General features: G+C 47.9%; 10 protein-coding genes across 16 annotated transcripts; 4 read left to right on the top strand and 6 right to left on the bottom strand.

Annotated features, from left to right (window-relative positions):
- On the top strand, positions 6,519–8,126 carry LOC8059545 (ribose-phosphate pyrophosphokinase 1). The gene has a single exon (XM_021450882.1). The coding sequence runs from the start codon at positions 6,732–6,734 to the stop codon at positions 7,923–7,925; it is 1,194 nt and encodes a 397-aa protein (XP_021306557.1). The 5' UTR covers positions 6,519–6,731; the 3' UTR covers positions 7,926–8,126.
- LOC8081569 lies at positions 8,028–11,951 on the bottom strand. Of its 5 annotated transcripts, none has more exons than XM_021450878.1 (10): positions 11,684–11,951; positions 11,459–11,586; positions 11,266–11,337; positions 11,020–11,165; positions 10,808–10,922; positions 10,655–10,735; positions 10,046–10,183; positions 9,687–9,899; positions 8,707–8,794; positions 8,028–8,550 (listed from the first exon to the last, which is right to left on the bottom strand). In XM_021450878.1, the coding sequence occupies exons 1-10, from the start codon at positions 11,892–11,894 to the stop codon at positions 8,366–8,368; spliced, it is 1,377 nt and encodes a 458-aa protein (XP_021306553.1). In that variant the 5' UTR covers positions 11,895–11,951; the 3' UTR covers positions 8,028–8,365. The 5 variants fall into 5 exon arrangements, with proteins under 5 accessions (XP_021306553.1, XP_021306552.1, XP_002466048.1 ...); XM_021450877.1 differs by having other exon boundaries at positions 11,678–11,950; XM_002466003.2 differs by lacking the exon at positions 9,687–9,899 and having other exon boundaries at positions 11,684–11,946.
- LOC8059544 (oleosin 1) lies at positions 12,777–13,555 on the top strand. Its single transcript, XM_002468666.2, has one exon. The coding sequence runs from the start codon at positions 12,868–12,870 to the stop codon at positions 13,369–13,371; it is 504 nt and encodes a 167-aa protein (XP_002468711.2). The 5' UTR covers positions 12,777–12,867; the 3' UTR covers positions 13,372–13,555.
- On the bottom strand, positions 13,826–35,306 carry LOC8059543. Of its 2 annotated transcripts, XM_021464032.1 has the most exons (34): positions 35,083–35,306; positions 34,927–34,987; positions 34,728–34,834; positions 34,166–34,632; positions 33,873–34,080; positions 33,424–33,753; positions 33,079–33,229; positions 32,856–32,993; positions 32,025–32,106; positions 31,313–31,581; positions 31,112–31,225; positions 30,770–31,008; positions 30,386–30,613; positions 30,144–30,296; positions 27,560–27,697; positions 27,203–27,433; positions 26,994–27,121; positions 26,435–26,555; positions 25,831–25,995; positions 19,750–19,897; positions 19,515–19,615; positions 19,176–19,325; positions 18,803–18,850; positions 18,593–18,700; positions 18,400–18,474; positions 16,161–16,211; positions 15,945–16,088; positions 15,752–15,882; positions 15,463–15,550; positions 15,270–15,329; positions 14,949–15,201; positions 14,703–14,854; positions 14,539–14,609; positions 13,826–14,460 (listed from the first exon to the last, which is right to left on the bottom strand). In XM_021464032.1, the coding sequence occupies exons 1-34, from the start codon at positions 35,245–35,247 to the stop codon at positions 14,130–14,132; spliced, it is 5,406 nt and encodes a 1,801-aa protein (XP_021319707.1). In that variant the 5' UTR covers positions 35,248–35,306; the 3' UTR covers positions 13,826–14,129. The 2 variants fall into 2 exon arrangements, with proteins under 2 accessions (XP_021319707.1, XP_021319709.1); XM_021464034.1 differs by lacking the exon at positions 19,176–19,325.
- LOC8059542 (DNA repair endonuclease UVH1) lies at positions 35,584–57,367 on the bottom strand. 2 transcript variants are annotated; one of them, XR_002449417.1, is made up of 13 exons: positions 56,961–57,367; positions 42,236–42,334; positions 41,224–41,553; positions 39,245–41,143; positions 38,853–39,082; positions 38,662–38,771; positions 38,101–38,259; positions 37,109–37,915; positions 36,756–36,866; positions 36,606–36,663; positions 36,403–36,480; positions 36,079–36,302; positions 35,584–35,993 (listed from the first exon to the last, which is right to left on the bottom strand). XR_002449417.1 is itself a non-coding variant. In XM_002466001.2 (12 exons), the coding sequence occupies exons 4-12, from the start codon at positions 40,228–40,230 to the stop codon at positions 35,783–35,785; spliced, it is 3,099 nt and encodes a 1,032-aa protein (XP_002466046.1). In that variant the 5' UTR covers positions 40,231–41,143; positions 41,224–41,553; positions 42,236–42,334; positions 56,961–57,367; the 3' UTR covers positions 35,584–35,782. The 2 variants fall into 2 exon arrangements, 1 of the variants encoding a protein (XP_002466046.1); XM_002466001.2 differs by having other exon boundaries at positions 36,403–36,663.
- LOC8081568 lies at positions 40,805–42,340 on the bottom strand. Its single transcript, XM_021453796.1, has 4 exons — positions 42,236–42,340; positions 41,509–41,553; positions 41,224–41,361; positions 40,805–41,143 (listed from the first exon to the last, which is right to left on the bottom strand). The coding sequence occupies exons 1-4, from the start codon at positions 42,338–42,340 to the stop codon at positions 40,805–40,807; spliced, it is 627 nt and encodes a 208-aa protein (XP_021309471.1).
- On the top strand, positions 44,405–45,406 carry LOC110431953. Its single transcript, XM_021451817.1, has 2 exons — positions 44,405–44,561; positions 44,663–45,406. The coding sequence occupies exons 1-2, from the start codon at positions 44,423–44,425 to the stop codon at positions 44,833–44,835; spliced, it is 312 nt and encodes a 103-aa protein (XP_021307492.1). The 5' UTR covers positions 44,405–44,422; the 3' UTR covers positions 44,836–45,406.
- Positions 45,525–46,624, top strand: LOC110432843. The gene is made up of 3 exons (XM_021453786.1): positions 45,525–45,852; positions 45,990–46,108; positions 46,192–46,624. The coding sequence occupies exons 1-3, from the start codon at positions 45,525–45,527 to the stop codon at positions 46,579–46,581; spliced, it is 837 nt and encodes a 278-aa protein (XP_021309461.1). The 3' UTR covers positions 46,582–46,624.
- Positions 45,596–52,854, bottom strand: LOC110432841 (gametogenetin-like). Its single transcript, XM_021453775.1, has one exon. The coding sequence runs from the start codon at positions 52,852–52,854 to the stop codon at positions 50,908–50,910; it is 1,947 nt and encodes a 648-aa protein (XP_021309450.1). The 3' UTR covers positions 45,596–50,907.
- Positions 55,943–57,344, bottom strand: LOC110432838. The gene is made up of 2 exons (XM_021453768.1): positions 56,961–57,344; positions 55,943–56,005 (listed from the first exon to the last, which is right to left on the bottom strand). The coding sequence occupies exons 1-2, from the start codon at positions 57,342–57,344 to the stop codon at positions 55,943–55,945; spliced, it is 447 nt and encodes a 148-aa protein (XP_021309443.1).

The raw sequence follows: 122,512 nt of genomic DNA, 5'->3' as shown, positions 1-122,512 counted from the left end.
GAGGAAGCCTAAATCATTAAACCTAAGACCTAAACCCTAAACCCTAAACCCTAAACCCTAAAACCCTAAAACCCTAAACCCTAAAACCCTAAACCCTAAACCCTATCAAAATAGGTAACCTAAAAGACACAAACTCAAACAATAGCCATGAAGGATAGTATACTATTGATATGCATAGCAAGTAATCAGCTATAGCAAATATACTAAAAGTAGCTAAAAACCCTACTATAAATAGGGCATCAATCCATCTGTAAATAAAATAGCGTAACCATATTGCACCATAGAAATTTGTTTATAGAAGGCATACATAATAATGACCGAATCAATCATCTAATGGGATGGATTTGCAAACTAAGTAGCACTATATCTAAAAGTCATTTTGTGCAAGCAAACATCCACATTAGCTTACCGAATCAGGGAAAAAATATATATCTTAGCGGGATAAGAGAAAATTGGACCTTCCTAAGTAGACAGAACCATGACTTCTAGAATCGTAGGCACAATGAGCCAAAATTAAATATGCATTTTACCTCCAACTTGGAAAATGGACATAGCTAAATAGAAGAAATATCATTAAGCAGACCTAGTGAGAGTGAAAATTTGAGATGCAATGTATCTCGGGACAGATATTATATGTTATGGATTGTTTGTCTTATCATTAAGCAGCTTGTTTTGATTCACCCATTAAATTGTTAATGAAATCTAAAATGCGTAAAATCTCGTTAACAAGGTCTACAAAATTGTCAACCACTAAATTGGAATAAAAGGTCGAATGATGCAAAGAGTGATCGAAGAAGCAAAATACCAAGATAGGTGAAGGGAGCATGTCAGCTCTTTAGTGCATCCTCTGTGCGGACTATTTTGTGGAAATATCTTGATGATGGCTGAACCCTATACCATATGAAAAAAATTAGTAGACCGAAAAAATAAAACACAAAAATAATAAGATGGTACATCCACAAATATAAGAATATATATAGTGCATGTCAGCTCTTTAGTGCATCCTCTGTGCGGATTATTTTGTGGAAATATCTTGATGATGGCTGAACCCTATACCATAAGAAAAAAAATAGTAGACCGAAAAAATAAAACACAAAAATAATCAGATGGTACATCCACAAATATAAGAATAAATATAGTAATGAGTGAGGGATGCAGATCTAAGGTAGTATATAGTTAATGGGTGAGGGATGTAGATCTAAGGTAGTATAAAAAAACATAATCGCCCAAACACAGGAGCCATTCAATAACATGAAAAAGATGAAACCAAAGCCGAGATTGGTGGTTGCATGAGAGCTGACCTTGATGGAAAGGACGGCTAGGGTTTCCATAGCGGTCATGGGAATAGGGAGCAGACGTGATGGGTACCGTAGGTTTGTGCCGTCGCCGCCGCCGCCGCCACCAGCACCACTAGGGCCAACGTACTGGCCATGGCACCAGGAGCCGCCACCATCAAAACCACCGCACTAGGGGCCGCCGCTGCCAGGGTTAACGCGGCCATCTGGGCCAACGCGCGTCCCACGCCGAGGTTGGCTGACCCGAGCGCAAAATCATCGGCGAGCACCGGGAGAGGGAAGCTGCGAGAGGAAAAGGGAGAGGGAGAGGGAGGGGGCGCTAGGAGCGAGAGGGAGAGACCGAGAGAGGAAGGGGCGACGGGAGCGAGAAGCAGAGGAGTCGAGAGAAACGATGGGGAAAAGTCGGACTGAAAGAGATGAGATTTTTAGCCAGTTTTTTTTTGCGCTCACCAGACGCCGGGCCGTACAGGGACACGTGGATAGGGCCGTTCTCCTGCCGAGCTTAGAGCAACTCCAACAGCTCTGCTATTCTTATTATGAAGGCTTTTTAGAACTTTTATTGTAGAAAAATAGGCTCCAACAGATGTGCTATTTGGTTTTGTAAAATAGAAAGTTTGTTATCCCTTGATTTTTGTTGGCGCCAACCACTGACACTAGCTATCTGATAGCAAGGCTGTTGTGAACCTGGTCTTTTTTAACAAGTTATCTATTTTACAAAATGGCTAAACATTAGAATTTAACTACTAATTTTAGCCAAGCTCTTGGAGATGCTCTTAGCGCTCTTAATAAGAGTATATATCTTATATTTCAGCGATGATTGACTTGCTCCCTCGAGAGCACTGTTACCGCCTTCCGCCTAAGCTTTCAACAGCACGTCAAAAAGTTTTCGGGGAGGAACTCCAACAAAAGCCTTGTTTAGTTCGCAAAATTTTTAGATTTTGGCTACTGTAGCACTTTCATTTTTATTTCACAAACATTGTTCAATTATGGAGTAACTAAGCTCAAAATATTCATCTCACAAATTACAGTTAAACTGTGCAATTTATTTTTATATCGTTTATATTTAATGCTCCATGCGAGGGAATTTTGAAAATTTTTATATCGTTCTGGTAAGCGATCACGCTCATGTTGTTGGGAAAAGAAAAGACACAGAATCAAATTTGTCTTGTATTATCATCATCTCCGAGACTCGGACGTCCGGTTCGTTCTGCTGTTCACATCATCCCATCTCCGTCCAACTCTCGCACACATCGTGTGTCATAGGTCAAAAAATCCAAAAAAAATTAAGATTTTCCATTATATAAAATCACATGCATAGAGTATTCAATATATAGATAAAAAACTAATTATTCAGTTTATCTATAATTTACGAGACTAATCTTTTAAACCTAGTTAGCTTATATTAATAATAATAACTAGATACAAACGATACAATATCAAAATAAAAAAAAATAGATCTAGACCCGGCCCTACTAATGTTCTCATAGAAAATTTCACTCCGTCCGTCCGTCCCCGTCCTCCTCTTCATCGTGTCCTCTCGTCGCATCTTCCACCAACTTTGCTCATAGTCATAGCTTTGTCGCTGTCGCTGACCCGAGCTCAATGGTTTGCCTTGTCCTTATCCTCTTTAGACTGTCTTAGGCCTTGTTTACTTCCAAAAAAATTTACAAAATATGAATAGTAGCACTTTCGTTTGTATTTGACAAATATTGTCCAATTATGGACTAACTAGGCTCAAAAGTTTCGTCTCGTCAATTCCGACCAAACAAAATTTTTGGGGAACTAAACAAGGCCTTAGTTCCAAAAAAAATTGCAAAAAATTTCAAATTCTTCATCACATTAAATTTTGTGGTGCATACATTAAGCATTAAATATGGATAAAACTAATAATTAATTATATAGTTTGCCTGTAATTTGCAAGATGAATCTTTTAAGCCTCGTCAGTCTATAATTGGCAAACGAAAATGCTATAATACTCATTTTAAAAAAAAAATTAGAGACAAATGCCCATAAAGAGCAAGCAAAGGCAAAATAGGTTTTGACGGAACTATTTCACCTTTTAACAGAGTAATTATATATGAGATTTTCTTAGTGTCAAGCCAGACATAAACTAAATTTGAATATTCTCTCTCCTCAAGACCAATTTGCAGAAATAATTTTCTTTTTTAGATTTTGTTATTAGAGAAGACCGAAAATGGACATTGAAATATTTGCCTATAGCATTACATAAACATAACTAGAGGATTCTTCGCGCGGTGCTGCGGATATGAAGGAGGAATATAAATATATAACTCTTTTTTAGCATAATCGTAGCGATTGCATCCAAAAAATATGTTTTGTTGATGTGGATATCGTAATTCTTGTGCCAATGAATTTTAATGCAAATAATAGTATAGTGGCAACTAAACACGAGGGTTGCGCTCGTTGCGAGACTTAACCCAACACCTTACGGCACGAGCTGACGACAGCCATGCACCACCTGTGTCCGCGTTCCCGAGGGCACCCCTCTCTTTCAAGAGGATTCGCGGCATGTCAAGCCCGGGTAAGGTTCTTCGCTCTTTGAGTTTCATTCTTGCGAACGTACTCCCCAAGCGGGATACTTAACGCGTTAGCGACAGCACTGCACGGGTCGAGTCGCACAGCACCTAGTATCCATCGTTTACGGCTAGGACTACTGGGGTCTCTAATCCCATTTGCTCCCCTAGCTTTCGTCTCTCAGTGTCAATGTCGGCCCAGCAGAGTGCTTTCGCCGTTGGTGTTCTTTCCGATCTCAATGCATTTCACCACTCCACCGGAAATTCCCTCTGCCCCTACCGTACTCCAGCTTGGTAGTTTCCACCGCCTGTCCAGGGTTGAGCCCTGGGATTTGACGACAGACTTGAAAAGCCACCTACAGACGCTTTACGTCCAATCATTCCGGATAACGCTTGCATCCTCTGTCTTACCGCGGCTGCTGGCACAGAGTTAGCCGATGCTTATTCCTTAGATACCGTCATTGTTTCTTCTCCGAGAAAAGAAGTTGACGACCCGTAGGCCTTCCACCTCCACGCGGCATTGCTCCGTCAGGATTTCGCCCATTGCGGAAAATTCCCCACTGCTGCCTCCCGTAGGAGTCTGGGTCGTGTCTCAGTCCCAGTGTGGCTGATCATCCTCTCGGACCAGCTACTGATCATCGCCTTGGTAAGCTATTGCCTCACCAACTAGCTAATCAGACGCGAGCCCCTCCTTGGACGGATTTCTCCTTTTGCTCCTCAGCCTACGGGGTATTAGCAACCGTTTCCAGTTGTTGTTCCACTCCCAAGGGCAGGTTCTTACGCGTTACTCACCCGTTCGCCACTGGAAACACCACTTCCCGTTCGACTTGCATGTGTTAAGCATGCCGCCAACGTTCATCCTGAGCCAGGATCGAACTCTCCATGAGATTCATAGTTGCATTACTTATAGCTTCTTTATTCGTAAACAAAGCGGATTCGGAATTGTCTTTCCTTCCAAGGATAACTTGTATCCATGCGCTTCAGATTATTAGCCTGAAGTTCGCCACCAGCAGTATAGCCAACCCTACCCTATCACGTCAATCCCACAAGCCTCTTATCCATTCCCGTTCGATCGTGGTGGGGGAGTAACCACAGTTATCAAGCAAAAAAAATATGTAAAATTATTAACCCAATATATTCCAAGCAAGAGGAAAGAAACAACAGCAAAGAGTGTAAAATGGAATTAAGGCTAATCAATTCACTGATACTTAAAAGAAACACCATCATCAAACAGGTTTGAATTCCCTCACGCATCCAGCTTCCAAATTGTGTGTAATTTCTTGGGTGTACAATGGTTGGATGATCTCAGTGGGAGACATTTTAATTAGTAGACCAAGTATAATTTAAGTATTCTATTATAGTAGAGATACATCTGAGACCCATTTTACCGATAAATGCTACACTTAGAAAATTATCTTAAGCCATTTTTTCAAGGAAAAACTTCCATTTTTTAGCCAATCGTCTATTCCAGTAGCTGAAGTCTATAGATGTTCAACGGGCCGTGCTCGACCGGCCTAACATCGTGTCGTGCCGTGTCGTAAATTGCCGGATCGCGTCTCTACGGGCTTCGTGCCTGGCCTTCGGCCCAAGACATGGTGTGGGCCGGTTTTCGTGCCGTGTCGGTCCGTCAAGCACGCCGTGCCGTACCAGCCCACAGCCAATGAAATCGACATCTCATTTTCATCAATATTTTCACCAAATACTGAAATATTTTATCATTTTCACCAATATAATAATTAACAACACATATATATAAGTTATAATTACACCAACAATTCATGTTCACCGGACCAACCGTTGGAACGAGCCGTGCCCATACTGTCTACACCAAAAATTTATGTTCATCGGGCCGCTACCGGGCCAACCATTGGAACAGGTCGTGCCCATGTCGTGCCACGTGCCTGGGGTGGCGGCCCAGACACAGCTTGGTCCCTCGGCCTGGGCCCGGTGGCCATTGTACCGTGCCGTGCTCGAGTCAGGCCAAATCACCGAGCCATAGGCTAGGTCATCGGGACGCAGCCCACATGGCCATGTATGTAACGTCCTACCTCCACGAGGCCGGTCCCGCTTACATCTGACTGTTTTTCTAGGACAACATCTGACTCCTTTTCTAGGATAATGTCAGCCCTAACAGACTAATACTAGTCATTTCTGCACATTTTGTCCTCACTCGCGCGCACCCGAAAAGTACTTCCTGGTCGGTCACTCATCCCTAAATTTCTCACAGACCAACACTATTCTTTTCTGCATATTTTGTCCTCACTTGTGCGCACCTAGGAAGTACTATCCGGTAGTCTTTTCTGCACATTTTATCCTCACTCACGTGCACGAAGTACTTCCCGATCGATCACCCACCCCTAAATTTCTCTATAGCCATGGATCATGTGTTACAATATACTGAAGTCCAATTTTCTAATCATACATCTATTTTAGGCGTCTACTCCGTGTAGCCGCACTACGGCGGCGGCGGATGGCTTAGGTACTATCTCTACGGAAGTTTTGGACAACGGACAGCGGGGAGCAAGCCCACGACAGACAGGGGCTGCAGTCTCGTTTGGTTCCTCTCGATTGCCATTGCCCGTTGGTCGGTCGGTTCATCATGGCTAGCTGTCGTTCAAACGAAGCCGAGATTAGTGTACTATCTGAGCTGGGCCGAAGAAAAAGCCCATAAAGGGAACAAGCTAATACTGTAGATCGTTGTTGTCTCTCCGACCCTCCTCTCTGTCCTGTCGTCGTCTTATCCAGATTCCGGAGCCGAGCGCAGGGAAGACAGTGGGCATGGCATGCGGACCATGAATATCCCCAATCCCAAGAGAACAGAGCAAACCGAAGCAATGGAATGAAGCAACAAGGCGAGTGTTGATCGCCGATGCGCTGCTGACTGGTTGGTGGCGAGCGAAGCATGGCCGTGGCCGGAGCCAACGCGTCCTGCTCCATAGCCGCCGGAGCCTGCCCGTCGTCATCCGGATCCTCCTCACTTTTCCCTCACCACCGTCCTAGTCGTCCTCGGCGCCACGGCCGCATAGGCATAGCAACCATCATGTGCACCAGCAGCAGCATGCACGGGTACGGCTATGATAGCAGCTCCCTTCCGTCCTTGTCCCTGCCATTCCCAATCCCAGCGCCGCGCGGCGTCACCAGCACCGGCAGTGGCAGCCGTTTGCGCATCTTCTCCGGCAGCGCCAACCCGGTGCTGGCGCAGGAGATCGCGTGCTACCTTGGGATGGAGCTGGGCAAGATCAAGATCAAGCGGTTCGCGGACGGCGAGATCTACGTGCAGCTGCAGGAGAGCGTGCGCGGCTGCGACGTGTTCCTGGTGCAGCCCACCTGCCCTCCAGCCAACGAGAACCTCATGGAGCTCCTCATCATGATCGACGCCTGCCGGAGGGCCTCCGCCAAGAACATCACCGCCGTCATCCCCTACTTCGGCTACGCCAGGGCTGACAGGAAGATGCAGGGCCGCGAGTCCATCGCCGCCAAGCTGGTGGCCAACCTCATCACGGAGGCCGGCGCCCACCGCGTGCTGGCCTGCGATCTCCACTCGGGCCAGTCCATCGGCTACTTCGACATCCCCGTGGACCACGTCTACGGCCAGCCCGTCATCCTCGACTACCTGGCCAGCAAGACCATCTGCCCCAACGACGTCGTGGTGGTGTCGCCGGACGTGGGAGGGGTGGCCAGGGCGCGCGCCTTCGCCAAGAAGCTCTCCGACGCGCCGCTGGCCATAGTCGACAAGAGGCGCCAGGGACACAACCAGGCCGAGGTGGTGAACCTCATCGGTGATGTCAGGGGAAAGGTTGCCGTCATGGTGGACGACATGATCGACACGGCCGGGACCATCTCCAAGGGCGCCGAGCTGTTGCACAAGGAGGGAGCGCGAGCCGTGTACGCCTGCAGCACCCACGCGGTCTTCAGCCCACCGGCGCTGCAGAGGCTCTCCAGCGGCCTCTTCCAGGAGGTGATCATCACCAACACCGTGCCGGTGCAGCACCTGCACAGCTTCCCGCAGCTCACCGTCCTCTCCGTCGCCAACCTCCTCGGCGAGACCATCTGGCGTGTTCACGACGATTGCTCCCTCAGCAGCATCTTCAAGTGATGACCACATATCATGCATCCATGCATGTTCATCAGTTGACACTGCCCCAATAAGATCCCATTTTCATTTTGAAGCTCCAGCACGAGTATTATAATACATATATATGATTCACATCCATATATATGTTTATTTCAACGAATGAAGCTCCTGCATACAAAATTATATGATGGGTATCTTCAATTCGAATCCCAAGTTAAATGACATATCAATCTCATGACTAGGACTATTTGTCCGTTCTAGTTGCAATAACACAATTCGCCAAAAGACAAACACCGGATTCCTAACAGCGGTCAGCAGGCTAGCACACACTGTGACGGAGATCCGCGGTACCTGTTACTCCTATCATATATACAAATATCAGTACCTCCTGCCTTCGCATAGACTAGTTTGAGAAACACTTCTATCTCACTCCAGAGACCAGAGGCGTATAGATAAATAGCCTAATCACTGCTCGTGAGCTTCGCCTTACTTCTTTCTTCACGTATTAAATCACATGACCCCTGCTCCCTCACCTCAACCAAGCAAGCACCCATTTCTTCTGCAAATTTTATCGCACCTCCACCAGTCCTTGACTTGACCCTTGCACCTTGCACCTTTTTAATCTTTGCACTAAGTGAGCCACTTGCTGCAAAAGGCAGAGATAAATATATAGTGAGAAATCAAACCATGGAACAGGTATCTTGCCCTTGCGTTCACAGATTCACCCAAAAAGACAGCACCAGGTTGTACGGCCAACACTTTTTTAAAATCCAAGAAAAAACAGCTGGAACTGCATTGGTACCTTGCCACTCATAAACAACCTTTGACTCCCCCTTAATCACCTTTGGATATTGATCTATTCGAGAATCTTCTAGTATCAGTTCTTCGACCTATGTCAAAACAGAAATGAGAAAAAAGAACACATCAATTTTTGTTTCCTATAGATGATACCTTCTGATGTAGTTTGGAGGCTGATCATTAATGTACTTATATTATTATTCTTAATATATATGAGAACGAATAACAAATATGTGCATGCTAGAAGTGTGTCCCAAACAGCATTCTTCACTGGCATGGACAGATAAATTGAGTATGCTGAATATTCATTGGCAGCAAAGAGCAGTCATTGGTTTTAAACTACTATAATATTCATAAGCATAAGACTCAAACCATAACTTCATACTACTATCCAAGATACGAGGATTCATGAATTATCTCTGCATATGAAAGTATAGGCACTGTTTTAGTAAATGTCACAAGTAATTACATTTGATAGCATAATTTATTATCTTAAGTATGGCAACACTACAGAGATTACTTGGCTCACAGGCAGCACTGCCATCAGTGGTGGATCCAGAATAAAAATTCACCTATGACGGACTCTATATTACTAATTTGCGCAACAAAGCATGGGACAACAATTATGTGATTTATAAATATATGTATAGCCATTTATTAAGGTATATGTCAAATGATGTTCTTAGTATATTAAAGGCAGAATTTTCAATCACAAAGAAAACTAACTGGTGAATGTGGCACGGTGCCATTGGTGCAGTGTGAAGCAACCACGGTCAATTGGTGAGCGTGGGGCCTACCAAGCGAATTGGTAAAATGGTAACTAAGTATGTTCGCTTGGTGGATAAGCCATGACTGAAAATATTGTTCGCGGATTTGTTATGAGAGAAAAATACTGCTGACTGACAGATTCGGCAGATAATCTCAAGCAAACAAGCTGTTCATGTGTAGGAAAGTTGTGTAAGCCTAGCTAGCTAGTCCACTCGCCAGAAGTTCAAGGTGTTGGTTCCAATCGTTGCTTTTCAGCCTATCTCCTTGATAAGTTGTCATTTGCCTCGAGTAGGACTCATCATGCACTGATGCACCGACGATGGCATGAAGCATGGCAATCTGGAGTGGAGGAGGTGGTGTTTTCGAAGTGAGGTATGGCGGTCGCCGGAGCACGCCAGATTGCTGGATCCGCCCCTGACTGCCATATACCTAAAATTGTGGTGAAATACATTGCAGAATACGGTAACTCCATGCTTTTTTGTTCTTAATTTTGACCTCTTATTCAAAATAATTTAGACGACAATAACCAAGAAAAGCTACTAATTATTTGGTGAAACACATTGCAAAATAAATACCTTCTTCCACAAGAAAGCATTCTTCCTCTCTCGAGGAACCAGCAGGTGATCCCTGAGCCAAGAGGTAACCACCCAAGGCTCACAATTGGAGTTATCAATCTTGGCGTTTATGGCATTATCTTCAAGGATTTCACAAACCTACTGAATGACAACAGACAAAGGCACAAATACCAGAAGGTCCAAAAAGAGTTATTGCAAAATTAAAAAAAAACTCAACACCAAATAATGCAAACACACTGAATGAAGAACTCTATGATGCACAGAAAGTGTCACCCTTCTCAACCTCCCTCACACTTGAGATTTGAGAAGCAAAGGAGGTGGGAATGTTTGGTAAATCACATATAAAAATAAATGTCAGTACACCGGAAAGCCCAGAAAATTTAACCACACAACAATACTAATAGTTTTAGCTTACAATATAGAAAAGGTAATTCACTGATCCAAGTACACTCAAATTGCCTCAGTAGTTGGATGCTTAAGCATCAGATGTATAGCAAAACATATTTGACGTACCAACAGCACCCCGATTGCATCAGCGTAATGAAAATATAAGCCACAATTAGCACTTCGTTGAACCTAAACAAAGGATGGTGAAATAAAACATCATACCTGCTCATATATTTGTTCAGCTCTATTAGATAATGCCCGCCTCCTGTAAATGATCCACAGTATCCAGAGCAGTGCTGCAAGCTTGGGTTCCATCATCACTTGTGCTGCCTATAAACAATCAGCGTGCCTAAGATAGCAATGGTAGAAGCATACCAGGATACAAAAGGTTGCCACACAGATGGTATTTCTAGAGATCCATTGGCGAACTCGACAAGCCAAAGGCATATGAAGCTCCGCGACCAGCTCAGGGCATTTAAATACTTTGACTCTAAATGGAAATATTTAGAGGGTTACCATTAGCATCCATCATGCTATCTAGCATGTATTGTCAGTGGGCATGAGGTGAGAGTTGCGAGATAGCATACTTGTTGGAAGTAAATGTCGTGTCGAAGAAGTCCTGAGAACTCTCCAGCACCCTAGTTTTCACAAGTTGAATTCCAGCCTCAGTTAGGCCAGCAGGAGTCTTGGACAAGAGTTCATCAATTGCATTTGAGACATCATGCTGCTGAAACTGGAATCGAAATATATACCGCCTTATTTAGCAAATAGTACTAGAAGAGATCGGGACAGGAAAGCCATGAGGTGAGGTAGAACAAGAGATGAAAACAGACCAGGATTTCGGCAGGTTGGCCACATAAAGCACGAGCATGCTGATTGCAGATCCATAGCTGTAGTAGCTCTGACTTAATTTGCAGAGGAGAAGGAACAAGACGACGGGTACAGTACAGCGTTAGTAGATACGCATGCGACTTATTATACGAGAGAGAGAGAGAGAGAGAGAGAGAGGCAAGGAAAGTGCATTACAATCTTGTTAGCTGTTTGGCTGAGCAGTCCGTCCTCTATGCATGCTTTGTCTTGCCTCTTGAACCCCTGGACGCACTCTAGCTCACCGTCCACGCATCGGCCGTTCAGAGGGCAAGGTTGACACGAATCTGCGCATGCCTTTGCCTTATAATAGCTAGCTACAGTAGCAAGGAGAGCATGGAGAGGGGTGAAGGAAGCTGTAGAAGGAGATGGCCGTACCCGTACCGTCGGCGTAGTCATCGGGCGATTGGGGGGAGTCGCAGAAGGGCTCAGGGCGGCGGTTGAGGACGCTGCAGGCCGCGGCGGCTGCGGCGGCGATGCATATGACGGCGAGCAAGCGGACGAGGTCCTCCCTGGCGGGGAAGAGGCCGGGAGGGGGCTCGGCGGCGCTCGGGAAGGGGGCCCGGGCCGAACGCCGCGGCGAACGCGACGGCATCGCTCTCTGTCTCTGGCGGTCCGGCCGGCCGGGAGGACGAGGTTCCTTCAATCCCGTCAGGGCCAGCCCAGCAAAGCTCAGCCCATATAAGGAAGGACTTAGGAGGCCGGCCCGTTGCCCTGCCGCCGCTTGGACTGTTTATCGGCCCAGCCCAGCCCATTCAGAGTAACACTCGCGGCCGAGCGTCCAAGTCGTTTCTTATTTCTTTTTTGGGACACCTCTTCTCCACCACCGTGCTCACGAGTCACAGGCACACGATAACCAGACACAACAAGGAGATGAGGAGCGCCGTGCCCGTGGCTCTCGCCGCCGCGTTTGCCCTGGCAGTGGCAACCATCGTGGTGCAAGTCGGCGGCCGCCGGCGACACTGCATAAAGGATTTTCTAGAGGCGGCTCAAGACCCTCTGTGAGGGCGGCTCGGGTGTTCCTACAAATGCCAAATAAGGACGGTTGGCCAGTCGCTTAGGGCACTCCCAATGCAAGACTCTATCATGGAGTCCAAGACAATTAATTACATATTATTTATAGTATTTTGCTGATGTGGTACCATATTTATTGAAGAAAGAGGTAGAAAAAATAAGACTCCAAGTCTTATTTAGACTTCAAGTCCACATTGTTCGATGTAATAAATGACTTTAGACTCCATGATAGAGTCTGCATTGTGAGTGTCCTTATTAAAAAAATAATTTGTAAGAGCGGTTAAAAATTAAGTATTGATGGCCTGCGTGGAAGAGACGACACGCGGCAAGAGCGGAGGCATGGGGGCTTCCACGCGGAGCAGAAACTTGGCCACGTACCCCTCCACTTGTCGGTGAGGCGTCCTCGCGTGCCTCCCTCGCCCCCGTCTCCATATGCACAGCTTTGTCTTATATATGCACGCACCCGGCCTACTAGCTCCGTTCAGGATCATCTCTAGCCGCTAGTCCATCATCGCTAGCTGTGCCAAGCCAAAGCCAAAGCCAAGCCAGGTAGTATGGCCACTGGTGGTCATCATGCGGACGACGCGCACCATCATCGTGGTGGAGGGAGAAGAAGCGACGCCGTCGGAGAGAACTACATGAGGGGCCTCTACGGCGACGACGACTACAACGCCAGCCACTACGGCCAGCAGCAGTCAGCTGGCACGGCGGTGGCCAAGGCGCTAGCCTCGGCCACGGCGGCCTTCACCTTGCTGGTGCTGTCGGGGCTGGCGGTGACGGGCACAGTGCTGGCGCTCATCGTGGCGACGCCGTTGCTGGTGATCTTCAGCCCCGTGCTGGTGCCGGCGGCCATCACGGTGGCGCTGCTCACGACAGGCTTCGTCTCGTCAGGAGGGTTCGGCGCCGCCGCGGTGGCTGTGCTGGCGTGGATGTACCGCTACCTGCAGACGACGACCTCGTCGTCGGATCAGCAGCAGCATCAGCATCAGCTGTCCGGCAAGGCGCACGACGTCAAGGACTGGGCGCAGCACCGCCTGGAGCAGGCACGCGCGCACTGAATGGAAAAAAAAAATGCCCATACTGGAGCTAGCCTCGAGGTCTTAATTATACTGTCACTCACGTCAATCGCACATATGCCGACATGTTATGTAATCTTCGGTTGGCAGCAAAAATAAAGAGCGAGTTCCTGTCGACCTCTATAATGAATAAATAAATACAATACTTTTAGAGTTTTTTTCGAAAGATCTGGCTGAAAAATACTGTTTCTAATTTCTTGTGAGAAGGAAATATACGGTTTATAAGATAAGCCAGCTAATTTATTATGAGAAGGAAATACTTTATCAGACAAGTGAATGGAGTGGAGCCTTGAATAGTCTGCAGTTTTGTCTAAAAAAATGTCTGCACTGTCTAATCCTGATGCCGATCCAAATTTTAGGCAGGCAGGCAGGCTCGCTCAAGTGCCTTGCTTGAATGCCTTTTACACAAATAATACGTTGTCAACTTAGCTGGATGAGATTAGCAGAAGTAATATAGACAAGCCAAGTATGTTGACTGAAAAAATTAGGGCATGTTTGTATGTATGTTCAGTCAATCTTGGTGGGAGGGAAGGTGGGCCCAGCCAGGTCTTGTGTGTGTGGAACTCTACTCTCCTACTCTCCCAAAGAGAGAATTCCTACTTAAAAGAGAGGGGGTGACAAATGAAATGAATCTACTTAAAAAAGAGTTGACTGACGGGGGAATGACAAATGAATGGTCGCAACCCAAACAGTACTAGTTCTGACAATGATCAATGGAACAAAAAAAAAGAAGCTACAAGCTAGGAGTAACGCTGATTGCGTAGTTGGCGCGTGTACTCCCAGACGGCTATGGCACCACTGACATGGACGTTGAGCGACCTCACCACGCCCAGCTGCGGGATCTCCACGCACGCGTCCAGGATGTGGATGATGTCCACTGGGATGCCTTCCTTCTCCCGCCCCAGCACCAGCACCGTCCGGTCCGGGAACACGAACCCATCCAGAGGCCTGCTGTGGGCTGTCTGCTCCAGCCCGATCACCGAGTACCCCTCGCCCCGCTTCCTCTCCAGGTACGCCTTCACGCTGTCAACTGGGACCTCCGTCACGGGCAACCATTTCTCTGCGGTGACACTGCAATGCGCAGGATCCATCATCATCATCATCATGTTACTAAGGCAACAAACAATCAAGCAGTCAACCAAACCAAACCTGATAAGCCGGAACTGCTTGTCCTGAAGAACGCTCTTGTCAGCGACAACCAGACCAGCTGCTCTGAAGACCTGTAAGGTAAGCACACGAGATAGATCCTTAGTAGCATTAGCCCCCACAAGATACGCCAAGTAAGGAGGAATTATTATAGTATCGAAAAATACCTCACACGTTCTCGTCAGCCCTGCAAGATTTGGTATGCGGTCGACCAATGATGCCACCACGATCAGTTCTTGCCGGCTTTGTTTGATTGTTTCCGCAGCATGCAGTCTTGCTTCTAGTGCTAGGTTGAAAACTTGGTCATCTTCCTCCATCTCTGCAACCGCAACAGGCCACAGGCCCATCATCGAGTAAGGGCTGTGTCATCATAAACCCACAACAACAGACACCAGCAAATTTGCATGGAATACCTGATACTATTCTTGAAATGCTTTCATCACCAATGCCTGAATGACCTCTGGCGTTCAAGTTCAATGCTTGCTCAGAGTCCCTATGGGGCGTTATCTTCTTCTGGAAATCCAATACATCCTGACCAGTTTTTACCACCTCAGACCCACTCTTGTCACTCTTCTCCAAGTTGCGATGCTCGCCCACAGCAAGATCCTCATTCTTGATTGTCACTGTATCCTTTGCTACAGCCTGTCTCAAGTCCTCCCTCACATCCTGAAATTGCAAAGTTTTAGCTTGCAGCTCCACGGATGCAAAGCTTTGTCTATGTTCAAAGTGCTTACATTCAGGAACTCAATCACACGCTCCATCACTGACACTGGAACACATTCAAAGTCAGACACCTACATACTCAGAATTATACAAGCCTCAATATTGTGCCCCTTAATAAACAACTAAATGGTCCTAAATTCTCTTACATGAGGAACAATTAAATTGTGCTAATAGCCTAATACTAAGCAGAGAATATTTATACACCTCAGGGCGGGAGCTAAATATTCCAGAAGGGGTCCCAGATGCATTGGGATCAAAGACATCAAGGAAACCTTCGATTGAAACTCTAAGCCTGAAATCAGAAGACAGGAATTATAGACATTGGAGGAACAAAAGGAGTTTACCAAACAATTGGAGGTTTGGATCAACAAATGGGGCTTTACCTAGTATGTGTAAAGAAACAAGACCAAGGTACAGAATCCAGACAAACTACATGTCAGGACAGCACAGCCAAGACCACTATTATAAAAGAAAAACCTAGTATGTGTATTACCTAACACAGTCAGAATTTTCTGCCAGATAATCTTTCAATTCTTGAAAGCACCTCCTTTCAAAGACTGCATCTTCTGAAGTTTCGAGATGCAGAGTAGGCCACAACCTCGATAGCACTGAATGGACAAGTAGCTGCATAAAAATCGATCTTCAGTTTCTACGTTTCAACAAAATTTCAAATTACATGGTTTTACCTGAGTAAAACTGCGTAAACTGTGATGATGGGATGTTAAAAACGGCAGTATCGGAGGAAGCAATTGATTCAGGTGGTATATCTGGACAGACTGTCTTGAGTGAAGTATCACGTTTGCTGCTATAAAAACATATGAAGATAGTGCCTGCACAGAGGAGACAGGTAAATAAACATAAAGAGTAGAAAGAATATCTGAGTATCTGACAGAAATTTTCACCTGTTGTCGCATCCCTTTGTCATGAAAAATAGGAATAAGTTGCTCCTCTGCCTGCACACGGAAGTGCATCAGAAACATGAACACTTACGGATGATAAGATTGTGTGTGTTGGAAATCATGTGTATATAGGTGCATGCTAGTGTCTAGGTTCATACACTCTAGATAAATTCCAGCATCAAGTAATAGGAGTAATAGGCTATATATAGTAGTTATTCTCAGCATTTAATAGAAGATATGACCAGACTAATTGTAGCTCGGCTGTCTATATATAGAAGAGAAAAATCAGAAAAGACTGTCATTCCAGGCATATTGTGTGTTCCTGTGTGTGTTTCCTACTTTCCTGTGACCTGTTGAGGGCTGCTAGCCTATCAATTGGTATCAGTAGGGGTTCATAGCAGGTTATGACACTTCTACTCCCTCCCCTGTCCTATCCTATGGGTGCTCAAGGAGGCCGTGAGGTAGTGGTACAACGGGCGGTGAAGGATGTGGGCGGTATTGATGGAGGTGATACTCAAAGCACATGGCTTTTGGGAGGCTGAGGATCAAGGCTGCACAGAGCAGCTCGAGAACAGGATGGCAATGGAGGCACATCCTCTGATCGCGCCTGCAAGGAGAGTGCCTATAAGCTGAGGAAGGAGTATCTACTTCTGTGACAGCGAGTCGATCGACCGTCCACCAATTGGTCCCCAGTGATCCGATCAACGACGCCAAGGTCATGGCCAAGTACTTGCACACTATGCTGCTCAAGTTTGCACAAATTGAGCTCTCCGTCGAGATGCTCCTTGACATCACAACACTCGTCGAGATGCTCCTTGACATCACAACACTGTGGCGGAGCGTCATCATGCTGCCAAGGTCAACAGCGAGTGGAATCAGTTGTACATCCTGCGCCTCGATGTCATGCGCATGGTCTACCTCTGGTGCAGCACAATGACACGTGGCATTGGCATGCCCACTACGGTCAAATCAGCTTAGGTCTAAGGTCCGGGCCCGGTCGTGGTCATTCTCACATGGGCTACAATGCCACTGTGTGTGGGTGGGGCAGGAGTTCGGGGGTTTTCTCCACTTGCGTGAGGTCTTCTTAGCAAAATGCCTCGGGGCTACCTTAACAACCCCCCCCCCCCACCCTCCTGACAGGTCGAGTTTTTCTTAACGGTCAAACGAGCTTCAACACACTAAGTCGACTTGACCACCAGGACATAGTACATGGCTAGCCGCAGCTAGAGCACGTAATGCAGCTCTATGACGCCTACATGAAGCATCACCAAGCTCTATTCCTAGCCAAGGCAAAGTACCATGTGGACGATGGAGGTGGACGGTTGTCAATGTTGGCACAGGCGCATGGCAAAGTCATCGACTCGTCATTGAATGAGATCAAAGATGCGCATGGCAAAGTAATCAACTGACTCACAGTCATGGATAAGATCATCTCGTAGTCCTTCCTTAGCGGTTGGGCACTCGCCTTGCTGGCGCAATTAGAGCAGGCACGCATCATCCTGATCGCGGCCCAGGCCTGCTTTGTCGTCTTCCACAAGCACGCACACCATCTCCAGCGGTAGAGATCGAAGGATGGCCTCCATTGCCATCTTGTCATCGATGTTGTCCACACCATCCATGGCCTCCCAAAAGTCATGTGCTTGGAGCATCACCTCCACCAGCCCGACCCACTCGACATAGTTGTATTATGTGAGCATCAAGTACGTGCCTCCCACATCCCTCACCACCCGTTGTAACACTACCTCATAGCCTCCTTAAGCAGCCATAGGTAGGACGGGAGGGAGAAGTGACGTCACCCAACATGATCCCCGCTACCAACTAAGAGGCAAATGACCCCTAAACCAGGAACACTCACGAACAGTCGAACACAATGAGTTTGGTGGCTGGAATGACTTGGCCTTTTCTGATTTTCTCTCCTATATGTAGGGCGTGTTTGGGACTGCGATTGGGGGACCACGTGATGTGGTAAGCCTACCACGGCCGTCGCACCAAAGCATGAAAACGTCGAAGCTACTTCATTTTTGCGGTGCCAATGCCGTATGTGGTGAAAAGAATCGCTCGCACCGCGGGGCATTTGGCGCGATTCTTCGCTTCTTTTGACCGCCATCATAGAAAACATGGTCCAAACACGCCCATAGACATTCCAACACTGTTGAGGGCTGCTGTCCTATCACTACAGATATATAAAAGAGTGTGCATTATTAGCATATTTCTACAGCTGTGACGTGAAGGGAGATCTCACCAAGGTTGGAAATTTTAAGTACAAGAGTACAGCACACGTCTCCAAGTACTGTCGGACAGCAGGCAAATTATTTCTCTGCACAAACATCCAAAATGAACTTTCAGCGATGCAAACAATCATCCATCATAAGTCACAAGTAAACTAATAGTCCACTCTCCACTCATACAAGCACAAATAAATATTGAAGTCTTACATAAAGACAAATGTGAATGCTAGATGTCACTTCTCCAACTATATCATCTTCTACATAGTGCGATAGAACACATATCATTTGCCACACACGAACTTTACGCCTATGTACCTAGCGAAATGTAGAGATTTTAGAAATATGATACAAAATATCAGAGATATTAATAGTAAAGGTGTAAAACCACCAAAAAATCACACAGAATAAAAGGCTCACACTGCTATATTTCTTGTAGAGTTCTTTTGAAAGATCTTTGTTGTTCACCTGTTGGAGAAAAGTGTAAACCACAAGAGTCAGAGCACTACTAATTTGTGAAGCTTGAAGTGCTTTGGAAGTGAAGTAATAAAATTTGTAGGCAACTCAGAAGGATTTAACCATATTATGGAAAGGTGCTAACTGGGATCACGCCCATTGCAGGTCAAAGTTAAAATGCACAAAAATATCCAAAAGATTCAGCACAATAATACCACACTAGCTGTCAAATACAAGATGCTGGCCAGGAAACAACAACCTCAGGCAGCATTATCGAAGGTAGAAATGTATGGTTACGTATAAAGTAGTTATGAATATGAAAACACTCAAACAATACCGCAGAGTCCAGAAGTTCTAATAGAAATAGTTTGCCACATTCAAGAGCTTCTGCAGTTTCCAATATACTCTTTTCTTTGATTTGTTTCCAAAGCTGATGAAAGAGAACAGCAACCGAAACACGAGCGTATAATTCTGTATTAATGAACACCTGCCATAACATTGCCAATTGTAACAAATGTGAAATGATCAAACTTCCCATTCATCTGTAGCATTAAAAAAACGGAAGGCTCAGCAACTTTCGCTGGTGTCCTATCCCATTACATTACATAGGATGTTCTAATAAAGGTAAACAAATTAGGAATGCAATACCTAGAATCGTAATTTCAAATGAGGTTACCTCTGTGAATTCACGATCAGGACTTTGTGCTAGCATGGAAACCTCAAATCTTGCTTCATGGTTTTCAGAGAGTTCAGCTTCAAAATCTTCGTCGAATGCCACTATTCAATATATATCAAGTACTGATTGAGTGAATACAATGATATACATCAAAGCATATTATAAGAAACAACAAGCACATTGGAAAAGGTGAAAATACTCAGGAATTAGCAGGAAAGAAATTGAAATAGTATACCAGATCCATATAACGAGAGCAGCTTCAGTTCCTCCATATAAAATCTAAGAGTTTTTGGGTACATCAACCATAGACCACTCAAATGCAAAGCTGCTAGGCGAATAGTTCGAGGACTTTTTGAGCCTTCGTTAAGAAGATTCTCGACAAACTGAAGACAGATAGATGAGTTAATTGCATCACATGTATCAAGGAAAGTTTGGTACTAAAAACACATTTGTAATTATAAGTGAATTGCCATGGGCAGATCAGAAAAGAACATGTAGCAACGATGCAAGAAAAAGAGAGAAGACAGAAGCATGATTTCCTTATTCAAGGATAGCAACAGTAACAATGCCTTTTAGTCCCTACAAGTTGGGGTAGGCTAGAGCTGGAACCAAAAAGAAATGGGAAACACTCTACACATGTCAAGGGCGTCGACCCCAAGGGTAGGAGGCCCTCGGCTACGAAGATCGTAGCCTTGGTCCGTCGTCGCTGGTGAGGTTATACCCCCCTGCCGTCGGCTTGATATTTAGAATAGGGACAAGTAGATTTGGGTAATACTTTGCTTAATTCTCAAATATCCCGATACAAGATATAAATAGGCCGGTGGCCTTCACCAAGAGGGAAACTAATCATCCCTGAATCTAAGGAATAAAAATAGCAACTAATCTCAACTCTTTCCTTCTTAGCCCGTGGGCGACGTCGCGCGCTCGGTGTGCTCCCGGGCTCTGCGCGCGTCGCGCGCGCGCCCACGCCTGGCGTATGTGCGCCGCCACATGACATCTCTCCCCTCCTCGAGAGTCAGATCGTCCTCGAGCTGGAAGGCGGGGTAGCGGTCGCGGAAGGAGTCAACGTCTTCCCACGTTGCGGACGAGACTGGCTCCCCTTTCCAGTGCACGAGCACTTGACGAACGCCGCGGGACAGGCGCCAACGGTCCACGCGCTCTGGCTCCAGATCAACAGCGCCGTTGTTGACGATAGACAACGGCGGAGGGATGGTCAGGGCCGGGCCGACGAACTTCTTGAGGAGTCCCACATGGAAGATGTCGTGGAGTTTGGCGCGAGGAGGCAGCTCCAGTCGCACCGCAACAGGATTGATGAGCTCGACGATGCGGTAAGGCCCGAAATAGCGTGGCTTCAGCTTCCCCTTGGTCGGCTGAGGTAGGGACGCCGGTGCCCGGTGTCGTGTCCGGAGAAGCACCCAATCGCCGACGGCGTACGACACCTGCCGGTGAGCCCTGTCGTAGAACTTCTTTTGGACCGCCTGTGCTTGCTCCAAGCGGTACCACACGTCCGCGAGGAAGGCGTCTCACCCGGCTCGTAGGAGCAAATGGTGGGCGGGTCGCGGCCATACACCACTCGGAACGGCGTGTCCCGCAGCGAGGACTGGAACGTCCTGTTGTAGATGAACTCTGCCCAGGGGAGCCAGCGAACCCACTTCCAGGGCCGATCACCGGTGAAGCACCTAAGGTACATGACGATGACGCGATTGGCCGCCTCCGTCTGACCATCCGACTACGGATGAAAGGCCGTCGTCATGTGCAACTTGCTACCCAGGAGGCGCATGAGCTCCCGCCAGAACGTCTTAGTGAAGACGGGTTCACAATCGGAGACCATCGACTGAGGCACGCCATGGAGGCGCACGATGTCGGTGAAGAACGCCTGCGCCACGGACTCCGCCGTATAGGGGTGCGCCAGCGGGATGAAATGGCCATACTTGCTAAAACGGTCCACCACGGAGAGGATCACCGATTTCCAAGGCGATGTATGTCCAGACGGCGGTCGGTACCGGCAATGGCATGAGCAGTCCGACTGGGTGCAGGTACTCGGACTTGGCAGGTAGCGCACGCTCGCACAAAGTCCTAGAGCACACGGCACATGTCCGGGAAGTGGAAATCACACCGGAGACAGTGCAGCGTCCGCTGGACCCCCTTGTGGCCGTGTGCGTGTACGGCCGAGACCACCTCCATGAGCAGAGGCAAGGAGGGTGGGATGTACAAGCAGCCACCGAACGCCACCATGTCGTCAAGCAGAGACCACGGCGCCGCACGGGTCCCGGCTCGCAGCTCGTCGCATACCACGACCAAAGCGGGGTCCTCCGTCTAAGCTTGCCGAAGCTGGTCAATGAAGTCGAAACGCGGAGCCAACACCGCCAGCACGGTCCCGTCCTCTGTGTCGCGCCGGGACGGGGCATCAGCCACAGCGTTTGTAGCGCCCGCCTTGTACTCGACCGTGAAGTCGAAACCGAGAAGCTTCCTGACCCAATGGTGTTGTGGGATGGTTGCAAGCCATTGGTCGAGGAGATACTTGAGGCTGAAGTGGTCGGTGCGCACCACGAAGCGGCGAGCCCACAAGTATGGACGCCAATGGCGGATGGCGAGGACGAGGCCGATCAGCTCTCGCTCATACGCGGCGAGGGATTGGTGGCGAGGTGCGACGGGCCGGCTAAAGAAGGTGAGTGGGTGCTTGTCTTGGATCAGCACCGCGCCGAACCCGTACGTCGAAGCGTCGCATTCGACGATGAAACAATTTGGTGAAATCGGGCAGGGCCAGCACTGGCGCAGAGGTGATGGTCGTCTTTAACGCCTAGATCGCCGCCACGGCGTCCTCGGTCCACCGAAACTCGTCCTTCTTGGTGAGCGCCATGAGTAGGGCAGCTATCAACCCGTAATCCTGGACGAACTTGCGGTAGTACCCCGCAAGTCCCAAGAAGCCCCGGACCGCCCGCGCTGAGCGAGGCTACGGCCAGTCCAGGACTGCCTGCACCAGGTCCATGGCAACGCCCGCCCCGCTGATGGTGTGGCCGAGGTAGGCAATGGTGTCGACGCCGAAGGCGCACTTGGAACGCTTGACGAAGAGGCGGTGCTGGCGAAGGACGAGGACTGCACGGAGGTGACGGAGATGGTCCGCCCAAGTGGCGCTGTAAATCAAAATATCATCGAAAAAGACGAGGACGAACTGGCGGAGAAACTGGAGGAGGACGTCGTTCAACAACGACTGAAACGTCGCCGGCGCGTTGCACAACCCGAAAGGCATGACGAGGAACTCGTAGAGGCCATCATGGGTGCGGAACGCCGTCTTGTCGACGTCCGCGGGCCGCATGCGAACTTGATGGTAGCCCGAGCAGAGGTCGAGCTTGGTGAAGTACTTGGCGTCGTGTAGCTCATCGAGGAGTTCGTCGACCACCAGGATCGAGAAAGCGTCCTTGACGGTGATCGCGTTGAGGGCGCGGTAGTCGACGCAGAAACACCACGTCCCGTCCGCCTTCTTGACCAGTAACATCGGAGACGAGAACGCGGACGTGCTGCGGCGGATGAGACCCTGCTCCATCGAGGCACACTGGCGCTCCAATTCGTCTTTGTGGGAGACCGTGTACCTGTAGGGCCGGACGGCCACCAGCGGGGCACCTGGTAGCAGCGTGATGGCGTGCTCCCGACCGCACGGCGGGGGACGGCCCTGAGGCTAGCTCCGCCAGGAGGGACTCGCTGGCGGTGGCGGCGTTGATGGCCGGCGTAGCAGGCCCTTTGGTCCCTGTCCAGCAGATGCGGCGACCCTGCCAGGAGGACACGGTGCCGGCGTTGAAGTCCCACAGCATGGGCCCCAGCGTGGCCAGCCATTGGGCCCCGAGAACGACGTCATAGCCGGCCAGCGGCATCAAGTAGAGGTCGGCGGAGAAGTGGTCGTCCTTGACCGTGAATGTGGCCTGTCGAATGACACCCGGGCAGGGAACGTGTTCGTCGTTTGCCACGGTGGCGGTGAGGCTGGAGTGACGCTGGATGGCCAGCCCGGTCCGGAGCGCCGCACTCTCCGCGATGAAGTTGTGGGACGACCCCGAGTCGAGGAGGGCGGTGAGGTTGAGTCCGCCCAATGACACCCAGATCTGCAAGGTGTTGGCGAGGCGCATGCCGGCGACCGCATGCAGAGAGTAGCAGGGAGACTCGGTCGGGGGAGTCTCGTCCGTCTCCTCCGGTGTAGCATCGGTGTCCTCCTGCAGGCCTTCGACGTAGAATAGCCGCTTGCAGACGCGGTTGTGGCCCCTGGTGAATTTCTCGTCGCAATTGTAGCAAAGGCTGAGGCGGCGGCGTTCTTGTTCCGTCTGGGAGAGGCGCTTGATCCAGATGGTGGGGGCCCGTTCGGTGGCGCGGGCAGAGCCAGCTGCCGGGGTGGCGCAGGTAGGAGGGGGACCCGTCCGGGGCCTCGTTGCGGCGGTGGTGCGTGCTGCTGGACAAACTGCTCCCAGAGCTCGAACTACCGAGCCAAACTCATGGCGGCGGCCAGCGTCTGGGGGTTCTGGATGCGAACATCCATGCTGAGCGACGAGAGGAGGCCCCCGATGAACAACTGGACACGCTGAGCTTCATCGAGATGACCGGCGCGAGGAAGGAGCGCCTGAAACCGATCTTGGTACTCGGCGACAGTACCCGTGCGCCGGCAATCCGCCAACTCGAATAGCGGGGCGGAACGCAGCGGCGGTCCATACCGTAGCTGTAGGAGTTCTTTGAACCGCTGCCACGGCGGCATGCCTTCGTCGGCCTGGACACGGAGGTACCAGAGCTGGGCACCATCTCCTAGGTTGTAGGAGGCCATCCAAGTCTTCTCCTCCATGATTCGCTGCTGGTGGAAGTACGACTCGCAGCGGCTGACAAAGATGAGCGGGTCCAATTTGCCGTCGTACCGCGGGAAGTCCAGCTTCTGGAACTTCGGCGGGCGATCCGGGGGCTAATCCCCAAATACTTGCTTGCCAGCGGACGACGAAGACTGCTCGGGAAAGGCGATCGCCTTGGTGTTCTCTTCCAGGGTCTTGGCAGTAGCCTCGGCCGTGGCTTGGAGTGCGGTGACGGCGGCCACGAGAGCAGCCATGGTGGTCTTCAGATCGGAGTTGTCCCCCATAGCGACGGAAGATGCAGATGGCGGGGACGTTGGGGCGGCGGACGCAGGGAGTGGGGAGAACAGCGCGGAGGAGGTAGAGCAGGCGGCGGCGGCGGCTGTGAGGCTGAGGATCGGCTAGATCGCGATACCAGGTTGTCAAAGGCGTCAACCCCAAGGGTAGGAGGCCCTCAACTACGAAGATCGTAGCCTTGGTCCGTCGTCGCCGGCGAGGTTATACCCCCCTGCCGTCGGCTTGATATTTAGAATAGGGAGAAGTAGATTTGGGTAATACTTTGCTTAATTCTCAAATATCCCGATTACAAGATATAAATAGGCCGGTGGCCTTCACCAAGAGGGAAACTAATCATCCCTGAATCTAAGGAATAAAAATAGCAACTAATCTCAACTCTTTCCTTCTTAGCCCATGGGCGACGTCGCGCGCTCGGCGTGCTCCTGGGCTCTGCGCTCGTCGCGCGCGCGCCCACGCCTGGCGTATGTGCGCCCCCACATGACAACACATCTTTTTTTTGGGGGGGGGGGTCTAAAGACTGTTCATGGTTCAAGCAAGTAAATAGCTGATTTCCTAGCGCTCTTATCTAAGGACAAAAAAATCTAGGTATATTACTTTTCTTTTTTCTCGACATAGGAGAGCTGCGAATCATTTCATTAAGAGGATGAAAATATACGAAGTGAAGACAGCGCACACAGCGACACATGCTCACTACCACATGGGCAGACGCACAAACAGGTGCATGGCGCTGCATAGAACTACCAACACAGGGACTAGTATTAATACCACCCTGCAGCATGCCAAAGAGCACCCTCATCTGCAGTTGTCCGAATCAGCAGGTTAAACTCTAGATTTCCACTCTTACAAATCCCTGTTCTATATCAATATAGCTACAAGAAGTTTTAATTAGTAACATATTATTATGGCATATTTTCATATGAACAACCCCCACAGTCCACACCATGAAAGAGGTAACAACTATTTCCCTCTTTGCTCGCATCTTTTAGGTAAGTAGATAACTTTATACAATATGCATGCAAAGTCCATAGTGCGGACTTCATATATTGAAAAGTAGCCACCTCCGCAGAACTAGCAAACTAATGCGCACAAAGCAGCAGATCAGCAGCTAAACATTTGTGTATGCTGACCACTCAGTTAAAGAACAAGAGTGGTGTCGCATCCAAAACAGTAAAATGTGTTAAAGAAGATATGTGACAACTGACCCATTTTAAAGGGCCTGGCCCTTTTTCATTTGTCTGGTGCATTTCCAAATTAGAAAATATTGCTGGGTGCAATATTGCAGATAGTAGCGCAGCAATGGGAGCCACTCGGCGCTTGTTGCAGCTAAGGTGCAAGATCCAGGAGGACTTTGCTAATTGCATCATCATCTGAACAGAGATAAAAGATACTGAATGGCAACTGCAATTAAAGAAGCCAGCAAACAAATTTATAAAGGAAAGAACTAACAATAATGTAATGTCAAGCACTCAAGCTAGCATCTAGTTTTAGGTTGTAAGCAGCTACTCCATCCGTTCCAAATTATAGATCACTTTAGTTTTGTCCTAAGTCAAACTTCTCTAACTTTGACCATGTTTTTCAAAAAATACATTAACATCTACAAGTACAAATAAATGTGCTATCAAGACATATTTCTTGGAGAATCTAATGAAACATATTTGACGTTGAAACTATTGGTGCATTTTCTATAAACTTGGTCAAAGTTAGAGAAGTTTGACTGACAAAGCTAAAGTGACTTTATGGAACAAAGGGAGGATACTTTAGGAATAAACAGTTACAGAGAAGAGAGAAGATACTAACGAATAGTACCTCATAACTGATGCCTAAAGAGGTAAATTTTCTGTTACCCATATTCAAGTGTAACAATCTCAAAACAGATCTCACACATCTCAGGATAGATAAGACAGAATTTTCACCAGCGTTTTCCAGGCTGCAAAGATTAAGAAAAGATAATTAAGTACAGAGGAAATCAGTGCACCTCAGGATAATCTAAGTTGAAGAATTAGCAGACAAGAAAAACTTGGAAGTTGGAATGATAAGTAGATAACTGTGTTCCAACACAGGACAAATTTGCATTACAAAAACAAATCAATAATTTGGATTAGCACTTTTAGTCGCCCCTCTAAATAACATAGTATTGAGTTCATATGTTCTAGAATGAACAAAATGGGTATCCAGTTGACATAGGAAAGCTATAAATTTTTAATGAAGCAAATAAAAAATAATACAAGAAAGTTATAGCTTTCAGTAATGCAAGGCTCCCCCAAATAAACAGGTAACAGAGTACTGGAATGTGATTGTATGCCATTATGAATGTAAATTGAAGAAATCATAGAGCTAAAATGTAACAGAATTGTACAAAGATCACCTTTCGATAACATCAAGAAAAATGCATCGGAGGGTTGAATCCGAAAATAAGGGTTCCAATCTCTTCATCTGAGATTCGTTGTCACTACAGCAGCCCAAAATGGATAGAAGGGAATCTATACAAAGCCACTAAAATGAAAATTAACAATTAGGAGCCATCCAGATTGGCTTCTTTATGTACTGCAAAAGGAGGCAAGATATTATTCTAACCTTCCAAGTCATCAAAACAGCTCTTCTGCTTCGTGTCAGAGTTCCGTCTGTAAGAAGATGGTTGATGTTGTCAAGGAAAGTGGTGACCAAAATGTCCAATGAAAACTCGCAGGCTTGATCTGTCTGCTTTGCTTCCACAAAATCCAGAAACTGAGAACTGCAAGCAGTAGATAGAGCTGCCAGAACATAGGTGAGAGCTTCATAAGCTGCCAGGTGAAGTTCAGCTCCAGTCTTATGCAGGGAAAAAAAAAGATAAAGGCTGACTTCAGAATTTATGTAAAGAAAAGCTAACAGAAAGACATTGAAAAAGAGTGATTAAGTAAATTAGTAAAATGTTGTTTAAATATAGCAGCATACCTCAGTGGCAATAGTGGAGTGATGGGTAACATTCAAATAGAAGTCCCATAGCATGGAAAATGCAGAAGAAACAGAATCACCGGAACAGTAATGGTTACACCATGAGGAAACAGAACTAACACATCGCACTGACCAAATCTGTGAATTAGGAGATGGAATTTGTCAAACCAAAGCAACTGCATGTTGAGGTGCACTTCAAAACATGTAAAGTACGAACAGGTGTGTTTGGTTGGAGGGATATTTGAGATAGGACAAGATCATCCCAATTTTAAGGGTGCATGGTTGGAGGACATGGGTGGATGGGATTGGTCCTCTGAAGAGAATATGCTCTCAGATCTGGGACGATACGATCCGAGAAAATCAGCCAGACCGATTCATCCCCATCTCTCTTCCTCTAGCACATGACTTGCATGCTGCACTGCGATCACCATTTCTTTCCCTCAGCTCACCTCTCCCCATCTATCTTGCACCAGCACGACGGCATCCTCATCCATCCACAGGAATCCTCCCTTCTCCATCAAGCCTTTGGATTGTACCTTGCTCCCGCCTCAGACCAGATCCAAGCACAAGAGAGAAGCAGATCCCGTCAGTGGCCACCTCAGCCTTGTTGCTTGCACCGGAGAGATCCATTGGACAATGCAGATACTAATTCATCAATAAACTCCTCAGTAGCCTACTAGCATGTTATGGTTGCTGCCTCGGCTTTGTTTGGACCGTTTGTACCATCGCAAGGACACAATCATGCAAATGCAGCCAAAAAAAGGCACCACTTTGGAATCACCAACCTTGCCTCGTTCCATTTCGGTGGTCCCTGGCACCACCCCATCCAAGCGTTGACATGGATCAAACATGTGCCGTTTGAGGAGAAAACCCAACGAAAGTGTACTTGTTTTTTTTATCTTACACTTTTGTCTTGCAATGCATTATAGTTGTTTTTCCAAGGTGATTGTGTGACTCTATGTCATGTGGGGCATGCCATATGCACGCCGGGCCAGGGCGCGTGACATTCGCAGGGCAGCAGAACGCGCTGCAGGGCACGACGCGGGGCTGCCCGCGGTCACCGCGGGCCAGGATGGCAAGGCGGCAATCAGTGGCTAGAATCAGGCCTAGAAATTAGGGGATTTGTTACCTAGTTTGTTAGCCGGTTGTTACCTAGTTTGTTAGCCGGTTGGCTTATATATTGGCTGTACTGAAACAATGCTAATCAAGCATTGAGTTCCATCTAATCTCCTATCCCTATTCTGTTAAGCCACCGGCAGGGGGATATAACCCCGCGGTGAGGCCTGGAGCGCGACTACGAGCTACGTAGTCGCGGCCCGCCGTCGTTGAGCGTCGAAGCGCTTGACACTCTATATTTTGATTCTTTATGCAACAATGATACTGCTTATATGGATATTGATAACATTGTCTTACAAAATGGATATGTATGGAAACTTGCACTTTTTGTGTCATGTTAATAATAAAGCTCACCAACTTGGGAAGAGGTAACCATATCCACCTTACCTATCCATCCATCCAAACAAGAAACTGTATCATCCTAATCCTGCCTATCCCTCCTAACAAACAAAGAACAAGGATCCCAATGATGCAACCAAACAGGCAACTGGGATTATCCCATCCCCCAAAGTAGGGATGGCTCTAACATATCCCACCTTGCCCTCAAACCAAAAACATCCTATGCCACCCTATTACAAGAGATACATCAAATACAGTCAATCACCAATTAGGTTGCACCCCTTATGTACAAAATCAATAGAAGAATCGTCAATGTCAACTTGTGGATAATCCAATGGAATGGAATCAGTTTTGTGTCTAATGGGCACAGTTGAATCTCATTAGCTACATATTTAGTGGATTTGTTGCTGATCTCCCAGGATTTGACACAGTAATCTCTCAGTTGCTGGACCTTAAGGACATTTATAACAGCTCAGTGCACCCTCAGTGGGCAAAGTTAAGAAGAAATTACCAGAAAGAAAGGTGGTTGATATGCTTCTTAGTGAACTCTACCTGTACATATAAAGTTTCATGTTCATACTCATCAAATGTAAGGAGTAACAGAAATGCTAAAATATCAAAGGGTGACACAACAGTTGGTTGACTACGTAATGGTGAGACTGACATGTGAGCTCAAGCTAGCATAAAACAGTACAAAGCAAAAAATGGCGGGTTAGTGAGGCAATAACCCTGTGTATTGGTGGGTCTCTGAAATGGACACAATAGTTGGTGGTTTTGTGACTATTAGCCTTAAAGTGTTGGTTGATCTGTCAATTTTTTCTACTATAAGGGATCACTGTGCACGATTCTACTGGAAAAATACCAGAACACCAGCAGATCACACCATTGTATATAGGATGTATTCTGTTGCAGAGTAGACATAGCAATCGCTACTACAGCAACTAACATTAGAATGAACCCAAATTGAAGAAGGGTGGTAGAAAGGAAAACTTTGTTGGACTAGCACAGCAGACAAAACATCAAAGATAGTTGTAATGCAGTATATGTATATCTGAAAGATAATGTGAAACATGTCAAATGGAACCTTTTAAACAAAGCAAGCCAAAGAAAAAAGCAGGATGGAACATACACCCTGCAATACTGAAGAAGTGATAGAGGTAGCCAAACGACGCTGACTTGGGCCTCCAAGCTTTCCTTTGATAGAATGGGGTAAATCCTTGTTCTCCACATCTCTAAACCAGAAAACAGAGCAAGACAGCTTGCTGAAGGCCACCATATTTTCCTGAGATAAGATTTAAAGATGGCAATCATTGAAAGGCTGACACACAAAGAGCCCTCAGCGATGGTTTGAAAAAAAAAAAAGAGGGTTACCAAAACAAGCGAAAGTGATTCTGCGATCATTTTGTTGAGATCATCGAGCACTAATCCATTTACTCCATCTGAACCTCCTCTTAAGATTGTATTACTCTCGCAAACAAGCTTTCTCTGCCTCACCTCAAGTTCCTCAATGAAGCTTAAAACAATGATAAAAAATTTTGTGGGTATGAAATCTCCACTGGGACATTGCTCGAAGAGCTTGTAGCCATATGCCTCTAGAAACTGCAATGAAAACTACCTTTTTGAACCAAAGATAAATGGAAACACACAAGGGCGATAGAAAAAGGAATTGCATAGCTGAAGTTCGAGATCCAAGCACAATATAGAGATCATATTGTTTTACAAGTATATATACAAGCAAGTGACAAGAAAACTAACCCCAAAGATTCGCTTCAAATGTTCGTCCTCCGAGGTTACAAGAAGAAGGGTTCTAGCCCACCTCCTTGCTTCAGCTTCCCATGCATCCACATCCTCGTCATCAAAAACATTCGAACCTTCATTCTGTTTTTGACTTACGAAGGTAGCAGGGAAATCAATCAGCTTAGTCAACAAAGTGTTACCAGCAGAACATTCTTCCTTCTGAACAAACCATTTCTGAACTACTACTCTCAATGGCCCTACAAGGACATACAATAGCAGTGAGAGCTAATGTTAACACAGCACTGTAGATAATATCGAAGGAGATACTTAAAAAAGGTTCCTTTTCTCTTGTGTACTTACCAGTATAATCAGTGAACTCTCGAGGAATTGTAGCAATGAAATGCAGAAGCTGGTTAAGTGGAATTTCAGTGGCACTTATCAGTGATGTTGCAACTTGGATAACCTGTTCACAAACTGCATTGGACTTCAAGTTAACAAGTTGTCGATTCATAACTGTCACTTATCAAAATTTCTCGAGGAGAAAGAGATGAAGATTTGAACCTTTCAGACGATACTTTGGATTGAAGTGTTGTTTACTCCTCTCACTAAGAATCCATAAGACATCTAACAAATCTGTTGACCTAACTTCTGTAGGCACACATCCATCACATTTTGTCGCTGCTTTCCCAGATATAGCACAAGGCACATCATTTGTCTCTGACTGATGTGTGCACGAAGCAACACAGGATGCAAGAGTCATTAATCCTGCTCGGCCAAATGAATCTTGCTTAGCCGCAGATGCCAGACTCCAAACCAGATGTATGCGGTCACTGTAAAGAAGGCATGCATGCAACAGAAGTGGGTTCAGCAGCACACTCCAACTGCAAAAGCTCAGCAATTGAAACCAAACCAAACTAAAGAGTAGCATGTCTGTCGCCAAACAACATAAATATCCCCTGAAAACACAAAGTCCTCGCAGCCTAAGCATGTGCATGTAGGCTAAACCATTATAGTGCATACAAGAAATTTTCTGTTATCTGTTGCTATAGTGATGAAAATGCAATATTGAAAGGAGATCTTCATTAAGACAAGAATGCAAGGAGATTCACTAGTTAAGCTCCTTTCATGACACAACACATGCATAAACAACTTTTTCAATAGATGTAAAGACACTAGAAGATAACAAAAAGTGTATTTCTTTTGAACAAAAAAACTCAATTCCACAGTCAGAAGCATCAAAACACTCAACAAGAAATAAGAAGGCAGTAGTTACCATTTCACCAAGTTATGGGTATAAGTTCTGAAAAATCTCTCTGCATCTTTTATGGTTTTCGAATTATAAGCACCCCCAATCCCTAAAGGCAGTTTAGGAAGATAACTCAGTATTTATAAAAAAGAATGCACTATTGACAATGTGACAAAAGAATTGGACGATAATAAAGAAAGCTAAAAGACTAGAGCAACAATACTGTGAGCAACATGACTCAGTAAACAAAAGCAGGTGTGATGTATTTACCAAAGTTACTTGATGAGTTCTCTTTCTTAAATTCAAAATACAAGCGCATAAAGTGAAATGTCTACCAGGGATAAATCAATAAGTCGGGCAGGAAGGACTGATCACTGCAAAAAAAAAATCATAAACTAACAAATCTCCCCCCAAGCCCAAGTTTAGTTTGAAATACAAACATACTCCCTCCATCCCAAATTATAAGGCATTCCAAGAATCTTGGAGAGTCAAAACATCTTAAGTTTGACCAAAATTATAGAAAAAATTATAAAGATTTGTGACATCAAATAAATTTTCTATGAAAATATAATTAATGAAGAACCTAATGATATTGAGTTAATATCATAAATGTTATTATCTTATCATACAAATTTGGTCAAACTTAAAATACTTTGACTCTCTAAGATTCTTGGAATGCCTTATAATTTTGGATGGAGGGAGTAACTTTTAAATCATATTTGCTGCAAAGGGAACATAGATGAAGCAATGCAAGATTCTCAGGTAAAATTGGACCCAACAAAAACAAAATAGCTCCATTTCTTTGAGAGCAGAATCAAATATGTTCTATTGAACTAGCGCAAAACAAACAAAACTAACCGAAATCCTTATGATGAACCACATCATTCAAACCACGTATCAGAGGACCGAGCACAAAACCCCTTGGAATTATCTGAGCGCAAATCTTGTAGCGTTCCCATGCAAGATCCAAAAAGGATTGCATAACCAGGCATCTCACTGCAAAAGACGTTCAAGCTGGCAGATTATGGAATAGCGTTCTAAATATAATATGGATCACAGATAACTATATATCAGTACTCACCTTGAGGATTCTCATGACTGAACCCACGCTCCCACAAAACTGCCATCCAGTACAAAATTCCTTCCCAAGATTCCATCTGGGCATGAAAGGCTCCAAGGGAGGTGTGATTCAGATAGTCATTCTGTGGCATAGACTCAAACAGCTGCACTACCTGAACATGGTTTTTGGACCATCAACCCAACATAAGCCAAAAGTGATTGTATAAACAATTACTGTTTCTCTGTGCTATTCCTATTGCCTACATAGCACTAAAAGTGTTAAATTCAGGAGTACTGGAGTAGTATCATTAAAATATCATATTGTTGATAGGCTTTTGATAAGAGAAACACTAGGAAACCAACTAACCTGGTGTGTCCAGGCTGCTTCAACTAAATGTGTCCCATACTCCTGGAGCATCTCATACAGTAACAAGAAGACCTTCCACCGATCTTGACCATTTGAACAGTGTCCACCTGATTGGTCCATCTCTCCAACGCCAAGGGACTTGGCTTCTTTGTCAGCCCACCTTTCTCTTTTTGTTGCCCCAGCATTTGCTTTGATTTGAGCAGGCAAAGCAGCTGAGCTCCTGCTGGAGGAATGCTGGCTGCTATCATTTCCAGATGAAGAGGTAAAGATGCTAAGTGATATTGTTAAGACGTAGAAGGCCTGTTTCCTTACTAAAGAATCCTTGTCAACCTGGTGGATAGAAGGTACAGATGTCACTGCAACATAACACTAACCAGTAGCGTTCTAGCATGAATTCCAAATTTGAGTGTATGCAACTAAGAGAAATGGTGCGAGGTGGAAAGGCTCACCAGTCCCCTGCGCAGTTCATCCCAGAATTCACTGACATTCCTAAGGTCAAATTCATGGACAATGTCCACTCCCAAGACAGCGGCTTGATGTCCTGATTTCAGTGTTGACAAGTACAAAGAGAGTATGATGTATGCATCAAGCCGCTCACCAGGCCCCAAAGGAAATAGAGAAATACAGGAATTCCATATACATTCTAGGAAACCAAACCTGCAGGCGAGAGATAACTTGAGTAGGGGCAATTTGAATTAACAACTGGTCACGCATAGTTGCGAGACAGATAGACTTTAAGCACCTCGAAAGCTTATGCTGGACTGCACCAAACGATGTAGTGACACAGGAAACATCCGCAAGCGAGATGAGTACAGGCTGAAGAAGGATCCGAGTGGCACAAGACCGATACTCCTGAGCATGTGTGAACATCTTGAGTACCAACTTGGAGAGGTCCCATGTCAAATTCTGAACCAATGCATCTAGATCAGCAGCACCTTTCTGGGAGGTAGGTATGGTCCTTCGCCTCTCCAACATGTCCACCAGCAATGATGCTAACACACTGCTTGAATTGGAGAGCGGTAGTAGGCGTGAGGGACTCTCCCCAGGAAAATCCGCTTCCATTATACTTTGGTAAACCATGGAGTTGGCATCTGCAGCGGACAAACCCATGGCAACAACAGATGACCGTATGCAGAATGATACTATTGTGGCTCCAAGCAGGTCCCAGGATCCAGTGTCAGAGACTGCATCGCACATCATCGCGATTACCTGAGACACCACGGGAATCCAGGGTACATATAAAGCAAATGGGGACTACACAAGACAAGATAAATTTAAGTGGGGAGTAGATAAGGAGCAGGCACCTGGTGAAAGTAGGCAGGATGACTGGGTTGGATGCTATCCCTGAGCAGGGGCAGGAAGACCCTCCACAGCAGTAAGCGCAGAACCTCCCTAACCTTAGGAGGGTTGTCTGAAAGCCGAAACAAAGCGAGAAATTAGCATTGTGATTGGTTGATTACCCAAAGAGGAAGAGGACGCAAGGGACTAGTGAGGGGTTGCGACCGAATTGCGCGAGCAAATGGCGAAGCGCCGCGGCGTGACAGATGGCGGCATGCTGCTCCCGCTGGGAAGAAGAGAGCAATCAACTGATGTTAGTTGAAGTGGAAGCGAAAGAGGGCGGTAGCAGCAGCAGCAGCAGCAAGCCAGCAATCAAACAACCTGGAAGGGAGGGGAGCAACGGAGGAGCGCGTGGAAGAGCTGAGAAGGCGAGGACGAGGTGGAGGAGGCGAGGACGCAATCGACAACAGCTGGGACGGCGTCGGCCGGGAGGGAGCGGAAGCAGCTCTCGAGGGCGGCGACCTCACGCTCGGGAGAAGACGCCATGGCGGAAGCTTGAAGTTGGGACTTGGGATGACCAGAGCCGGCGAGAGAGACCAACAAAACCCTAATGAGCGGGGTTTTGGAGTTTCTGGGCCGGATTTTTTTTTTGGGTATATAGAAAGAAAGAGCCTGCGAAGCCCATAACCTGCTGCGGCATTTTCTCAAGTTTGCTTTGGCCCACGAGCACACATTTAGGCCCGTTTAGTTTCTCTAATAAACTTTAACTCCGGTCATATTGATGAAGTACTAAATATAAATTATTTATAAAACTAGAATAATTTGCCCTAATTAGTCCATGATTGAATACTAATTGCTAAATAAAATAAAAATACTAAAGTATTGGTTAAACTTTAATACCCCCAACCAAACACCCCCTTATACCATACACAGATTGTGTATTAAATTCCAGACAACAACATGCTTGGCATTGGTAGTGTACAACATCTGTTTTGTTTACAAGTTACAGCAACTGAAGTATCCCTATCGAACGAACACAATACAAACAGCACCCTTTGACTCCTGAAGCATCACTTGTTGGCTACAGCATGGTTGGGCACTTGGCATCCAGAAACTCCTTGAGCGTCCGTGCAGCCTTCTGACCGCCCATTAGCTCCCCCAACCTTTCCACCGGAAGCAGGGCCAGGTCGGCCAAGCTATTGCATCCATCCATGATTGCTCGGTAGTTGGAATCCGTCACCCCAGGAAGCCTTCTTAAGAACTCAATGGCTGGTGTGTTGTAATTTTCAGACCTATAGACCAAAGACGGAAAAAAAAAGGCATACATCGTTTGGGCTTACTCCCCTCTGGTTTTATACGACGAGGTGCACGACTTACCTCACATCATCCTCCACGATTCCATCCTCAGAGGGCACGCCAACTCTTGTTGCCTTTTTCTCATCAGGTTCATCCTGGTTTGTTTTCAGTGACATAAATATTTCTGCTGTAGCATGCAAGCTGCGTGACCAGATTATGCGAAGCCGAGGAAAATGAAGCACTAGCAGCGAAAGCTTTGAGATAATGTTGGTCGGAGAGACGTCATCCCCGATCTCATTTGCAGACTGTAAAAGAATGAGAGGCCAGTTACAAAAATGAGGTGAGGTGGTATCATGATTTTTCCACCTGGGATAAGGCAGGAGAGGGGAGAGGAGGTGCGGATACCTGAAAGGAAAAGCTCTTATCTTGTGAGAACTCGATGAGGAGAACCGGGATCTTGTAGTAACGTGCCATTGTCTCAACCTGATTGTACAGACGACCAGAAGCAAAGCTTTGGAACAAGTCTGCGATACTTTTCCGCTCAACACAGATCGAAGGAGAGAGAACATAGTCACCAACTTCAAGGGTGACCGGTACTATTCGGATACCTTTCTGATGTAATACATTCGGAAGGCTGCTCATGAACTCTCTCATGTCTACAATAACCTAGAAAATTGCAACAGCAAAATCTTTAGCAATCCACCAAATAGAAACAAAGCATATAGTCTGCCCACTAACAATACGATCATAAGCATCACCTGCATCTCCTTCTCAGGTGCCTTTTTACCACCTGCCTTTCTTGTGATTGAGTTCTGACATAAAAGAGGTTCTGGTTCATTTGCAACAGTTGGTCCAATGCAATGGCCATCCTGAATAAAAAGAAGATAGATGTATTTCATGTCAGAAAAGTATGACAGCAATTTTGCCTGCATATGGCTAATTGTGATTGAGCTAAAATAAACACATGATACCAGGCATATGAACCCACATGTAGATTCATAGACAGGTGAAAAGGCCATTCAACTAAGCATTGTGTGGCATCATTCATGCAGTAACCACTTTGCTAAGGTCAGACTGAAATTAAAATTTTAGTGACAGAGTGAAACACCACCTGATCAACAGGTATCATCATCAGGGACTTCTGTCTGATCAAAGATTCAAATGCTTCATTTTCCCGTCGAATGCTGGACTCAAATTTTTGCACCTCAGTGGAATCTTCATAAAAAAGGAAGTAAACTTTTAACTTCTTTGATGAGTTTTCTGCCTTGTATACTTCAATTTCTCTTACAAAGGTAATATCTGGATGATAAACAATAATAACAGATGGCTTCCATACATCAAGCACGTGCTGGTCACTGTCTAGAGCATGAAACTGCACAGGAGGTAGTGGCTTGCCGTTTGCCGAGTTTCTGAGAGCAGATGAATGGTTAAATTTATCATTAGAAGTAGAGGCTGACACGGAAGCATCATATGCGGACACCTTAGAAGCATCAATCTCAGCCTGTTCATCTGTTTTGCCTGATTGAACTTCAGAATCCAGATCGGTAGCTTGCCTAATGTCATTTCCCCCCTTACTTTTATTTTTTCGATTGCTGGCTTGTCTCTTTGCAGTGGTTTTCTTTGGTTTCCCTTTTGCTTTTCCCCTTGCTAGCCCCTTCGTGCTGCAGCTGCTATTTGAGCCACCATTGACATCTGCTTCATTTGATATATTTCTTAATTCACAGGCAGCAGCAAATAAGGCATTAGTTTCGAGTTTGCTAATGCTAACCGGACCCACACTCTCACTAGATCCCATTTGAACTTCACCATCCAGAACACCAACCCCTTTTGGTTGCTCAGATTTTCTCTTGTTCTTCTTATTCAATCCATGCAGCTCAGCTTTCCCAATCAAATACTTCTCCCACTCTTCTCGCATAACCTTATTGAAAACAAGTTAAGTCAACATCACAAAGTATTTACAGGGTTTCATGTTCATAATCTCAGAAACAAGCTTGCATTCAACATGGAAGAAAGACACTCGTACAAGCAAACATGGCAAGTTCATAGCAATAGTGTAGTGCTATATAGATTGATGCTGACTTCATTTAACACTCGAACAATTACCTGACAGGGGCCTTTTAATATGCATTCCTGCAGCTGCAAGCACGTGCGCTCATCTTTACATGTTACCAAAACTATGCCATGTTCATCACTTTTGTCTTCATCATGCACATTCCCGGCATCGCTCTTCATCTGTTCTTCTGCTATCTCTTGCAACAATTCCTGCAAACTTTAAAGCAGTCAACACGAAGCAAAAATAAATTTCTTGATGATAATACTCGTATTATCTGATAGTTACGGATGAGGTTGCTAGTTTGCTACAATAATGAGACAAAAAACAGATAATAGTTAAGTATTAGCATTTAGCACAACAAACAATAGTTGGATAAATATGCTACACACACCATGTTTGGTAAAATACGAAAGCCTTCATCAATTACATTGTAATATAAAATAGATTCCTTGTGCAATATAAAATGTGCAAGTTTAGCCAAATTTGCAGTGTCCATTGCCAAACAGATTGGAGCAGACTGTTCTTGCATATAATGCATGAAGCAAATAATCAGTGCTGAAGACTGCAGGGTCTGAAAGGGAACGGAATGAAACAAAAACTGAATCACTGACCCATAACACTTTCCATTTCGGTGCCTCCTCCAGAACCTCTTCCAATACAATGCCCACATCAGTATTAACCTTCTGAGTGTTGTCCCTACCTACTGTGGAGTCTTCATTTTCTGCAGGAGAAAGGTACTTGTTACACTAAAATTCTTCAGGAAAAGCATATACCTGCAAATGAAGGGGCCAAGAGCCAGTACCGGTTTCTTTTCCTTTCTTGGTAGTATTATGTGCCACTTTCCTCTTCTTTGTTGGTGTGCCCTTATTATCCATGCTAACCTTAGCACCATCTGTTCTCACTGCCTGGTAAACGCGCCTTTTTGCAAGCTCAAATATCTTATGGCTTGAGTCAGCAAGTATCCAAACTGATCGCACACCTTCTGACACTCTCAATGTGTCAAGGTACTTCAAGTATGTAACAGCATCGTACCTACGGGCCCAGTAAAGAACATAAGAGGCTGCCTAGTTTTCCTTTGAAACTAAAACTTGTATCATATAACCGACTCAGGGTCAGCAGAACATTTATATAAGCTCAAACATGAAATAAGGTGGTAGGAAAGGGGGATGTGATCACAGAGAGGACAACACCTACCTGACGAGGTAATCAAGCAGTTTGCGTAGCGTCCTGAGGTCAGCCACAAGCTGCTTTGTCTTCTTCCCAAGAGTATGCCAGATGGGGTCGAGCTGCCTCCGGACGATCTCATCGAAAGACTTGAAGAGGCCCTTGTCGACGGTGAGGTCCTCGACATCCACCTTGTTGGTGCGCCTAAGCTCCTTGAGGCAAGCGTCCATGGTAGCGAGGACGGCAGCCTGGATCCCCCTCATGGGCGGCGTCATGGGCACGCGAACGTCTACGACGTCAGGCGGGGCGCGTTCCAGGTCGGCCGCGGCGAGAACGTGGAAGCGGGGCCAGAGGTGGAGGCGGCGGACGTAGAGGCTCTTCATGGTGCGCTCGGCCTTGGAGAAACCGGCGACCATGGCATGAGGGCAGTCGGAGAAGGCGTAGACGGGGACAAGATTGCGCTGGCGGAGGAGGCGGGCGATGAAGGCGTCGGAGGAGGTATCGGTGGAGCGGTGGGCGGAGAGGAGGAGTAGGGCCCGGACGCGGGAGGGGAGGAGGCGGGAGGTGAGGAGGTCGGCGGCGAGGGCGCGGGGGGAGAGGAAGAGAGCAGCGCCCGAGGCGTAGAGGGAGGCGCGCTGCTGCGCTTGGAGGTCAGGAGGCACGTCGTGAACCTGCATCTTTTCTTGGAGGCGGCGGCGGATCCGGGCCTTGAGGGAATCGGGGGCGGAGAGGACGAGGAGACATCCTCCCCCCGCCGCGTCGCCGGGGGCCTGGTGGAGATAGAGGAGGAGGGTAGCGGCGAGGGAGGCCAGAGGGAGGCCCGAGGAGAGCACCACCAGACCTCCGTTCGGATCCTCCACCAGGTCCGCCACCACCTGCTCCTCGAAAGCAAGCATCGCCGCCGCCGCCGCCGCCGCCGCCTGCGAGAACCCGACGGCCTTCGCCTTCTTCTTCCCCGGCGAGTCAGGCGATGATAGGGTTACTGGGCTTGTGCTCAAGCGGGCCGTAGGCCACATCTTAAGTCGGCCCACGACTACCGTAGGCAGTCCAGAGCCCAGACGACAATAAGAAATTCACCACAACGTATTCAGGGTGTTTGGTTAAAGGTGTTATTAAACTTTAATTGAAGGTATTAAATATTAACAGATACTATAGCTTTTTTATTTTATTTAATAATTAGTGTCCAATTATAGACTAATTAGACTCAAAAGATCTGTCTCACAAATTGCTCTCTAACTATATTTTTAATTTTATAAATAGTCTATATTTAGTACTTCATGCATGTGTCCAAATATTTGATGTGACGAAAGTTAAATTTTACCAACTAAAACCAAACGGAGCCTTAGGGCCTATTCGGGTTCACTTGTTAAATTTTAGCCAACTAGATTTTAATTATTTTTCTAAACTTTCAAACACACTGACTAAAAAAATTAAAATAGTTTAGTCTCTCTAATCACCTAAGAATAGCTAAAATAGTTCTAGTAACTAAATTTTACTCAAGAAAACCAAGCAAGCCCTTATTATATTATTCTCCCTTAAAAAATTATTATATATTATATTCCCCTCAAAAAAAATATTATATTGCTCCACCTAGACAGCGCTAGCATTGCTGCTTCTCTTCACCTTGAAGTAGACAGGATCTTTGAGCACCTTCACCGTCACATTGCTCCACACGTCTGTGCTTGTCGGCAGCAGTGCCATCTCCTCAGCGATCGCCATGTCCTTGGGAAGCACATTCCCGAACACGGTGTAGGCGTCCCTCCACTCCTCGTGGTCGGCTAAGCTGATCAGGAACTCTGGCCCTGACCCTACCCAGGCAACGGACCCTCTTTTCACCGCCGCACATGCTTCTCTTGGTATCTCCTTGAAGGGCACACCATCAACTTCCAGTGTTCCTTGAAGCAATGCATATGGGGGACCAAATGCAGCCTGATGGTACAGAGAGCACGAATCATCAGTAGTCAATTGTTAGCCACAGGCCAAACAAATGCCATACATGCAAGCCATACATTTTTTTTATGGTCGCCTTTTGCATCCCAGACATTCCCACGTCCTTCTGCACGATAAAATCTGCATCTCACAAAGTTGCGCAAGCCCAGAAGCTCGATGAAGTAGTCCACAGAACGGGGCGTGCAACCAGGCAGCAACTGGGTGTATAACAAGTACCAAAAGGAATGTATATCAGCTCCGGTTATGGGATATTTCCAGTTAGACAGCCCTATAAACTGTATTTCTGCTGAAACACAGACAATATCAGCTTTCGTTCAGATCCAATGGGGACAAAGGGCACTCACTTGAATATGAAGTGTCCCTAGATTTGTTTCAAGCCCCACAATTCCCTGCATTAAGATAAAGCCTTCCATTAATCAAGAGATTCATGCTAGCGAATATCAAAATGGCTAGATGTATTTCCTTAGACCTTGTTCATTTCATCACCAAACGGGTTGAAGGGGATTTAATCCCCCACAAGTCAAAATCCCCCCAATCTCCTCCATCCCCCTTGGTTTACGGACCTTCATTGGCGGGGGGGGGGGGGGGGGGGGGGGGCAAAACACCTCTTTTTGCCTTTATTTTCCTTTGAATTTGAAGCATATGACAATATGCAATTATAGGTTCAGCAAGAATAGTACTTACCCTGTTCCGAATCGTAAGATGTTTTGGATTATCTAAATACATTGTTTTTACTATGTATGTGCACATAATGTATATCTAAGTGCATAGCAAAAACTACCATTTAAAAAAGCCAAAACGTCTTATAATTTGGAATGGAGGGAGTATGTCATACAATTCTTTGTATACAATATACACCAGACACCACACAGGAAGTTACACCAATGGATATCTCAAGACAGTGTGAACAGCCTACTTGGTACTTTTTATCTTGTTAAAATGGAACACCTGAAGAAGGTGGCACTATCGAGCTGGAAAATTAAACATGTCCAGGGAGCTCAAAGAATGTTCCAAATTGTCAGATGTTGAATTACAGCTAGTTAACTGAAATAGAGATTGCATGTAACCAACCTCTCCTTTTCCAAAGATTAGACCAGAAGTCCACATGACGTCCTCCCCCCTTGCAATAACAGCAGGAGCCATCACATCCTTCTGTTTCTTCAGCCAGCACTGCATTTCCAGTGCAGCAAAGGAGTTAGTGAAACAAAGAGGTACTTAGGTTCTGCACCCACTTAACATATGCAAAGGAGCAACAATAATGACTAGATTAAATCCCTGCACTGATCTTATCTTACAGAGGTGAGGTAGACTTTTATTCTTGTATGCATAAGGAAAGAAAGCAACTCCGCCTATGGTGGGGTGCCTATGGGCGGGGTGCCTATGGCGTCCCAGCATAGCAGGTCCCAAGCCCTGGTTAAGGAGGAGGGTTGTGTGAGGCTTGGCGAGCCAATGTAAAACTTAGCTACTCTTATGAGACCCAAAAGAATCCCGTTGGGGTGTAACCCTCTTAGCGACGTGCCATGTCGGGACACGGGTATGGTGTTAAATAAGGGTCGGGTCATCGCCCCATGACACATCGTGTCGTGACCTGGGCACGGTGTCAAGTGAACAAGGGTCGGGTCGTCGCATCCTTAGTGGCGCGCCACATCGGCGCCCGGGTGTGGTGCAAAATGACCAAGGGTCTTCACACCAGTCTTGACGGGTGCGAAGGGTAAGGAAGCTAGTCGAGCCAAGTAGGATTCGTTTAGGTAGCTGGAACGTAGGATCCCTTACGAGTAAGTTAAAAGAGTTAGTGGATACAGCGGTTAGGAGGCGGGTAAATATGTTGTGCGTCCAAGAGACTAAATGGAAGGGACAAAAGGCGAACCAGGTGGACAATACCGGCTTCAAGCTCTTGTACACAGGGACAACTTCAAATATAAATGGAGTAGGAGTTTTGATTGATAAGAGCCTCAAGGATGGGGTGGTGGAGGTGAGAAGGCAAGGGGATAGGATTATTTTAGTCAAACTTGTCGTTAGTGATATGGTCTTAAATGTAATTAGCGCATATGCTCCTCAAGTAGGCCATGACAAGGTTCCGCTAGGCGTCGCCTTAGGCGCAACTAGGCGCTAGTCGAGGCCTGTCCGCCTAGATTAGGGGGTAGTCGGAGCTCTAGGCGATGGCGGCGCCTAGGCGATTCCAGGCGGCGCGGAGGCGGCGATTCGGCGCGCGGAGGCGCTCTAGGCGGCGCGGAGGCGGACGCCGCAGCCGGTCGCGCGAAATATTCCGCTCCCGCGGTCGCGCACGCGCTGTTGTCTTCGAGCGCGGGAAAGGAAGCCGCGCGCGGGAAGGATAAGAGGGGGACGAGGCCGCGCGCGCGCGAAAAGGAAGCCACGGGCTCGGACGGTTGCTCACCTCCCTGCTGCGCCTGCGACCCTGCCTCGAAGCTCGTCCTCGCCGCCGGTCGTGCTCGTGCCCGCCTGGAAGCATCCCTCCCGTCGGCGTCGTCCACCAGCGGGCACACCTCTCCCGCCGACGTCGTCTTCCAGTGGGCGCACCCCTCCCCCGACGTCTGCTTGCTCCTGCAGTCCTGCTCCCCTCCCCCGACGGCTTCATCTCCTCCCTTAGCGGCAGCCCCAGGTGGCAAGGTGAATCCCCTCCCCCATTGGCTGCTTCTGATCCCCTCCCCTGCTTTTGTATGTGGATGGATTTTGACTGAATCTGAATGGATTATGTGAACTTTAAATGACTAAATCTGAAGCTAGTGTATAGCAGTATAGCTTAGCTACAGCTACTTGAGTTTAGGACTTTAGGTTTCTTGTCAATGACTTGTTAGTTGCTCACTGAACCCTTGAGCCTTGAGTTTAGGATGTCAACAACAGAAACAGATACTGCAGTTGCTACACCTGCACCTGAGAATGAAGGAGTAAATCTCTTGAAAAGGAATTCAGATGATATGGGATGGAAATACGGGGTTCTTGTTGATCCTAAGAACAAGGACAAGGTGAAGTGCAAATTCTGTAACAAGGTGATGCAAGGGGAATTTATCGTTTGAAGCAGCATGTGGCCCATGATGGAAAGAATGCGACAAAATGCCCAAAGAGCACAGATGAAGCTAAAGACAAGTGCCAGAAATCAATAGATGGTGCAAAAAGAAGAGGGCAGAGAAGGTGGTTCGTGAGCTAGAACTTATAGAGGAAGTGAATGTATCTCGAGTTGGAGAAGAGTCAGAGGAAGTCACCTATGTCGGAAGTTCAGAGCCTCACAAATTAGGGCTCATGGACAAATGGACAAAGGCTATTGATCCTAAAGCAACCAGAAGTGAATCTTTACAGCAACAGAGGCTGAACAAGGAGCTGTGGAAAGAAAGAACACATGAGGTGCACAAATATATTGCAAGATGGGTCTATACTCATGGTAATTCACTTTTCTGTTATTATGTACTGTTGGTCTGTTGTTGTGTCATTTGAGAATGTAGGAAACATTTCAGAACATTAATTATTATGTTTTTTTGGTAGGAATTTCATTCAATGCATGTGACAATGATGAGTTCAAGCAGATGTGTGAAGCCATTGGCCAGTTTGGACCTGGACTTGAACCTCCATGTCAGGATTCTCTGCGAGAGAAATTGCTGAAGAAGAATATGCAAGAACCAAGAGCTTGTTGCAAGAACGTGAAGCCGAGAAGATGAAGAATGGGTGCTCTATTATGACTGATACATGGACAGACAGGAAGAGGAGAAGCATAATGAACCTGTGCACCAATTGTGCTGATGGAACAAGCTTTATCAGCTCAATGGAGATGTCAGATGTGTCACACACAAGTGAAGTCATCTTTGAACTAGTGGACAAAGCAATTGAAGACATTGGTCCAGAAAATGTTGTGCAAGTAGTGACAGATAATGCCTCTAACAACATGGGAGCAAAGAAGCTATTGCTTGAGAAGAGACCACAAATATTTTGGACCTCTTGTGCAACTCACACAATAAACCTGATGCTGCAAGGAATTGGCAATTTGGCTCGGTTCAAGAAGGTGATTGAGCAAGCAAAGGCATTCACTATATTTGTCTACGGGCACACAAGAACATTAGAATGCATGAGATATTTCACAGAGGGGAAAGAGATAGTAAGGCCAGGAGTGACTAGGTTTGCTTCAACTTTTCTCACATTGAATAGCATACTAGAGAAGAAGGACCAGCTAAGAAAGATGGTGGTTCATAATAGGTGGGACTCACTGAGGGATGTAAAATCAAAGAAAGTAAAAGATGCCACAGCTATTGTATTGAATCCAACCTTCTAGAAGAATGTGAAGCTAACAGTGAGTATTTTTGAGCCACTGTTCAAAGTTCTCCGCTTGGTTGATGGGGATGTGAAACCATCCATGGGTTTCGTTTATGGAGAAATACTAAAGGCAAAGAAAGAGATCAAGGAGGCCTTGGGCAATAATGAGTCTCGGTTCAAGGAGGTAATTGCTGTTATTGACAAGAAGATGAAGGGAAGACTTGATTCTCCACTGCATTTGACAGCTTATTTGCTGAATCCACACTACAGTTATGCTAATCCAGCAATCTTTGATGAGCCCACAATAACAGAAGGATTTATTAGTTGTGTAGAGACCTTCTACTATCATGATGAAGATAAGCAAGATCAGGCTGCCCATGTTGAGCTGAGAAAGTTTCAAAACAGGGAAGGACCCCATTTAGCAAGAAGTTGGCAAGGACTTTCCAAAATTTTGATTACAACCCAGATAGAGGTAGTACCATTTACAATATAATTTTTGTTGTTTTCAGCTCACAATAAATTAATTGTACCTACTAACTAAAAGTGGTGTTTTCATTCATTCCAGCATCATGGTGGTGGTTGTATGGAACTGAAGTACCAGCCTTACAGAAGATGGCAACAAGGATCCTTTCTTTGACATCAAGTGCCTCTGGTTGTGAAAGAAATTGGAGCGGGTTTGAAGCGGTAAGTAGCTATCTGCTGTCCACATTTCAGGAGTTTTTGAATTAAATTGCAGACCTGAACATGTTCTTATTTTAAATCTATAGATACACACTAAGAAGAGAAATAGGCTTACTACAACACGTCTCAACAAGTTAGTCTACATTCAGTTCAACTCCAAGCTGCTTAATAAGAGAGAGAAAATCAAGTCAAAGAAGATCAGTGATGTTCTCTTGTCTAATGATACAACTGAAGCTCAAGGATTTTTGCATGAGAATGGAGATGATTCTGCATTAGTGGTCTATAGAGAAGAGGAGGAAGAAGAGATGGAAGGTACTGGGATACCTTGGTCTGTTCTTGGAGATGCAGTGGGAGCAGAAGAACAACTTCAGCTGCGTAGGAGTGCTAGAGTGAGAGAGCTCTATGAAGGAGAAGAGTTTGAATCTGATAAAGAAGAGTTTGATGAAGATGAGGATGACTACTTGGAACCTTATTGAAGAAGGAAGATGATATGGTCCTGGGGCCTTTTCGCATGTCATGGTTTATCTTTTGTGATGCATTCATGCATATATGTGCCAATGTGTGTCTTAAACTTGTGAACTGTTGCTACTGTGTGCCTGTGTGACTGTTTTTCTTCTTTTCTGAGAACTATGTGTTGTCTGAACAAGACCTTTTATGAATTGTGTTGTGCACTTGTACTGCTGTCCTGTCCACTTGTCTCTGATTACTAGTTGTTGCTGATCTGCTATGCTGTGTTCATTGAATGGATGGGAGATGACTGGTAATCAGATAAGTATCAACTTGCTATTTTCCATTTATTTGATGAACTACTTGCTGTCTATTGAAGTATTGAGTTCTGCACAATGATTTCAGGTCGTCCGATTAATCGCGATTAATCGTCCAGGTCGCTCCTAGGATTTGATTAGGAGGTCCGACTCGATTAGTTCGACCAGAAAGCTGGTCGTCCGATTAATCGTCGATTAATCGCGATTAATCGGACGACCAGGTTTCTATTTTTTGGGCCTTTTCTAACTGGGACTGGGCTAATGGGCTTTAAGTTTTTGGCCTGTTAGGGTTGAGGGTTTAGATAGAATAGAGTGGCTGCAGGGGGATACCCCTGAAGGCAGCCGCAATTTTCTTCCAGGCTCGGTCTTCTCCACCTCACGACTCCTCTCCCCACAACTCCACTTCTCCGGTCTTCCCTCTTCCACTGCTGGTCTTCACCATGAGCTCCGACGACGGTAAGCTTTTCCCCTCTCCATCTTCTTCCCTCCTCCCCTCATCTCTCACTCTAGATGCTTGCTGTCATTGTGATGTCCCTCTCCTGGTGGTTTTCGGTGCTCTCCTCCCCCCATCTTTTCCTAGTGCTTGTGATGTCCCTCTGCTTCTGTAATCTGTAGATGTGGATCGACGATGTGCAAACGTGGAAGTGATAATGACTGTGTCTGACCTTGAAGAAGTTCAACCACAACCAGAATCTGTTGGGTCAGGTGCTGCTACTGCTGCCTCAGCCTCATCTAAGGATGAAAACGGTCGGAAACGGAATTACAATGTAGAAAACGAATGCGGTCGGTACGGAATATTTCTATATTTTAGCAATTAAAGAGTATAAAAAATAAATAAAAATGGTTGTGAAACCAACTGAAACTGACAAAGTTTTATGTTTAACAAAATTCGAAAACGGTTTTATAATATAGAAAACGATATCATAATGTAGAAAACGAAAGCGGTCGGTACGGAATATTTCCGTTCCATTTTCATCCTTAGCCTCATCTGCTATAGATATCCCCTCCCTAATTGAGAGGGCCATAGCAAAACTACCTCCAGACCTTGCTGCTCAAGCTGTTGACAAAAAGAGGAAGGCAAGAAGTCAAGATCCAGGATGGCAGTATGGGTGGTGGCCAGATCCTTCCAAGAAAGATTTTGTGCAATGCATTTTTTGCAAGAAGGTAGTCCCTTCTGGAATAAGTAGGTTTAAGCAACACCTTGCTGGGGGGTTTGGAGATGCTATTGGTTGTCCTCAGAGTCCAGAACTAGTTAAGAGGGAGATGGTTGCTTACATAAAAAAAATTCAAGGACTGTGGTTGTGGCAGCGGCGGATGCAGATGGTGAAGTTGAAGAGGAAGATGTTCCTGCTGCAGAGGAAGATGTTGCTGCTGCAGCTGTACCAGTACCAAGTTCTGGAACAAAAGGTAAACAAGCCAAGAAGAAGATTGCTCAAGCTGCCATCACTACTTTCACTGTTACTGCTGCAGCAAAACCTGCAACTCAAAAACAGTCCAGGCAGTGAGTTCCATGCTTTGCAAGTCACCAGAGGAGGTAGTTTCAGAGAGGTACAAATCCAAGCTAACTCAACCTACACTTGAGCACTGCACAAAGAGAAGTAAGGAGGCCAAACAAATTGTTGATGATCATGTTGCAGACTTCTTTTATGAGAATCGCCTTCCATTGAATGTGATTAATTCAAGAAGCTGGGAAGTCTTGCTAGTCAATTGGACAATACGGTCCAAGTTACCGCTCACCATCATATCATGAGATTAGGAATCCGCTGCTAGAAAAAGCTGTGAATAGAACATCGGAGTTGAGGAAGAAGCATGAGCAGGCTTGGAAGGAATATGACTGCAGCATAATGTCAGATGGGTGGACTGACACAAGCCATCGCCATCTGATAAATTTTCTTGCTAACAGTCCAGCAGGGACTTTCTTTCTAGGGTCTATTGATGCTTCCAGTGAGATAGCAAATGCACCTATGTTGGCTGACTTGTTAGAGAAGCAAATAGATAAGATTGGGAAAGAACATGTGGTGCAACTTGTCACTGACAATGGAGCCAATTTTAAGCTAGCAGGGAGGCTTTTAATGGAGAGGATCCCTCATCTATTTTGGACACCATGTGCAGCCCATTGCTTGGATTTGTTGCTGGAGGATATTGGGAAGATCAAGGAATTCAGCACTTGCATAAACATGGCAAAGAAGGTGACCAGATTCGTGTACAAGCATGGGAGGGTTCTAGACCTAATGCGAGATAAAATTGGAGGAGATCTTGTGAGGCCAGGTGTAACTCGCTTTGCCACTTCATTTCTCACATTGGCAAGCATGCATAGGCATAAGAATGCATTGAGGAGTTTAGTGGTTTGTGATGAATGGCATAACCTCAGCTTTTCAGCTACTCAAGAAGGCCGGCGCGTTGAGAACATTATCCTTTCAGCGCCATTTTGGAGCAAAGTGGAATTATACCTAAAAGCTTCACAACCACTTCTTATTGCTCTGAGGATAGCTGATGGAGATGAGACACCAGCAGCTCCTGAGATTATGGCAGCCATGGAAGTGGCGAAGGCCACAATTAAGGAATCTTTGAAAGGAAAACCAACTCTACTCAACGAAGTACTAAAATACTATGACAATCGATGGGAAAACCAAATGGAGCAGGACCTATATGGAGCAGCCCTATACTTGAATCCAAACAAGTTTTTTGCCATAAAAGAAAAAGATAGGAGATAAGCCCACAGGCTGAGGATCATGTTTAATAAAGTTTTGTGGAAGATGGTGAGTGAAGAGGAGGAACAGAACAAGATAATCATGCAGGCAGATGACTATGAGAGGGCTGAAGGTGAATCCTTCTCAATGCCAATGGCAATAAGAGACAGGGAGAGAAAAAATCCTAGTAAGTAATCCTTCTTGATCCTTATGTACTACTATTTGTGAAAGCAATCAGCAATGAACTAATGATATGGTATGGAAATTGTAGTTCTCTGGTGGGGAGCATATGGTGGCCTAACATATGAGCTCCAATGCTTGGCAAAAAGGATTGTTAGCCTTTGTTGTAGTGCATCTGGATGCGAACGTAATTGGAGTGAATTTTCAGCTGTAAGTGCTACTGTACTGTACTTGCAAGTAATTAAGTGCTACTGTACTGTTCTTGCAAGCAATATTGGTATGTGAATATGCATTGTCTTTTGTGTAAGTCCATACAAAAAAAAAAGAAACAGGTTAGAGCATCAGAGGCTAAATAAGCTGGTTTATGTGAGTGCTGTAAACTGTGATTTCCATTACTTGGGCTGACCCTAGAAGGGTAGCAATATGGTCACATACATGGGCCTAAACCTTATACTCCAACACCCCCCCGCAGTCTGGACTACCGGCACAGCGGAGTTCAAGACTGGACAAGAAGGAAAACACATAACACACAATACCCCCCCCCCCCGGCAGCCACAACTAGCCACCGGTGACGTTGAGGCTGGAGCGAAACTCGGCGAAAGTCGAGGAAGGGAGGCCCTTGGTGAAGATGTCCGCAAACTGTGAGGTGGTCGGGACGTGGAGGACCCGGACGTCGCCGATGGCCACATGGTCGCGGACGAAGTGCAGGTCGATCTCCACATGCTTGGTCCGCTGGTGCTGCACAGGATTGGTGGAGAGATAGACGGCGCTGACGTTGTCGCAGTAGACAAGTGAGCTCCTGGCGAGGGGGCGGTGAAGCTCAGCCAGGAGCTGGCGGAGCCAAGCAGCCTCGGCCACACCATTGGCAACGGCGCGGTACTCCGCTTCAGCACTGGAGCGTGAGACCACCGGCTGTCGCTTGGACGACCACGAGACAAGGATGCCGCCCAGGAAGACAGCGTAGCCGGAGGTGGACCTGCGGGTGTCCGGGCAGCCCGCCCAATCAGCGTCGGTGTAGACAACCAGCTCGGCAGAGGAGGACCGGCTGAGGAGCAGCCCATAGCCGAGAGTGCCACGGAGGTACCGGAGGAGCCGCTTCATAGCAGCAAGGTGGGGTTCCCGCGGAGCATGCATGTAGAGGCAGAGCTGCTGCACGGCGTAGGTGATGTCAGGCCGTGTGAAGGTGAGGTACTGGAGCGCGCCAGCAAGACCAGGCGGTAGAGTCCTCTGGCCCAAGCATCGGACCCTCTGCCTCTGACAGCTTGCCCTGGGTATCGACCGGAGTAGAACAGGACTTGCAGTCAGTCATCCCTGCTCGCTCTAGAATGTCACAAGTGAACTGCCGCTGGTGGAGGAACAAGCCTGAAGGTCGGGGCTCAACAGTGACACCGAGGAAGTGATGGAGCAGACCAAGATCCTTCATAGCAAATTCCTTCTGGAGAGTGGTAATGATGCGCTGGAGCAGTGACTCGCTGCAGGCGGTGAGAACAATGTCATCCACATAGAGGAGCAGGTAAGCAGTCTCACCCCCATGGTGGTATATGAACAGTGAGGTGTCGGACTTGGCCTCCATGAACCCAAGAGTCTGCAGGAAGGTAGAGAACCGAGAATACCACGCCCGAGGCGCCTGCTTGAGACCGTAGAGAGACTTGTTGAGCCGGCAGACCAAGTCAGGGCGAGAAGAATCCACGAAACCGGCCGGCTGACTGCAGTAGACTGTCTCAGTCAGAGTGCCATGGAGGAAGGCATTCTTGACATCCAGCTGATGCACAGGCCAGGAGCGCTCGAGAGCCACAGATAGTACGGTGCGGACGGTAGCTGGCTTCATCACTGGACTGAAGGTCTCATCATAGTCAATGCCGGGCCGCTGACTGAAACCCCGGAGGACCCAACGAGCCTTGTAGCGCTCCAAGGAACCATCAGCACGCCGCTTGTGCGTCCAGATCCACTTGCCGGTGACGACATTGGAGGCCGGCGGACGGGGCACCAGATCCCACGTCTGGTTAGCGAGGAAGGCCGCGTACTCCTCTTCCATCGCGCGGCGCCAGTGAGGATCTGACAAGGCCTCGCGGACGGAAGAGGGTACCGGAGAGATCCCCATCTCGCAGGTAGCAGCGGTGAGGGCCCGCAGCTGGGATGCCTGCCTCGTCACCATTGGGTGAGTGTGACGAGGATCCCGGTGAAGTAGAGGCGGGTGGTACACCGGCGGCTCGGCGCGAGAGCGCCTCGGGGCCGGAGGCGGCATGGACGGGTGCTCCGCCGGAGGTGGCGGGGTCGACGGCGGAGCCCGTACCGGCGACGACAGCGCTGGTGGCGAGGGCGGCGACGGAGCCAGCGACACCGGCTGCAGAGGCGGAGCCGGCTCTCGCCGCCGCTGGTAGACGAGGCTGAAGCGCCGGGGAGGTGAGGGCGGGGTGCGCAGTCCCGCGATCGGGACGACGACTTCGGGCACAACGGGAGGCAGCGCAACCACTGGTAGCGGTGGAGGAAGCTCTGGGGCTGCCTCTGCCGTGCCAGGTACAGGAGGAGGGTCCTGGCTCGAAGGACCACCAGGAGAGCGTGCCGGAGCAAGACCTGCAGGGTATAGTGGAAACGGTGGGGGAACCACCGGGTCAGTGGGAAAAAAAGAAGCCTCTGCAGGGTCAGCAGGAGGTGTGGAGGTGGGGGTGGTGGAGAAAGGGAATGTCGACTCGTCAAACACTACGTGGCGAGAGATGAGGACACGGCGAGAAGAGAGGTCCATGCAACGGTACCCCTTATGCTCAGGGGAGTAACCTAGGAAGATACAGAGAGTCAGTTGCTCCCCCTCGGCGATCTTGCGAGCCAGGTCATCGGCTGCATGGTGCTCGTGCTCCCAAGCGAGGGCAACAGCCCGCATGCGCACATGGCCGTCCGCAGCAGCAGCGCGGGCAGCGGTGAGGGCAGTGACGAGGGCGGAGTGTGGTGGAGGAAGGGCAGCAGCTGCCATGGCGGCGCCGGCGTCCGTCACCCTGGCCAGCGCTTCGGTGTTCCGGAGAGCCGCACCCGCGCCCAGGGGCGGCGCGCCCGCGCCTCGGGGGGCCGCGCCTAGGGGCGGCGCGCCCGCGCCGACTGGTGGTGGAGGAGGGGCAGCCATGGCCGCGGCTGCGGCGGCGCGCCGGCCGGCGGCGGCGGCTGCCTGGCGGCTGGGCTGGGAAGGGAGGGAGAAGAGAAACCCTAGCTTGATACCACGCTGTAAACTGTGATTTCCATTACTTGGGCTGACCCTAGAAGGGTAGCAATATGGTCACATACATGGGCCTCATGGGCCTAAACCTTATACTCCAACAGTGAGCTACAACTGAAAGATGGACGAAGGCGATGCGAACAACATGTGGGAGAAGATGGCAACATGCATTCGGAAGGTTGTGACAGAGGTACTTGGAGTGACTAAAGGAAGTGGATGCGACTTGAAGGACGCTTGATAGTGGAATGAAGATGTGCAAAAGGCTACCAAGGAAAAGAAGGAATGCTACAAGCGCTTGTACCAGGACCGGTGTGCAGACAACATAGAGAAGTACAAGGTGGCAAAGAAGACTGCAAAACAAGCGGTGGGAGAGGCGAAGGGGCGGGCTTACGAGGGTCTTTACCAATGTCTGAATACGAAGGAAGGAGGGAAGGACATCAATAGGATGGCTAGGGCTCATGATAGAAAGACGAGGGACTTCAACCAAGTCAAGTACATTAAGGATGAGAGAGAGCAACTCTTGGTGAAGGAGGATGAGATCAGACACAGATGGCAAGAGTATTTTGATAAGCTTTTCAATGGGGAGAATGAGAACTCCACTGACCAGTTGGACAACTCGTTTGATGACACCAATAGGTGCTTTGTGCGTAGATTCCAAGTGCAGGAGGTTAGGGAAGCTTTGAAAAGGATGAAAGTGGGTAAAGCGTTGGGCCCCTATGATATTCCGAGCAAGGTGTGGTGGTGTCTTGGGGATTTAGCTATAGTATGGCTATGAGGATGTTCAACAATATCTATCAATCGAACAAGATGCCTGAGGAGTGGAGAAGAAGCATATTGGTGCCAATCTACAAGAACAAGGGAGACATCCAAAGTTGCACTATAGGGGAATTAAGTTGATGAGCCACACGATGAAGCCGTGGGAGAGAGTTATCGAGCATCAACTATGGAGCGGTTTAGGGAGCAGAAGGACCTACACATGGTTTTCATTGACTTGGTGGCTTATGACAAGATACCAAGGAATGTTATGTGGTGGGCTTTGGACAAACATAAAGTCCCAACCAAGTATGTTACCCTCATCAAGGACATGTACAATAATGTCATGACTAGTGTCCGAACAAATGATCGCAACACAGATTACTTCCAAACTAAAATAGGACTTCATCAAGGGTCAGCCTTGAACCTGTATCTCTTTGCCTTGGTAATGGACGAAGTGACAAGGGACATTCAAGGGAATATCCCTTGGTGTATGCTTTTTGCAGACGATGTAGTGCTAGTTGATGAAAGCTAGGCAGGAGTAAATAGGAAACTGGAGTTGTGGCGGCAAACCCTTGAGTCCAAAGGTTTTATAGTAAGTCAAACTAAAACAGAATACATGAGATGCAACTTTGACAATGCTACACATGAGGAGGATGAGGTGAGTTTGGAAGGTCAAGTGGTGCCTAAGAAAGATACTTTTCGTTATCTAGGATCGATGCTACAGAAGGATGGAGATATTGATGTAGACGTTTGCCATAGATCAAAGCAAGGTGGATGAAGTGGCGCCAAGCATTTTGTATTCTCTGTGACAAGAGGGTACCACAAAAGCTTAAAGGCAAGTTTTATAGAACGACGATTAGACCCGCTATGTTGTATGGAGCAAAATGTTGGCCTACAAAAAGACATGTCCAATAACTAAGTGTCGCGGAAATGCATATGTTGCGTTGGATTTGTGGTCACACAAGGATGGATCGAGTTCGGAACGATGATATACGTGACCGTCTAGGGGTAGCACCAATCGAAGAAAAGCTTGTTCAACATAGGTTGAGGTGGTTTGGCCATGTCCAAAGGAGACCTTCTAAGGCACCAGTGCATTGTGGAGTCCTAAGTCGAGATATCAATGTGAGGAGAGGTAGAGGAAGACCGAAACTGACATGTGGGAGACAATAAAAAGAGTTTTAAAGGGTTGAAATATACCTAGAGATCTTTGTTTAGATAGAAGTGCTTGGAAAGCAGCTATCGACGTACTTGAACCGTGACTAGGGGCTCATGTTGGGTTTCAACTCTAGCCTACACCAACTTGCTTGGGACTAAAAGGCTTTGTTGTTCTTGCTGTGTTCTTGCTGCTGCTGCTGCTGCATAAGGAAAGAAAGCAACTCGCTAATTCGGCTTTTTTTTTGGCAAAAAGGAAAAAGATGTCCCTCCAAATAGCTTTGTATCTGACCTCCTAAAAATAAGCATTTGATAAATCTCTCGTGCCTGTGTGCATGCTCTCGCTACTGCTTCTTGCAGCTGTTTCAACTGCAGCTGTACAGCCCAGCCGCTTGGCTGCAGCCCAAGCAGGTGCAGTCGTGCAGAGGACAGCACACCAAAGACTGTACACCTTTCCCAAGGGCTAAGGCTTCTCTTCCTATTCTCATGTTCCCATTTTCATCTAGTTCTTGTTCCTTGCACAATTCACAGTTGCAGCTGGAGATTAGTTGTAGGTTAGTAGGGTTCGGAGGTCAGCAGCAGCCGCTCACCACCCAGGTCGCCGGCACTACAAGGCCACCAAATCAAGTCAACAACACCTTCCTCAACCCATTCCGCACCAGCAGCGGCCACTCCTGCACTGCAAGGCACATCCGTCTTCTCCACCAGGGCCATCCACATCATCCCGACACCTGTCTTCGGCTTCGTGTGGATGCAAGAAGGATGCCCAGCAGCGCCCTGCATCGATCTGAAGCCACCACCGCGCCAATGTCGCTCAACCCAACCTCGACCGCATATGCACTTTATCCAAGACTGACACCACCGAGCTGTCATGGACCCCTCGGTGATATCCCCTCTGTCTCTGTCAAGGTGAGCATTCATTTCGAAGCTCGCTATTGTCACAGCAGAATTGTACAAATAAAGAGAGATCTTATGAACTAATATACACAACAACAGAGTAGCAGTCGTAGTAGTGACTTACATCAAGCTGCCAAAACTGGTACGTACATAGCACTGACAGTTCAGAGATAGCTGTTTTTCTTTTTCTATTCTAGTTGCATATAAATGGATCCATGTTGCTGCCTGTACTAATTTTACTTTTATCAATACGCTCCTGCAAAGAAAACGCAGCGTATCTTAATTCACACAAGCTACATCCTAAACCTGAAAGTGAAAACTACTGGGTTACCCTTACCTACATTGGTTTAGGATTTGCTCTACAGAATATGCTCGAATTGATGCTGTAGTAAACTTTCCCCATTTTGCTTTGAGAAGAACTTACCTTGATCCTTTTAGGGAATTTGGATTGTTTTAACTACTGATAAGCTTGGTCTAAGAAAATAAGTTGGTCCAACTATTCAACTGATTAATACCACTTCCAATTCCATGGCATTTGATACAAATTTCAGAGGACAAATTATCAGTGTTCACCTCATGTTTATCTGAGATTTGTAGCCAAATCGTACCAAAAATAGGATCGTATCAAGTTTTTTTTTTTTTGTTTCTGTGAAGTTGGTACAGGGCTCAAAATTTCAGTTTTCTGACACATTACTTTGTTTGCAATCTGGAGAGAGTATCAAACTGGTGACCTGCTGATTCCCTTCTAAGCATAGAAATTTATGATAATCTGTAGGTTGATTCATGGTATAGTGTGATTTTTTTCAATGGGAGTAGGTGTTTTATTCACAGAAGGCCTAGAATATAAGCTGCAAATTCTTGTGCTAGTTCAGGAGAACAAAATTGGTGAAGGGTAATAGAACACTATTGCAGAAGCGATAGATGAACTCGCTGTTGGTTCAGGCTACGAATAACTCGCAATGTTACATGCTGCTGCTGCAGATCGCTACTGTGGCTATGGCATAATCGTTGGTTTACCAAGTGATTTTTAAGGAGCCTTTGGAGATGTTCTAACCTAGGTAATGCTACTAGATCAAATTAATAATATTGAAAAATAATGCACCTTGAAGAACTAGGAAGAGGAATAAATCTATGGAAATTGGAAATGCAAATACTTGGCTTCTGCTGGTAGATGGTAGATGAGAGAAGGGATAGAAACGGACTGGACTGACCTCCCCGAACCTGTCCTTGCATTTGCGCTCGTCACCGCAGAAGACCCACGAGTCGCAGCGGCAGGCCCCGTCCTCGGGGTGAGGGCACATGGCCTTGCAGGCAGCGCAGCAGGCAGCGGCGGAGGGCAGGCGGTGGTCTGAGCCCCACTTGACCGCCGGGCCCCAGAGCTCGAGGCCCTCCATACCCCTGCAGCAGTCGGCCTCCGCCCGGACCGCCGAGAACGCTGCCGGGGGCGATGTCCGCCCAGCAGAGGGGAAAGAGAGGTAGGCGAGGGCTGCGGCGGCGGAGACGGCGACGAGGACGACGAGGGAAAGGACGAGGCGACCGCGGCGTCTGGCGTCGGATGGGCGGCGGGTGAGGGGGAAAGCGGGAAGAGCTGGCATTGCTGCTGCGCTTGCTTCAGGACACAGCAGGGAATCACTCCTCGGCGTCGGCGTGCTGCGTCGTCCAGGCGTTGACGCTTTACAGCCCAAGTGCCCAAGCCCAACCCAACCCGGCCCGGCCCTATCGGCTATCGCCCTTTCGTCAACAACAACTAGGGCCACGGGCAGCCCGACGTAAACCCAGCATCGATTTTTGAGAAAATTCAAAGTTGCCACTAAAAATTATAGCACTTTCTTCATTGCCATTAAAATTTTTAAAATTCCCCCACTGCCATCAAATAATTTTTGTGTTTCCTTAGGCCTTGTTTAGATCCGAAAAAAATTTAGATTTTGACACTGTAGCATTTTCGTTTTTATTTAACAAACATTATCCAATCATGAAATAACTAGGTTTAAAAGATTTGTCTTACGATTTACATACAAATTGTATATTTAGTTTTTGTTTTTATCTATATTCAATGCTTTATGTATGTACTACATGATTCGATGTGACGAGAAATCTTGAAAAGTTTTTTTTGTTTTTGGGTGAACTAATCAAGGGTTTAGTTGCCATTTACACCTGCCGCTAACAACGTCTCGTTCTGTTTTGTCCACGCATGGGCTCTCGACCGCGCCAGCGGCTCGAGCGCCTCCAGTTCCTATGCCCAGCTGCCTCCTACTCGTCGTGCCTCCGCGACCATCCCTAGCCATGCACTTGGCTCAGCTGCATAGCTACCTGCCCCAAAACTATGGTTAGGCAAGCAGAAGCAGCAACAGCCGACAGAAGCGATCAAGCGGAACCTCGGCCTCCTCCAGCACCGCCAAGACCGAGAGCAAGAAGCTCCAGAAAACCAAGGCCAAGGGGAAAGTACACGGTGAGCTGCGCGTGAGGCTGGTGAACCTCGATACCGGCGCCAAGGACCTGTTGTTGTCAAGGTCTGGGCCCTTCATGCAGCGCCATTTCCATATCTTCGGCAAGGACATCTTCGGCGAGACGGCGTCAGCCTCCTCCGTGTGTACTCATCGTCGAGACTCGAGAAAGACGATGAGCAGCCACCACCCACCTGCATCTGTTGTCAAATCGATCATGAGCTCATGACATCATTGGTTTCCATGTCCGCAGCGCAGCTGCTTGCCCGGGGCTTCAGCCTGCGCATCCTTGGCTCCACCAGCTCGTCGCCCGCATCTTCGTGCAACTTGTCTGGGGATGTCGCGCGTGCCCACTCGCCTGCTCCGTTCGTGCCCACGCGACCCCGACCCTGTGACGCGACGCGAGCTAGTGCGACGAGAGGAGGCATGACCGCAGGAGAGCGAGGTGGCGGCCCAAATGGATGTCGTCATTCCTCCATTGGTGAGCAGTGCAGATGGGGGGCGAGCTCTAGCCCGGCCATGTACGGCGTGGGGCCGAGCTCGAGCTCCAGCCATGGCGGCGCGGGTGAGCTCTAGCCCAGCCACGCACGAGGCGAGCTCGAGCCCTAGCCATGGCAGCGGCAGCGAGCTGCAGCCCGACCATGCGTGGCGCAGGGGCGAGCTCCAGCCTCAACGACGGTGCACGGGGAACATGTGTCCGCCTGATGCTTCTATCTCGCGACCCTAACGGAGGATAAATAGTGGGCTCCAGCTACCAGCAAGTATACCTCAATAGGTTTTAACAGAAGTGGCAGTTAGGGAAACGTAAAAAGTATTTGATGGTAGTGAGGGAAGTTTGAAAATTTTGATGGCAAAGAAGGAAGTGCTATAATATTTAGTGGCAATGAAGGAATTTTCTGTTGATTTTTACCACTTCTTGGTTGATGAACGATATTGGCATCGAGGTCAAAAAAAAGTCTTGCTCCCGGCTAGAAGGTGTACAAAATATTATTTTTAGCCAAGACTTAGCCTTGTTTAGTTTGTGAAAAAAAGTTTTTAGGTACCGTAGCACATGTGTAACTATAGCAATTTATGTCTAATTATAGACTAATTAGGCTTAAAAGATTCATCTCGCAAAATATATGCAAACTGTGCAATTAGTTGTTAATCTATATTTAATGTTTTATGCATTTGTCTAAACATTTGATATGATGGAGTAAAAAGTTTTTTAGTGAAAACTACACAGGGCCTGAGGAGTATGGGACCTACAATATTTTAGGCATGACTAGTTAAGTGCCCCTGTCACAAATATAACATATGTAAAATCTCACCATTCATTAATAACCATAGAAGAAAATAGGCACGCTATAAATAATGACCATCAAGTTACTTTAAGGTCCAACGGCTAGAGGGGAGTAAATAGCCTATTTAAATTTTCTACAATCTCAAATAGATAAGTTGATTAGTAAAATAAATGGTGAAGTAATTCTAGCTCTAGCATAACTAAGCTATGTAGGCCACCTACACAAGTCTATAAAAAGGCTAAATACTAAACCACAACAACAAACTATAACTAAGAGCTAGCTACACTCCTAAACAAGAAGACTAAGCTACACAAGCTAAATAACTAGCAAGGTATGCAAGTAAGTAAAGGAGTGGAGAGTGATTGTTATACCAACATTGTAGAGTAGCGATGTATTTAATCAATCACTCACAATCACAATCACAAAAGAGAATCCTCGGTAGGGGATGACACAAGATTTTTTATCGAAGTTCACTTGCTTCCCAGTAAGCTAGTCCTCGTTGTGGCGATACACCCATTTGATGGATCACGAGCTAATTAGCAATCCAAAGCCAAACTCTCAACGGGTGTCGCACATCCACTCATAAGATGAGGATCCTCCAAGCCACGAGCAATCCACTAGAGTAGCCAATTGTGATCTCTAGCGAGGAAGGGTCAAGAACCTCTCATAAATTAATTAGTGAGGCTTGAAACAATCTCCAGTCACGAGCTCAACACCTCCACTGCTCCAAGTTGTCTAGGGTCTCAGGAAACACCGAAGAGTAACAAGAAATCCATAGCAAACTCAAAGATCAAGTGCCACTAGATGTAGCTCTTAATGCAATGCACTTGAATCTCACTCAATCTCACTAGGATGAGCAATCAAGCAAGTAGATGAGTGAAGAAGATGTTCTCTAGCTCAAAGTGTATCTCAAATGTTCAGAAGTGCAGGAGATAAGCCCCTAAAGCCAGCCACCTTCTATTTTAAGAGGTCACCCCAACTATGGGGGCGTCGGACGCTCCGAGTCTTGTGTGTTTGATCGCTACCACGTGTCCCTCTTTGAACATGATCCGTTAAACGTCAACGATCACTAGAAACTTAACGTTTCAAAAGTACACCGTGTTGGATGCGCAGACACCACGCACCGGATGCGGCTGCTCACACCGGACGCTACTCAATAAGGTTTTGAAACCTTTCAAGCAAATGTCAAACGCGTCCGGCGTCCAACGGTGTGACATCTGACACTCGTCAGCGTCCACCGCACACAACGTCGAAACCCTGTAGTTGCTATAGTGCGAGTACCACACACTCAAACACTAGAGCGTCTCATGCTTCGACGCACAAGTCAAGTTGCGCCTCTGTGCGCTGCATACGTCGATGTCCGACACCGTCTGACCCAGCGTCCGACAAGTGTTTCTCAGCGAAAAACACTCGCACGACTTTTCGAAATTTTTCCTTTGACGCAATAGAAAGTATGCATTTTATTTTCTCAAAAGCGTTGAATCTCGCCGAGCAGCTCGGCGGGAGAGAGAGATGAACCCAAACCCCTCTCTACCCCTCAACCTCCACCTCATTTACAAATGTGCTAACACCACCAAGTGTATTCCACCATTGTGCATGTGTGTTAGCATTTCACAAATATTTTTTTAAAAGAGTTATGTTAGCACTTTACTGGATCCTAATACATATGCTAAAGATATGGACCTAGTAGCACTTGATTCGAGAGATGACCGTGATTTTTCCTTTTGATAGTCGGCTATCTATCCTAAATCCGGTCAATCACTTCTCTACTCATCTTAGACCGGCAAAAGCAAAACTCTATGTTTATATCTTTGCTTTGATAACTTTTACTCCTTGTCCATCACCATGATCTTCACTTCATGCTTCATCTCTTTGTGATCATGTGTCCACCACTCCATGTCGCATTACTCCTTCATCACATGTGTTGCTATGCCTAACTCAAATCACTTAAACAGAAAGGCATTAGCAACTTGATGTCATTAATTACCAAAAGCAAATTTGCACTTTTAGTTACAAGTTAAACATAAATTCATGCATATTTATTAAAATATATGTATTATTTTACTATATAATGAGTATATTCAATAAGTAACATCTCCACAAGTTATCATTGGCTACTTGTCTCCCATTTAGCAACGGAAAAAACTGATACCACAATAAGATCTAATAACATGTTTTTAAAATGAATCAATGCAAAAGTCAATCTTTTTTGCCTAACAAAAATAATAATTTGCATATGACATGTATTTTTGGCAATTCTAAGATGTTGGACCAAAACAAGCTATTGTTTGTTTGGCTGGCTGCTAAGTCATGACAGAAAATATTGTTCGCTGATTTGTTGTGAGAGAAAAAATATTGAATGGTTGATAGATTTGGCTGATAAGCTCAAACGAACAAGATGGACAAGATTCAGCTACTGATCTTCTCTCTTGCATGAATATATCATTTGTCCCTAAAACATTTTTCCTACAAACAAACAACCGAAAAGTAAGTTTTGCAACATAGAAAATATATAATTCACTAAAAAGGTTAAAAACACATTATCATTTTATTTCATATCTAGTATATGTATAATCCATAAATTCTCCTGCACATCCTAGAAATCACATCCGGGAATGCCTTTCTTTTGACCACCAGGATTTTATCCCTAGTTCACAGCTCCCTTGTCTGGGTTTTAACTCGACAGTACGTGGAGGAGAGGGGGGGGGGGACGAACGAGGCATGCGGGGTGCATGTGCGGCTGTAGGCCAGGGGATTCGCTTGAGCTTATTTGTTCGCATGAGAGTGGGAAGCGATCAGATGATAACACATGAATCTTTTTAGTTGTAGAGACAACATCCGTTGCGGCACAAAAATAGTTGAAACATTATTCAAAACTAGTAGTATGCCTTTGCTAACGCTACGGTAAAAATAAAAGACAATATTTTTTAAGTTTCTACTAAATGATAAATTTATAAAAAATAAAGTAATCAGATTTATTAAGATTCATGTCTTACATATTGTATAACCAAATATTTTTATACCATAATGAATGTCACATAAGAGTTGATCATATGAGGAGGCGATAACATCATTGGACCGACTCACGAATGACTTTTTAAACAAACATTTTATCACATAAAGAAATATGAAACATAGTAAGGAAATAGATGTTTGTGGACTATTTACTTACCACATCACTATGCTAGGTCTTACTATATTTTTGTTGCCAAAGGGTCTTTAGCTTAGTAGTCAGAGCACTTGGGTTGCATCTAGCGAACCTAGATTTGACTCCTCATAGAAGCAAATTTAAACAAATCTAGGATAAAAGAAAATATAAAATAGATTGAGGTTTCTCCTGCTGACTTTGTAATATATATATATACTATTTTTTTTGCTCTTCTGTGAGACATCTATTTCTTTCTTTGATTTGGGCAAAATTCTTTAGAACTGAATGATAAACCCAAATACGAACATGAGGCATTTATTTCTTTCTTTGGTTTGTGCAAAAATCTATAGAACTGAATGATGAACCTAAACACGAAAATCTTCTCTTCTATCTACACCAAAAAAAAAATACACAACTGGAGGGACGTGGAGGTCAATGTCCTCAAAGTTCTTGCCAATCTACAAGTATGGGACAAAACACGTATTCCACCGATTCTACTTAAATCCAATTTAAAGGGTCTCGCCTTGTTAAGTACTGAATTCATTTGGAAAGCACAAGTGGAGAACAAATATGAGATCTTTGTGTAGATTCTAGAGCAAGATAAAATTCTTATGGCACAATCCCTACAAAAAAGGGTGGTCACACCAAGAACACTGCATGATATGCAACAGTCCCTTAGAGACCAGTCTCTAGTGAAAAGTCCTAATGGCTAGAGGAGAAAGTGAATAGCCTAATAAAATCTGCAACGTACAACACTAAAGCAACTTGGTTAGATAATAAGATAGTGAAGTGAATGTTGCACTAGCCTAAAAGAGCAAGCCATGGACCCAGAGCTTTGCTTGGTCCAATATGGAACGACGCATTATAGATTTCTTGATCTAAAAATTCTTTGCAAAGCGCCTCGTTCATATCGTCTCTTACTCTCCTCTCCAGCGACTGTACCATGAGCTCTAGGTTACATCAGCATCCTTACTAAATTGGTCCCTAAAGAAATATCTGGCCAATAGTTGCATCTGTTTCTCATCCCTGCACCACATGTCATCAGAAATTCTTAGCTGAGTAATTTTATTTTTTCTTTGCCCTCCATTGAGCTTGCCAATGGAAATACTTTGTGTTTCTACCCCCCCCCCTCACACAACCAGCAAATACGGGAGCGCTACAGCCACATCATCTCCTCCCGGTATAAATATTCATTCATTTTCCTTGCAATGCAGATCACGTCCCTTCTCTTCATTATCATCAATAGGTCGTTCACCTTGTGCTACATGGACCCGTCCCCCCTGACCTTTCCCTTCTTCCCCACGACGACGGCGGCGCCGCCAACCCTCCACAGCCGATCCTCCTTCCAGGAGCCCTTCCACCCCATACTAGCACAGATCCGAGCTCCCCTCGACCTGATCTATTCATCCATGGGGTCCGTGGAGGACTCCTGGCACTCCTCAGCAAATCCACCTCTCCAGAGAGCACCCCTAGTTCCTGTGCCTCGCCTCAGCCTAGCCCGCTAGAGGCCACTCAGGCGTCGGCGGCCAACACTAGCCCCTCCCACAATCCCTTTTCTAGCTTGCATGTCTCTCTAGCCGAGGAGGCTGCGCCCCTAGCGAGGACGCGACTGTTGGTAAACGAGGTCTTCGTCGAGGATGCCTTCGACAGCGAGGACGAAGTTCAAGATGATGACGACGTTTCAGCTCCTGCCCCCACGTCCGGTGCCAACCTCCATGGCGTGCACGCAACACGGGCGCTCCTGCCTTCGACCACATCGCCATCTTCACTGCGGCCGACAAGCGGCCTATCTCCAAGGCCGTTAAGATCCCTCTCCCCCCATGTTGTCCTCTTCCATCATGGTGGCAGCTCGGTGGGGCGCTTGAAAGCCCAAGTTTGGTTTTGGTAATTAATGACACCAAAGTTGCTAATGCCTTGTGTTTAAGTGATTTGAGTTAGGCATAGCAACACATGTGATGAAGGTGCATGGTGGCATGGAAAGGTGGCCACATGACTACAAAGAGATGAAGCTTCATGTGGAGATCATGATGATAGACGAGGAGCAAAGTTATCAAGGCAAAGGTATAAACATAGGGTTTTACTTTTGCCGGTCTAAGATGAGTAGAGAAGTGATTGACCGGGTTTAGGATAGATAGCCGACTATCAAGAGGGGAAATCATGGTTATCTCTCGAATCAAGTGCTACTAGGTCTACATCTTGAGCATATGCATTAGGATCTAGTAAAGTGCTAACTTAACTCCTTTGGCGAAAATGCTTGTGAAAATGCTAACACACTTGCACTTTGGTGGTGGACACTTGTTGGTGTTAGCACTTTTGCAAAGAAGGTGGAGTTCCTAGGGTTGAGAGGGGTTTGGGTTCGGCGGGATTCGGCGCTTTTGAGAAAAATAAGTGTATATTTTCTATTGCGCCGGTGAGAAATTTGGAGAAGTCGCGGGAGTGTTTTCTCACTGAGAAACACTCACCGAACGCTGAGTGCGGAGACACCGGACGCTAGCCTCCGAGTCCGGTGTGCTTGACCCTGCTAGGGTGGAGCACCGGACGCTCTCTGAGTGCGTCCGGTGGTTAGCGTCCGGTGCGAGGGCGTTTTGCGACCCTTTCTGCGCATGGGTCCGGTGAGCACCGGACGCTACCGGTGCTTAGCGTCCGGTGACCCTGCGGTTTGCAGAACTCTCTGCGCATGAGTCCGGTGTGGACTTGCAGAGCGTCCGGTGGTCTGCAGGTGACCGTTAGAATCTGACACGCGAGATTCCTGAAGGACACATGGCCTTCCCCTGAGCACCGGACGCTGGGGGTCGAGCGTCCGGTGACCACTTGGTAGCGTCCGGTGCCCCTAATTTCAGCCTAGTGAAAATGGCCAACGGCTAGTTTCTTTGAGGGGCTTATAAATTGAGGGTGGCCGGCTTTGGGAGGTTCTCTCTTGCACTTTTGAATACTTGAGGCATACTTTGAGCTAGAGAACACTCTCTCCACTCATCTCCTTGCTTGATTGCTAATCCTAGTGAGATTGAGTGAGATTTAAGTGCATTGCTTTGAGAGTTGCATTTAGTGGCACTTGATTCTTGAGTTTGGTGCGGATTTCTTATTACTCTTGGGTGTTTCCCGACGCCCTAGACGGCTTGGAGCAGCGGTGGTGTTGAGCTCGTGATTGGAGATTGTTTCGAGCCTCGCCAAGTGATTTGTGAGGGGTTCTTGAGCCTTTCTCGCGGGAGATCGCAATTGGCTACTCTAGTGGATTGCTCGTGGCTTGGAGGATCCCCATCTTGTGAGTGGATGTGCGGCACCCGCTGAGGGTTTGGCTTTGGATTGCCAATTAGCTCGTGATCCATCAAGTGGGTGTATCGCCACAACGAGGAGTAGCTTGCCGGGAAGCAACTGAACCTCGGTAAAAAATCTTGTGTCATCTCTTGCCGAGGATTCTCTTGTGATTGTGAGTGATTGGTTGGTTATATCTCTACTCTACAACGTTGGTATAACAATCACTCTCCACTCCTTTACTTACTTGTATACCTTGCTTGTTGTTTAGCTTGTTTAGTTTAGTCTTCTTGTTTAGGAGTGTAACTAGCCTTCTCTTGTTATTGTGCTTTAGTGCTTAGCCTTGTACTAGTTTGTATTGGTGGCTTGCATAGCTTAGTTGAGCTAGTGCTAGATTTGCTTCGCCATTTTTTGTACTAACTCGCTTGCTTAGTGAAGTTGGTAGAAATTTTAATTAGGCTATTCACCCCCCCTCTGGCCATTTGGACCTTTCAGCGCTCTAAGGCTTGTCGCTGGGCGGACGTTGACCTCGGTGCGGGCAGCTTCGATGACGAGCCCACCTCTGCTGCCACACGCCCGTCGTACCTAGACGTCGCTCGTGGGGATCTTTAGGCCACGCCTCCGCTTACGAGTGCTCTGAAAGCGGCACAACATGTTGCCGCCGTGGAGAGAACTCACCCGGTGCCTGCAAGGGGAAGCAGTGTCGTCGGCGTAGGACCAGTGCGCCTATTGGTCGTGGGACTCCACCACTGCAAGGCGCGCGAGTGCCCGCGCAACATCGCTGTTGACATTTACTACCGTCATCACTAAAAACAGAGATAAATCCTACTCCTAGTAACAACACCAGAAATGCACGGTATATAATTGACTTCTCAATTAGTAACTATCCACTTCCTTGATTATTAATATTCCTAAACATGAAGTAGGTTGTCATCCCTAATTATATTGCTAGGAATTTATAGATTCATATGTACTATTGTGACTAGACAGAAATAAAAGATATGAATATAATTGTAAACTAAATAGATTCTACAAGCGGACAGATAATTATACCGTTGTAGTATTTTACCTAGGAAAGTATCCAGGTTGTCGATTTATATTTATACCACTGGAAAGGCTAAGGGTTAAACTATATTCTATTATATTGATAAGAATGAATAAATAATATTACCCCATTCCTATAATCTACTTATAACAGACAGAGGTCACAAGATAAATAATGATAAATAATAGTGATAGTTGTTGATATTTGAAAACGCAATAAGGAATTGATCCACAAGCGCACGGATATCGATGAGCACTTCTCCCGGGATGTTATCCAGAGTATCGTATTTATATTTTTACCATTAGGAGAAAGAGTGCATCTGACTAACCCGGTCTATTACTACTAACCTTTAGGCTACAAAGAATGTTTCTCGATGTGAGTGATATATAGAGAATACTACAACCGTAATCTCTTTCTAACCTTGGTAAGGATAATCTACTGTTCTGTTGGGGAAGCTTACGGAATCTAGACACCACAGAGGATGTTCAACCCGCACCTATAAACCCTATCGATCCTACTAACAGGATATGGGCTGCAAAGGTAACTCGGAAATGTCACGTTCCTCGCTACTACCACGGTCCAGCTAGTCAGGGGATATCTATGAGTATCCTAGCCCAAACACCACGTCTACGCTAGAGATGATTACTCTAAACTCTACGCGTAGAGATTAAAGTAAACTCATAAACCAAAGAACAATAAAACAAGAACTTACTAGAATTTAGAAGTCGAAATACTGAAGAATCCTAGGAGCAAGCTTCGGGTTAGGAGAACTTGATCCCGCAGGTACAACCTCGGAGTAGACACCGACAGGCTGGGCTTCCTCCGATCTACACCTCCACTCTATCTCTCTCAATCTAGTAGATCTAGTCTACTCACATTAGATGCTAAGCCCTAAGTCTATTTAGAGGAGAGATTATCCTTTGAGAGCTCCTCTCAACTCTATGATGAACTTGTTCTCCTCCAGGGGCCAGGGGGTCTGCTTATATAGTCCCTTTAGGTAAACGTGGGCCGTCGGATCAAACCAACATTGATTGAACGGTTATCCTTGATCCTTTAGGTCGGTGGAGCATGATCCGCGAAGTTGGACGAGATTGGCCACAACTCCAGGGCGGGCGCCCTAGGGGGGAGGGCGGGCGCCCTGCCCTCGGGCCCGATCGCCTTCCCGTTCGTTCTCATGGCTTCTGGAGTCTTCTAGATGGTAGAAAATTACGCGGTGCGTTAATATCTCTATGTAATCCCGACATGTGGGCATTTCTTCCTTATTTCCTGATAACCCCCTGCAGAAATAGATAAACAACAGAACTTGTGGAATTTTGTCAGATCAAACCCTAATTCTAGGTGTTGTTTGCATATTGGTCCTTTCCCTTGTTTATTTGATAATTAAAATTGATACTTAAGAACCGTCAACAATAGCATAATCATCAAGTATCATAAATAAGAATAATCATCAGAGCATCTACTTATCATAATAATAATTAGCCAATGGATAAACTAGGTAGTTGGATCTAAGGTAATTCTATAACTACGCCAATGAATAACTCTAATTAGTGCAACTACATCTAGAAATCATTGGTAACTGAACCCTATATCATAATTACATGTAAAGAGGCATCAACTAATGAGGGTTTTAAGACGCAACTGTCACCTCCTTCATGACCGCGCCCATGCTAGCCCTACGTACGGATGGTGGACTACAGAGTAACCAACGCAGGTGTCACCTACGCGGACTACCACACGACCCGGCACGTCAGGGGGCACTTGCAGACAAACAAGATATCTAGACACCACGTCTACATATTGTCTATCTTTTACAACGATCGATTAGGTAAATGCTATACAAGCAATTACATGAATTCAATAAGATCAAACCAACTATTCTAGACATATAATCAAAGTAGACAATGACTAATGTAATTAAGAACATATGAATCTATTAAGAATAAAGTCTCCCTAATATACAATGAAATACTATAAAGTAGAACTAGAACTATTACGTCTGGTGGTTTGAAAGTGACCGTTAGAGATCAATGCGTAAGTTTCAAAAAGGTGACGTGGCTATCATCTGAGCGTCGGATGCTCTGTTCTAGTGTCCGATGGCTCACTGGCTGCGTGTCTGGTGTCCCCGTTTTCTACCCAGTGAAAGAGCTAACGACTCTATTTGTTTGAGGGGCTTATAAATATTTATTGGCCGGCCTTAGGGGCTTCTCACTTAAGACATACTTTGAGCTAGAGAACAGTCTCTCCACTCATCTCCATGATTGATTGCTAGTCTTAGTGAGATTGCGTGAGATTCAAGTGTAGTGCATTGAGAGTTGCATCTAGTGGTACTTGATCCTTGTGTTTGCTGTGGATTTCTTGTTACTCTTGGGTGTTTCCTGATGCCCTAGACGGCTTAGAGCAGCGAAGGTGTTGAGCTCGTGATTAGAGATTGTTTCGAGCCTCACCAAGTGATTTGTGAGGGGTTCTTGAGCTTTCCCCGCGAGAGATCGCAATTGGTTACTCTAGTAGATTGCTCGTGGCTTGGAGGATCCCCATCTTGGAGTGAATGTGCGGCACCTGTTGAGGGTTTAGCTTTGAATTACCAATTAGCTCGTGATCTATCAAGTGGGTGTATCACCACAATGAGGACTAGCTTGCCGAGAAGCAAGTGAACCTCGGTAAAAAATCGTGTGTCATCTTGTGCCGAGGATTCTCTATTGTGATTGTGTTTATGATTGATTGGATATATCTCTTCTCTACAACGTCGGTATAACAATCACTCTCCACTCGTTTACTTATTTGCTTACCTTGCTAGTTGTTTAGCTTGTGTAGCTTAGTTTTTGCTTAGAGTAGAGTCATTGTGTAGTCTTCTCTTGTTGTTGTGGTTTAGTGTTTAGCCTTGTAATAGTTTGTATAGGTGGCTTGCATAGCTTAGGTGAGCTAGTGCTAGAATTGCTTCACCATTGGTTTTACTAACTCACTTTCTTAGTGAAGTTTGTAGAAAATTTAAATAGGCTATTCACCCTCAAATTTAATTCACCCCCCTCTAGCCATTTGGACCTTTCAGATCCTTGCAGGGTGAGCACCATGTTGACGGTCCTTAAGTATCAAATTTAACTATCAAATAAACAAAGAAAAGGATCCAAATGAAATCAACATCTAGACTTAGGGTTTTATCTGACAGAATTCCACGAGTTTTGGTGTTTGTCTATTTCTGCAGGGGGTTATCAGGAAATATGGAAGAAAGGCCCACATGTCGGGATTACGTAAAGATATTAACGTGCTATGCAATTATCTTACATCTAGAAGACTCCAGAAGCCACGAGACCGAAGCGGAGGCGAAACGGGGCCAGAGACAGGGCGCCCGCCCTGTCCTACTGGGCGCCCGCCCACCTCTTGTGGCCAATCACGCTCAATCTCGTGGATTATGCTCCACCGACCTAAAGGATCAAGAATAACCGTTCAATCAATGTCGGTTTGATCGGACGGCCCAGGTTCACTTGAGGGGACTATAAAACCAGACCCCCTGGCCCCTGGAGGAGGCACCCCTTGATCATTATTCATTATTCATAGACAGAGCAAAAGCTAGGGTTTAGAGATGAGAGCTCTCCTCTCTTCTCTAAACTAGAGTAGATCTAGATAGTAGCGAGATGGAGAGCGAAGGAGGATTAGAGGAGAGGCCGGCCTGTCGGTTCTTCCTCCGGTTGTACTTCGCCATGATCAAGCTCTAATCAAGCTTGCTCATGGGATGACTCTGGTAATCTACTTCTAATTCATTATGCAATTACTAATCATGTATGTTCTGGTTCACAACTCTTTTGAGTACTTCTAATCTATAGGACCCTATAGGTTAGAGTTGTAGTATAGGTGTAAGCGTGGTGCTTAGACCTAGATTACTTGTGGATATCCCCTGACTAGCTGGATCGTGTGGTAGGCCGCGTAGGTGACAGTTACGTTGGTCCCCTGTAGTCCACCTCTCGTTAGCAGGACGGGTAGGGTTTATCGGCCTATGGATAAGCATCCTTTGTGGTGTACTCTTATCACGTGGTTCGTCCCAGACATAGACATACCCCTTTGAAGTAGAGAAACCATAGTTATCCTCTCTATTCTGCTACCATCGCCCATATACTAGAATTGCTCTATTCTCTATTCCCATATTATCACTCACTGTTATCTTACCTTTAATATTGTTCTTATTTGATTCTATCTGTCGAGGGTATCGGTAAGGGGTACCCTCCGCGATGCGCATTATGAGGTTGCCCGTACGAAGGTTGGGACCCTCAATTCGACGCTTTAATCTTACGTATGCGCCGCCATCGACGGTCGCAGCCTCGAAGACGGAAATGGCGTCGAGCGAATCGATCGGGGCTCGAGCGACGACTACCGTCGAAAACGGAAGCGGGCTCGAGCGAACCGAGAGGCGTCGAGCGCCAGGACACTGTCCGCCGCCTGACGCGCGCACGCGGGCGGGAGCATTAAATGCGCCTGACGCTTCCCCACCTAACACACAGGTCACGGAAGGCGTGATAGGGAGCAAGCTTCTGTCCCATCGTTCTTTTTGCAGCTTTCCCACCGAACGACCCAGGGCGTGTCAGGACGCAGGAAACAAGGATGGAACGTCTAATCGGGACCCCCTCGAGACACCCAAGGTCAGCGCTCCAGATACCAGCATATTACACGGCGTCCGACCCTCGACCAAACAGGGTCCCTTCCTAGGGACAAGTTGGGCGTCGACTGACTTCATCACAGCAACCCCGTCGGGTCCGCCACCATACCGTACAAGCATGCGACCTCAGAACCAGCACAAGGCGGCTGGCAGGGCAGAACACAGGAGCACGCGTAATCATCACCGAGCTATCAAGATGGGACGGCTCGAAGCTATGCCGTACGGAAGCCTCGAGTAGGTCAGCGCTCCATGCGGCTATCGATCCCTACTCTAACATCTATGCATGTACCCTGTGTCTCTCCTTGGAGCTATAAAAGGAGGGACTCAGGAATAGAAGAGGGGGACATCACAACACAAGAACACACACACGTAGTAGAGCTACACACTTCATACCACGCTTGTATTCGCCCCTGTACAAGCACTTAGGTGCAAGATAATACAAACTCTCTCCCCCCGCTGGACGTAGGGCCTTCTCTTGCCCGAACCAGGATAAATCTCTGTGCCTTCTTGCATCACCATCCGGAAAGGGGAGCACGCATACAAATTTACTCGTTGGTGTGACCCCCCGGGGGAAAAACACCGACAGTTGGCGCGCCAGGTAGGGGTCCTGCGTGTTTTTCACCGATTTCCCACCACTTTCCGGATGGCTACTCCTGCCTCGCCGCTTCCGCGCTCCACGATGATTTGGTTTGGGAGTCTCGAGTTCATGTCTACGGGCTCCGGCTACGACATGATCTTGCTCTCAGTCAAAGGACCAGGAGGAGTCCGCGTTACGCCAGCACGGTTGAAGGCTCCAAGACGCCCTCACCACCACGCCTCCCCGCCTAAGAAGAGGCGCGGGCAGCACCACCGCGGCCCCTCTGCTTCAGCGCGACCAACAACTCGCGCAAGGCAGGATGTGGGCCACAAGGCAGCGACACCGTGTGACCGAGCAACGAGCACGACGACTCAGCACCACGCGACGACGGGGGGAGACGCGTCTCGCGCGCCCTCCCCCACCGCAGCTAGGCTACTTCCACACGGGTTGTTCTCTCCAAGGGCGGCACTGCCGTTCGGGTTGGACAACGCCGCGGCGTCGCTCGCCAAGACGATATGCCCAAACGCTCAGACGTACGTGGAAAGACCAATGGTCATCCCACGTAGCTCTGAAGAGCGGCGGCCGACGTCCGAACTACCGGACCTTTCCCGAGTACGAGGCCTCCGCCGTCTAGGCCCCGGACGATACTCGATCACCTCCCTCAGGCAACGATGGCTGGAGGAAGGACGTGAGTGTTTCCACGCTGCCGAACCGGACTCCGACTCCGAGACAGACAGCTATGACCCTACGAGGGAATGCTATCACCTCGACGGGGCGGCAGAAACCACCGACGAGACACGGGATGCTGCTGCGGGTGGTCGAGCCCCCGCGGCGCAAGAAGACCCCAGGACGCCTGGGAACGACGGACGGCTCGATCCTCTTCCTCAGGAAGATAGAACTGCGCAGCTCGCGCAGCTGCGGGAGCTCAAGATGAAGCTCGACAAAGATCGCGAGCGCCTCGTCCTGCTCGAGCAAATCCTCGAACAAGACCTGCCCTACCCGCCGGGCGGAAGTGTCCTGTTGACACCATTTTTGGGCACGTGTCCAGGATGGCAGGACAGGGTGGCAGTACGATGCGGGTTGCTGGTAAGGATGGTTGCCGATGAGGGAAAGGTTGAATGTGACTAAGTCCTCAGACAGTAATATGGTGCCGATGACCAAGTAAAAGGGTCTGCCGATGACTATGGCAAGGGGATTGCCGATGACGCGAAGGAGGAGTCCGGAAGCTGCCAGTTGTCATGTGGAGGAGTTTCGGTTTGTCACGAAGGATGGTTTTATTATTTCCTTATGTTATTCGTATCGTTTTGTATACGGGTTCCGTGTAATTTGGAATTCGAATTCTAATCATGTCTGGTCGTAGCTCTTTGAGCAGGGTATAAATATAAGCCCTAAGACCTTGTAATCACGATATCTATCAATCAATCAAACACACGTTTTTTACTCATATTCCAGCATTTACTTTTCGACGACTTCGTCATACGTTTTCTTTTTGTTACGAGTTCTTAGGAATTCGTCGACTCAAGCTCGGCGTATCCTCAAGTTCCGCGTGAGTACCTCTTAGCCGTGACATCCGGGCGTATCGCTGTTGTCAGGACTAAAGTATTCGAGTTATCACCTTTGCCGATAGTAAGGTCAAATCGGCTGGCACGCCTTAACGTTTGGATCGGGTATTAGCCCTTTGTGTTTGCAGACTAGTTTTTGCATCAACACATCTTCTGGCACGCCCAGTGGGACAGATTCAAGATCAAGATCAACATGTCGATCTCTGACCTCGATCAAGACAACGTCATCCCCGTGACGGAAGCTAACCTCAAGGATGAGCAGAAGCAAGCTATTGCCCAAGCCATGGAAGAGTTCAAGCAGCAGTGCCTGAAGTCTTTCAGCATAAACAGGAGCGGCGAAGTGGTCCAGAAAGATGCACTGCCGGCACCACGGCAGGTCACCTTTGACGCTAATCCTGGCAAGCTTCAAGACATGGTTGACAATGCCATCAATCGAGCGCTGATCAACCAAGCTGGTGTACTGTCTAATACGGTTTTCAACGCCGTGGCAAGAACCTTCAAGGAAGGACAAATCCCGCCGGATTATGTGGGCCCTTCCCATCATCAACCCACGGCACCAGAGGTCACGGCTCCATCGGCTGCCTTGACGAGTGCAAGTGCACAGTCTGCCGTCCCTCCAAGTACATTGGGGACTACTGGTGCACTATCTATGCCGATGGCAACCAACCCACAAATTTCAGTTGGGCAGCATAAACTGACAACAGATATGTTGGCATCGGCAATGTCGGGGTTAACTCTTCCTCCCAACTGGTGGGGTTATGGTATGCCTCCAGAGTTGACTCTAGGAACATCACAGATAACTGACATGAGGGGCAAAACTCCTATAACATCGGCACCTTCCAATGTGCCGGTGAACCAGAGTCCTCGGTATACCACAACTACTACCGCAAGGCCTCACACTGGAAATCCTCAAGATCTAATGTTCCAGATGCCCAACGCATCGGCAGAGTCAATGCTGATGCAACAGAGGCCTATGACCCAGTCGGGGTATGTCAATTCAACGACGATACCCAATTACCAATCATCGGCAGCACCTATGCCGATGAACGCTAATAATGGATGGCTTGGACAGCAAGCCTTTCCACAGTCGCCCCAGCAGGGTTATCAGACTACGGGGTTCCAGCAAGGGCAGGTTTATCCCGGGTTCCAAGGTCAGGGAATGTCCAACCAGCCAATAAATTTTGGACAGCAACTCGGAGGACAGCCAGTCGGTGGACAGCAGTTTGGTAGTCCGCAGATTGGAGGACAGATGACCAATACGATGTTCCATACAGGTCATGTCCCAAACAGACACGTGGAGGTTCGCCACCAAGTGCCGGATCCGCAGCCGCCTCATCGGCAAGATGCCGATGCTTATTGGGCCGATAAGATTGCTGAAGTAATGAAGGAACAATTTGGGATAAAACCCAAAGTCAACACTTATTCTTACCGGACACCGTATCCTCCAGCGTATGATTTGATCCCGCTTCCACATCGGTACAAGGTACCAGATTTTACAAAGTTTTCCGGACAGGACGACACGTCAACCATGGAGCATGTCAACAGGTTCATTATTCAATGTGGAGAAGCTGGTAACAGGGACGAATTAAGGGTTCGTCTATTTTCATCATCATTGTCTGGATCGGCCTTTACTTGGTTCATATCATTGCCTCCCAATTCAGTAATTACTTGGGCCGATCTAGAGAAGCAATTCCACAGATACTTCTTCTCGGGGGTTCATGAGAAGAAGATCACCGACTTGGTCAAGTTGAGGCAACGTAATGATGAGTCGGTTGAGGGATTTGTGCAGAGGATACGAGAGGTCAAAAATAAATGCTATAGCCTGGTTCTGGATGATCGGCAGCTAGCCGATTTGGCTTTCCAGGGTTTGTTGCCACACATCAGGGATAAGTATGCCTCTCAGGAGTTTGAAAGTTTAAGTCACTTGGTGCAGAGGATATCCGATCAAGACATCAAGCCTTTCGAGCCTAAGAGGGCATGGAATAAGAAAGTCTCATTTGTTGATGAAGCAACAAGCTCAGATTCCGATGAAGAACCAGTAATCGGTTTGGCAGAATGGGTAAAAAACAAGAAGCCGATGTCTTGTCCTTTTGGGCAGAAGGAACCAGAGAAGTTTGCATTTGACACCGCCAAGGCCGATAGGATATTTGACTTTCTACTTCAGGAAGGTCAAATCAAATTGTCACCTAACCACGTGATCCCGTCGGCAGAAGAGTTGAAGAGGATGAGGTATTGCAAGTGGCATAACGCAACTTCACATGATACCAATGAGTGCAAAGTATTCAGACAACAGCTGCAATCGGTCATAGAGTCAGGGAGAATCAAGTTTGATAGTTCCAAAGCCCAGAAGCCGATGAAGATAGACCAACATCCTTTCCCGACGAACATGTTGGATGCTAAGGGGAAGGCTAAGGTCTTAACGTCGGAGACAGCTGAGAAGAGTGCATCGGTAGATCCTCAGCATCAAGTTACTACCGCCGATGCAAGAAGTAAGGGCTTGGTCCAGGAAGGAGCTAGCTCAGGAAGAATTCCTCGATCTGGTATTGTCATAACTCATAGAAGGCCTCGAGAGAGATGGCAACAACGGGAAGATCGGTACCGGCGCCAGCAGGAAGATTATCAACGGGAAGAAGAGAGACGCCGACAGGAGTGGAATCGGCACAGGGATCATTGGAATTGCCCATTCTTCATCCATTGTTGGGAGGAAAATATCAAGCTTCCTACTGTCAGAGACTGCCCTGAATGCAACGGTTATGATCGGTACGACAGGAACGATCGGCGTTATCATGATGATGAACGACGATTTAATGGGCCGATCAGAGGAAGGGCGTCAGTTCATGATCGGCTGGGGGGCAGGCTTAGCGTTCATGATCGGCTCGGTGACCGTGTCCAGTATTTTCCCAGGAACCAAGAGGAGCTTGAAAGAATGGCTGATGCGCGGGTTCCCGATGAATTCATATTTTGCAGGGATACTAACACGCATCGCATGGAGTCAAGAGAGAACCGACGCCCGACGGCAAGACAAAGGCCACTTCCTCCATGGTTCCCTCAAGGATTAACCAAGACACAGAAAAGGAGATTGCAACGTGAAAGGCAGGAAGAGCTAAATAAAGGAGAGAACTCTGGGAGTCGGCAGCCGTCAGACGCTAAGAAAGAAGGTCCATCGGCAGGCGTCAACATGGTATTCATGTTGCCGATGGAGTTTCTTGCACCGGCCAGTGACGATGAGTTGGGATTTTCTGATCAGATAGCTCAGTTGGCTCTGGATCCAATGACGGCTATCTTTGAGAAACCTGCCGATAACGAGAGGCAGCATCTTAAAGCTTTGTTCCTCAAAGGAAGGGTTGATGGGCAGCCAATGACTAAGATCCTAGTTGATGGTGGGGCTGCTATTAATATTATGCCATATGCAGTATATCGGAAGCTTGGGAAAGGGGATCAAGATTTGACCAAGACCGATATGATGCTCAAAGACTTCGAGGGAAACGTGTCTCCGGTCAAGGGGGCGATATGTGCGGAGTTGACCATCGGCAGCAAAACCTTGCCGACAACCTTTTTCGTGATCAGCGGAAAAGGTGCCTACAATTTATTATTGGGGAGAGATTGGATTCATGCCAATTGTTGTGTCCCATCTACAATGCATCAGTGCTTGGTTCAGTGGGTAGGTGACAAGATTGAGATCATCCCAGGGGATTCTTCTTATGTTATCGCATCGGCAGAAGTGGATACTTATGAAAAGACTAGGTGCATTTCAGGAGAAGTTTGGGAGAAAGATTTTCTCAAAGTTGCCGATTATGAGATTCCACCGATCCAAGCAGTCGGTTCTGACGATGGTTTTTAATGGATAGATTCGCCGATGATGGAAAATTAGGCCAGGGATTCACATCGGCCGATGATTTGGTAGAAGTGGATATAGGTAGTGGTGATAGGCCTAGGCCTACTTTTATTAGCGCTAAACTAGATCCTGAGTGTAAACGGCAATTAACTAGTTTGTTAAAGGAATATAAAGATTGCTTTGCTTGGGATTATACAGAGATGCCTGGTTTAGACCGATCAATTGTTGAACATCGGTTACCCATTAAGTCTGGATTTCGGCCACATCAGCAACCAGCCCGCCGATGTAATCCTAACATTCTACCTGATATTAAGGCCGAAATCACTAAACTTATTGAGGCTAAGTTTATTCGGCAGTGTCGGTATGCTGAATGGATTTCCAATGTCGTCCCGGTTTACAAGAAGAACGGGAAGCTTCGGGTGTGCATTGATTTCAGGAATCTCAATAAAGCTACGCCGATGGATGGATATCCAATGCCTGTCACCGATCTACTGGTTGATGCTGCGGCTGGCCATCGGGTCATCAGCTTCATGGATGGTAATGCGGGTTACAATCAAATATTCATGGCAGAAGAGGATATTCCAAAAACCGCATTCAGGTGTCCTGGTCATGTTGGGCTATTTGAATGGATAGTCATGACTTTTGGGTTAAGGAATGCCGGTGCTACTTATCAAAGGGCTATGAATTTTATATTTCATGAGTTCATCGGCAAGATCGTAGAAATTTATATTGATGATGTGGTGGTCAAGTCTGGAGATTTCTCAAAGCATCTTGCCGATTTACGAAGAGTGTTGGAGTGCACAAGGAAGCATGGATTGAAGATGAATCCCAACAAGTGTGCATTTGGTGTATCGGCAGGGCAGTTTCTTGGTTTCATGGTACATCAGAGGGGTATTGAAATTAGTCGAAGATCTATTGATGCTATCAATAAAATAGTGGCCCCTACCAATAAAACCGAGCTCCAATCTTTGATCGGCAAAGTGAATTTTATCAGAAGATTTATATCGAATTTATCTGGGAGAATTCGTGCTTTCAGTCCTCTTCTTAAATTGAAAGCCGATCAGGAGTTTGTTTGGGGAAAAGAACAGCAGTTGGCTCTAGATGAAATCAAAAGGTATCTAGTAAACCCTCCAGTTTTAGTTCCACCTCAACAAGGGAAACCCTTCAAATTATATTTATCTACCGATGGATCGGTTATCGGTTCAGCTTTGGTTCAAGAATTTGAAGGGAAAGAGAGGGTAATTTATTATTTGAGTAGGAGGTTAATTGATGCTGAAACCAGGTATTCGGCCATTGAGAAGCTGTGCTTATGCTTATATTTTTCATGTATCAAGCTAAGACATTACCTGTTGTCGGCCGAATGTGCTGTTGTTTGCAAAGATGACGTGGTCCGATACATGCTATCTATGCCGATTATGAGTGGTAGGATCGGTAAATGGATTTTGGCGCTGTCGGAGTTCGATTTGCGTTACGAGTCGGCTAAGGCGGTCAAAGGGCAGGTTATGGCCGATTTCGTGACTCAGCATTGCGGTCTAGTGGAAACCTTGGAAATTGCACCCTGGACGCTCTTATTTGATGGATCTACCTGTGACCGGGGAGCAGGAATCGGCATTGTATTAGTTTCTCCTAAGGGGAGGAAGTATGAATTTTCCTTGCCGATTGTTGCTACATCAACAAATAATCAGGCTGAGTATCAAGCTCTGATCAGGGGATTGGAGTTGTTAAGAGAAGTTCGTGCTGATGCTGTTGAAGTATTCGGAGATTCCATGTTGGTTATAAATCAATTGGCCGGAAGCTATGAATGCCGGAGTGAAGTTCTCATAACCTATTTCGAGAGAAGTATACAACTGTTAAAGGAATTCAAGAACTTCCGATTGGAGCATATTCCCCGATTGCATAATGAAGACGCTAATCGGTTAGCCCAGCATGCCTCGGGATATCAGCCAATGATTAATGCGACATCGGTAGTCAGTGCCGGTGATTGGAGGGAAGAAATTATTGATTATCTAAAAGATCCATCCAAAAAAGTTGAAAGACGGGTTCGATTTCAAGCAACCAAGTATGTGATCCTTGAAAATGAATTGTATTATCGAACTATCGACGGAATTCTTCTTCGATGCTTGGGTGATGATGAAGCCAGAAGTTTGATGGGAGAAATCCATGAAGGAGTGTGTGGAGCGCATCAGTCAGCTTTTAAGATGAAGTGGATGATTCGAAGGAATGGATATTTTTGGCCAACCATACTTGAAGATTGTTTTAAATATTTCAAGGGATGTCAAGGTTGTCAAAAGTTCGGTAATATCCAGAGAGCACCCGCATCGGCTATGAATCCTATAATAAAACCTTGGCCGTTCCGGGGGTGGGCCATCGATCTGATCGGCCAGATTTATCCACCATCTAGCAAAGGGCATAAATTCATTCTAGTTGCCACTGACTATTTTACCAAGTGGGTCGAAGCTATTCCTTTGAAGAAAGTCACATCGGCCAATATGATTGATTTTGTGAAGGAGCATATTATTTACCGATTTGGGATTCCCCAAACGATTACTACCGATCAGGGCACCATGTTCACGTCGGGGGAGTTCGATGAATTCGCAATCGGTATGGGAATTAAAGTGTTGAATTCTTCTCCTTACTATGCTCAAGCCAATGGGCAGGCCGAAGCGTCTAACAAGGGAATTATCAAGCTTATTAAACGAAAGATTGAAGAAAATCCTAGGCGGTGGCATACATTGTTGAATGAAGCACTGTGGTCTTATCGGATGGCTTGTCATGGATCAACCAAGGTGTCACCTTATCAATTGGTGTATGGACATGATGCAGTTTTGCCTTGGGAGATTAAGGCTGGATCTAGGCGATTATCTTTTCAAGATCAATTGGCTGCCGATGATTATGCCACTTTAATGACCGATGAGTTAGATGATTTAGCAGGGCATCGGTTAAAGGCTTTAATGAGTATAGAAGAAAATAAGAAGAGAGTTGCCAGATGGTATGATAAAAAAGTGAAGGCTAAGGAGTTTGCCGATGGGGATTTGGTATGGAAGTTGATTTTGCCAGTCGGGACTAAAAGTTCAAAGTTTGGGAAGTGGTCTCCTAATTGGGAAGGTCCTTATCGGATAAAACGCTCAGCTCCTGGTAATGCCTATATTCTAGAAACTCTCGAAGGAGTTGAATTTCCCAGAGCGTTAAATGGCAAATATTTGAAGAAGTACTACCCCAGCATATGGATCGATGCATAAAAGGTTAAGTGCCGATAACACTCCTATCGGCTGAATTTAAATGTTCAAGGGCAGACTTAATGTTTCAAAAGATGCCGATAACAGTCTTATCGGCTAGACTAAAAGCTAAAAACGGAGAAACAAAGGTGTGTCGCCGATGAAAGCTTCAAATGTTCAGCAGCGCTTGGATTGCAGATATGGCGCGCAGCCGAATCTGGTTGGCTGTCTCTATCTCTTTGATATCGTCATCGGCAGAACCTTCAATCGGCTTCAGCTTCCTCTTCAGTTGCAGCGCTTTACGACCATGGACGTTTCGTTCCTGTTCAAGATGCTTGATGGTCTCCGGCAGTTGACTATCTTCTTGCTGGGCTTGGGACAGGGCGTCTTCTACTTGCTTGAGTTCAGCCAGCAGAGCTTCTCTTTTTGCCGATAGATCAGACATTTTCTGCTTCAGTGCATCACCTGAGGACTTTAAGATGCCGATGTTCTTATGTTTCTCATCGGCTAAGAGTTTTTCTTTCATCATCTCCTCAGAGAGCTGGATTTGAGCAGCTCTGTCGGCAAGGCGTCGAGTAGCTCTCTGGTACTGTAGCTGGCGGCTTTCTAGATGTACAGCGTGGAAGAGTGCTTCTTCGGCATCGGCAGGAATTTGGCCTCTAAGAGTCTTGAACAGGGCCTTGGCTGGGTCAGAATCGTCGACCAGTTGAGTTGTGTCTTGATGAAGTATGGCCGATAGCTCCTCCAGCCTAGCTCTGGTTTCTGCCGATACAATTCCAACTGCCTGAGAGGAGCTTGCTTCCTCGCCTTCTTCTTCGAAGATATCAATAGCGAAGGAGAACAAGCTGTCGGGAGAATCTTGTTCCTGAAAATGAAAATGAAATAGGTCAATTTTATGGTCAAAACTTCGGCAGATGATACCGATGGAAAAGTGGATGACTTACTTGCTTCAAGGCGATTTCCTGCCTTTGACTCAGAGAGGCCGATGGAGCTGCAGGTTGATCGGCAAATGTTGCCGATAGAACGATATCGCCTGAAAGAAGACAGGAAGGATTATAAGAATAAATGAAAATAAGTTTATCGGTAGGAGTATTGTTGGGATATGTTACCCGGAAGAGGAACAACAGTTGTTTGAATTGAGGAAACCGCCGATGATATAACTGGACCTGCCGGGCCAGTTGTTTGTTCACCTACGTCAGCTGACGTACCTGCCGTTTGAGGTTCTTCTTGCTGAGGTTCTTCCATCTGTGGTGCTTCCTGTATTGATTGAGGAGATGGTGCTTGCTGTGCCTGGACTTCTGGAGGAGAAGGGGAAGATTCCACCGGGATTGGAGACACCGGAGGAGGAGGAGGAGTTGCCACTTTCTGACGCTTTGTTCCAGTCTTAGCACCTTGGACGCCTTTCCTCTTTGGCTGGCTAGACTGGGGGGGATCGGCACCTTGGCGTTTGGCTTTTGCCGATGCACCAGTTTGCTGCAACAACGATAAAGAGTTTATGAGCACAGATAACCGATATAAAGATAGTCAGCATAAATAAAAAAGGGTTTTAACAGATTGCCTTGAAAGCTTGCGCCAGAGTGGAAGCAGTTACCGTTGGTGATGTCTGAGTTTTCCTGGTGGTAACTTTCTTGAGACGCGCACCCCGGTGCACGATGGAAGCCAGAGTGGGAGCATTGTGGCCGATTGAGGAGATCGGGCCTGATGGGAATAAGTCGATCGGCTTGCCACTCCTGCTAACCGATGGGGGGGTGTTGTCAATCTACAAAAAGAATACAGGGGTAAGTTACCGATGGGAATAGTATTGGAAAATGAGACATCGGTTTAAAATACTTACAGTGTCGTCAGGGACTTCGTATTCGGGGTCGATCGTGCCGCGGTATGAGAGGGCCGATCTGCAGAATAGATTCTCCTTCCATTCTGCCCACCATAGCTTGTATGCTTGAGTGATAAAGGCAGCTGGAACCCATTCTGACAGATCTACATCTGTATCGGCATTTGGTGGTAGCTGGGCTACTCGAGTCCACTCGAGGAGGTTAGCGATGGGTTCTCTGGGCTTTATTACATCGGCATAAGGAAGTGCGATCGGTAATTGGCCGAAAGCTAGCTGGCGAGCTAATGCCGATGGATTATAAAATTCATAGGTTTGGGGAGAGGTTTTCGTGCTGCCGAAGAAGTTCACTGGTATGGCTCTGGGAGTCACGATTGCCATCATCACCTCATTGTCCCTATCAAGAGCTTCGTCGAACGGATTGAAGGTCAGAGGGAGCATGCTATCTGGGTCGTCATAAGCCAGCCATGGTCGTTCATCTCTGGCCAGACCCTCATACAGCGTTTCGAAGAATGGGCCGATCTGATCCGGAGTGTTCCCTGAACCGGGTAAAACTATAACAGCTTCGCCAAAGTTCAGGGGGGCACGTGTTGCCGATTCCTCTTCACCCAACACATGGTTCTCGGCTATATCTCTTGGGAAGTGCTGAGAGAACAAGTTGAGGTCGAGGCGCTTGTGCAGGTGCAGATTGAGCCACATATTAATAAACCACCAAGGACCTCCCAAGTTGCCGATAGGTTGGCCGAGCAGGAGTTTCTGGACTACCTGATGAAGAAGGTGATAAACAGCGCCGAGCAAATAACGGCCGAGAGGAAATTGACCACCGCTAGCCAGTCTTTCTGCTACCGATAGATAGACGGAAGTCGGTCCTGCCGATCGACCACAGAATACAAACTTGTCTAGCCACATGTTCAGAAAAGTGGTTTGTTCCTTTATGGTGACAGGCCCTCTCCCGCGGTACTTCTGGATGTACCCTGACCAGCCGCCGATAGCGCGAGTCTCCACTTTGGCACTGGGGGCGGTATCAAAAAAGCGGGTGCTATCGGCAGAAGATATGTCTAACCCACTAAGCATGGCTACATCGGCAAGGGTAGGAGAAGCAGGGCCGTGGCCAAAAACAAAAGCGTTGAGAGTGTCTGACCAAAAGTAAGATGCGGCTATCAGCAATGACTCGTTCCTGTGCATATCGGCAATGGACAGCCTAATGCATTGAGCTAATTTCCTCTCACCCCATTGAACTTCATAAGAGTTGCTGACCCTCAAGAACCAGTCTTTCCACCCTACAGTAGGGCTAGGCCAAGAGCGAAAGGTGTCCTTCCATAGATCTAGAGCAAAGTTTTCAGCTCTAAAGGGAATCCTGTTGGTTTCTGCGTTGATAAGGTCGGTTGGATCTGGATCCCCTAGAGGGCCGAGGCATTGAAGATGTGGTTGATCGGTAGGAATGACAATTTTGTTGGATAACTCCTGGTGTTTTGGGGAATAAAGATACAAAGAAAAAGGAGAAGGAAAATATTCGGTAAGGTAAATCGCAGATGAACAGGAATGCAGGAAAAAGGTACAGCAGATGAGATGGAAGTCTGACCTCAGGGACGACGAAGCCAACGGCCATCTTGTCGTGAAGGGGACGCTGGAAGACGCCGGAGTTGATGAAGAAGAATGCTTGTCGGAGATCTTGAGGATTGAGAATGGCGCCGCCGCTGGAAAAGTGAAGTTGGATGGCAGAATGATGTAATGGGGGAGGAGTACCCAAGAAGGAACTATTTATAGGGCAAGATGGACAAGGGCAAATCTGACTTATTTCTTTGCCGCATCCGAGAAACCCGAGGGTACTCAAGTGGATATGGTAACTGTTCACACGATAATCCAGGGATTGTGCAGGTGATTTGACAGGAAGCGGTCATTATCTAAAGATATTTTACTGTGCACGATCTCCTGGTCGGTCCATCGGTGATATTCTATAACGGTCATCCTGCCGATGGGCGGATAGAGGGAAGTAACCGTTTTTGCGAATATCCTGGGCAGAGCATCGGCAGATCTTTGTAACGGTATTGTTGCCGATGTACGACTAAGAGAGATGCCCGTTTGGGAAGTTGTGGATTTCGAGGGATCTGCGGAGGATTAGGATCAGAGTTGCCCAGATTGAGGTTGTCGGTTACCAGATTAGGAGCATTAATTGCGGAGAAGACATCATTACTGCAGAGAATTTCGGAGCATTAATAGTTTTATACTCCGAAACTGGGGGGCATGTGTTGACACCATTTTTGGGCACGTGTCCAGGATGGCAGGACAGGGTGGCAGTACGATGCGGGTTGCTGGTAAGGATGGTTGCCGATGAGGGAAAGGTTGAATGTGACTAAGTCCTCAGACAGCAATATGGTGCCGATGACCAAGTAAAAGGGTCTGCCGATGACTATGGCAAGGGGATTGCCGATGACGCGAAGGAGGAGTCTGGAAGCTACCAGTTGTCATGTGGAGGAGTTTCGGTTTGTCACGAAGGATGGTTTTATTATTTCCTTATGTTATTCGTATCGTTTTGTATACGGGTTCCGTGTAATTTGGAATTCGAATTCTAATCGTGTCTGGTCGTAGCTCTTTGAGCAGGGTATAAATATAAGCCCTAAGACCTTGTAATCAGGATATCTATCAATCAATCAAACACACGTTTTTTACTCATATTCCAGCATTTACTTTTCGACGACTTCGTCATACGTTTTCTTTTTGTTACGAGTTCTTAGGAATTCGTCGACTCAAGCTCGGCGTATCCTCAAGTTCCGCGTGAGTACCTCTTAGCCGTGACATCCGGGCGTATCGCTGTTGTCAGGACTAAAGTATTCGAGTTATCACCTTTGCCGATAGTAAGGTCAAATCGGCTGGCACGCCTTAACGTTTGGATCAGGTATTAGCCCTTTGTGTTTGCAGACTAGTTTTTGCATCAACATGTCCGCAGACGCGCTCGAGAGGTACATCGACAGATCGTCGGTGACACAGAGGCGGAGCAACCTGTCGGCCGTTTCCCTCGAGCAGGCCAGAATGTAGTGGCAGCGACGATGCTGCTACGTAACATGCCAGAACCATCAAATTCCCAGGCCCGACGAATTCGAGATGAAGTTCAGACATTGCTCCAGGTGGCAGCAGTTCAACAAGCCGAAAGTTCGGCATCTCGACGACGAGGAGCTGCCACAGAGAAGCGCGACGAACAGCCTCTAATCGAAGAGGAGGTGTCTGTCCAGCAACAACCTCCCCCTCGAGGTAGAAAGACCACTCTCATCCTCCCTGCCGACAATCAACGTCGACACGATGCGCGACACGACGTCAAAGAAAATAGACGCCGCCGGCACGGAGACGCGGAAGAACGTGGTTATAGCGCGCATCGCGGTGGGAGGTACGACAGCGACGAGGACCGGGTGGCCCCCGAGCCGCCGGGCCCGCGGGTGTTCAGCAGGGCAATTCGCAGCACGCCCCTGCCTAGTCCATTCCGACCCCCAACCAGCATCGCGAAGTACAATGGAGAAACCAAGCCAGAGCTATGGCTGGCCGATTTCAGGCTGGCTTGTCAGCTAGGTGGCGCTCGGGGGGATGATCGAGCCATCATCAGACAGCTACCCCTTTTCCTCTCCGACACCGCCCGTCGATGGCTCGAGGAACTCCCAGCCAATTAGATTCACAACTGGGTTGACCTGGTCAGAGTCTTCGAGGGTAACTTCAAAGGGACCTATATACGGCCAGGGAACTCGTGGGACCTCAGCAAATGCAAGCAGAAGTCAGGAGAGACTCTTCGGGAGTACGCTCGACGCTTCTCGAAGCAGCGCACTGAGTTGCCACACATCCCCGACCACGACGTCATCTTGGCGTTTGTCTCGGGCACCACCAGTCGAGACTTGGTGCGGGAATTAGGCCGCAATCGACCTCAGACCGTCGACGAGCTGATGGACGTAGTAGCTAACTACGCGGCAGGGGAGGAGGCAGTCGGCGCCTTCTTCAGCTCAGAAGGAAGAAAAGGCAAGCAGCCCGTCGATGAAGATGGGACTTCCAGTCGAGGCCTCAAGAAAAATAAAAAGAAGCAGAAAGTGCGGCAGTTCCACCAGGGAGATTCGGGTGACGACCTCGTCGCCACGATGGATCGAAAGAAGCCGCGAGGCCCTCCGGAGGGAGGCATCTTCGACAAGATGTTGGAGGAGCCGTGCCCTTACCATAAGGGAGGCGCCAACCACAAACTCAAGGACTGTCGCATGCTGAGAAAGCATTTCGACGGTCAGGGGTTCAAAAAAGATACGCGCGAGGACTCCAAGAAGGAGAAGGCTGGCGGCAAGGAGGACAACAAAGATGACGACAGCTTCCCCGCCGTCCACGACTGCTACATGATCTATGGCGGGCCTTCGACTCAGTTGACCGCGAGGCAGCGCAAAAGGGAGCGTCGCGAAGTCTTTGCAGCAAGAATGGCGGTGCCCCAGTATGTTAGCTCGTCAAGCACTCCCATCACCTTCGACCGAGAAGATCACCCTGACAAGGTAGTCGCCCCAGGCGTCTACCCGCTCGTCGTCGACCCCATCATCGTCAACACCCGACTCTCGAAAGTATTGATGGATGGTGGCAGCAGCCTCAACATCATCTACCTCGAGACCCTCGACCTCCTCGGCATCGATAGAGGGCGCCTCCAGCCAAGCGCCGGCGGTTTCCATGGCGTCGTACCAGGGAAAAAGGCACTACCAGTAGGTCGAATCGACCTACCGGTCTGCTTCGGCACGGCGGCCAACTTCAGGAAGGAGACCCTCACCTTTGAGGTGGTTGGGTTCCGAGGCACGTACCACGCCATCATCGGGCGCCCGGGCTACGCCAAGTTCATGGCTATACCCAACTACACATACTTGAAGCTGAAGATGCCTGGCCCCAAAGGCGTCATCACCGTCAGTTCCTCCTTCAAGCACGCGTACGAGTGCGACGTCGAGTGCGTCGAGTACGGGGAGGCGGTCGAGAGCTCCACCGAGCTCGTTGCAAAGCTCGAAGCCATGGCCGCTGAGGCTCCAGAGCCTAAACGTCATGCGGGCAGCTTCGAGGCGGCGGAAGGAACTAAGAAGATCCCGCTCGACCCCAACAACTCCGACGGCAAGATGCTGACGATCAGCACCGACCTCGACCCCAATAGGAAGCCGTGCTCGTCGACTTTCTCCGTGCGAATGCTGATATGTTTGCATGGAGTCCCTCGGATATGCCTGGCATACCGAGGGAAGTCGCCGAGCACTCCTTGGAGATTCGAGCCGGTTCCAAGCCAGTGAAGCAGCGGTTGCGCCGATTCGACGAGGAAAAGCGCAAGATCATTGGCGAGGAAGTCCACAAGCTTTTGACGGCCGGATTCATCAAGGAGGTTCATCATCCTGACTGGTTAGCGAACCCTGTATTAGTTAAGAAAAAGAATGGGAAAATGAGGATGTGTGTCGATTATACTAGTTTGAATAAAGCATGTCCGAAAGTTCCCTTTCCATTGCCACGCATTGATCAGATTGTCGATTCTACCGCGGGATGTGAAACCCTTTCTTTCCTTGATGCTTATTCTGGTTATCACCAAATAAAAATGAAAGAGTCCGACCAGCTCGCGACCTCTTTCATCACACCTTTCGGGATGTATTGCTACGTGACCATGCCATTTGGGCTTCGAAACGCGGGAGCCACGTATCAACGTTGCATGCTCCACGTATTTGGCGAACATATAGGCTCAACGGTCGAGGCCTACGTCGACGACATTGTCGTCAAGTCAAAGCAACGAGGAGACCTGATCCAGGACCTCGAGGTTGCCTTCAGCTGCTTACGCACCAGCCGGATCAAGCTTAATCCTGAGAAGTGCGTTTTCGGCGTGCCTCGAGGCATGCTCCTAGGATACATTGTTTCACAGCGCGGTATCGAGGCCAACCCCGAGAAAGTCTCGGCCATCACGAAAATGGGGCCAATCCGAGACATCAAGGGTGTACAGAGAGTCACGGGGTGCCTGGCGGCTCTGAGCCGTTTCATCTCGAGACTAGGAGAAAAGGCATTACCATTATATCGACTCCTGAAGAAGGTCGAGCGTTTTTCTTGGACCCCCGAGGCCGAGGAAGCACTCGAAAAACTGAAAAAGACGCTGACCTCGGCGCCAGTCCTGGTCCCACCTCAACCTGCGGAGCCGCTGCTCCTCTACGTCGCGTCGACGACCCAGGTCGTCAGCGCGGCGGTGGTGGTCGAAAGACAAGAGGAGGGTCACGCGCTGCCAGTCCAAAGGCCAGTTTATTTCGTCAGCGAGGTGCTTTCGGAGACCAAGGCGCGTTACCCCCAAATCCAGAAACTGATCTACGCCGTGATCCTTGCCCGCCGCAAATTGCAGCATTACTTCCTTGGTCATCCTATCACGGTGGTCTCTTCTTTCCCCTTGGGTGAGATAATCCAGAGCAAGGAGGCCACGGGAAGGATAGCAAAGTGGTCGGTCGAGCTCATGAGCGAGACTCTCACTTACGCGCCTCGAAGGGCCATTAAATCGCAAGCCCTGGTAGACTTCGTCGCGGAATGGACAGACTCCCAGCTTCCCCCGGCTCAGGTCCAGGCGGAGTTGTGGACGATGTATTTCGACGGGTCACTTATGAAAACTGGGGCCGGGGCCGGCCTACTGTTCATCTCACCCTTGGGCGTCCACATGAGGTATATAATCAGGATTCATTTCGCCGCATCTAACAATGTCGCAGAATATGAGGCCCTCGTCAACGGTCTCAAGATCGCTATCGTGTTAGGAGTCCGACGCCTCGACGTCCGAGGCGACTCCCAACTCGTCATCGACCAGGTAATGAAAACCTCAAGTTGCCATGACCCAAAAATGGAAGCATACTGCAAGGAGGTGCGTCGACTCGAAGACAAATTCCACGGCCTCGAGCTTGTCCATGTCGCTCGACGCTACAACGAGGCAGCCGACGAACTCGCCAAGATTGCATCTACCAGAGGCACAGTGCCGCCTGATGCATTCTCAAAGGATCTACACGAGCCGTCCGTCGACCTAGGCACGGGGGCTGGCGTCGACACCACCATCGCCCAACCAACCAATGCTGTCGATGCGCTCTTGATGGAGGAAGAGGTGATGGAAATAGAACGACGACCGGGTCGACCATTCGATTGGCGCACACCGTTCCTCGACTGCCTTATCCGCGGTGAGTTGCCAGAAGACAGGACAGAAGCTCGTCGTATTGCTCGACGGGCCAAATCATATGTGATCTATGGCGAAGACAACGAGCTATATCGACGGAGCCCGACGGGGGTTTTACAACGTTGCATCACCGTAGAGGAAGGTCGAAAACTCCTCGACGGCCTGCACTCGGGGGCTTGTGGCCACCACGCCGCCCCACGAACCCTTGTAGGAAACGCTTTTCGGCAAGGCTTTTACTGGCCAACGGCCGTGGCGGATGCCATCGAGCTCGTACGCTCGTGTCATGGGTGCCAATTCTACGCCAAACAGACGCACCTGCCCGCACACGCTCTTCAGATGATCCCCATCACCTGGCCGTTTGCGGTATGGGGGCTCGACTTAGTAGGGCCTCTACAAAAGGCGAAAGGAGGATATACCCATTTGCTGGTGGCTATCGACAAGTTCTCCAAATGGATCGAGGCTCGACCCATCACCAACATCCGCTCCGAGCAGGCCGTCCTTTTCTTCTCCGACATCATCCATCGGTTTGGGATCCCCAATGTCATCATCACCGACAACGGCACCCAGTTCACCGGCAGAAAGTTCTTGGATTTCTGCGATCAGCATCACATCCGTGTGAACTGGTCCGCAGTAGCCCACCCTCGAACTAACGGCCAGGTCGAGCGTGCCAACGGCATGATTTTGCAAGGACTCAAGCCAAGGATCTACAATCGATTGAAGAAATTCGGCAAGAAGTGGGTCGAGGAGCTTTCCTCAGTCCTATGGAGCCTTAGGACAACGCCAAGCAGGGCCACAAAATACACCCCATTCTTCATGGTCTACGGCTCTGAAGCCATCCTCCCCACAGACCTCGAATATGGGTCACCACGACTCAAGGCTTACAACGAGCAATCGAACAAAGAGACTCAGGAAAACGCGGTCGACCAACTCGAGGAGGCTCGAGACATGGCCCTCCTCAACTCTGCTAGATATCAGCAGAGACTCCGACGCTACCACGACAAGCACGTGCGCAAGAGGGACCTCAACGTAGGCGACCTAGTCCTACGACGCCGGCAAAGCAACCAAGGACGCCACAAGCTGACCCCACCTTGGGAAGGCCCGTACGTGGTGGCCGAGGTCCTTAAGCCAGGAACGTACAAATTGGCGGACGAAAAGGGGGCAGTCTTCACCAACGCATGGAACATCGAACAGCTACGTCGATTCTACCCCTAGAAGTCCTAGATTTACGATCCTACTTTTTGTACGAAGACTTTGTAAATGAACGCATGAATAAATAAAGTCTTTCCCTCGAGCGGCTTCTTTCTGTACCAAAAATAGTTACGAGTTATAGTCTCGACGTCAAAAGGGGATGCCGACCATGACCCATCATAGTCCGCACCCCCTCGGGGGCTACCAGAGGGACGACCCCTCCCCAAGCATCGAAAAAGCCAAAAAGTTTCTCTCTTTCCTACTTAGTAAACCTTGAACGATCGAGTAGTCGAGGCGCCTCGAGCCCCTCGAGGACCGAAGGATAGCGAGCCTGAGAACAACTACGCCCCCGGGCTATGGAAACTCTACTCACTCCCTCACCCTCGAGGCAATCGAAGCTGTCTTTTACGAAAAATCGAACAAGGAACACATATGTAGGCGCAAAAAGAAATAAAAGAACCTCGAGTGGAAAGACAAACAAACATTTAACAACCACAAAAATACTGTATCGCTTAAAAACAGGATTAACAAAGTCTTATACAAGGGGCCCCTGGCACCCCGAGCAGGCTCGCAGGCCTCAGTCCATGGTACGATCCTCGCCACCCTCACCTCCGCCCGAGCCAGTCTCAGGAGGAAGCACCTCAGGCTCAAATAGCTTGGCCAGCCTCTCTCCAGGGGCCTCCGCGTCGTCGATCAAAGCGTGAAGCCTTTCTTCGTTCTCCGCGTCGGTCTTAGAGATGTCGGTGATGAAGCCGTGGGATACTACCTCCATGTCGTAGGAGAAGCCCGAGCAGACAACCGCCATCGCCCGCTTCACCCCGATGTGGAGGGCATCCCGCACCCGATCTCGCAGCGTCGCACCTAAGTAGCACAGCTGATCGACCAGTGCGTCACCTCGAGAGTCCTCCCTCGACTCATCCATAGGCTCGACCTCCCAAGAGGTCGAGAGATCGCTTATCGCCGTCCGCACTCGACGGTTCAAAGCAACCTCAGCCTCGAGTTGAGCCTTGGCGTTGCGAGCCTCGGCTTGGGCGGCCAGGAGTTCGTCCTTGAGCCCTACAAATGCCAATACAAAGGAGCTTTAGGAAAAACTCAAGCACACCTCGAAAAGGAAATTCGACAAAGGGAACATACCTTTGATGCTCTCCTCTAGAGCCGTGTTCTCGCCAACCAATCTGGTGTTGGCACGCTCGATCTCTCTGTTGGAGCGCGTCAGCTCAGTATTGGCGACGCGGAGATCTTCGATCACCCTGCCAGCCTGAGCGACGGCCCCACTCTTCTCCAGCAGTTCTCCCTTCAGACGCTCGACGTCGTCAGAGAGACTGCGGGATCGAGCTCGCTCCATCTCGAGGTCTTCGAGGGCTTTCTTCTTTGCGTCCTCGGCGGCACCCCTGGCGACCTCATTGTCCACGTACGCCACCTTCATCTTCTGGAAGGTATCGCGGAGGGAGTCCAGGTCGGTTTGGAGAAGGCCCTTCTCCTTGTCCAGATCCGCAATGACGCTCTTGTAGGACAGGGCCTCCTCCCGGGCTCTGGACGCGGCCTCCTCGACCGTAAGAGCCCGCTCCCGTAGCCGCATCGCCTCCTCCTCCGCCTTCTTCGAGACCTCCCGGGCCTTGGCCAGAGCAGCCTCCCTCGCCTTCTTCTCCTCCTCGAGTGCTATGAGATCTTTGTAAGCCTTAAGCAGCTTTTCCTGCGACTCGAGGAGTTGATCCTTGAGGAGGGGAAGCTGCTCCCATTCGCCCCTCGTGGCATGTATGAAGCTGGATTTAATGCGAGAGGTCTCTTTCATATCCTGCGAATCAGGGGTCGGATGGATTAGAATACGGAAACGAGAAAGCACCATGAAGATTGGAATTCGAGAAACACTTACAAAATAAGCTGGCCCGAGCCCGTTGTTGATGACGTCCGATAGGAGCCCCACCACGTGTTTCATCCAAAGGCGGAGCTCCTCGACATGCTCCCACTTCTCGACCTCCTTCTTGTCGTCGAGGAAGATATTGGGCTCAGACGGGTTTGTGGAAGCTCGGATACGAATCCGATCGGGACACCAGTTCTCCATTTCCCGATCAGCCCGCACCTTGACGCCGCGGAGAAAATTCTCGACGGTCTCGAGGGAACCCCCGTGGCGCAAGAACAGGTCGGTGAGGCAAGGGAACCGCCCGTCGTCATCCACCGTCTTCCACGTACCGTCCTTGCTCCCAGACGACCCGATCTCGTCCTCCTCAGAGGGAAAGCGGTCCTCCCACGCTCGACGCTCCCGGAGGAACCCTGGGGCGATCTCGTCCATGCCGTAGAGTGTCCTCTTGATCTCGGACTCGGGGTCGGTGGGGGTGCGCATCATGCAGGCGAGCGCCACCACTCCGTCCGCTCGCCCCGACTCTGCCCGGATCGCGGCAGGCGCCCCCGGGAGGAGCCACGCTGGGGTGGGAGGCCCGTACACCGGCAAATCTCCCTCTTGATCGCCGGGCTCTTGCGACGCCAGCGGCGCCGGTTCGGCCAAAATTTGAGGCAGGGGCTCGAGTGGCTCGTTCTCTTGGCCCCCCAGCTGCTGCTGCTGCCCCAGCTGCTGCTGCTGCTCCTCCTGCTGATGCTGCAGTTGCTCCTCCGGCTGGGGTCGCTGCTGCTGCTGCTCCAGTGACGGCTGCGTCGCCTCGCGCTCCCGCCCCTCCTCCTCCACCATCTTCCTTTGCGCCTCGAGGGCTCGAAGGCCCGCGGGCCAGGGAGTCCGTCCCGCGACGTTGGGAGTCGACGCTTCTTCCTCCATGGGTCGAGCGCCCCCAGACGCTTCGTTGCCATCAGACGTATCGCTGATGGTGATGGGTTCCCCCTCGACCCCCAATCGAGAGGGCTCGGGGGCTCCTTCTGACGCTCGCGTCTGGGGGGCCGCATCATGAGTCGGTGGCGGCGGAGTAGGCGCGGGACGAGGTGAAGCAATCTCGACGCCGGCTGGAGGTTGGGTGCTTGACGAGCCTACAAAACAAAGGGTAAGGGTCAGACGTTATGATAACCGACGTAATAATATCGCGACACCCAGGAATTAACTACGAACCTGGTTCCGTGGAGGCGGCACCCGTTCTGAGCCTCTTGGCCATCGATGGTTGGGCCTGCTCGAGGGTCCGTTTCAGCCTGAGAAAAAGTCAGCATGTGAGGAAAGGTGAAAGAATGGGGGGACAAAGACCGCAACAACAAAAGGGCTTACCCCACGGGCAGAATGGCTCGCCTTCCGCCACCCCGACCAGCGGGCCTCGAGCCACCCCGCGTCGGGGCGCTAGGCCCCTCGAGGGCAGAAACTGGCCTAGGTACGTCGGTCCCCGCCTGGCAGACACCGGGACTCGCGCTCCTACGGCCGGCGTTTCCCTTCTCAGAGGCCGCGGCGCGACCGCGAGTTAACGGCCCCGACGCCTGGGACCTAGCCGGACCGCTCTCCCTGGGCGCCGGGGGAGGGCGCGGTGCGTCTTGGCCCGCCTTGAGCGCGGAAGGAGTGTCGGCCCGGGGACGATGAGATCCGATCGGACCCTTCTCCGGCGCCTCCGTCCGAGGGGCGTCGACGTCACCTTGAGGCGGGCCCTCGAGGATCCGATCAAGGCGCGACGCCATCCCCTCGGAGTCGTCGCTACCCTCGTCGTCGTCATCGTCATCGTTGGGGGATTCTTCCTCAGGCTCCCCCCTCTGCCTGGATTTGGCTCGACGCGCCTCTAATGCTTGGCGGTCGAGGTTCTTCTTCTTCTCCCCCTTCTTTGCAGAGTCCTTGGCAGACTTCAGCTTTTCGGCGGATTGGCGCCGTTTGTCGCGATCGACCTCGTCTTCCTTTACCGGAGGCCTCGAGGACCGGACATCAATCCGACCCTGCCAAAACTAAGGTAGACTTAGAAAAAAGAGAGGGGAGAAGGGAAACCCAGAATCGAGGATGCGCGTAAGAAGAAAGCGTACCAGATCGATCGAGCCTGCGTCAGGCCTCATGGGGAAGCCGTTGACATGCTCCGGCTTAAAATCACCGGCAATTGCGGCCCTGACTCGGGCCGCGACTTCATCGTCCGCCGGAGGCTCGCTGGACATCCGACATGCCTCGAGGTCCCGAGACGAGACGCCAGGGCCCATCTCGTCCATCCTCAGCGGTCGTGACATCAGAGGGAGAACTCTCCGATGATGGACGGCCGAGAGGACGAGGGCGGCGGTCAAACCTTCCTGGCGAAGCTTCTTCAGGGCGTCGAGGAGAGGGTCGAGCCGAGGCTGATGGGCTTGGACGACGCCGTACGTCCAGTCCGCTGGGCGCTCCAAGATCAGACGGCCCGAGTAGGAAGGTAGGAGGTTGTCGTCGTTCCGCAGGTAGAACCATTGGGAGTCCCAACCGGCGTGGTTGGTCGACAACCCTACCGGGATGTACTCCCGCGGCCGGTCCGTCTTCCCCGTCTTCTGCACCAGATTGTGGCAACCCGCCCGCACGGGTTTCCTCACGCCCGTGGTTCCGGTGGAGGCGTGAAACAGCTCGCCCCTGTAGAGGTGGAGCCACAGCTCCCAGTGCGGCATCATCCCTAGGAAGCCCTCACACACGGCGACGAAGACCGCCGCTACGGTGATGGCGTTCGGAGAGAAGTGCTGCAGCTCCACCCCATAATGGAAGCAGAGGGACCGCATGAAGCGGCTTGGAGGCGCGCCCAGACCGTGGCGGTGAAACTTAGCGAACGACACCACGTAGCCCTCGGGTGGCTGAGGCGCCCTGTGGCTCGCTGGCGGCGCGATCCACTCTGGCGACGACAGCGAGGTGCGGCGGCGCAGCAGTCCCTCCTTCTCGAGCTCTAACAGCCGGCGCTCCGTCATCGACGACGGGCGCCAGTCATCGGCGGCGACGAGTCTTACAGGCATCTCGGCTAACGGGACGGTGGGTTCGCTACGGCTCGAGGGGGCGTGTGCGCGTGAGATGACGAGAAAGCAAAGGCAGCAAAGGAACAAGAGCGAGAAGGCGGAAGGGAGAGGAACGACGGTGACGCGACGACGTATTTATAGGCAGCTGTCCGCCAACGGACAGATCCGAGAAGTAAGGTAACCCCCCCCATAAATGCGCCGCCTGACAGCTCTCTCTCTCTCCTCACAGGCCGGACTCTCCAAATTCCTCGCCGATACGGTGTCGTAACGTCATCCGCCTAAAAAGACGCGCCCAACGGGCAGAAAGGCGAACCGCCACGACCGTTTCCTTCCCTCGTAAGCCAAGGGACATAACCGCAAAAGTCTCGAGAGGTCGATGGCTGGCCCGCCGAAAGGGTTCGACAGCCGATCTCGAGCGCCAGAGTCAGGGATCCCCAGCGAGCGGTCGAAGATCGGGGCCCGCCTCGAGGGCTCGCTGGCGATGTTCAAGGTAGGGTCGAGACAGTCGAGAGGAATCCCCCCGAAGGGAGGCATCGAGCCGCTGGACTCTATCGAATGAGACCGGTATCCCCGACCACGTCGACCCTGCTTTATGAGGACGCCTCCGGGCTACAGCTGACCCCCTCGAAAGGGGCACAGGTTCTCATTTGGACTACCCGCTAGGAACTCAATTTGGGATGGAAGACGCTCGCTCTATCGAGAGTACGTCGAAACCCCCGGGCAAAAACGAGCCAGTCAGAACCTTCCACCACTGGTGTCGAAAGCGTTTCTGCGAATTAGACAACATAACCCTCGAAGGAGTCAAAAACTCCTCCGAGGGCTCGGGGGCTACCCCCGCGGGGTCGCTCGCGCGCCCCCACGAAAATTCGACCGTAAATCAAAACCTCCATTCGAGCGCCAGCGCTCAAATGGAGGCTCGGGGGCTACTGTCGAGGGTATCGGTAAGGGGTACCCTCCGCGATGCGCATTATGAGGTTGCCCGTACGAAGGTTGGGACCCTCAATTTGACGCTTTAATCTTACGTATGCGCCGCCATCGACGGTCGCAGCCTCGAAGACGGAAATGGCGTCGAGCGAATCGATCGGGGCTCGAGCGACGACTACCGTCGAAAACGGAAGCGGCCTCGAGCGAACCGAGAGGCGTCGAGCGCCAGGACACTGTCCGCCGCCTGACGCGCGCACGCGGGCGGGAGCATTAAATGCGCCTGACGCTTCCCCACCTAACACACAGGTCACGGAAGGCGTGATAGGGAGCAAGCTTCTGTCCCATCGTTCTTTTTGCAGCTTTCCCACCGAACGACCCAGGGCGTGTCAGGACGCAGGAAACAAGGATGGAACGTCTAATCGGGACCCCCTCGAGACACCCAAGGTCAGCGCTCCAGATACCAGCATATTACACGGCGTCCGACCCTCGACCAAACAGGGTCCCTTCCTAGGGACAAGTTGGGCGTCGACTGACTTCATCACAGCAACCCCGTCGGGTCCGCCACCATACCGTACAAGCATGCGACCTCAGAACCAGCACAAGGCGGCTGGCAGGGCAGAACACAGGAGCACGCGTAATCATCACCGAGCTATCAAGATGGGACGGCTCGAAGCTATGCCGTACGGAAGCCTCGAGTAGGTCAGCGCTCCATGCGGCTATCGATCCCTACTCTAACATCTATGCATGTACCCTGTGTCTCTCCTTGGAGCTATAAAAGGAGGGACTCAGGAATAGAAGAGGGGGACATCACAACACAAGAACACACACACGTAGTAGAGCTACACACTTCATACCACGCTTGTATTCGCCCCTGTACAAGCACTTAGGTGCAAGATAATACAAACTCTCTCCCCCCGCTGGACGTAGGGCCTTCTCTTGCCCGAACCAGGATAAATCTCTGTGCCTTCTTGCATCACCATCCGGAAAGGGGAGCACGCATACAAATTTACTCGTTGGTGTGACCCCCCGGGGGAAAAACACCGACACTATCATCTTTCCTATTTACACCTATCTATCTATCTTGGTTAAGTTAGAGCGTAGTTGGTTCTCCCGTTTCCCTGTGGATACGATAAAACCTTTAACCGGGTAAAAGCTTCAACGGTATCCGTGCGCTTGCGGATTATCTGTGTGCGTATAAATACCATAGTACACTCTAGTGCCATGCTGGGGATGACAACCTAGTATTCAAGTGGTGTTAGCAAGTGTCAACAAGCATTTTTGGCGCCGTTGCCGGGGAAACGGTTGCTGAGTTGACTACGAACTAGTTTAATCATTTTATAAAAAAAATATATAACAAAAAAAAATATTTTCCTTTTATCCTTTGCCTCATCTCTGCTATTCTTTCTTCTTATCTAATCCTTGATCTCTGGTCTATTATGAATTCAAACATGTCTATCTATGAATTTCATAGACCTATGGGCACACATCTCGAACCACCAAAATCTTCAGAGCCTATCATAGCATCTAGTTTTGAGATAGACCCCGAATACATAGAATTTATTCAAAAACAACCTTTCTCAGGAGAAGGTGAGGAAAACCCATACACACACCTAAGAGAGTTTTATCGAGTGTGTGACCTCCTCCGCATAGAAGGCATGTCCGATGAGACCCTTAAATGGAAGCTCTTTCCGTTCTCTTTAACGGGAAAAGCTAGACATTGGTATAAACTCAAAGTAGGGAATGTTCATAGAGATTGGAAGGAGTTATATAGTAGTTTTCTTTCTAAATATTTTCCAATCTCCAAAGTGGTGGAACTTCGGCGTGAGATTCTTTCTTTTAGACAACTGGAAGAAGAATCTCTTGGCAAATCATGGGACCGCTTTATTAACCTTACTCTCTGTCGACGAAAGCTAGTCGGCAGTCTACCTTGGGGTATACCCACGGTAGTAGTTTATCGGTAGACGGTGCGCTAACTACGAACTCGATGGTGACGCAAGACACGGACAAGCTTTTTATCCAGGTTCGGCCGCCGAGTTGGCGTAATACCTACGTCCTGCGTCTGGTCGTATTGATTTGTGTTGAGAGAATATGATGTCCTAGGGGGGTCCCTTGCCCCTCCTTATATAGTCTGGAGGGCAGGGTTACAGATCTGGAAACTAATCCTAGTCGGTTACAATTGCCATGGATAATTCGATATCAATTCCTATTCTAACCGACCAGAATCCTGCTTGATCTCCACATCTTGTTTCCTTGCGCGGAACTCCAGGTTGTCGGATCAAGCTTTGGACTCGTCTCGTAATGGGCCAAGCCTCCTGGCCCAAGTCCAGCCGTAAGGGTATAGGGGTTTATACCCCCACAGCTAGTCCCCGAGCACCATGTATTATGGTGTAACACGCCGTCTTGAGCTTCTTCGATTAGTGAGGCTTGACGTCTTCAGGAAAGTTGCCCGAACAGTTGCAACGGTATTTTGACCAACTCAAAAGACAGTTGATCAACATTGACATTGAAGAAGCAGGTTCAAAGAAGCAGGTTGTTCGAAGAATGCATGGTGCTCTAAATCAAAAAAGATTTCTTTCCTGGTGAAGTGTGCCCACTTTACTTTTTTGAAAGGTATAAACGTCAAAAAAGCAAGCAAATTCACCGCAAGGTGAAGTGTGCCCACTTAGTCCCCGAGCCTGGTAGTAGGTGACGCAGGCACGTGGTGCCAGGGTCAAAACAAAAGTCCTCAAAGAAATTCTGTAACTGAGATGCATCGTCAGATGCATCGTACCGATGTAGTCCCCGAGCTTGCTGGAAGGCGAAGTATGAACCTTGTAGCAAGGTCTAAAAAGTGGAATTTACCAGTCTGACTGCAATTGAATAGATTAATCGACCAGTCACCAAGCACCAAGTGTTTTTTAGAATCCTGTGTCGCTGTACTGTACGACCAGTCCCCGAGCATCGAGTGCTCGGTGGTCGGTGCAGTTTTTTTTAAAGCGTCTAGCTGATAGACTGGGCGACCAGTCCCCGAGCGTCGAGTGCTCGGTGGTCGGTGCAGTCCTTTAAAGCTTCCAGCTGATAGACTGGACGACCAGTCCCCGAGCGTCGAGTGCTCGGTGGTCGGCGCAGTCCTTGAAGTTCCGAGCTGATAGACTGGGCGACCAGTCCCCGAGCGTCGAGTGCTCGGTGGTCGGCGCAGTCCTTGAAATTCTGAGCTGATAGACTGGGCGACCAGTCCCCGAGCGTCGAATGCCCGATGGTCGGTGCAGTCCCCGGATTGTTGACTTTCTGGCATATGTGTCGTCTTGTTCTTTTGAAAAGATCTTCCCAGTTAAAATTGACGTGACGAGGCCTCCTGACGGGGTGTCAGACGGATGCATGAAAAGTTGCGCCTGGCAACTTGTGCAACCGCCTTTGCATGGTTTGAGAAAAGGAAACCATCAATTGGTACGAAAAATCCGCCGCATTAATTGTCTATAATCGTTGTAAACCGAAACGCCGCGTCCGCCGCATGGCCTGCCCACTTCCCGAGAATACAGGAAGTGGGAGAGGTGGAGTTGCGGGCTGATAAGAGCCTAATAGGTCCGCCTGTACCGCTTACCCTGCCATTGCCTTCAAACCTTCCGCTCTCATCTTCTCCAATCTCCTGCATCTTCCTAACTCAAGCCCACATTCGCACCTCTAATGGCGAAGAGCGACTCCAGGAAGAGGGCCGAACTGATGGCCAAGGAGTGGAAGAAGTCTCGCAGCACCACAAAATCTCTTGGTGACCTCATCGATATGGGGCTTCTGCACGGCCCGGAGCTCGGCGGCTGGAGGGCACCGGAGGGGGAGAGCTACCCCGACCCTCGTGCCGGTGAGATCGTCGTATTTGAAGATTTCATTAAGAGGGGTTTTGGTGTTCCTGTTCATCCTTTTCTTCAAGGTCTTCTTTTGTATTACGAGATCGGGATTTGCAATCTGCACCCGAACTCAATTCTCCTCATTTCCACCTTTATCCACCTGTGCGAGGCCTATGTTGGCATAGAGCCGCACTTCGATCTTTTCCGGTATCTTTTCTGCTTGAGGAAGAAGGGAGCAGTTGGAGGCTCCAAGGTTGCAGGTGGAGTATACCTCAACCTTCGTGATGGAATGAAGAATCGCTACCTGCACTGTCCATGGAACACTTCCTTGACCGAATGGTACAGGAAGTGGTTCTACATCAGGGAGGAACCGGGCAGCTCCACGTTCTGCGACGTGGGATACATTCCTGAGAAGAGGACGAGCTGGACCGACCGCCCGGAGTTCGACGGTCCAGTGGCGGATCTCATGAAGCTGATCGACTAGTCGCGCCTGGACGGGCTTGGCGTGGTCGGCAACTTCATTTGCCGCCGGGTGATCCCTGCCAGAAGAGGGTGCACTCGGCGTACGAGTATGCCGGAAGCGCAGACCCGACCAGGATGCGGTCGGAGATCTTGGAGAAAGCGGAGGTACAACAGCTGTTGAACGAGCTGTTTAACTTCGCGGACGGAGGCTTCATCCGTGGCAGTGATCGGGTGCAAGCCTTCAAGTTAGGACGACCAGCACCAAAGGTATGAAGCAGATTTTGTTTTAGCATTCGTATATCGTCGGTAGTTGACTCATCTCTGTTGCTCTTGCAGATCGGCGGTGTCGACCGGTGCACAGTGTATGTATCACTGGCACCGGGGATGGAAAATCCTGCGGGAGAAGACCCGCCAGAGGAGGACGCTGCTCGGTGTACTCATTACACCAGCAGTGAAGAGGACCAAGCCCGCCCCATCCCGACCTCCGAGGAGAGGGTAGCGGGGAAGAGGCCATTGCCGGCAGATCCTTTGCCGGCGGATCTTCCGGCGGAGAGCAGCCAAGCACCGAAGCGTCGTCGGCTCGTGCGGATCGTTGACAACGACGACGACGACGAGGAGGCTGCGCCGTCGTTGGTCCGACGGCCCCGGGGTCGCCCAGATAATGCGCCGGCCGCTACTGATCGAGTGGCCAGCGACGCCCCTGCACCGCAAGTTGTCGAGACGGGGGCGCAGGTGCCGACCGGCCGGGCGAGGAGGAGGTTCACCGCCACCCACCGTCGATCAGACCTGTAAGTGTTCGACTTACGTATTTTTGGACTCCTCTTTGATTTTTTTTTTTTGAAATTTGACTTTTGTTCCTGTAGTGCGGCGTCGGATGTCGACCCCGGCCAGGTTGCCAGCCAAGGGACGGGCGAGCCTGCCCGCGGTTCTGGGGATGCGGCCCCCCAGACCACAGAGCAGCCAACAGCTGCAGTCGCGCCTGGGAGCACCGAGGGGCTCCCGAGCGCGGCACCGACTACGACAAGCAGCCCGACCAGGGCTGGAGAGGCTCCCCCAACTGACTCCTCAGAGAAGGGAAGATCTCCGACCGCTCCTCCTGCCGGGGGGAGTGAAGTCCCCACGCCGCCCCGAGCAGGAGCCTCCTCTGCTGCGGGCTCCCCAGGTCTGGTCCAAGGGCCAGTAATACCTGGGACCACCACCGGGGGTGACGCAGCACAGGAGGAGGAAACCCGGGCGGCCTCCGATGATGAGGTGGAAGAGATCGAGGGTCGTCCCCGTGATGGCCGCCAACACGTGTATGTGTGGCGCCAACGCGGGGATCACTTTATCGGGCATGAGGAGCTCGCCGAGACCGAAGAGGCCGCCAGGGTGGAGCGCGCGGCCAAGCGCCTCGTCGACGAAGTCAAGGTAAGCGGCTTTTTGCACTGCTGCACATTCTTTTGCCTTGTCTTGCATGGTCGTTATATGCTTGCTTTGTAGGACGTAATGAAAACGGCGAAGTACCGGAAACGGTGCTTTGACCAGATAGAAGGCGTCATGGCCGAGAACAAGGCCCTTGCCGCGGAGGTAGACCGGTTGCGGGCGGAGGTCGGGGAGAAGGTGGTCGAGATGAGTGCCGAAAAGGAGCGTCGTCTCGACCTCGCTCGTCGTTTGGCCGACCAGTACCGGCTGCAAGAAGGTTAGTCACACGCTCCGAGCAGCTTCGCGTACTTGTATAGTTTGCTTTGCTGACCAGTTTAGGATTCACGCAGACTTGGAGGAGGAGGTGGCGCGCCTCCAACAAGAGAAGGAGCAGCTCAGCCAACAGCTCGCCGGTGCGCTGGAGTCCGGGCGGCGAGCAGAAGAGGAATTGGGTCGAAAAGACCGGGAGCTCAGCCAACAGCTCGCCGGTGCCGCCTTGTTGGTTGCTGCCTGCCCCTTTATTTGTCTGGTATGCCGAAAGTAACGTTTCGTTTCGTTTGCAGTGCTCAAGGTGAACACCAAAAAGCACCTGGATGACCTGATCAAGGACCGGGACTCCTGGAAGGTCAACTGTTGCAGGATCTGGAAAGGAGTGTCCCCGGTCCTAGACCTGATCAGTCCCGAGCTCCTGGAGAGCCAGCCCCGCGCGCCGCAGTTGACCCCGGTCGAGAAGGCGCAACGGGCGTGGGACTGGCTCCAGCAGTTTGTGAAGGACGCCGGGGAGTTTGCCGGCGCGCACGTCCTGAGCATGGTGCGCGCCCACTACCCCCTGGTCGACTTGAGCAGGCTGGAGAAGGGGTACCCGAAGGAAATCGGCCCGCAGGACGCGGATGAGCTTCAGAGTAGTCTGCTGGACTTGTCGTCGACAGTGATCGGCGACATCAATCTGTGCGGAACGGCCACTCCTCCAGACCAGCCGAGCTCAGATAGGTCGGCCAGGGAGTTGTCGGGCGCGTCCGTTGCTGGAGATGGGCGGTCGACGCCTGCGGTCTCGACCAGCCAGGCGCCGGTGGCCCCGACCCCTTCGTCCGGGCAGCAGGGCCAGGCGGGTGATCAGCCCGAGCAACTAGGCCAATAGAGTAGTCTGTAGGAATAGACTAGTGTCTGCCCGTCAGGGTATTTATTGTAAACTTTGTATGTAATGTTTGTAATAAAGTTTACTTTTTGTCATGACTGTTGTTTTGAGCGCTGTAAAAATATCTGAGTGACGTGTCACCGTATTTGTCTTGGTTGTCGCTAAGAGCATCCATTGCAGGAGTTTTGCCGAGTGCTGTGTGTGACAAGGTATAGGCAAAAAATAGAGAATTTCATTATCAAAAATTATAAGATACTTACAAAAGAAAGTCATTAAAACTTTATGGATAGAAACGTCGCAGTTTGTCGATGTGCCAAGAGTTAGGCACTCGTGTTCCGTCTGGGTATGCCAATCTGTAGGACGTAGGTCGTGTGACCTCGGTCACCACGAAGGGTCCTTCCCAGGGAGTGGATAGCTTGTGCATTCCCTCCTGGCTTGTTTTCCATCGAAGCACCAAATCGCCGACCACGAAGGAACGGTCCTTGACGTTCCTGTTGTAGTATCGCCTGACTGCCGCGAGATATTTTGCTGTTCGGAGACATGAAACTAAACGCTTTTCCTCCATGCAATTGATTTCGAGTTCTCTGGCGTTGTCGGCGGTCGCCTGGTCGAAGTGCTCGATTCTAGGGGATCCGAAGTGTATGTCAGACGGCAGGACCGCCTCTGCACCGTATACCATGAAGTAGGGAGACACCCCTGTGTTTCGACTGGTCTGAGTTCGGAGGCCCCAGACCACTGCCGGCAATTCTTTCATCCATCGACCGGGTGCTCTGTCGTTTTCGGTGTACAGCCTTTTCTTTAGGGCGTCAACGATCATTCCGTTAGCACGTTCGACTTGACCGTTGGCACGTGGATGTGCCACTGACACATATTTTATGACTATGCCTCTGTCATCGCAGAAATCCCAAAAAGTGGTGCCAGTAAACTGGGTGCCCAGGTCGGTGATTATGCTGTTCGGGATGCCGAATCTGTGTATGATTTGATTGAGAAACTCCACAGCCTTCTCGGAGGTTGCCTTGACCAGCGGCATGTATTCAATCCACTTGGAGAACTTGTCGATTAACACGAAGACAAACTTGAAATTGCCCGGGGCTGGTTTAAATGGTCCGATCATGTCAAGCCCCCAGCAAGCAAAGGGCCAAGACGACGGGATGGTTTGAATTTCATGGGCAGGTACGTGGGTCCTCTTAGCGAAAAACTGACATCCTTCGCAATGCCGAACCAGTTTTTCTGCGTCGCCGACCGCGGTTGGCCAATAAAAACCTGCTCGGAAAGCCTTTCCGACCAGCGTTCTAGATGCGGCGTGATTGCCGTAGGATCCAGCGTGTATGTCATCCAAGAGCTTGATACCATCATCTTGGGGTATGCACTTGAGCAGTACTTCGGAGCTTGCGTTTTTCCGCATGAGTTTTCCGTCGACCAGGATGTAGTTCTTTGATCGTCGGATGAGGCGCTCGTTCTCTGTTTTGTCCTGAAAGCCTGTCCCGTCTGATATGTATTTGATGAACGGGGTACGCCAGTCACGCCCGCCGGTTGTCGGAGTGGCGTCATCTATGAGCATTGCCTCGGTGGGTTGCTTGTCGACCAGGGGGGAGCTTACGCTCGGCTCATGGATGTCCTGGACGAAAATACCCCGCGGGATTTGGGCCCGAGATGAGCCTAACTTTGACAACGCATCTGCTGCTTGGTTCTTATCCCGGACCACGTGGATGTACTCTATGCCATAGAAGTTAGTTTCCCATTTGCGAATTTCTTTGCAGTAGAGATCCATCTTCTCGTGGGTTGTGTCCCACTCCTTGTTGAGCTGGTTGATGACCAAAGCGGAGTCGCCATAGACGTAGAGGCGCTTGACCCCCAGTTCAACGGCTAGTCGTATGCCATGCAAGCATGCTTCGTATTCGGCGACGTTGTTTGACGCCGGAAAAAGGATCCGAAGGACGTAACGGAGTTTGTCCTTGTTGGGTGATACGAACAATATCCCAGCGCCTGCACCGTTGATGCTCAAGGACCCGTCAAAGAACATTGACCAGTGGTCTGAGACATCGGGAACGGAAGGCTCGTTGAGATCCGTCCATTCGGCAATGAAATCGACCAGGGCTTGAGACTTGACAGTGGTGCGACTCTGGAACTCCAGGGAAAATGGACATAATTCCATTGCCCATTTCACGATTCTGCCATTGGCGTCTTTATTGCGCAGGATGTCCCCGAGAGGGAAACTGGTTGTCACCAGGACTCGATGGCCGTCGAAGTAGTGCTTCAGCTTTCTTGACGTTATCAGGATGGCGTATATAAGCTTCTGTATTTGTGGGTACCTGGCCTTGGACTCGTTTAAGACTTCGCTTATGAAGTAAACGGGTCTCTGGACCTTGAAGACGTGACCTGGTTCATCTCGCTCGGCCACTATTGCCGTGGAAACAACCCTGTCGGTTGCAGCAATGTAAAGGAGTAGGTCTTCATTGGGCTGAGGCGTTGTGAGGACAGGTGGTGAAGTGAGGAAGGTCTTAAGCTGAGTGAACGCAGCGTCGGCTTCCTCTGTCCAAGAAAATTTTTCTGACGCTTTCAATAGTTTGAAGAAAGGGAGGCCTTTTTCTCCCAGCCTTGAGATGAAACGACTGAGGGCGGCCATGCATCCGGTTAGCTTCTGAATATCCTTGACGTTCTTCGGTGGTCGCATGTCGAGTACGGCTTTGACTTTTGAAGGGTTTGGTCGTATGCCGTCGCGACTGACGACGTTGCCGAGCAGTAGACCGGAAGGAACGCCGAAAATGCATTTCTTGGGGTTGAGCTTCCACTTGTACCTATTGAGTGCCTTGAAGGTTCGGTCTAAGTTGTCGATTAGGGTGCTCGCGTCCCTTGTTTTTACGACCACGTCGTCCACATAGGCCTCGACGAGGTCATCGCGAATCTCGTCGTGGAGGCATTGCTGGATGGCCCTTTGATAAGTGGCCCCGGCGTTTTTAAGTCCGAAAGACATGGTAGTGTAGCAGTATGCGCCGAAGGGTGTGATGAAGGATGTTTTGATCTGATCTTCTTCCTTTAGCGAGATCTGGTGATAACCAGAGTAGCAATCTAGAAAGGAGAGTAGTTCGCATCCGGCCGTTGAGTCGACCACCTCGTCGATGCGAGGAAGACCAAAAGGATCTTTAGGACAGTGTTTGTTGAGATCGGTGTAATCAACGCACATTCTCCATTCATTATTCTTTTTGCGTACAAGAACCGGATTGGCGAGCCAATCGGGGTGATACACTTCTTTTATGAATCCGGCTGCTAGAAGCCGTGTTATTTCTGTCCTAATAGCCTCCTTTTTGTCACGAGCGAACCGTCGCAGTTTTTGCTTGATTGGTCTTGCGGTCTTCGAGACATTTAAGGAGTGCTCGATCAGGTTTCGTGGGACACCGGGCATGTCTGCGGGTTTCCATGCGAAAACGCTCACGTCCCTTAGAAACCTGACGAGCGCGTCTTCCTATTTTGGATCCAGGTTAGCCCCGATGAGGGCTGTCTTCTCGGGGTTGCCTTCGACCAGCTGCACTTCTTTGTATTCCTTGGATTTTGAGTTCTTTCTGGCTGTCTCCTGCTCAGGTAATCGGAGCTGATCGGGAGGCAGCTGTGCGGCTTGGTTTGCTGTTTCCGCCATGCGGATTGAGAGGTCGATTGCCTCGGTGATCTTGAAGCTTTCTTCTTCGCAGGTGTACGCGGTGTAGACGTTGCCTCTGACGGTTAGGACACCCTTCTCCGTGGGCATCTTAAGGACTAGGTATGAGTAGTGCGGGACTGCCATGAACTTTGTCAGCGATGGGCGGCCCAGTATGGCGTGATAGGTCCCGTCGAAATCCGCGACTACGAAGTTGATGAACTCCGTCCGGAAATGATCGGGTGTGCCGAATTGGACAGGCAATGTTATCTGTCCGAGGGGCACCGAACTTTGACCTAGCAAAACCCCCCAGAATTGGGCGTCGTAAGGTTTTAGTTGTGCCGGTGATATCTTGAGGGCGGGCAGGCTGTTGCGGAAGAGGATGTCGATGGAGCTTCCCTCGTCCACGAGCACGCGCTCGAATCTGATGCTATTGATGCAGGGATCAAGAATCAGTGGGAAACGACCTGGCTCTGGGATAGCGGCCCACTGGTCCTTCCTGCTGAACGAGATCTCCCTGTGGGACCACGCGGGAAATTTCGGATCTGCGATCAGCCCGTCCGTGCTGTCTATGTTGAGGCAGGCTCTCTTTAACAGCTTTCTTTCTCGCTTGGACTCAGTGGAGACCTTGCCCCCGAAAATGGAGTGGACCACGTCGGTGGGGCTGACGTATTGGTGTCGGGGGTCCCTGTCTTGGTCCTCATCCTCATCTTCGTGGTCGTGCCCGTCGCGCTTGTTATTTTTCTTGGCGGAGTCCTCTTGGGCGGCCCGCCGTGTATAGATACTTTTGAGGACGCGGCACTCTTCCATGGTATGGTTAGACTTTGGGTGTAGCTGGCACGGTCCCTTCAACGTTTTGTTGTAGTCGTCTTGGTAGTCCCGTCGTCCATTGGGACGTTTGACCGTATTTACTTCGTGGTCGTATTCGCGAGGGCGCTTTCCTCTGAAGTCGTCGCGGCTGTCGCGCCGCCGATCCCAACCCTCTCGGTGATCGCGGTTGTCAGAGTGGCGGTGATTTCTGTTGTCGTAGCGACCACGACCGTCATCTCGCCGGGAAGGCTGGTCGGGGCCTCTCGCATCGTCTCGGATTAGTTTTTCTGCGTCATCAGCATCGGCGTAATTTTTAGCCGTGGCGAGGAGCTCTGCTACCGTTGATGGGCGCTTACGCAACAGCTTGTTCCTCAGCGCTTCATGGAAACGCAAGCCCTTGATAAAGGCTGATATGGCCTCGTCATGAGAAATCTTCGGGATTTTGAGGCGCATATCCGAGAATCGTCGGATGTAATCGCGCAGAGGTTCATTCTTCCTGTCTCTTATCCTTTCAAGGTCATACTTGTTTCCGGGCTGCTCGCATGTGGCGATGAAGTTGTCGATGAAAGCCTGGCGTAGCTCTTCCCAAGAGTCGAAGGAGTCCTCGGGCAAGCCGAGAAGCCACTGATGACCAGCCTGGTCGAGGACTACGGGGAAGTAGTTAGCCATGACGTGCTCATCTCCTGCCGCTGATCGGACGGCGATTTCATAGAGAGTGATCCAGTTCTCTGGATTTTCCTTGCCGTCGTATTTTTTAAGTTTTTCGAGCTTGAAATTGCGGGGCCACACGACCTGGCGGAGGTGTGAGGAGAACTGTCTTAGGCCTGGAGGACCGTGGGTCGCATCGTACTCGATGCGGCGCAGGTTTTCGTGGACTGCTCTCTCTGCGGCGTGCCTGTTGATGCGGTCCCGGACATCTTTGGGAGGGATGTTGTGGCGGAGATCCCTGTGTTGATCTTCTTCTTGGCCGCGTATGCCATGAATTTGCTTGCGGCGGCCATCGGCGTCCCGACCACCATCGTCGCGCCGCGAGTCCCCTCGACGGTTGTCGGGGGAGCGGCTGCGGTGACGCCTGCTGGGTGAGACCTGACTACGATTAGTCTGGTCGGAGGCGGCTTCCGTATAAGAGACGTCCTGGACTCTCTTGAGTAGAGTGCTGTCTGTCCCATTGCGGCGATCAGGTGTGCTCGGATGCTGGTCCGGACTCCCTGGCATTCGGGGGTGTCAGGAAGCCGATCCAGGTTGGCCATGGCGACAGCCACGTTGGCGCTTGGCGTTTTGTAGACTGGCTGGTCCCCGACCATGTCAAAGGCATCGTTGAGGTTACTTGGTGGCATCTGTTGTTGCTCGTCCGCACGCCGTCGGGCGCGATCGGCGTTACGCTGTTCGCGGAGTTGCCTCTGGTCATCTGTTTCTCCGTCAACAGCCGGTTCGTCGGCGCTGACATTGAACACAATATCCCCTCGCCGGGGGGGGGGAATATCGGGAATCGGTCGAAACCCGGAGGGTGTGAAGGAAAATCCAGGTCGTAGCCCTCGTCTTCGGTGTTTATAACCTCGGTGGGGACGGAGCCGGTGCTTGAGTTGGTGCTGGAAACCTGACCGTCCCGTAGCTCTCGGATTGTCACCATGTTGACATGGTGACGATTGTTCCTTGTCGGCGACCAACCCGCCTTGCTGAGAACGGATTGGACATGCTGTGAGTAAACAGAGGCCGAGTTGTTCAGGCCACGAGGATAGTCTTCCTTTTTGAGCTCGACGGATCGTCCTGAGGGGGTTGAGGTTATCGTCAGGGACGTTCCCAGCCGTTCGTGTGTGGCGACACGAGTTGGCCGGCGGGATTTCAAAAAATCCGCTCGAGCAGCTTGGTCGGGCCGGCGCAGAACTCCATCTATTAGTTGGGAGACTTCGAGTAGCTTGGAGTCAGTGCGATCGAGCGCTTGGAGGAGGTCCGAGCAGTCGATCTCCTTTCCCTTGTAGAGTGGGAACGGTGGTCGGGCGCTTGGTGTCGTCATGCGTGTGGTCGGAGACGGCGTGATCTCAGATTGGATCTGGATCTCCTTCGGAACCGTGGTCGCGAAGCCGCCGCTGCACGTCGTCCACGTGATCTGGCCGACGGTGAACGTGAGGCCTTCGGGCACGGTCGCGGAAGCTGGGATCGTGACCATCTTGTTTGCCGGAAAAGTTGCACGCACACCCCCTACCTGGCGCGCCACTGTCGACGAAAGCTAGTCGGCAGTCTACCTTGGGGTATACCCACGGTAGTAGTTTATCGGTAGACGGTGCGCTAACTACGAACTCGATGGTGACGCAAGACACGGACAAGCTTTTTATCCAGGTTCGGCCGCCGAGTTGGCGTAATACCTACGTCCTGCGTCTGGTCCTATTGATTTGTGTTGAGAGAATATGATGTCCTAGGGGGGTCCCTTGCCCCTCCTTATATAGTCTGGAGGGCAGGGTTACAGATCTGGAAACTAATCCTAGTCGGTTACAATTGCCATGGATAATTCGATATCAATTCCTATTCTAACCGACCAGAATCCTGCTTGATCTCCACATCTTGTTTCCTTGCGCGGAACTCCAGGTTGTCGGATCAAGATTTGGACTCGTCTCGTAATGGGCCAAGCCTCCTGGCCCAAGTCCAGCCGTAAGGGTATAGGGGTTTATACCCCCACACTCTCACTGGCCCAAAACTTTCTATTCCAGAAGAAGTTCTTCTAATTCACTTTTTTGAGGGCCTTAGTAAGGAAGATAAGCAAACCCTTCATGCGGCCTCTGGAGGATCTTTCCACCACCTATCCGCTAGTGAAGCTTGGAATTTGATTGATTTAATGAGCGGAAAGTCTCCTAGCTTTTATATCCCTGAGAAAGAGAAAGAACCAGTTCCTAGACAAGAAGAAGAAGTTTCGATAGCCAGATTACAACCACTTCAATCAAAAACTTTAGCTATCGATCCTAAACCATCAATACCCCAAAATTCTCCAAGGGAGGAAGGAATTCTGACCTTAAATCTTTTAGATGCTGATGGTTTAGACTTCTGGTTCTATAAGAGACCTTCAAGCAGGGATAATTCAAATCATTGCAATAATGTTTCTCTTACAGAATGTACTCATTCCTGTTATGAAGAAGTCGAGGATGACATATCAAGTGAAGGAGAGCTAAGCCATATTGAAAATTCTAACACCTCCCCTTTCCTGATCACAAGTTCTAAATGGCTAGAATGTGTAGAATGGATGGATAAGGAAGAAGCCTTAATGGATTCTGACTTTGGCTCAATTTCAAATGGTGAGTTCTTGACTCCCTTTGAAGATGAGATTCATCCAACTATAGAAGAGGACATAATTGAGACCAATCCAAGAGAAACTCTGAACATTCAGATTGGAGACGAAGATAACATTAATGACCATGGAATTTATTTCATAGCCACTTTGTTTACTCCATGCTCATATGCAACATCTTCCCAATCTATTGGTCTCTCCGACATCACCACACTTGAGATCTCCAACCCCCTCTTCCTTTCTATTTATAAAAACTTTAAAAGGGCGGTTGTCGATGCATATGTCTATAATAAATATTGCAGATCTCGTTGAGTTAATCTAGATATAGGTTGGCGTCGGAGGGGAAACCACTTCGCCAACATAAACTGATGGTTTCCCAAGGACAAGCTTAGTGTCTTAAAATAAGCATTGATCAGATCGTAACATGAGCTTTTAATTATTTGCAACATTACCTTGTGTATTGAGCATATAAGGATAATTGTAAAAAAATATTCCTTCAGGTATTCTTGTCACTAACCTTTCTAGGATTGGAGCAAGAAGATCGGATGAATGACAAGCACAAGGTATGTCCAACCAATCATCATACAACATTGAATTAAATTCATCCAAACTTGAATTTTGCAAAATTCAAGCTTGGGGGAGTACTTTACATAAAAACATCATTTGCCATGTTGCTATGCTGGTTGTCCCTGTTGACGGTCCTTAAGTATCAAATTTAATTATCAAATAAACAAAGAAAAGGATCCAAATGAAATCAACATCCAGACTTAGGGTTTTATCTGATAGAATTCCACGAGTTTTGGTGTTTGTCTACTTCTGCAGGGGGTTATCAGGAAATACGGAAGAAAGGCCCACATGTCGGGATTACGTAAAGATATTAACGTGCTGCGCAATTATCTTACATCTAGAAGACTCCAGAAGCCACGAGACCGAAGCGGAGGCGAAATGGGGCCAGACCCTAGGCGGCCGCCCAGTTGGTCAGGGCGCCCGCCCTGCCCCTGAGTCCAATCAGGACTCTGTTTTGCGGGAGATCTCCACCGACCTAAAGGATGAATCTAAACCATACAATCTATGTCGGTTTGATCCAAGGGCCCATATTCACTTGAAGGGACTATAAAACCAGACCCCCTGGCCCCTGGAGGAGAGAGCCTCTCAACCCTAATTCATTGTTCCATCAAGGGAGAAGAAGCCTCTGATCAAGATTAGAGCCACCACATCAATTAGATATCTAGATTAGCATAGCTACATAGGATTAGAACTAGAAGGAGTCAATCTTCGATTGGTTTCCGGATCTGTCAGGAGGATTCTTGGTAATCTTCTAATTGTGCTTCTAATTACTTTCTAATTATCTTTGTTCTTCAATATTATGAATATGACTTTGTTCTACTTTAATATATTGCTTATGACTTTGCTCTACTTGTTTATATTCAAGATTATATTGTTCTTAGTTTATCATAGTTATGTACTTGGCTTAGTTAGATTGGATCTATATACATGCTTAGGATCGTATAGCGTTTATCCATCGGATCCATGGGTAAATGATAGATATTGTGTAGGCGTGGTGCTTATACCGTATTTATCTGCGATTGTACCCAATATGCCAGATCGTGGGGTAGTTCGTGATAGTGACAGCTTCATTGATTCTTATATAGTCCCCCTCTCGTGTATTGGGCTGGCAGAGCAACATTATTACAGGGGAGTGATTGCTATGTTTCTCATATTCCTTGCTAATATCACTATGCATGGGCGTAGTCTTATCTCGCAATGATTGCTAAGTATGCTTGCACTAACTATGATAATGCTAGACTATATAGTTGAGAATAACTTAGGGAATATTCTTGTAGTTCGTTCTAATACCATGCTAATGACTTTCTAGAGTATCTAATTGAGGTGCTTATCATATTTATTATGTGGCTAGATCAGATTAGTTATCCTTGTCACTATTATTATTTCATATATCTTTTATGTGACACTTATCCCTGTATGAAGAGTTAGATATAATGTTCTCAATTATACATGCAATGATAGATGCTCAATCTCATATTCTATTCTGTAATCAATAGTGATGATTTCTAATCCCTTCCCAGTGGTAAAAATATAAATAACGATACCTGGAATACTTCCCGGTTAAAATGCTACATCAACAACAACAACAACTACTATAACCGTCCTCAACAAAATCAAGGCTGGAATCAACAGAGGCCTAACTACTCAGGTAATTATCAAGGTAACAATTCTTACAACAATAATAATAATTTTCCACCTTTGAGAGAGTTAGTGTCTAATCAAGGAAAGCTAATGGATAACCTATCTAAGAAATTGGCATCTAATGATAAAATGCTAGAAAATATAAATAATAGAATGGATAATTTCTCTACTGCCATTAAGAATCAAATTAGCTTTAATAAAATGATTGAATCCCAGTTAAATCAAATAGTTGTTGCTCTTCCTACTACTAACCCCGGTATACCATCACAACCGGAAGGATTAGAATCTGCAAATCTTGTAGACATGTTTGATGCAGGTAATTGGAGTAACCCCGTCACTGAATTCACTACTGACCGTCTGCCGGTCAAGAGAGGCGATCTAGGACGCCCCGTCATCCCGATCTCCATCGGCATGGTGGACTTCCCAGAAGCACTCTGTGACTTTGGCTCCAGCGTCAACATTATACCCAGGGTACTCTATGAAAAATTCTTTACATATCCTTTATTAGAAACAACCATGTGTTTGCAGTTTGCAGATCAGACAATAACTTTTCCAAAAGGAATAGTGAGGAATCTTTGTGTCCGAGTTGGTACCTTATATGCCCCAGCAGACTTCGTAGTGGTAGAGACCGGAAATGATGAGAGAGCACCTATCATCCTAGGGAGGCCATTCTTGAACACCACGGGAGCTATCATCTACGCCAGTGCTGCCAAGATCAGTTTCTACGTCAAAGGGAAGAAGGAGACATTTTTCTTCAAGAACAAGACTACACAAATTCCAGATCAATCCAGACGTAAATCAAGGAAGAGGACCAACAGGAGAAACAGGAACAAGCAAGTGTGGACCGAGTCAGCGAAGATGGTCACTGTAGTTCATGGAGGTCAAGATCATCAACTTAAGTCACCATTTTTGACCAAGAAGGACGACCCAGGAATGCCAAGCATCTATTGCTCAATAAATGGATACAACTTCTACAAGACAATTTGCGACACCGGATCGGGCGTCAACATAATGGCCGCAGTCACCTATCGGCTCTTGTTCGGGACCATGCCACTAAGACCAACATACATTCAGCTTCAGATGGCAGATCAGACATTTCGAGAAGTTAAAGGAACAGTAACTGATGTCCCAGTCAAAATAGATGATCACTTTGTCTACTCAGACTTTCAAGTTGTTGACATGGGAGAAGACGAATATGATCCACCCATCATCCTTGGAAGACCGTTCCTCAGCACCGTTAAAGCAATTATCTACATTGGAACCGGAGAAGTCCATATGCACTTCCCCTCAGAGAAGGTACGCCGTTACTTTACTGACCCTAACTATATCGTTGAAGAATCTAAGCAGGTCAGAAAGAGACGCAACCGCAACCAGAGGAGGCAGATCATCAAGGATGGATGGGCAGACTATGAAGGAGAAGTTGTAAGATCAGAAGACGTTGAGTTTAAACAGAATTATCTAGAGGAGACGGAAGCACCGAGTCAGGTATAGAAAATCAAGATAACTATACAAGAAGAGGAGGCGCTGCCGGAAGTACCGACTACGCCACCCAACGAACCTCAGGACGATTAAGAAGATGGAGAGTCCCGTTCGGAGGACTTAAAAACACCGAACGCCTTGCCAAGAGGTAAACTTGGTAGTTATCCTTTCAATTATTTCAATTATTTTACTTAGTTAATCATATTCATACTATCTTAAAAAGAAAATAAAAATGTGAAAAACTGTAAGCCCCATGTGAGTAGACGAGTGGCATAAAACCCATAAGTACATTCACTGTGGTGGCATAAAAATAAAATAAATTTCTTTTCTGCTTTATAAAATGAAAATATAAAAACAGGGAGTAATAATTAAGGAGTCTCAAGATGATAAAGGCTAGATATTATGCTAACACTTAATCAGTTCCACAAGCTTTGTTGTCTATTTGAGCTCCACAGAATTTAAGAAGACTAGCAGACGGAGGACATTCTAATCGCTGTCAGAATGCCGCTGACTTTTAAATACACCTCTGCCACCTGCTAGCTACATCAAGAGAAATTACGTCAAAATTCAGCTTGGGGGAGAGCACCCCCATTTATCACGATAAGTATTTCTATCTATCTTTATACTTATATTATATTAGAATTTAAGTATACATAAACTATGGAAAACCAAATAAAGATTTTATGCTTATATATATATCTTTTGCTTAGTGTGTCTAATAAATAAATAAAGTGGCTATGCTAATCTATATCTAAATAAAACTTAAGCATGGATATGATGAATAGTTGCTCTGCCTAATGTGCACATTTTAAGTTCTCTCTCAAGTTTAGATATAACTGTTATAATTTAAAGCTTGCTCTAGACCTAAACTTGTGGGATCAAAACTTGATCTGAAGTCTAAGTTGTTAACGGATACGATATGGGAAGGTTGAGCTGCTGTTTATCTGTTCCTAGAGATGCTAGAATTCTGGAGAATTTTATCTTTGAAAATCTTTAAAATGTTGCATGATGAGTTCCTGTATGTTGAGAGTTTAAATTCCTACCACAGCCATATATACATGCTTGCTAGACTTTGAGCCACACATTTACTATTTACTGCTTATGAGCATTGAGTGTGGTCAAGCTGTGTAGACCCTTAGGAGCTTGTCATGTGGTTAAATCAAGATTTCACTTGCACGTCCACTCATATATGCTACTTCTACTCCGGAAGTACCATCCACATATATCCACCCATTCCATCTCCAGAGCCACCTAAAAAATATTCTACTCCTAATCCGGGAGAGAATAATCAAAAATATTTCTGTTTCCCCTTGTGAAATAAATGCTCAAGTTATCTTGTTACTACCACTTGCTATATTATCTCAAGAGATGAATGCTCTAAATAAAAAGAGAGATACGAGGAAATAAAAAGGAGCAAGTGCTCGGAACCTCGAAAGAAAAGAAAAAGTGAGACGAGAGGTAAAAATGGACAAGTGTCCAACAGTAGAATTAGGGGTACAAGATACCCACCTGAGAGGAAAGAAAAAGAAGAGCATCTCATTCTCCTCATAAAGTTTCAAAAGCAAGGAAGGTATGTATCTTCTCAAAAGAGCAAAAGTAGAATTAGACTTCCACCACCATTGTTTTCATCATTGTTATCACTATCATCACCATACATCATTCATCCACACATGCACATCTTGATTTGGCTTATTGATTTGTTTCTTTGGATCCATGGTTTCACTATGCAATAAATGTCTTGTAAGTATGTATACTTTATCTCCCACCTATGAGCTCCAGATATTAAAGCCTTATTAGAGTAGGATGAGAGAGAAGGCAATGTTACTATGCCTTATACCACAAATACTACATATCTTGAGAGAAGGCATATACCATCACTGCCTTGGTAAGGATCCAGAAATACCACAAAAGAGAGACCTGAGAGAATCATACAAGGAATCTCTGAGTTTTATTTGAAAATCTGCAAAAACACCAGAGCTATAGCTGATCAAGAATAAGAGACATAGCACTTGGCTAGACTGTTCTGTCTTTTAACCACTCAAGATAGAAGTGACAGTTACAAGTCCCATGGTGAAGGTAAAGTAAGTAAGTTTTAAGTCTTGACAGTTTACTCTAACTCAGAGATGAGATCTTATTTAAAAAGCATGTGTACCGTCAATTTTTAAAAAAAATATATTGCAACAACTTTTGATCCATAGCTGAGTCTATCCTTGCTCAGGGACGAGCAAGAGGTAAGCTTGGGGGAGTTTGTTGACGGTCCTTAAGTATCAAATTTAATTATCAAATAAACAAAGAAAAGGATCCAAATGAAATCAACATCCAGACTTAGGGTTTTATCTGACAGAATTCCACGAGTTTTGGTGTTTGTCTATTTCTGCAGGGGGTTATCAGGAAATACGGAAGAAAGGCCCACATGTCGGGATTACGTAAAGATATTAACGTGCTGCGCAATTATCTTACATCTAGAAGACTCCAGAAGCCACGAGACCGAAGCGGAGGCGAAACGGGGCCAGACCCTGGGCGGCCGCCCAGTTGGTCAGGGCGCCCGCCCTGCCCGTGAGTCCAATCAGGACTCTGCTTTGCGGGAGATCTCCACTGACCTAAAGGATGAATCTAAACCATACAATCTATGTCGGTTTGATCCAAGGGCCCATATTCACTTGAAGGGACTATAAAACCAGACCCCCTGGCCCCTGGAGGAGAGAGCCTCTCAACCCTAATTCATTGTTCCATCAAGGGAGAAGAAGCCTCTGATCAAGATTAGAGCCACCACATCAATTAGATATCTAGATTAGCATAGCTACATAGGATTAGAACTAGAAGGAGTCAATCTTCGATTGGTTTCCGGATCTGTCAGGAGGATTCTTGGTAATCTTCTAATTGTGCTTCTAATTACTTTCTAATTATCTTTGTTCTTCAATATTATGAATATGACTTTGTTCTACTTCAATATATTGCTTATGACTTTGCTCTACTTGCTTATATTCAAGATGATATTGTTCTTAGTTTATCATAGTTATGTACTTGGCTTAGTTAGATTGGATCTATATACATGCTTAGGATCGTATAGCGTTTATCCATCGGATCCATGGGTAAATGATAGATATTGTGTAGGCGTGGTGCTTATACCGTATTTATCTGCGATTGTACCCAATATGCCAGATCGTGGGGTAGTTCGTGATAGTGACAGCTTCATTGATTCTTATATAGTCCCCCTCTCGTGTATTGGGCTGGCAGAGCAACATTATTACAGGGGAGTGATTGCTATGTTTCTCATATTCCTTGCTAATATCACTATGCATGGGCGTAGTCTTATCTCGCAATGATTGCTAAGTATGCTTGCACTAACTATGATAATGCTAGACTATATAGTTGAGAATAACTTAGGGAATATTCTTGTAGTTCGTTCTAATACCATGCTAATGACTTTCTAGAGTATCTAATTGAGGTGCTTATCATATTTATTATGTGGCTAGATCAGATTAGTTATCCTTGTCACTATTATTATTTCATATATCTTTTATGTGACACTTATCCCTGTATGAAGAGTTAGATATAATGTTCTCAATTATACATGCAATGATAGATGCTCAATCTCATATTCTATTCTGTAATCGATAGTGATGATTTCTAATCCCTTCCCAGTGGTAAAAATATAAATAACGATACCTGGAATACTTCCCGGTTAAAATGCTGCATCGGTATTAATCTGTGCGCTTGCAAATCCCATTCATTATTTATTTAGAAGAGCAATTGCATATTTCAATACCGCGTCTCTTATATCATGCTGGGGATGACAACTTGGCTTAAGTGGTGTAAGGGATAGGTTTGGCATTTTTGGCACCGTTGCTAGATTTAGAGAACTTAGTCTACTTTTGGTAATGATGTTAAAAATACCCAACAGTCCCTACCTTTGAGACATGCTCAATTTGTTAAATACTAATCACACTACTTCATCTCCACTTGAGTAGATCTCTATAAATGCAGTCATGCTACCTTTGTCTATTTACTAGCAAGTGTTGGTTTGGAAGTACTCGCCATACTTCCATTGGCATTTAAATTAAGCATGGTGCTTAGGTTAAATAGCCTTTCTTAATCTGATTAGACATGGAGTCTAGTTTGGTTATTGAACTAAAAAAATTGCTTGAGTAGATATTGGTATATTTTGTCGGACTAACCCCTGGAGAAAAACTTTCAATATCGATTTGGGAAGTCCTGAGATAAACTCACATCAGAGACGAAGAGAGTGACACATGAAGTTTAACAATTTGCACAAGAAGGACATAGCTCATTCATCATAGAGAGATGATCCATGGAGGGTGCCACGAACACGATGCACAACCGCTAAGAAAGGAAAGCTTCCACAAGGTGATACTGTACCATCACTTTTCAAGCAAGGTAACATCCTAAGATATTTGACTATCACTTTTATAAGCTTCTCCTTGGTTTTGGCGTTCATATAAATAAAAGAGACAAACGTGTATGATTTAAACTCTAGATTAACCAACCCAACTGATTCAACATGTTTAGTCCTTTAATCCTTGTTCTTAGTACTACCTCCATGATCCCACACTCCTAATCATATGAGCTAAAATGTTACATATTCAATCATTGAGAGATATAAAGAAATAGATATATACATGGATAGATTATCTTTCCATAAGGTTGAGCGATCTAATCTGACAAATGTTATAAGTGCTACACTCATGAACTTATCATCCATCAACTTTGTCTTGCTCACTATGCTTAAGGTTAGAGAAGAACAAATACACTTTTGGTTCTGTTGGTGTTTTCCACCAACAGGGCCCATGCACTTGATCTCTGCCTTGTCTCTATGAGCAGGTACACTACGAGCACAAACACACTGAGCAAGATACTGCTAACACCTCACTTCGAACTGCTGGGCAAACGAAGAACATGGGTGACCCGTATTAAAAGGTGCAGACGTCAAGGTCCGCACCTGAATCAAATGACGCACCTGAAGAATGAACACGGTGAGAAGTCTTGTCAAGAAGACTTAAAACATTGAACCCTCGCCGAAAGGTAAGATGGGTAGTTATCCATATTTATCCTTTCTGCATTCCCTTTTCCCTTTAATTATTTACTTGCCTTAAATAGATTATTAGTTAATCATGCTATCTTGAAAAGAAAATAAAAATGTTAAAAAAAATACTAAGCCCCATGTGAGTATACGAGTGGCATAAAACCCATAAGTACCTTCACTGTGGTGGCATAAAAATAAAATAAATATTTCTTTTTTACTTTATAAAATAAAAATATAAAAACAGGGAGTAATATTTATTGAGGAAGCTCAACGTGATGAAGACTAGATATTTATGCTAACACTTAATTAGTTCCACAAGCTTTGTTGTCTATTTGAGCTCCACAGAATTTAAGAATCAAGAAGACTAGCAGACGGAGGACATTCTAATCGCTGTCAGAATGCTGCTGACTTTCAAATACACCTTTGCCACCTGCTAGCTACATCAAGAGAAATTACGTCAAAATTCAGCTTAGGGGAGAGCACCCCTATTTATCTCGCTAAGTATTTCTACCTATCTTTATACTTATATTATATTAGAATATTAAAATACATAAACTATGAAAAACCAAATAAAGATTTTATGCTTATATATATATATATCTTTTTTTAGTTTGCTAAATAAATAAATAAATAAATAAATAAATAAAGTTTGCTATGAATCTTAATAATAAAACTCTAGCATGGATATGATGAATAGTTGCTCTGCCTAATTTGAAGTTCTCTCTCAAGTTTAGACATAACTGTTATAATATAAAGCTTGCTCTAGATTTAAACTTGTGGGATGAAAACTTGATCTGAAATCTAAGTTGTTAACGGATAAGATATGGGAAGATTGAGCTGCTGTTTATCTGTTCCTAGAGATGCTAGAATTCTGGAGAATTTTATCTTTGAAAATCTTTAAAATGTTGCATGATGAGTTCCTGTATGATGAAAGTTTAAATTCCTACCACAGCCATATATACATGCTTGCTAGACTTTGAGCCACACATTTATTTACTGCTTATGAGCATTGAGTGTGGTCAAGCTGTGTAGACCCTTAGGAGCTTGTCATGTGGTTAAATCAAGATTCACTTGCACGTTCACTCATATATGCTACTTCTACTCCGGAAGTACCATCCACATATATCCATCCATTTCCATCTCCAGTTTCACCCAAAATCATTCTACTCCTAATCCGGGAGAGAATAGCCAAAAACATTTTCCTATCCCTGTTATTCGCTGTGAAATAAATGCTCCAGTTATTTTGGTTACTACCACTTGCTACATTATTTCAGGAGATGAGTGCTCTGAAAAAAAAAGAAAAGAGAAGAAAAGAAAAAATAATAATAATAAACGAGGAAATAAAAAGGGGCAAGTGCCCGGAACCTCGAAAGAAAGAAAAAGTGAGACGAGAGGTAAAAATGGACAAATGTCCGACGGTAGAATTAGGGGTACAAGATACCCACCTGAGAGGAAAGAAAAAGAAGAGCATCTCATTCTCCTCATAAAGTTTCAAAAAGCAAGGAAGGTATGTATCCCCTCATAAGAGCAAAAGTAGAATTAGACTTTCACCATTGTTATCACCATCATCACTATACACCATTCATTCGCCACACATGCACATCTTGATTTGGCTTATTGATTTGTTTCTTTGGATCCATGGTTTGACTATACAATAAATGTCTTGTAAGTATGTATACTTTATCTCCCACCTATAAGCTCCAGATATTAAAGCCTTATTAGAGTAGGGTGAGAGAGAAGGCAATGTCACTATGCCTTATACCACAAATACCACATATTTTGAGAGAAGGCATATACCATCACTGCCTTGGTAAGGATCCAGAAATACCACAAAAGAGAGATATGAGAGAGTCATACAAAGGAATCTCTGAGTTTTATTTGAAAATCTACAAAAATTCCAGAGCTATAGCTGATCAAGAATAAGAGACATGGCACTTGACGGGACTGTTCTATCTTTTAACCACTCAAGACAGAAGTGACGGTTACAAGTCCCATGGTGAAAGGTAAAGTAAGTAAGTTTTAAGTCTTGACAGTTTACTCTAACTCAGAGATGAGACCTCATTTAAAAGCATGTGTACCGTCAATTTTTAAAGATATTGCAACAACTTATGATCCATAGCTGAGTCTATCCTTGCTCAGGGACGAGCAAGAGGTAAGCTTGGGGGAGTTTGTTGACGGTCCTTAAGTATCAAATTTAACTATCAAATAAACAAAGAAAAGGATCCAAATGAAATCAACATCTAGACTTAGGGTTTTATCTGACAGAATTCCATGAGTTTTGGTGTTTGTCTATTTCTGCAGGGGGTTATCAGGAAATATGGAAGAAAGGCCCACATGTCGGGATTACGTAAAGATATTAACGTGCTGCGCAATTATCTTACATCTAGAAGACTCCAGAAGCCATGAGACCGAAGCGGAGGCGAAACGGGGCCAGAGACAGGGCGCCCGCCCTGTCCTACTGGGCACCCGCCCACCTCTTGTGGCCAATCACGCTCAATCTCGCGGATTATGCTCCACCGACCTA

The sequence above is a fragment of the Sorghum bicolor genome, chromosome 1 (genome assembly GCF_000003195.3).
Source record: "Sorghum bicolor cultivar BTx623 chromosome 1, Sorghum_bicolor_NCBIv3, whole genome shotgun sequence".
NCBI lineage: Eukaryota > Viridiplantae > Streptophyta > Magnoliopsida > Poales > Poaceae > Sorghum > Sorghum bicolor.
Note: the sequence above shows the minus strand (reverse complement) of the source record. Positions and strands in the feature narration are given on the sequence as shown.

Bases quoted from the DNA above. Each gene is read 5' to 3' on its own strand.
- LOC8081569 (XM_021450877.1), bottom strand. From the start codon at position 11,894: ATGCCGTCGCGTTCGCCGCGGCGTTCGGCCCGGGCCCCCTTCCCGAGC. The intron at 11,166-11,265 runs GTCTGTTTTCAT...TTTCGATTCCAG, and splicing joins GCCAACCTGCCGAAATCCTG to TTTCAGCAGCATGATGTCTC. The intron at 8,551-8,706 runs GTACCAATGCAG...TGCCTTTTGCAG, and splicing joins GGTTGTTTATGAGTGGCAAG to CAAGTGGCTCACTTAGTGCA.
- LOC8081568 (XM_021453796.1), bottom strand. From the start codon at position 42,340: ATGCAGTGCTGGCTGAAGAAACAGAAGGATGTGATGGCTCCTGCTGTT. The intron at 41,554-42,235 runs GTTGGTTACATG...ATCTTAATGCAG, and splicing joins TAATCTTTGGAAAAGGAGAG to GGAATTGTGGGGCTTGAAAC. The intron at 41,362-41,508 runs GTGAGTGCCCTT...TTATACACCCAG, and splicing joins TAGGGACACTTCATATTCAA to TTGCTGCCTGGTTGCACGCC.
- LOC110432841 (XM_021453775.1), bottom strand. From the start codon at position 52,854: ATGGCTGCCCCTCCTCCACCACCAGTCGGCGCGGGCGCGCCGCCCCTA.
- LOC8059544 (XM_002468666.2), top strand. From the start codon at position 12,868: ATGGCCACTGGTGGTCATCATGCGGACGACGCGCACCATCATCGTGGT.
- LOC8059545 (XM_021450882.1), top strand. From the start codon at position 6,732: ATGGCCGTGGCCGGAGCCAACGCGTCCTGCTCCATAGCCGCCGGAGCC.
- LOC8059543 (XM_021464032.1), bottom strand. From the start codon at position 35,247: ATGGCGTCTTCTCCCGAGCGTGAGGTCGCCGCCCTCGAGAGCTGCTTC. The intron at 34,835-34,926 runs GTCGCAACCCCT...TTCGGCTTTCAG, and splicing joins CCATTTGCTCGCGCAATTCG to ACAACCCTCCTAAGGTTAGG. The intron at 33,230-33,423 runs GTTAGTTGGTTT...AACCATGTTCAG, and splicing joins AAGCAGCCTGGACACACCAG to GTAGTGCAGCTGTTTGAGTC.
- LOC8059542 (XM_002466001.2), bottom strand. From the start codon at position 40,230: ATGTGGCCTACGGCCCGCTTGAGCACAAGCCCAGTAACCCTATCATCG. The intron at 38,772-38,852 runs GTACTGGCTCTT...TTTCTCCTGCAG, and splicing joins CAAGAAAGGAAAAGAAACCG to AAAATGAAGACTCCACAGTA. The intron at 37,916-38,100 runs GTAATTGTTCGA...GTTTTCAATAAG, and splicing joins TATTAAAAGGCCCCTGTCAG to GTTATGCGAGAAGAGTGGGA.
- LOC110432838 (XM_021453768.1), bottom strand. From the start codon at position 57,344: ATGCCAGCTCTTCCCGCTTTCCCCCTCACCCGCCGCCCATCCGACGCC. The intron at 56,006-56,960 runs GTCAGTCCAGTC...TTTTCTTTGCAG, and splicing joins GCAAGGACAGGTTCGGGGAG to GAGCGTATTGATAAAAGTAA.
- LOC110432843 (XM_021453786.1), top strand. From the start codon at position 45,525: ATGGGTTTCGTTTATGGAGAAATACTAAAGGCAAAGAAAGAGATCAAG. The intron at 45,853-45,989 runs GTTGGCAAGGAC...CATTCATTCCAG, and splicing joins AGGACCCCATTTAGCAAGAA to CATCATGGTGGTGGTTGTAT. The intron at 46,109-46,191 runs GTAAGTAGCTAT...TTAAATCTATAG, and splicing joins ATTGGAGCGGGTTTGAAGCG to ATACACACTAAGAAGAGAAA.
- LOC110431953 (XM_021451817.1), top strand. From the start codon at position 44,423: ATGGACAAATGGACAAAGGCTATTGATCCTAAAGCAACCAGAAGTGAA. The intron at 44,562-44,662 runs GTAATTCACTTT...TTTTTTTGGTAG, and splicing joins AAGATGGGTCTATACTCATG to GAATTTCATTCAATGCATGT.